Below are 142,251 nucleotides of genomic sequence, written 5' to 3' on the forward strand. Positions count from 1 at the left end.
TACACAGAACTTTAAAAGAAAGTAAAAACAACCAAAACAAACAAAAAAAAAAGAAGTAAATAGACAAGTTGCAGTCCACAAAGGAAATCAAATACCCAGTTCCCAGACCATGAAAAGTGGTAATGCCTCCATTCAGTTTCCAAACAGCCTTTTATCAGAGTGAATCTGATAGTTGACTTAAGGTGACCTCTGTCATCTGCAAGGAAAATTCCCAAGCAATGAGCTGAATCAGCTTATGAATTAGTATGAATGCTCAGATTGCTCTGGCTTGGGGGAGCTGGGAGAGGAAGGATGGGATGAAGAGAGAGAAGGAAGACAGATCTTCAGATATCATCTTTATTCTGTTATTCAAATCCATCTGTGCAGCTCCCAAAATTATGGTTGCTAGACCTGCTACCCCCTTTCATTTTGACTACTGCCATTTTTAAATAATGCTTTTTCTTTTGCAGACATCATGGTTCTTTCTGGCGCTTTGTGAAAGCCAGAAAGTGCTACGGCAACAAAAGGCAACTTCCAGATGTCAAGCTGCCACCCCCAGTGAAAAGAGACCTTGATCCCAGGCTTCCACAGCAGAGCTGCTGCTCTCCATCGCTCTGCCTGTACAGTACCATCCCATGTAGTCCACACAATGCTGCCTTTAGGCCTGGGGGACCATACCTTTTAAATAGTAGGCACACCTCACTTGCAAAAGCACAGACACATAGAAACTGCAATGCTAATTAAGGCCAGTTGTGAGTAGGTAGCAAAGGCGAAGCTGAAATAAGATGTAAACAGGGAAACATCCCAAGCAAGCTGTACAGGCCATGTTTATGGGTCTGAGCGGTTGGATGGTGATGTGGTGCATGGGGCTGAGTGATTTCAGCTGCCAGATTGCTACAAGGTAAAATAAACATACCAATGCTTCAGAATGGTGCGCTGGAATCATCTAGGGATTAAAACAAAAAAGGGCTAAACTGAGGTAGATAGCAATGGCAAAGGATTAACAGGTGCCAGGTGAATTCCTGACCCTTCTTTCCCTTGTACATATCAAGATTATCCTGAAAGTTGCTGTGTCCTTGAGCACAGAGTTTAGGACCTTCTAATTCTACCTTCAAAGTAAGTCAGGAAAGCATGAGAGAATAATTAGGGATCAAGCCTGCTGGAGTAACTTGCTTGGTGTTTTGATCAAGATTTCTATAATGGTGGGAGAAATAGGAACAGTGTATATTTAGCTTATCTCTACCTTTTAGAGAAAAATTATCTCTTGTCAAATTTGGAGTTTGTTATTAAAATTTTAAGGCTGTTTACAGAAACAAAAATCTGGAACAAGTAATTTTAAGGCATGATTGAAACAGCTCCTGCAACCTTTCCCAGCACTTCAGCTCCTGGACTGTGCTGCAGACAGCCCATGCAAGCACAGAGCATCAGCTCAGCATCTCTCTCAGAGAGGCTTCCAGAACACCAGAAAAGAATGAAATGGAGAAGGCAATAAAGAAATTTGTCCAGCATGGATGAACTGAGAGGGGGCTCCCTCTTTGCTTTAGCTCCTTCTCTCTAAAATGGGGGTCAAAATATCCCCTCCCTGTTGTGAATTATCAGTGCCTTTACTGTGCGTCACAGCTAGAAGGATCAATGGTTATCATGGATGCAGGAGGTAAGACTTGGGTCACCCACTGTTAGTGAAGCAAAAATACATTGTTAACTACTTAGTCATGGTTGCTTGTTGCTGCTGTGATCAGTTCAGTGATAGGCACCATTTTCAGGAATCCTGGAAAGTCACATGATGTGCAACAGCTGAAGGAAGTTCTGGGAAAGCGTATTTTGCAAGAAAAGTCACTAAAGCTGGCAGTCCTCCTCTGTATTATAACTTTCAATGGAGCATTGCATACAGGGATCTGGAATGTTTCTGCAGTCTTAGGATCAGCAGGTTTTTAACAGCTAATGCATTTCCTAAAGCTGTATGAAGTGTCATCTGACCTATCTGTATTCCACAAGGATCTTTTTTTCCCAGTACTGTGACTGATAGGCTACAGTCTGCTGTACCTCTTGGGAAGCATATGCCTTGATTGAGAAGTATCAGGGTCTTCTATACATTTCATAGAATCATAGAATAGTTAGGGTTGGAAAGGACCTCAAGATCATCTAGTTCCAGCCCCCCTGCCATGGGCAGGGACAGCAAACCTGTCGCTGTGGCAGAGGTGTTGCCATTATGGGGCTAATAGGCATTCACAACTGAGGCACAGGACACATTTTCTGAGGATTAATGACCATCTGGGAGAAACTGATGGTTTAGGAAACCTTGTTTGGGGCTTGTCCTTTCTCAAGGTCACTAGTATGGTTGTAGGACATGGCTGGATCAGAGCCCGAATGCCTATTCTTTGAATATTCTTTGATCCTCCATCTTCCATGGGGTTTGTGCCTGGATTTGCAGCTTGTGGTTTGCAGCCAGCTGCTGATACACTGATAGTGGTGAGAAGGTTTTAAAAGCATTCAGAGACTCATTGTCTGAATGAGGGGTAAAGGGTTCACAGACCTGGTACATTTGAATCTTTTCAGTTTGTAATATCCACTGGTTAATTTATTTTACAATAAAGGTTTTTCCCTCGAGCTCATAACCTTCCATTTCGTTGGTGTCAGTCCCCAAACATGCCAGTACCATGGTCTGTCAAGAGTTCTGCCTGCCGTGCTTGCCAGCACAAGATATTTCACAAAAAAAAAAAAAGAGATTGAAATTGCAGGATATCCCACCCAAAGCAGGAGATTTTCTTGCTTTAGTATGAAATTGGAAGATTGGTATTTTCATTTTTTTATATGCATACTTTTTCTATATACGCACATACAGAAAGAGAGAGGAAGAGGGAAATGACATGATGACAATGAAGTCCACAGAGGTCTGATCATTCTGTACTTTGCAAAATGGTTAGATTGTGTTATCATGTCTCTATGTCTTCCCAAGACAGATGATGCAGCATGGCTCTGTGTTTTCAAACAGGCTTGACAATTACGAAACATCCTTCTGATTCCTTGCCTTATCTTGAAATCTGAATTAAGGAAAACAACATTCCACCACGTCCTTTCGGAAGTTGGTATTGCCTCTTTCTCTGATGCGTGTGTTTCTAAACTTACCTGTAAATCATTGTGCCTCGTCATCTCTGGAGGTCTTCTATACATTTGGTAATAAGCGAGAGGTTTCATGGGGCTGTGTAAGCTGAGGTCTTTTACTATGTGCCTCTTGGCATAGAAACTCGTCCAAGCATGTCAGTACTCCAACCTACACTAAGAACTGTTCACCAAATGGAAATCATCTGCCACTAGCTGCTTGGTTAACATAGCTCCGGACCTTTTCCATTCTTAACTAATCTCAGTTTTATATCATCCTCAGCTCCTGACTGACTTGTGTGAGAGGACCTCTACTCTGACATACAGACACTTGATACAAAGCTGCTGACACTGGTTCTGAGCTCCTCTGCTTCATCAGGGTGCCCCAAAAACTTCTGGAGGCACTTATGGGGGCAAATCAGTTCCCACAGCTGCACTTCCTGTCCTGCTGGAGATTAAGGCCTCTTGTTCCCTTTTCTATAATAGAATTAGCTGAAATTAATATGCTCTGGCTTTTCAGCTGCCCCCATTCATGACCTGCTGCATTAACTGAGACAGTGAATTGATTCATCCAGAGATTACCTGAAATTGCTTTTTACTTGACTACTTTATGTCCCTCAGTTGGTTCCAGTCAGGCAATTTGCTAAATTATTTTGAAAATCAGATTTATTTTTTTATATATATAAACACACACATATGCATATATAAAAATACTTATATAATATATATATGATATGTATGATATATATGACATATAATACCTATATGATATGTAGAATATTCCTTTGCCCTTTATCTTAATTTTAATTTATCTTAATTAATTTTATTATTCCAAATTTTATTTTGGAAGTGTTTCACATTGCCCTGCTGTTGGGCATTGTCCTCCATACTGCACAGCAGAATCCTGAACCAGTAAGAAAGCCTGAACTGGGAGTAAGAATACCTGACCTACAAGTAAGAAACTTGACAGCTGCCAGGACGGTTGTCAGCAGCTAAACCCCATTAACTCCTGCCTGCTAGTGCTTGCCAAACATTGCATATGTAGGTTGAATAAACCCACTTTCCATACCAGTGAATAAAATATAGCTGAGCAAGGTGAATAATAAAGCTCCCCAAAAGTTTTCATTTACTTTTGCTCAAGTTATAAGCAGCTGGGTGGTGTGAAATATTTACAGCCCATTCCTTGATGAGAAGCACTAGCAGTTTAAGTTTGATAGTGGCTCACATCAAAAGCAAACACCCTAAGCCTGTTTTTTTTCCCAGCAGAAATAATCAATTGAGTTTTAGATAGCTCCAGATTTTAGCAAATCTGGAATTTGTCTATTATTTGGCTTCAACCTCTAGGTACAGGTAAGTATGGCATTAAGCCCAAGCAATGCCTTCAGCTAGCATCCTACCCCATCATTACTCACTCTGGCTCTTCCCTTGTTCACCAGTGCATTTTCCCAGACATTGAAAAATTATTTTCTGAATACTTAGCAAAAATAAATCACTTTGTGTTTAAAATCCAGGACCTTTCAGTATTCTGGCTACTGACAATATTGCTGAACACAACTGTCTTCTGCACAGTAATTCCCAGTGTCTGATAAACTGATGTGTGATCAAGCTGTGCTTGGGGGGTGGGGAGCAAAAAACTGGTAACAAGTTTTTTTATTAGATAACGAGTGTTTGGCATATGTTCATAGGGACACTTAAATATTGTCTCTTAATGTATAGTGTATGTCCTAAACCCCTACATGTTTATGCTTTATTTCTCTGTGAGGCTGCTGAACACAGATAGCATTTTTGTGTTATCATTTACAAATATGTTAAACCGAATAAACCATTATTTTCAATATTATATTCTTTAAGAAGAAGCAGGATTCCCTCTTCCAACCTGCTGGCCACGCTCCTTTGGTGGAGCCCAGGGTGCAGTTGGCTTGCTGGGCTGTGAGTGCACATTGACAGCTCATGTCCAGCTTTTCATCCAAGAGTACCCTCAAGTCCCTCTCCTTAGGACTGCTCTTAATCCCTTCATCCCTCAGCCTGTATTGGTGCATCGGGTTTTGATTGATATTGATACATTGATATTGTTTGTGTTTCCCCAGCCCAAGCGCAAGACCTTGCACTTGGCCTTATTGATCCTCATGAGACTTACATGGGCCAACTTCTCAAGCTTGTCCAGGTCCATCTGGATGGTGTTCCATCCCTCAGGTGTGTAAAACACACCACTCAGCTTGGTGTCATCTGCAAATTTGGTGAGGGTGCGCTTCACCCCAGTATGTCATTGATGAAGATATTAAACAGTCCTGGTCCTCGTATGGACCTCTGAGGAACATTAGTCTCCATCTGGACATTGAGCTGTTGACCACTATCCTCTAGATGTGACCATCCAACCAATTCCTCATCCACTGAACAGTCCAGCCGTATCTCTCCAATTTAGAGAGAGAGATGTTGTGGGAAACCGTATCAGAGGCCTAACAGAAGTTCAGATAGGTAGCTTTTCCCTTGTCCACGGATGTTGTAACTCCATCATAGAATGCCACTAGGTTGGTCAGATGAGACTCGGTGAAGTCATGCTGGCTGTCTAAAATCACCTCCCTGTCCTTCATGTGCCTTCCCAGGCATGAGGTGAGTCTGACAGCTGGTAAAGCCAAGCGCAGGAAGCATTTTTTGAAAGCCATACTTCTGAGTGTCACTTGGCAGTTTTAGTAGACTGATCTCAGCAGCATGGTTTTGGACACTTGATGACAGAGAAGTTGCTGCATGCAGCTGAATGGTTCCAAGTGCTTGAACATCTGCTACATATAACCATATGGAAGAAGAGTCATAAGAACTGAGGAAGTATTCTCCCCAAAGCTAGTATAATCTTGATGCTTTGTGTCTGTGGTTGACAACGGCACAGCATTGAGGGAAGAGGGAGAAAAAAGAACAGATGACCAGGGCTTATACTTGGTTTCCTTAAATAATTAGAAGTCTTGCTGTAATAAACCACAATACAGGAAAATCCTTGCAACAGGACCCCTGAGCTGAATTGGCAGATGGTATACAAGCGCAGTGCTTTGCAGGTTGTGGGGCAGATGATATAAACTCTGGCAAGCTCTCTGATCCTTTGTAATTTCTATGAAATCTAGCAGCTGTTGACAGCAGGCCATGACCAATAGGACCAAAAAATAAAAGTCTAACTCTAATGGGACAAAACTTAGATACATGATCAGAGCACATTCATGGTGAAATACAGACAAAGGCAGAAAATATTTAGGGGCCATAATACTTTGTTGTTTACTATGGTGCACTAAGAACCCACAAGGTTAGGAACTGTCTCGAGGAATACTTGGCAAATCACAATTTGATTCATGTGCACAAAGAAAGTAAGAGCCCAGAAAAGAAATTCCCTGTGACAGTTTCTTATCAAAAGTTTCTGTTTCTTGCTGAAGAACTCCTGAGGAAGGGAAAATTTTTCAAGAAGGGAGAGCTTTATCAGGTCTCCCCATCCAGTACACCCAAACTACATAGGACTTCCAAACAAGGCTTGGTTAATGCAGTCCATCCCACTTTCTATTTAAGGATACAGAAAGATAAGAGGCTTGTTTTTATTTTCAGTCAGTGACTCATTCTAAACTTCCATCTATTTAGAAATATGGAATGAGAAACAAACTGTTCAGATGTCATTTTGGAGTTTTTAAAACCAGAAATAAATCCTCCCATGGATAAAACAAAACTACAGGTATTTTACCAACTCTAGAATGTCAGTTTCTTGGGTGAAATTAGCACTTCCACCTCTGTTTTCACTGCGGTTTTCTTAGAATACCTCCTGTCTTGTTATGGAATCAGTGCAAACATGAGGACAAGGTAGGGTGGGGCAAACACTTACTGGTTTTCTCCACACCATGTTGGTCATTTCTCTTCTCTGCAGGGCTGCCAACGCAATATTAAAAAACCCTAGCAAACCTTTACATGAACAATCACCATCCCAAAACTGGTGATACACCCCAGCATAACACAGAGGGGCAGCGGATTGACAGTAGATGATCTTTAAGGTCCTTTCCAACTGTAACCATTCTATGATCCTGTGATACAGGATCATTCTATGATTCGGTGATACAGGATTTTTTCTTTTTTTTTTTTTTTTTTTAACAAATCCATGTGCCGAGCAGTCTTACTGTGGTCCCTATGTGGGAGATATGTCCTGAAACCTGGGAGCACCTGCAAGCAGTGCCTGTGCTGGAGAAAAGACAGAAGGGGAGAGCAAAGCTCAAGTGTCTCCTGAGAGGGCCTGACTCTGTATGTAGCGGGTGTGAGTTTTGACTGTAAAAGAGAACTGAAACTTGCTTTTGGTGCGCTTGATTTGTGAACAGACCACTGATCACCCAGGCCTGAATAAACACAGCATCTCTCCTGAGCATGTGGAATCGGGTTACTGCACACCAGGTACAAATCTGCTTTTTGGAGAACAGTTGATAAAGTAGATAAAATTCATGTGCGTTTGACAGTGACAGCTGGAGTTGTGCATCAAAATGCTGTTTGAGGGTAAAAATATGGGAACTCAGCCATCTAAAATGAATTCTTATTCTCCTCTTGGGTGTCTTGTAAAACACTGGGGAAGATTTGGAGGAGATGCGTTAACAAGGGGACAGCTTAATGCAATTGTTAATATTGTAGTAAATGGTGGCCATTATTTACATATAAGTTGGAAGATGGGTAAAAAAATGGCCTGAGAAAGGGTCAGTAAGGCATAACACTATTTTGTAATTAATGTTGTTTTGTCAACATCAAGACAAATGGGATGAAGTAGCCTATGCTGATTTGTTCTTTACTGTAAAAAATTATTGTGAAACTCAAAGAAAATGTAAAGGTCTGTTTCTAATGTAATGATGAAGGTGATGACAGGGATACAGACTCTTGCTGTTGTTCAGCGTGTAGCACTGAAAAAAGGTGTTTGAAATTGAGTGAAGGTGTACAAATGTTAGTAGCTCCACACACTGGGAATAGTCATAATGGGAAAGAGAGAGTAAGCTATCATTTTAGTCCTATACAGTAGGGAGAACCTGAGAGCAACAAAACCCTGTAAAAGGTTGTCTTTGCTAGGCTGTAGGCCCAGGAGGAGATACTTGTCACCATATCACAATTGATTGACATTGAAAATAAAATTTTTAACAACTGAGAAAAAGAAGAGAAAAAGGTGATAGAAAAAGAGAAGTTAAAAGACAGAAAACAAAAAGCTGTAATCTTGGCAGCTGCATTTGCCCAAGCCCATGTGTCAGCTTGAGGTAAAGGATTTCCTAGGGGGAGAGGAAGAAGAGGCAGTGGAATAGCAGAAGTGGAAATATGATAAGATCCCAAGGAATCAATCAATGTGCCATTTGCAAAGAGCAAGGACACTGGACAAATGAGTGTCCAAAAAATAAAGGAATTAGCAAGCCTCAGGAATTACCTCCCGAAGCTGATTTACTTATGATGGGAACTGAATATGAATGATGGGAACCTAGGGCAGAAAAAGAGGTCTTCCCACCTGAGCCCCTGGTTCCAGTAAAATTGGGGAATGAAACTCTTAAGTTTTTAGTAGATACAGGAGCAAAATATTCTGTTATAAATACTTGTAAAGGACTCTTGAATAAATTTATTAAATATGTCTGTGGTAAAGCAAGAGGTTAAACCATTCTTAAAACCATTGATATATAAAATTGGAGAAAAGACAGTGATGTATGATTTTTTGTACTTACCAGAGTGCCCAATGATTCTTTTAGGATGTTATTTATCACATAAATTAGGAGCACAAATTAACTTTGAAACCTGAAAATTCCAACTGAAAGTTAATTTCTCTAAAGCTAATGCTTGGCAACCTCAAATGCATTTATTACAGACAGAAACAGAAAACAGAGAAGTTTGAAATTGTTCCAGAAGAAATTAGGAATGCAGGTATGTCCTGGGTTCAGCAGTAGCAGTCATTTTTCTCCTTCTTAGTAGCTAGTGCAGTGCTATGTTTTCATTTTTTGGCCTGGGAACAGTGTTGATAACGCTGATGTTTTCAGTTGCTGCTCAGATGTTTGGTCTGGCCAAGGACTTTCTGAGCCTCCTGCTCTGCCAGGGAGGAGGGGAGGCCAGGAGAAAGCAGAGACAGGACACCTGACCCAAACTGACCAAAGAGGTATTCCATACCAGAGCACGTCATGCCCAGGATGTAACGGGGAGTTACCCTGGAAGGGCTGGGGGATTGCAGGGTTGGACGAGGTATCGGTCAGTGCTCGGCTGGGGAGCGTGGGGCGAGTTATTGGTGGGCTGGTGTTGAGGTGTTGTATTCTCTTCCCTTGTTATTTCCTTTATCATTATTATTATTGGTGGTAGCAGTAGTGATTTGTTTTATATCTTAGTTACTAAACTGTTCTTATCTCAACCTGTGGGAGTTGCATTCTTTTCAATTCTCCTCTCCGTCCCTCCAGGAGCACGGGGAGGGCAAGAAGTGGGGGGAGTGAGTGAACGAGGTTTGTGGTTGGGTTTAAACCACGACAGTTCTTTTTTGGCGCCCAACATGGGGCGCGAAGGGTTGAGATAACGACAGAGATGATTGGATTAATAGTCATCACAATGCTGATTTATTGGCTCTCAAAGTTGTTCCTCTTGATCTCACAGTTTCAGAATGCCGTACATTACTTAGAGCCGGCATTTGCTGTGTTAATCAAGTGTGAGGCTTGGGCTAAGGTTCTTGTTTCACTGTGTTAGCGTAGGAACAAACACATAACCACCGGAATGGTTATATGAGGTGCTTTATTGCAGCGCTGGGAAACCAGGGGTACGCACCCAAATCTGGTTCCGACCTCGTCACATCGTGTCTGCAATTTATATCCTAAAAGTTTCACAGTTAATACATATTCAACATGGATTACAACATTTAACTAATACATATGCATTAAGGATTACTACATCAATCTATTGCGACATCAGCCTCTTCTGCGCTTGCGCAGCCCCCTCTGGTGGTCGTTCCGATGAAGTAAGAGTCTTCCTCAGATGAAGTTAAGAAGTCTTCCTCACGTTGTCCTCTTCACCTTTCCCTTACTTGAGTATATTCCAATCCTTGTGTGGACGCTAGCATTTTCTTATCTTCCTTTGACTGCTTCTGGTATGCTCTTTTGGCTACCTTATGCATAGGTTCTACTTGGGTATAGTCTCCAGTACATACTTTTCTAAATCCACCCCTACTCCCTTCACCATATATGGTTATGGACACAGATTACAAAACGGCCATGATACAAAACTACAAAGTTATAACATTTTCTAATATATATATATATAAAATCTCACTAATGATTTATAAATTTCTTAAACATAATCATTTCTACTATTTTATACAATACAAAATTTTGCTCCTTTCCAACAACTGTACTTTATGGCCATGACTTGTAATACGGACAGGCTCCGGCAGCAGCGCGGGATGGACGTGGCCGTGGACTTGTACCTGGCTGCTCTTCACCGTCCTGGCCCTTGTCCTCGCCTCCGTCTTTGTGAGGCTGCGGGGAGCCGAGGGGGAGCGGCCCCGGGAGCCGGCGGCGGCCGAAGCGGCCCGGGAGAGCGGCCCCGGGGACCAGGCGGCGGCGGGAGCGGGGCCCGAGGCCGGGAGGAAGGCGGCTGCCGAGCAGCGGGAGGAGGCGGCGGAGGAGCCGAGCCCCGCGGCCGAGCCCAGCCCCGCGGCGGATGAGAGCGTCCCCCGGAAGCCGCCCGCCGAGCCCCAGGAGGATGCAGGAGCCCACGCAGCATTTCCCAGCAGGGCAGAGGAGGAAGAGCTGCACCCAGGAAGAGAGAAGCTGGTGGTGGGAGAGCCGGCAAGCACAGCAGCTGCACCAGCCCCAGGGACAAGTACAGCAGCATCATTTGAGAGTTCTGAAGGGTTTGAATGGCCTGTGGGTACCCTTGGGACCTGCCTGCTGATTGTGATGGGGATCAGCATGTTGGCACACACACACAGTGTGTTCTACCCACGACCATTTTGTCTGATCTCAGAAGTTAAGCAGAGTCAGGTTTGCATCTTGTCTGGGGTTAGACAACGATACAGGAGGACCAGGAGATTTTCCCCAAGGCTGGACAGTCATGAGTGGCAGTGTGTGGGGGACAATATGAGAGTATCTGGTTCACTGGGCCCCTCCAGGTCTTTGAAAGCATAGGAGGTGGAAGGCAGCTCTATGGAGTCCCCAGCAACAAGCTGCAGAAACTGCTGAAGAGGAATGTGAATTATTCTGAGCCTGGTGGTCCCATGACACTTCAGGCCATCAGGGCAGAGATGCAACGTGGGGTGGACTTACCATTGGACACTATTGCCCAGGTTATTCACGAGTGTGAACACTGCACACAGCCTCTCCTGCTCTGAGAGACTGTTACAAGAGATGGAGCCTGACATCATGGACCAGATGGACTCAGCAGCTTTACAGGGACTGGTCCATGCACTAAAATAAGAGTGCACTGAGATAAGAGTGATGGTATATTGAAAATGTGGGATCTGAGCATGACGTGAATGGTATGGAATAAAGGGTGGATACTGTCCTGGGTTCAGCAGTAGCAGTCATTTTTCTCCTTAGTAGCTAGTGCAGTGCCATGTTTTCATTTTTTGGCCTGGGAACAGTGTTGATAACGCTGATGTTTTCAGTTGCTGCTCAGATGTTTGGTCTGGCCAAGGACTTTCTGAGCCTCCTGCTCTGCCAGGGAGGAGGGGAGGCCAGGAGAAAGCAGAGACAGGACACCTGACCCAAACTGACCAAAGAGGTATTCCATACCAGAGCATATCATGCCCAGGATGTAACGGGGAGTTACCCTGGAAGGGCTGGGGGATTGCAGGGTTGGACGAGGTATCGGTCGGTGCTCGGCTGGGGGGAGTGGGGCGAGTTATTGGTTGGCTGGTGTTGAGGTGTTGTATTCTCTTCCCTTGTTATTTCCTTTATCATTATTATTATTGGTGGTAGCAGTAGTGATTTGTTTTATATCTTAGTTACTAAACTGTTCTTATCTCAACCTGTGGGAGTTGCATTCTTTTCAATTCTCCTCTCCGTCCCTCCAGGAGCACGGGGAGGGCAAGAAGTGGGGGGAGTGAGTGAACGAGGTTTGTGGTTGGGTTTAAACCATGACAAGGTACTACTGTTTGTATGGGCCACTGAAAAATTGGGAAAAGCGAGAAATATTGAACTGGTAAGAATTGAATTAAAATCAGGAGTTTGGCCAGTCAGAAGGAAACAACACCCTATCAGTAGGGAAGCCAGAAGAGCTTTGGAGCCAATAGTGAATAAATTCCTTAAATATGGACATCTGAGACATTGTCAGTCCAAACATAATATTCCCATCCTTCCAGTAAAAAGCTGCATAATGAAGATATAGACCGGTTCAAGACTTGAGAGCAGTAAATCAATTAGTAGAGGACATGAACCTACTGGGCCCTAATCCATATACATTGTTAACCACTATTAAAAAATCAAATGTATATTTCTCTGTTTTAGACCTAAAAGATGCTTTCTTTTGCACACCTTTGGACAAAAGCAGTCAAAAGATTTTTGCCTTTGAATGAGAGGACCCATTGACTGGGAAGTAGACTCAGCTCTACCAGATTGTATTGAACCCACAAGGATTCAAAACCAGCCTGACCATTTTTAGAGCAATCCTGACTAAGGACCTGGATCAGTGGCTGGGTAAGGAAAGTCAAATAACCCTCCTGCAGTATGCTGATGATATGTTACTGGGGGTAGATACTGCTGAAATACATAAAGAAAAGACTGTTAGTCTCCTAAATTTCTCATGAACTGTCGGGTATTGTCAGAAAAGAAAGTACAAATTGCAAAACAGACTGTAATTTATCTCAGATTTGAGATTTCCCAGGGATCACAAAAACTGGGAAATTACAGAAAAGAAGCCATTTATAGACAACCCCTATACTTCCCCTGTATTCCCTGCAATCTAAAAGAGAACTAAGGGAATTTCTGGGAATGGCTGGATACTGTCACCTTTGCATTCCAAATTTTGCTTTAATTACAAAACCATTACATGTAGCAACCAAAGGTCCTGAAGAACTGCTAGAATGGACTCTGGAATTCGGGGGAAATTTTGATGGCATTAAATAGACCTTAACGAAAGCCCCACCCCTAGGGCTCCCAAATCTATGCATACCCTTTGAGTTATTTGTCCACGAAAGAGGACATGTGGCTCTGAGAGTTTGAGTACCTGTGGGCCTCTGAAGAACACCCCACATTGGAGCAGATCTTCTGGCAGGAACTGTGACCCCACAGAGGACCTGTGCTGGAGCAGTCCACTCCTGAAGGACTGCACCCAGTGGAAAGGACCCATGTTGGGGAAGTTCATGAAGGGCTGTCTGCTATGGGTGGGACCCCATGCTGGAATATGGTGGCGAGAAATGAGCAACAGAGACAATGCATAATAAACAGATGGCAGTCCCCATTCCCCAAGTCCACTCTACTGCTTGGGAGGAGTAGGTAGAGAAGTGAACAGTGAAGCTGAGCTCAGGAGTAAGAGGGGCAGCAGGGAGGGGAAGGTGGTTTTAGTTTTGTTTTTATTTCTCATTATCCTACTCTGATTTTGATTGGCAATAGATTAGGTTAATTTCCCTAAGCCAAGTCTATTTTGCCTGTGATGGTAGTTGCTGAGTGACCTCCCTGTCCTTATCTTGACCCATGAGCCTTTTGTCATATTTTCTCCTCCTCTGCCCAGTTGAGGAAGGACAGTAATAGAGCAGCTTGGTGGGCACCTGGTAGCTAGCCAAGGTCAGCCTGCCACACCCCCTTCTTGGGAGCATGTCACTCAAATACAGAGTCCCCCAGAGCCTCAGCATGGCTTTTCATGGGTGCCAGGCATACTGGGAGGGTGACTGTTCCCCATCACTCCAGCTTTTGCAGGGGCAGGAGTCAGGAGTGGAGGAGATCCCAACCCAAGACCAACCTGGACAGAGGATGAGATCAGCACTGGAGCTGGAGCAGCTTTGCAACTTCTTGAAACACCTCCCCATGTCAGGAGATTGGAAATGCCACTTGGGTCCTCCCCTCCCGATTCTGTCCCCAGTGAAACAGCTCAAATTCCTCAATCTCTCCCTGTTTTGTGGCCTGCTCCATCCCCCATGCCACTCAGTGTCCCCGCACTGGTTTGGCCTTGGTCAGGGTTAGGGACAGACACTGTCCACAGAGATGCTGAGATGTGGGAGAGGTTGGCGGATGAATTGCTCCTTCTGATGTGCCAGGGAAATTGGCCAGTGTCCACAAAAAGGGATAGTCTTTCTGGCCGTAATGTGGGGTCTCTGAGGTGTATTGGGTGGTTTCCTCTGGTGACCTCATGAGGGGGAAGGATGGTGAGAGCCACAGGAGCCATGTGCAAGCCACAGGAGCCATGTGCAGCTGGGGAAGTTTGTAGCTGTTTAATATAGTAGTTTTCCAGAGCAAATCCCTGTTGTTGCTGATGCCTTAGGGATGGGACATAAGCATGGAGAGCTGGTGGTGAGGATATCATTGCTGGGCAGGCAGCTAGGTCTCAAATGGTGAATTCCTGGGTCTCCCATGTGACCTCGGCACCTTTCCTGCAAAGAGGGAGGCACCATGAACTCAGGACTGGGGAGATTCACCTGTGTAGAGCTGTTACTGCTGAAACCCCTGGCCTGGCCCATCTGTCCATGACTCCAAGAGCAGCTGTGGAGAGGGAGACCTCACCTGCACTTCCACCACCAAACCACCCCACCAAAGGCTATGGCCACAAGGAGCAGCACTGTGATGACGATGCTGATGGTTGGAGCTGTGCCTAGGTTTTCTAGGACAGAAAGAGAAGAGGGTGGCCCTGTGACTGTGACAGCACCAAGCTGGAGCTGCCCCTCACAGGGCCAGTGGATGCTACCTACAACCTGTGCCCCATTCCTGTGGGTGTTACCTACCCCATGGGATGAGGAGGCTGCGGGTGCCAAGACTGCGGTGACGTACACGGCAGGCGTAGCTGTGCCCGTCATGGGGAAGCACAGCCAGGATACTGCGGAGCTGGTAGGTGAGGTCAGCATTGGGCAGGATGGCACTGGTGTTGAGAGCCGGGCCCGCTGGCACCTCCTGGCCATCCCGCAGCCACGCCACGCTGATGGACCGTGGGTAGAAGCCAGTGACGCGGCAAACCAGCAGAAGCTGGGCTGGGCTGGGCGTGCGGGCGAAGACTGTGGCCAGGGGAGGCTCTGGAGGGCAAGAACAAAGGGGTTGGGGGAGCCCCGGTGGGACAACGCTTGTTCCCAGTGTGTGGGGGTCTTGTGGTGGCCATGCCAGGGTCAGGGTGGTCTCACCTTGTCTCTCCAGATCAGCCCTTCCGTAGTTGCACAGGGTGAGCATGTAGCTCGGGCAGAAGATGGAGAGGAGGTGTACAAGCAACACTGTGATAGCCTTTTTGCTGTTAAGGCTATAGCTGGTCAGCTCTGCTAGGGGGGATAGCCGCTGGGTCTCCCAGTGCTGCCTCTCCATGTTGAAAGCTATGAGGTCTCTGCCACCCTCCCCGACATCCATGAAGCCCCGTCTTGTCTTATTGGGGTGCAGCACACAGCCCGCACGGATCTGGATCACAAATGGGTCTGCAGAGGCAGAAGAGAAGTCCCCTGAGTGTGTGGTACATGGGTGCACAAAGCTGGATATGGCTGGAGTCCTGTGCAGGGGTGTGATGGCATGTGATGAGCAGCAGTGTGTGATGGGCAGCAGGGTGCAATGGGCAGCAGGGTGCAATGGGCAGCAGGGTGCAATGGGCAGCAGGGCATGGGGCCATGCTTCAGAAAGCCCCAGGACACACTGCAAAGCCCTCAGTGCCCTTGGAAGGCTGGAGTGGACACAGGCACAATTAGTGTGGGATGTTTGCTCAAACAGAATATTGTCCTCCCAAATATTTGTCCTCAAATTTCTTTTTCTCTGATCTGTGCTGTGTGGGTCCGGCAGCCCCAGTAAATTTGGTGGCCATTCCACAGTGCACAGAGGCATTCTGCAGGAGGCCTGAGGGGTGTTCTGGTATGCTGTCCTGCCCAGCCCTGCTCACCATGTGCCCTGGCAGCCACAGCATTTCCGATTACCCTTTCAGGAGTTGTTGAACCCTATGAGACTCCATAAGTGCCACCCCAGTGGAGATAAGGGCACAGCCACAACCCCGTGAAAAGGACTGGGGCTCTGGCTGAGGTTGTCCCCATACTCACAGTCCAGTTGTGCCTGCTGGGCTGTTTTGTGCACGTATTGGATGAAACTGTGCAGAAAGAATTTTAAGTGGGACTTGATCTTCTCTGCATCACCCTCGGCTGTCGCCTGGCTGGCCCAGGGCCAATGGAAATGGATGCTCCAGTTGCCAGGATCCAGTGCCAAGACGGCCACATCCTCCAGGAGAGTCACCATAGATATGTCAAGAGAGCTGATGGTGAAGACACTGGTGTGGAGCAGCTGAAGAAACAGTGGCTCTGCTGGGAAAGAGGGTGGAGATGGGAAACATGAGTGGGGGGTCTGGAGCGGAAACAGGGGATTCAAACTAGATATAAGGAAGAAATTTTTTATGGTGAGGATGGTGAAACACTGGCACAGGTTGCCCACAGAGGTGGTAGACGCTCCATCACCAGAAACATTCAAGGGTAGGTTGGATGGAGCTCTGAGCAACCTGACCATGTTGAAGATGTCCCTGCTTATTGCAGGGGATTTGACTAGATGGCCTTTAATATCCCTTCCAACCCAAACTGTTCTATGATTCTATAAAGCATATGCTATTCTGTGAAGTGTAGCTCTTCAGCCTGATCAGAGTTACTTTTCTGTCTGAACTTCCTCTGCCTCCACTATTCTTTTTCCTTCCCTCTTTTACATTCAATGAGGTGTTTCTCTCCCATACATGATTTCAGGCACTTAATCCTCTTCCATCCCCTCATCCCTCCTGCCCGGCACCTACTGTCTGGCTGTGCAGAGCAGATGGTGGGGGTACCTCAGTGCTTGTTTGGGGATATACTCCCCCCCAGAAGAAGCACCCATGCCAGGACCCTTATCTGCCAGACACCTCCACACAGCACAGAGGATGTGGAGGACAGAGAAGGGAAAAGGGCACTTTGTACAGGTCTGGGGCTCTCAGCATCGATAGCTTAAGGACACAGAACACTGACATGTGCAGGAGAGTAGCCCAGCCCAGAGATCAATCCTGCATTCTCATGTCTACTGCTGCTCACCGTCAGAAACATGAGCTCTCACAGGACTGTGGTGAAATGCTGTGTGCGACAGCAGCACCTGAAGCACCCTTATGAAGGTGCAGCTCCCCAACAAACAAGGGGCTGCTGGAAGAGGCCTACAGCACCATGTAGGGCTGAGACACCCTTGGCACCCACAGGCTCCCTGAAGGAGGAAGGCACTATTGGGAGAACCCCAACACCCAGGCCTGACTGGGGACCCCTGGCCTCACTTCTGCTTAGATATCTGAGCCTCTGTGCTGGAGCCAGTGTGGCATGAAGCCCTGAACTGGAGGCAGGAACAGAGAGGGTTGGCTGGAACAAGGCACCGGGTGCCGTGCAGTGGCGGGGGGGGGGGGGGGGGGAGGGGAGCTTTGATGCTGGGGGGTCATCCACGCTATGCAGATAACAGTGGCCTGGTGGCCTGGCTGTGTGGGATCCACTGAGAGGGGGATGAGAGTGATTCGGGTGAGCCGGGTCGCTCACTTACCCTCTGGGTCTGCCCGCATCCCAGGGAGAAGGAGCAGAAGAAAGAGGAAGAGATGACAGGACGGCATGGTGCAGGCAGCAAGGCTGAAGCAGCACAAACAGTGACTGTGGGAAGAGGAAGAACTTGCAGTGTAACACACTTGCACACAGCCCAGCATCCACAGCGGTAACTCCGCACCAATGACACTGGTGCAGATGCATCAAAAGGAGCACAGAACTCCTGAGCTGGGAGCCTCCTAGTGGTGGGGGCTGCGGTCACGTGGGCTGGAGGCAAGCTTAAGTAAGGTCTTGAGCACCAAGTATCGTGAGAGGCTGGGGACCGGGGCACCCCGGCCAGGAGGAGAGGGCAGAGAAGGGAATGCACGGGAAAAGGCACGAGGAGAAAATGGATGCTCAAGGACCCAGTCTGTGTCCCCTCTGACTCGTCCTCCACACCAGTGGTGTGTCATCCTTATCCCTGTTCCTGTAGGGTGCACGGGCTCTACTACAGCTGATGATGGTTTTGAGTATCAGCTGTGAGCAGAGAAAGACAGCTGTGGTCCTGTCAGTGGAGAAGGGATGCTTTGGGTCAGCACTGAGCAGCTTGGTACTCAGGCTGAGTGCTGAGTCCGGCAGGACTTCCTGGGGAAAAAGGAGAGGAGAAGGAGGAAGAGGAAGAGGCAGCGGTGGCAGGGCTGCATGGAGCCAGCAGTGAGGCCCTGAGCATGCAGTACTGGGAGCAGTGGCAGGAGAAAGGGCCTGTGAGAGATGTGGCTGCACACTTCTCCTCAGGATGGCTCCGCCTGGGCAGCTCTGCTGATGGCTGCGGTCCTGGCAGCCAATGGGTCTGGCAGTGAGGTTTTGGGGAGGGCCCCGAGGTTCCTGCTTGGGGTGGGCTGGCCTATGGCTTGAGTTCTGGGGGGATCTGGGTGGCAGTGAGGCCATCCCACTGACTGCAGGAAGGGGTCCCTCATGTCTGGGGCAGCACCTTGACAATCAGGGCAGCGTGGCTGACCCGATCTCTCTTTCCTACCCCCGTTGCAGGTGGAGGTGCCACCTGGCCATGGGCCGCATCCACTGTCCCTGACAGGAGTGTCCCTCGGTGCCACTCATGCCCGACATGCCTGGCCCTGCATGGCACAGATAAACCTCTCTGCTCTGCTCTGCTCCTTAACTGGGAGATTGGCCTTGACGTGGCTATTTTTCCTGCAGGGAAGGCAAACCCTGTTCCCACAGCCCGGCTGCATGCCTGTGGTCCCCATGCCCCCAGGCTGTGCGTGGGCCCATGCCTCTTTGTCACCTCCCAGATCTCCATAGCCAGGCCATGCTGATGAGCTCCTGGTAGAAGCTGGTGCTCTGTCAAGCCAACAGGAGCAGAGGTGGGCCAGGGGTGTGGACAAAGACTGTGGCCATGAAAGGCTCTGGGGGATGAGAGTGGGGAGAGCTGATGATATCCCCTGACCCCTCAGCACCACTGGCCTGCTCCTGGGGAAGGGGCTTCCCAGGGAGGTGGTGATGAGCAGCTCCAGCCCAGCCTGTGGCAGCGACATCAAGGATGGTGCAGGCAGGGCTGGAGGAGGCATCTGCTCCAGGAGTTCCTCTTGGGGTACAGGCAGTCGATGGGCTGGAGGAGCTGTAGTGTGATGGTCCCAAGGGCAGAGACGGACTGTGTGGCCTGGAAGGGACTGTTTCCAACTCAACAGTCATTGGACCATTGGAGTGGCGGCAGTTGGCCGGGCAGGATCCTCAAGCTGGGACAGGGATGGGACCATGGTCCCGCCACCTGCCAAAGCCCATTCCAGGGGCCTGCTGTGGATGAGCAGCTTCTCCATGTCCATGGAGTTCCATGCAAGCCGTGGGGCCTGGAAGCTGCCTCTCCCCTTTGCTGCACCCCACAGTGCTGGGGAGCCCAAACTCTCCCATAGATGCTTCCAAGAGAGTTCCTGGGGCTGGGCTGCAGCCAGGCACTCCCCTTTCCTTCCCACCCTCTTCAGTGGGGAACCCTGTCCCCCTCCTCAAGTGCCCCCTAAGCATGGGAGCAGGAATGGTGGGGATCATCCCCCTGCTCTGTCTCCACTGTCACCATTGTCCAGCACTGGAAGGACAACGGGGTGACTAGAGCTGGCCTCACCCACACAATGTCCCTTATTCACTGCTCCTCCTTGGCTATCTTGTGGATCTCTCCTCACCCTGCAGTTTCTCTTCCCTTTTCTTAGGAGTGCTCATGTTGGGGGGCAAAGGCAGAACTGAATCCACAGCCAAGCGGAAGTTTGAGGGGTTACACTGATAACCTTCAAACACCAGCAGGGCTGAGGTGTCCCCTCTGCAATGTGGCAGGATGCCATGAGACCCCTCCAAGCACAACTTGGTTCAAGTCTGCTCCGTGTCTCCGTCTCAGGTGTCCTAAGCTGTGGCGGGAACATGGGGAAGGCCCATATGGGGCTGCTGTGGGCTGACTTCCTGCACCCCAAGACACTGAGTCAGGCTTGGAGAGACAAGGACACCGAACCCCTTCCCTTCTGTGGAGCTGTCCCACAGAGAAGTTGGCATGCTGTGGTGGCCTGGCAGGCCCAGAAATGGCACCAACTTCCCCAGCAGCTCACCTCGGCACCCCCCAGGGGATGTCCAGCCATGCCACCATAATGGCTGCATCCCTCCTGGTAGGGCCACCAGTGCTGGGGTCAGAGGAGGCTGCTTGGCTGGTGGGATGACAAAGCACAGCTATGGGGGAAATGAGGGAAGTGGGGGGAAGGGGCAGGGGGCTTTTGTCCTTGTAGTCCTATGAGGTGACCATTTGTTCTCCCCTATAAGGGCAACTGTTGGTCACTTCTTGCTGAGCAGCTGATAGGCCACTAGCAGGTCTCTACCTTGTGCATGAGCTGTCACTGGTGGCTGAGTAGCGTGTAGGGCAGGTGCAGCACCTGACTTTGCTCAGAGGTGTTCGTCCCCCACAGATTTTCCCCCACATCTCTCCCACTTTTGCAGTGGACCAGAAGTTTTGCTTTGGCTCTTCCTTTTCTCTGTCGAATGTGCTTGCCCTCATGGGTTTTTTCCCTCCACTTCATTACCTGCTGTAGCAGAGGTCACAACTGCTGCATCCTTGATACTGTAACTTCCTTTGTTCATAGGTTCTTACAGTCTTCCCAGGTGACCGCAGGTCCACCCCCACCAAGTCCGTATAGGACTTTACAGTTCCACCTCATAACTACTCCTCCTCTCAGACCCCGCTGGTAACATCGGTCCTTGCAGTCTGCTCAGGTTGCCATTGGTTCTTTCAGTCCACTCTCAAGTGGGGGCTGTAGCCCCTCCTAATCCCAGAGCTGTGCTGGGTGAGTTGGGGCACGGTGTGCAGGGCTGCAGTGCCTCTGGGTGCTGCTCTGAGTGTGAGGGCACCAGCTACCAGGCTACCTGTCCAGGCTGAAACACCTCAATACCCTCTTGAAATGCTTGGGGCTTCTGTGTGTGTATTTGTAGGGTCTCTTGTAGGACCTCAGGCGGGAGGTGAGACCTGCGGGCAGCTTAAAGTTTCTTCTGTCTGTCCTAGTTCAGCAAGGGCTCAGAGAGACTCAGCATCACTCCTCCTCCAGTGAGGTTCTTGAGCCCCGCACATGTCATGAGTCAGCAGATGACTCTGGCTGTCAGGGAAATTCAGTCATGCCCACAGCACCGTGGTTCACAGGGTTTGGCCAGGGCAGAATAAGCCCTTCTAGAGTTGTGGTGCATGTGGCCACAGGCCAGCTGGGTTTTCTTCTGGTTCAGCTAATAGTTGGCTCACACATGGCTGCCAGAGACTTATCCCGTGAAAATTTGCCAGGAAGTTGCCCTATGAAACCAAACCCTTTGAAACAGCACGTTCCAGTGTGTGGTTGATGGGGCACACAAACTAAATTCCTTTTTATGCCTTTCTGAACTCCGTTGTCCCCATTTGGAGCCTGGCTCCCTTTTCTCCTTAACTGGGAGGCTTGGGGCACCTTACACCCATGTGCACAGTTGTTTATCTCCATGGCATATGTAAGAATGTGTTTGCGTATCCAAACACGCCTTTTTTTTTTTTCTTTGCTGTGGTATTTCCTGCAATTAGCACCAATAATTCAGTAGTGCTCCAGCTTCCATTTGCAGCTGGTAAAAACCTTTCCAAGCCCGTCCAAATCCTGAGCAAAGGCACGTGTTCTTAGTGAAAACATGAATGTTTTAATTTTCTTTTTACACACATCTGCAGCTCCCATGGATGACATCAGAGTTTCAGTGTTACCCAGCACTTTGTAAAACCATTTGCAGGAGGCGCTGTTAGTCTGTGTAGAACAGTTCAGTCTCAGCACAAATACTTCTGGAATATGGTTAATAAAGGCAGCTTTCAGGAAAAGGAAATACTAGAAAGCAATAGTAGAAGAGCACACCTTACTGCCTGCTGATAAATGTGTTATTGTATCAGAACAGGGAGAAATTGCCACTGGGCAATGGGGTGCCCTAAAGAGCCTCAGTGGGTGCATGGGCGGTGCCGCAAGGTAAGAGATGATTGTGCGTAATGAGTGAGAAGGTCTCAGATTTGTATTCTTGTCTGCTTAGCAAATTGAATTCGGTAAGAAGTCCCCCCAGGCCTTCCCCCCTGTACCTCTGAGTCAAGTTGATCTTACACTTGGAAGTGCCCCAAATGTTGTCAAAGCACTAGAAGGTAGAGTTTTTGTCCCTGGGAGTGTGGTGGAAGGAGGCAGGGGCTGTTGGCTCCCTTCTGGGCTAAGCTTCTTTGCTTAGGATGGAGTTCCTGGACTCTGATACATCCATGTGCTGGTGTTTTCTGAAACGAGATGGGGAAGACATAGGTATTTCATGGAAGAGACCCTGTGGGGTGTAGACAATGGCTAGTAGAGCTGCAGCAGGAGCTTCAGTGTTAAGTACAGCAGTCCAGTGGGGCATTTCCTCCACTCCTCTCCCAGTGCTGCTCTGTGGGGCAAAAAGGGGCCTCACCTGCATCTCCACACCCAATGTGCTATGCCAGCTGCCACCGCCAAGGCTGCCAGCAGCCCAGCCCCGAGCCCTGCAATCAGGACAATCTCTGCGTTCCCTGGGAAACACAAGCAGACACTGCCATGAGCTTTTCCCACTTTGTTCCATCCCGTGGAACAGAGTGGTTCAGGACCCCCATCCCTGTCCCCATGGGTGTTACCTACCCCATGGGATGAGGAGGCTGCGGGTGCCAAGACTGCGGTGACGTACACGGCAGGCGTAGCTGTGCCCGTCATGGGGAAGCACAGCCAGGATACTGCGGAGCTGGTAGGTGAGGTCAGCATTGGGCAGGATGGCACTGGTGTTGAGAGCCGGGCCCGCTGGCACCTCCTGGCCATCCCGCAGCCACGCCACGCTGATGGACCGTGGGTAGAAGCCGGTGACGCGGCAAACCAGCAGAAGCTGGGCTGGGCTGGGCGTGCGGGCGAAGACTGTGGCCAGGGGAGGCTCTGGAGGGCAAGAACAAAGGGGTTGGGGGAGCCCCGGTGGGACAACGCTTGTTCCCAGTGTGTGGGGGTCTTGTGGTGGCCATGCCAGGGTCAGGGTGGTCTCACCTTGTCTCTCCAGAGCTGCCTTCCCATAGTGCACTAACACTTCCATGTCGTCAACGCAGGTCTCATTAAAGAGGACTTCCACCAGCTCACTGAAGGCGGTATAGTTCTGGAGAGAAGCCTGGACGTACCGTGACAGGTTGGTGTCTTGGGAGATGACCCAGGTGGCATTGTCTGTGTCAAAGCTGAGGAAGTCCTGGCCATTGTAGGCCACATAGGCGAAGGCTCGGGAGGTCCTGTTGGGGTACATTTCACAGCCCGCCAAGCACTGGGCCACAAATGGGTCTGGAGGGGCAGACAGGAGAGAGAGGTTGCATGAGGGGCTGGGAACTGCCTTCCTGTGGATGTGGCCAGTATCTCCCGTGCAGCTAGAGCACTGCCAGATCCGTCCCATTTCCCAGGTGCTGTTCAGAGAAGGGGTGCAGAGAAGACTGGATACTCACATGGCACATTCTTCTCAATTGCACCTTCACTGATCAGGTGAACAAACTGCTGCAAATAGATCCTGATCATGTTCTGAATGGTGTCCCAGTCACTGCGGGGCAGGGCTGGGTGCACCCAGGGCTGGTAGAAGCGGATGGACCAGGTGTGCTTATCAAGGGAACCAAGCTCGATGTCTTGCAGCATTCCCAGCCCCTCTGTATCCACAAAGGATGCGTTTTGGAAAAAGGAGGTCTGGAGCAGGCGGACAGTGAAGGACCCTACACAAGAAAGGAGCCTCAGCGTGAAATGGGAGTGGGAGTAGAGGGCTGGGAAAAGTATGGGGGCTAAGGGATGGGTGGTCAGGGTTGCAGGAACCTGCAGGCCCTGCATAAATCCCCTGCATCCTTGGCAGATCCAGCTCCAGCTCCCACCCCCTGCATGTACCTGTGCTGCAGGGGAGGTGTGGAGCAGGAAGGGGTGAGGAGGAAAGTGCCCAAGGCAGGCGAGGAGCAGAAAGCCCGTTGTCCATGGGGTCGCAGAGGGGCATGAGAGCAGGTGTGGATGAGCCAGAGGTCTCACTTACCCTCCAGGTCTGCCCATATCCCAGAGAGATGGAAGACGCAGAGGAGGAAGAGGCAGCGGTGGCAGGGCTGCATGGAGCCAGCAGTGAGGCCCTGAGCATGCAGTACTGGGAGCAGTGGCAGGAGAAAGGGCCTGTGAGAGATGTGGCTGCACACTTCTCCTCAGGATGGCTCCGCCTGGGCAGCTCTGCTGATGGCTGCGGTCCTGGCAGCCAATGGGTCTGGCAGTGAGGTTTTGGGGAGGGCCCCGAGGTTCCTGCTTGGGGTGGGCTGGCCTATGGCTTGAGTTCTGGGGGGATCTGGGTGGCAGTGAGGCCATCCCACTGACTGCAGGAAGGGGTCCCTCATGTCTGGGGCAGCACCTTGACAATCAGGGCAGCGTGGCTGACCCGATCTCTCTTTCCTACCCCCGTTGCAGGTGGAGGTGCCACCTGGCCATGGGCCGCATCCACTGTCCCTGACAGGAGTGTCCCTCGGTGCCACTCATGCCCGACATGCCTGGCCCTGCATGGCACAGATAAACCTCTCTGCTCTGCTCTGCTCCTTAACTGGGAGATTGGCCTTGACGTGGCTATTTTTCCTGCAGGGAAGGCAAACCCTGTTCCCACAGCCCGGCTGCATGCCTGTGGTCCCCATGCCCCCAGGCTGTGCGTGGGCCCATGCCTCTTTGTCACCTCCCAGATCTCCATAGCCAGGCCATGCTGATGAGCTCCTGGTAGAAGCTGGTGCTCTGTCAAGCCAACAGGAGCAGAGGTGGGCCAGGGGTGTGGACAAAGACTGTGGCCATGAAAGGCTCTGGGGGATGAGAGTGGGGAGAGCTGATGATATCCCCTGACCCCTCAGCACCACTGGCCTGCTCCTGGGGAAGGGGCTTCCCAGGGAGGTGGTGATGAGCAGCTCCAGCCCAGCCTGTGGCAGCGACATCAAGGATGGTGCAGGCAGGGCTGGAGGAGGCATCTGCTCCAGGAGTTCCTCTTGGGGTACAGGCAGTCGATGGGCTGGAGGAGCTGTAGTGTGATGGTCCCAAGGGCAGAGACGGACTGTGTGGCCTGGAAGGGACTGTTTCCAACTCAACAGTCATTGGACCATTGGAGTGGCGGCAGTTGGCCGGGCAGGATCCTCAAGCTGGGACAGGGATGGGACCATGGTCCCGCCACCTGCCAAAGCCCATTCCAGGGGCCTGCTGTGGATGAGCAGCTTCTCCATGTCCATGGAGTTCCATGCAAGCCGTGGGGCCTGGAAGCTGCCTCTCCCCTTTGCTGCACCCCACAGTGCTGGGGAGCCCAAACTCTCCCATAGATGCTTCCAAGAGAGTTCCTGGGGCTGGGCTGCAGCCAGGCACTCCCCTTTCCTTCCCACCCTCTTCAGTGGGGAACCCTGTCCCCCTCCTCAAGTGCCCCCTAAGCATGGGAGCAGGAATGGTGGGGATCATCCCCCTGCTCTGTCTCCACTGTCACCATTGTCCAGCACTGGAAGGACAACGGGGTGACTAGAGCTGGCCTCACCCACACAATGTCCCTTATTCACTGCTCCTCCTTGGCTATCTTGTGGATCTCTCCTCACCCTGCAGTTTCTCTTCCCTTTTCTTAGGAGTGCTCATGTTGGGGGGCAAAGGCAGAACTGAATCCACAGCCAAGCGGAAGTTTGAGGGGTTACACTGATAACCTTCAAACACCAGCAGGGCTGAGGTGTCCCCTCTGCAATGTGGCAGGATGCCATGAGACCCCTCCAAGCACAACTTGGTTCAAGTCTGCTCCGTGTCTCCGTCTCAGGTGTCCTAAGCTGTGGCGGGAACATGGGGAAGGCCCATATAGGGCTGCTGTGGGCTGACTTCCTGCACCCCAAGACACTGAGTCAGGCTTGGAGAGACAAGGACACCGAACCCCTTCCCTTCTGTGGAGCTGTCCCACAGAGAAGTTGGCATGCTGTGGTGGCCTGGCAGGCCCAGAAATGGCACCAACTTCCCCAGCAGCTCACCTCGGCACCCCCCAGGGGATGTCCAGCCATGCCACCATAATGGCTGCATCCCTCCTGGTAGGGCCACCAGTGCTGGGGTCAGAGGAGGCTGCTTGGCTGGTGGGATGACAAAGCACAGCTATGGGGGAAATGAGGGAAGTGGGGGGAAGGGGCAGGGGGCTTTTGTCCTTGTAGTCCTATGAGGTGACCATTTGTTCTCCCCTATAAGGGCAACTGTTGGTCACTTCTTGCTGAGCAGCTGATAGGCCACTAGCAGGTCTCTACCTTGTGCATGAGCTGTCACTGGTGGCTGAGTAGCGTGTAGGGCAGGTGCAGCACCTGACTTTGCTCAGAGGTGTTCGTCCCCCACAGATTTTCCCCCACATCTCTCCCACTTTTGCAGTGGACCAGAAGTTTTGCTTTGGCTCTTCCTTTTCTCTGTCGAATGTGCTTGCCCTCATGGGTTTTTTCCCTTCACTTCATTACCTGCTGTAGCAGAGGTCACAACTGCTGCATCCTTGATACTGTAACTTCCTTTGTTCATAGGTTCTTACAGTCTTCCCAGGTGACCGCAGGTCCACCCCCACCAAGTCTGTATAGGACTTTACAGTTCCACCTCATAATTACTCCTCCTCTCAGACCCCGCTGGTAACATCGGTCCTTGCAGTCTGCTCAGGTTGCCATTGGTTCTTTCAGTCCACTCTCAAGTGGGGGCTGTAGCCCCTCCTAATCCCAGAGCTGTGCTGGGTGAGTTGGGGCACGGTGTGCAGGGCTGCAGTGCCTCTGGGTGCTGCTCTGAGTGTGAGGGCACCAGCTACCAGGCTACCTGTCCAGGCTGAAACACCTCAATACCCTCTTGAAATGCTTGGGGCTTCTGTGTGTGTATTTGTAGGGTCTCTTGTAGGACCTCAGGCGGGAGGTGAGACCTGCGGGCAGCTTAAAGTTTCTTCTGTCTGTCCTAGTTCAGCAAGGGCTCAGAGAGACTCAGCATCACTCCTCCTCCAGTGAGGTTCTTGAGCCCCGCACATGTCATGAGTCAGCAGATGACTCTGGCTGTCAGGGAAATTCAGTCATGCCCACAGCACCGTGGTTCACAGGGTTTGGCCAGGGCAGAATAAGCCCTTCTAGAGTTGTGGTGCATGTGGCCACAGGCCAGCTGGGTTTTCTTCTGGTTCAGCTAATAGTTGGCTCACACATGGCTGCCAGAGACTTATCCCGTGAAAATTTGCCAGGAAGTTGCCCTATGAAACCAAACCCTTTGAAACAGCACGTTCCAGTGTGTGGTTGATGGGGCACACAAACTAAATTCCTTTTTATGCCTTTCTGAACTCCGTTGTCCCCATTCGGAGCCTGGCTCCCTTTTCTCCTTAACTGGGAGGCTTGGGGCACCTTACACCCATGTGCACAGTTGTTTATCTCCATGGCATATGTAAGAATGTGTTTGCGTATCCAAACACGCCTTTTTTTTTTTTCTTTGCTGTGGTATTTCCTGCAATTAGCACCAATAATTCAGTAGTGCTCCAGCTTCCATTTGCAGCTGGTAAAAACCTTTCCAAGCCCGTCCAAATCCTGAGCAAAGGCACGTGTTCTTAGTGAAAACATGAATGTTTTAATTTTCTTTTTACACACATCTGCAGCGCCCATGGATGACATCAGTGTCTTGGGAGATGAGCCATGTGTCATTGTCCATGTCAAGGGTGAGGAAGTCCTGGCCATTGTAGGTCACATAGGCGAAGGCCTGGTAGGACCTTTTGGGGTAAACCTCACAGCCCACCATGTACTGTATTTAGTGAAAATTTGAATGTTTTAATTTTCATTTTACACAGCTCCCGTATATGATGGTGTTACTTAGGCCTTTGTAAAACCATTTGCAGCAGGTGCTGTTAGTCTGTGTAGAACTGTGTAGAGCTGCCCTCCCATAGTGCAGTAACTTCCACCAGCTCACTGAAGGCAGTATAGTTCTGGAGAAAAGTCTGGGTGTACCATGAGAAGTTGATGTCTTGGGAGAGGACCCAGGAGGCATTATCTATGTGGAAGCTGAGAACTACTCTGTTGTAGCAGAGGTCACACCTTCTGCCTCCTTGATATTGTCAGTCTTTGTTCAGCAAATGAACAAAGGTGGTAGTGGGCTGTTTGTTAAGTTTCCACACTTACTGAGGGTACACTGGATCCCCTCATCCAGGTCCAGATGTTAAAGATAACTTGCCCCGATACTGATCCCTTGGAACACTACTTGTAGTCAGGCTTCCTGAATGTCTTGCGTTGTATTTGGCACCCTGATGTAGATGTCTGGGAAACGTGTCTTTATTCCTCTGTACCTATCATAAATTTAGGGTGGATTATGCATAAGATTTCTACAATGTCACCATCTTTCTGTTGCCACCTTTTTAGCCACCTTTTGTAGCCAACTGGAAACAAGGTATTTCTAGGATTTGCTTCTTCTAATTTCATGTCACCCGATAAGTGAATTAACATAATCATGGAAGTGTCCATTTAAATCATCTTCCTATGTCAAAACCGTATCTGTTCAGAATTTCTTGCAAAACAGAAGAAATAGGTGTTTCCTACAGGTCATAGCAAGGTCTAGTTTTTATAATAATTGAACAATGGCATCACAAATTCTAGTTCTTTATTATTATCAGGACCAAGGCAGATTTGGATGAAACATTATAGCAACCTTGATTTCAACAGAACTATACCAGTTTGCCAGGGAAGGAAAAAGTTTGTGATTATGAACATTATACTGCTGGTTTTGTAAGCAAGTCTGACCAAAACATAAAAATTACAGAGATGCAGTAACTGATGGATGACTTTTTCACAAATGCCTAGCCATAGAGAAATTCTTGTATTTTTAATGGATGCTTAGACTAAATCAGAGAGATTATCTTTTCTCAGACTATTTTTCTTTGGTTTATATACAGGTACCTACCATACCTTTCCTCCATTTAAGGCATTGAATTTTAGGTATAACTATATTATCTGTCGTGCTACAGTATTAAAACCCACAAATGCTCACACTGAATGCTGAAGCAGATTTTCTGTAGATTTCTGAAACTTAGAGTGGGACTTTTTAGAGACATAAAAGTGAACTGTCTCCCCAGTCTTGCTTTGTACCAGATGATGATTTCAGGTTGCTCTAGAAAGGAAACAAAGCAACATGGTTCCAGAATTCCTTCCTCCTTAGAGAATTTGAATGGTCCCAGCTTTAATCTCTCTTGGAACTATTGGTAGGGCTCTGCATGGTGGGTGGTTATTCATTTAGGAATTAATTTAATGTGTGAGTGATGAATCCAATTCTCTTTCCCTGTAAATTTTAAAGCCAAGTAAAATGCTAATAACACAGTATACAGACCTTCCCATTTAGGGTTCAATATTGTTTTGCAAGTGTGGATTTTTATCATCACTGCATCCCCAGACTATCACATACTTGCATTATTGCTGGTGCTGGTTGAAACTGTTTGGTTTGTGGACTATTCTAGCGTAGATGTTTTCGTACCCCCAGTGCAAATCTGGTAACGCATTCGTTTCCATGTAAGAGGCTGGTCTTATCTGGGACAAGGCCTTCCAGGTATAGCTAAATGCCTGCCAAACACTATTTCTGCTGATGACAACCTCAGAGGATAGCCAGGAGCATTTCTAATAGCAGTATCAGAGTAGCGTAGAAGAATAGCAATATTCCTAAAAGTTCAGGCCAGTTAAAACCTACTTGACTACAAGTTCAAGCAATTTTATTTTTAAGAGTTCTGTTAATTCTTTCCACCTGTCCTGAGGACTGTGGACAATATAGAACATGTTATTATATTCCTAAACTTTTATACATGTTGTTTAATACTCCTGCTGAAAAATGGGAATTTGTATCAGATAATATGGTTTGAGGTATCCCGTACCTGGGAAAGATTTCCCACAAAAGTGCTTTGAACATTCCCACAGCATCAGCCTTCCTGGCAGGAAAAGCTTCTTCTATCAATCCTAAGACTTGACCCATGTCTACTAGCAGGTGCTTAAGTCCACTCACATGAGGCATGTCAACATAATCAATTTGCAGTCTTTGAAATAGGAACTATGCCCATGGTCATCCTCCAGACTCCAATATGGGCTTTGCATTGAAAAACTTCAAATATGTGGAACAAGAACTCACAATTCTTTTTACTACCACATACATTCCAGAGGCTGTCCACATTCTTTCAATCCAGTTGACAATTGCTGCCATTTCTCCATGTGTTTTATCACAAAACCGCCTAGCCAGAGTCATTACGTATTTTCTCAGTAAACAGGTTTTCCTCCAACAGTCCAAATTCCAGTTTCATCTTTCACAGCCTCACAATTTTCCCATCAAGTCCATTCTTCCTGTGTATATTTGTCGTACATCCTGATAAAGAGGAAGTCAGGCAAGAACACCAAGAGGCCTGTGTGGGTGAACAAGGAGCTCCTGAGCAAATTCCAGCATAAAAAGGAGGCCTACAGAGGGTGGAAACAATGATGGGTAGCATGGGAAGAATATAGAGAAATTGTCTGAGCAGCCAGGGATTAGGATAGGAAAGCTGAAGTCCTGACAGAGCTCGATCTGGCCAAGGATGTCAAGAGCAACAAGAAAAGCTTCCATAGGTGCATCAGGGATAAAAGGAAGACAAGGGAAAATGTGGGCCTTCTCTGGAATGAAATGGGAGATGTGATTACCTGGGACATGGATAAGGCCAAGGGGAGGGAAAGCAGAAGCACTGCAATTTTTTTGCAGTGTGGCCAGGGAATTTTCTGAGCTGTCTCTCTCCCCTTTGGGAACAGCCTGTGCACAAGGGATGTGTTGTCCAAGGGGTGAGGCAAAGTGTAAGCTGAGAGGGGGAACGTGTGTGTGTGTCTGCAGACAGTTGGTACCGTTTAGTTCCCGAAAAACCCATGTGCAGTTCTGTCACTCCCTGCTCTGAAGCACCTCCTCAGCCCAGGGGCAACCCAAAGACTGTTGAAGTTGCAGGATCAAAAGGGACTTCTGGAGGCTTCATGGCAAGCAAGACCCTTCTTGCTTCTGACCTTCTCCATTCTTCATCTAATCAAAGAGAGAAGAAAGACGCTTTTCCCTACTCCCCATGATCAGCCCCATCAGTCCTTAAGCTCCTGGACCCAGTGAGAGCCTCAACATTTAAACAGCCAGAACTCAGAATAGTTACACTGACCGTTACCTAGATATTTTCATCTTCCTTGGATGTATCACTAAGCACATACCCTCCTACCCACTGTCTATCCTCCCAGCCTTACAGCTCTCTGATTTGGAGAAAAACTCGATGAACAAACTCGCCAACAAAGTTTTCAAGGTGACAAGCAGGTATTCTTTATTGCGGCGCCGGAAGACACAGGGGTAGCTCCTCCTAACGTGTGTCCCAGTATTGCTACACAAGCCGTTCTTATATAGTCACTGGGTATACATACATATTCATCAGGCTATGTGTAGATTACATCATTCTTCTAGAAAGTTTCCCCACATGCATACAAAAATGTGGTGGTGGCCTCTGAGGGTCGTTTACTTCTTCCAACAATCTTCAGCACTTCTGGCAGCCTTTGAAGCATGTGCAGTAGATGTTTATACCAGCTTAATTGGCTCGTTAACACTACAGACACAACAATCATCCTGTCCTTCTACTTATCAGTTAGTTTAACTGCAGCCCATCCTGGACACCTGCTATTCTCAGATACTACTTATCCTTACGTTCCCTTTTTCTATCCTGTTTTTCTTACACTCATTTTGTACTAAGGTCATAAGAGTCTAAAACTACGTCAACTACAACAGTTTATCTTATACAAGAATTCTCAGTATGTTCTCTAGCTGTACTCTATTTTTTTTCCTTTGTGAATTGTGCACCTCAGTAGTTTTCCATTGCTACTGTTACAAAGCCATCAAACTTAACATTACTTAAATTCTAAAGGTTTATATATTTCATTTTGTGACTTTGTGCCCCCCCTTGTCTCACGTCTAAAGATTAAATGGAGTTTCTCTCATTAAAGCTTTACAAATGCCCTTTAAATCCTACTGCTTTTAATGTATGAGACAGCTGTGGATGGCCCAGTGTGCAGCCTATGTGGACAGCACCCTACAGGACAAAATATGTATGACCTGACTGGTCACTGCGTGCGGCTGAAAATGAGTGTAGTGTCACAGGAGGTTATTTGAGGATGAATTGAAAATGTTCCAGGACTTGTTTCTGGGGAAGTCTCTCATTCTAGACTGTCCTGGTGCTCTGTGGACTGGCTCCTGGCCGTGTGTTGTCTGTGCAGGTGTCCAGCAGGCTCTGTGCTTCATCATGGAGTTGCATCCTGCATTGAGGTGACTCTTAGTTCCTGTTGTAGCTCAAGCACAGGCCCTCGCTAATGGCTGCAGTTGCTGTGAGTGCTGTTTTTTGTACATATGTTTTTTTGCAGGGGATTGTCTCTTCTGTGAAACACTTGAGTGGGATTTCCACATTAAAAAAATACACAACTCTTCTGTTTTCCCCTTTGCTTGCCTGTGATGACCAGGAAGAAGAACACCTGGTAGAGATGGGTAGAGAAAGGGGAAGAAGCAAACCCAGATGGCAGTGCGGAAGGTGCCAGCGAAGAGCAGGGAAAAGAGAAGCAGCAGTCTCCAAGTCAGGCAGAAACTGCCCCTCCCAGAGCAGATTCCCAGGGTCCCAGAAGGCGAGAAATTGGAGTCTCAGGTGAGCATCATGCTGAGGGAATGGGTCTTGGATTTTGGTGTCTAATAAGCTGAATGGTGAGAAATGGTCTCTAGGTTCAGGCAGGCCTTTGTCAGATGCAGCAGTGAAAGCTATTTATTTAATGTTTGTGCAAAAATGGGCGTCCTGGCAAGTAGGCACACACAGCAAAGGCAGAACTTGGATTTATATTTCCTATCCCATCCACAAGTTCCCTCCCTTGTTTCCCCATTGGTTGGGTACTCCAAGGTTTACAGCCTATCTGACGTGTATAATCTACCTACTAACTGTCCTGCCTGTTTACACCTCCCCTTACTCGACTTTGTACGCACCTCCCTCTTATTTCTTTATGCATCTCCTTTTAAGGTTCGATTTCAGAACTCTCTGGCAGACATATGGTACCCCAACTTACTGTTTAACTACAGAATCAGTCTGCACAGCTTTAGTTTCATAGGTTGTACAAAGATAGGTTGTTCTTTTTAACCACAGAGCGTGTCTCTTGCCCAAAGATGGCATTGTCTTTAACAAGAGTGTGTCTCTTTAAGTCCATGGAATTTCAAAGCCTTTGTTTTATTCCTTTAGTAACTTAGCCCCAGCCCCAATATTGCAGAGCCTCGGTATTGCAGAGCCTCTTCCTGAATATGCAAAGCCAACAGTGTTTCTCTCACAGGCATCACCTACACACACAGAGCTCCTGCCCTTGCTTTGCCACCTAAAACTCCATCTGGGCACTGCCTCTCTGGTGCCCACTCTCCAGCATCCCGGAGATCGACTCACAGAGTGCAAATGTCCAGCCCCTCCTCCCACAGCCGAGGAGCCAGAAGAGAAAGCTGGTGCTGGGCATTACTTACACAGGGTGAACTCTGCAATGGTGCCCCCAGCACGGCGATCCAGACTCACTTTGCCACCTAAAACTCTGTCCATGCACTGCCTCTCTAGTGCCCGCTCTCTGACATCCTGGAGTGGGGATGTAGTCCTGGAGAAAGTACACTTGGTTCTGCTCTGTTGAAGAGTCCTTTGGACTCTTTGGACCCCATCTGGGCTACAGACATCAGCTCAAAAAGAAAGTACTACTCATCCTACCTCTTTTATCCCAATGGTGGTTTTCCCCACCCCTGCCCCAGGGCATTGAGGAAGGGGTTTTGGGTGTTGCCTGGGGTATATAAGGCAGTGTTTCAGGGAGGAGCTCATTCAGCTCTTGGGCTTCAGCCATTTTGGCTTTTTTAAAACACATTTTCCCGTTTTCTAACCCATTTTAAGTATTTTTTTGGCTGTTTCTAAACTATTTCTGGCCATTTCTATCCAATTTTTGCTCATGTCTTACCAGTTTTAAGCCATTTTTGGGGATTTCTAACTCATTTTTCCCATTTCTAACCCTTTTAAAGCTGGTTTTGTCTATTTTTAAGCCATTTTCCCCCCATTTCTATCTCATTTTAAGGCATTTATAGCCATTTCTTACCCATTTTTGGCAATTTCTCACCAGTTTAAAGCAATTTCTTGGCCATTTCTATCCCATTTTTCCCATCTCTAACCTGTTTTAAACTATTTTTTGTCTATTTCAGACCCATTTTTGACCATTTTCCAGCCTTTCTTGGCCACTTCTAACGCAATTTATGCCATTTTTGGCCATTTGTAACCTTTTTTTTTCCCCAATTCTAACCTATTTTAAGCCATTTTTGCCATTCCTTAGCCATTTTTGTCCATTTCTAACCAATTTTTTTTTTTTTTTTTGCAATTTGTAAGCCCTTTTAAGCCATTTTTGGCTGTTTCTAACGCATTTTTTAGCCATTTCTCACCATTTTAAAGCCATTTTTGATCATTCCTACCCCTTTTTTTGACCATTTCTAACCCGTAAGCTTTTTTTGGCTATTTTTTAACCCATTTTTCCCATTCCTAACCCAGTTGAAGCCATTTTTGGCTTTTTCTGAACAGTTTTTGGCTATTTCTAACCCATTTTTACTTACTTCTAACCTGTTTTAAGTAATTTTTGCCCATTTCTAAATATGTTTAAGCCTTTGTTTTTTTTATCTAACACATTTCTGCCTGTTTCTCACCAGTTTTAAGTCATTTTTGGCCATTTGTAACCCTTTTATGCCCAATTCTAACTTTTTTAAGCCATTTTGGCCATTTCTAACCCATTTTTGTCCATTTCTAACACAGTTTTGCCAATTTCTCACCAGTTTTAAGCTGTTTTTTGCTATTTCTAACCCATTTTTCCCATTTCTAACCCATTTTAAACCAATTGTTTCCCATTTCTAAACCATTTTTTGCAATTTCTAACCCAATTTTGGCCAGTTCTAACCTCTTTTATGGTATTTTTGGATATTTGTAACCTTTTTATGCCCAATTCTAACCCGTTTTAAACCATTTTGGCCATTTCTAAGCTGTTTCTTGCCATTTCTAACCCATTTCTTGCCATTTCTAACCCATTTTAATCCTTTTTGGCTATTTCTGGACAATTTATGGCCATTTCTAGCCCATTTTTGCCCATTTCTTGCCAGTTTGAAGCCATTTTTGGCTATTTCTAACACATTTTCCCCACTTCTAACCCATTTTCATAGAATCATAGAATAGTTAGGGTTTTTTTGCTCCATTCTAACTCTTTCTAAGATATTTTTTCTGTTTTTTTCCATTTTTTGCCATTTCTATCCCAGTTTTTTTCCCATTTCTAACCCTTTTTAAGCCATTTTTGGCTATTTCAAAACTATTTTTTTTCTATGTCATTTCAAGACAATTAGAGCCATTTCTAACCCATTTTTGCCCAACTATAAGCTGTTTTAACACATTTTGGACTTTTCAAAACTATTTTTGTCCATTTCTACTCTTTTTTTTTTTGCCCATTTGTCATAGTTTAAACCAATCCACACAGGTCGTCCACTCACCCCCTCCTCCCCGACCCTCCCCACTCCCGGAGGGATGGGGAGGAAAATCAGGAGAATGTAATTCCCACGGGTTGAGATAAGAACAGCCCAATAACTAAGGTATAACACAAATCACCACTGCTACCAATTATAATATTGATAACAGAAAATAACAAGAGAATACGATACCACTGCCGAACGAGTTCGACCCCCCGAAGAGAGAGAGCCTGCCCCTTCTGGGTAACTCCCAGTTCCCTCTCCGGGCATGACGTGCTGTGGTATGGAATACCTCTTTGGCTAGTTTGGGTCAGGTGTCCTGTCTCTGCTTCCTCCCGGCCTCCCTCGTCCCCAGCAGAGCATGAGACTCACAGAGTCCTTGGCCAGAATGAACATTACTTAGCAACAATTAAAAACAATCAGTATTATCAGCTCTCTGCCCAGGCTGGAAGTCAAAACACAGAGCTTGCACCAGTTACTAAGAAGGAGCAAAACGGCTCCTGGTAAACCCAGGACACCATTTCTAACCCATTTTAAGCCATTTTGTTTATTTTTAACCCATTTTTCGCATTCCTAACCCAGCTAAAGCCTTTTTTTGGCTATTTCTGAACAGGTTTTGGCTATTTCTAGCCTATGTTGGCAAATTTCTTACCCGTTTTAAACCATTTTGGGCCATTTGAAACCCCTTTTTGCCCATCTCTGTCCTGTTTTCAGTCATTTATAGCCATTTCTAATCCATTTTTGCCCATTTCTAATCCAGTTTCAGCCATTTTTGTCCATTTCTAAGCTATTTTTGCCATTTCTAACCCATATTTCCAGTTCTTAATGAGCTATAAGCCATTTTTGTCTGTTTCTATCCTTTTTTTTGGCCACTTCTAACTGTTTTAAGCCATTTTTTGCTCTTTCTAAGCTTTTTTGGCCACTTCTAATCAATTTTTGTCTATTTGTAACCCATTTTTTGTAATTTCTAACCCATTTTTGCCCACTTCTAACCCGTTTCAAGCCAATTTTGGCAGTTTCTAAAACGTTTTTCCCCATTTCTAACCAATTTTTTGCCACTTCATGTGGGGAGTGAAGGTGACAAGATTTGCATGAAAAAGAGTTTGGGAGTGAGCTCTGAGGCCTTGGTGCTTGACAAACCCTGGGGCAATGAGTTGGAAGGTTGAAGGACAGGGAAGGTAAACCAGCAAGCCTTAGGAGAATGGGACAGGATGTAGTTGTGGCAGGAATCTCAGTTGGAGGCCAGAGGATGTGCAGGTTGTGAGAGGGTCTGCAGCATTGTGATTCAACTGTTTACCTGGAGAGTTTCACAGTGGCCAATGAGATTGAATGTTGTATATATGTGCAGGCTGGGAAAGTACCGAAAAAGGGGATAAAAAGGGCTTGGTGATAACAAGGATTTGAGCCTCTGCTACAACTGGAGTCCGTGTTGTGAAATGCCACAACTTCAAACCCATTTTTGCCCATTTCTAACCTGTTTTAAGCCATTTTTTGGCCATTTCTAACCCATTTTAAGCCTTTTTTTTGGCTATTTCTAAACAATTTATGTCCATTTCTGTCTCATACTTGCCCTCTTCTGACCCATTTGAAGCCAATTTTGCAATTTCTAACCCATTTTTCCTGTTTCTGACCCATTTTAAACCTGTTTTTTTCCAATTTCTAACCCATTTCTAGCCATTTCTAACCCATTTTTGTCCACTTCTAGCCCTTTTTATGCCATTTTTTGGCATTTGTAACCCTTTATGCCAAATTCTAACCCCTTTAAAGCCATTTTGGCAATTTCTAAACCATTTTTGTCTATTTCTATCCTTTTTTTGCCATTTCTAACCCATTTTTGCCAATTTCTTGCTAGTTTTAAGCAATTTTTGTCCATTTCTAACCCATTTTTCTAATCAGTTTTAAGCCATTTATTGACCATTTCTACCCCTGTTTTACCCATTTCTAACCCATTTTAAGGCATTTTGGTTATTTTTAACCAATTTTCCCCCATTTCTGTCCCAGTTGAAGCCATTTGGGGCTACTTCTAAGTCATTTTTGGCAACTTCTAACCAATTTTTTGCCTATTTCTAACCCATTTTAATCCAATTTTTATTTTCTAATCCACTTTTACCCATTTCTAGCCCATTTTAAGTCACTTTGATCCATTTCTAAACCGTTTTAAGCCATTTTTGGCCGTTTGTAAGTAATTTTTAAGCCAATTTTGGCTATTTCTAAACCATTTCTGGCCATTTGTAACCCTTAATTCCATTTTTTAACCCCCCTTTTAAGCCATTTTTGTCTGTTTCCAGCTGATTTTTGACCATTTCTAACCCATTTTTGGCCACTTCTAATCCATTTTAAGCCACTTTTGGCCACTTCTAACCAATTTTTGCCTATTTCTAATAATTTTAAGCCATTTTTGCCCATTTCCAACCCACTTTTACCCACTTCTTGCCTGTTTTAAGCCGGTTTTGGCAATTTCTATTTCATTTTTCACAATTTGTAACCTGTCTAAAGCCTTTTTTTTCCTTTTCTAACCCATTTTTACCCATTTCTTACCTGCTTTAAGGTATGGGACACCTAAAAAAAGTTACTAAATGAGACTAAAAAGCAATTAGGTCTGAAGAAAAAAACATGAATAAAATGTAAATAAAATGCATAAAGGCAATAAAAAGCAAAAGAGAAGAACGCGATTATAAATTCCTACAAAGCAAATACAAAGAATAAAAGTGAACAAGCCTGAAAGAATCTCGAATAAAAGTTCCTTTAGCAACTTAGCCCCAGCCCCAATATTGCAGTCTTCAAGTCCCCAGTCAGCAGCTGATGCCCCGGGAGGACGTCAACTGGGCTGGGGGCGGCCGTTTCACAGCCCGTTGCCTCTTCGGTACTGCAGGTGTGCGCGCGGGAGAGTGGCGCCGGGCGCCGCTCGGTGCTACCGTGATGAGTCCAAATCTGGGTACTGAAGGTGGTGGAGATGGGAGGGGCCTCGGAGTAGGGCCGGGCTCCTGTCGGTGCTGCCATCATGCGTCCAAAACTTGGTAGTGCAGGTGGTGGAGATTGGGGTGGCAAAGAGGTGGCTCGGTGCAACGCTAGCTGCTGCCATCATGTGGCCAAAACTCTGTACTGCAGGTGGAGGAGCCGCAGTGTGGCACCGGAAGCAGCTTTTAGGCGCCCCGCGGCCGCCGTTGGCCGAGACGCCTGTCAATCACTCTTAGCTCGTTCCCTCTCCCCTCCCCCCGAGCCCCTCCGCTCTGAATAGGCATCTTCAGCCCGGGGCCACCACTGGCTGAGAAACCTGTCAATCACTCGTAGCCCGGCCGCCCCGCAGCTCTGATTGGGCACTGCACCCGTGGCCACCATTGGCCTATATCCCTGTCAATCACACACAATTTTCTGCTCTGATTGGTCCAGCGCCACACGTGCAGCCGCCTTTCTACACCGCGTGCAGTACTGAATATTGGCCACATGACGGCAGTACCTATCATCTACCGAAGCCATACCTCTGCGTCCCGTCCTGAAGTGCCGCGTTTTGGACACAGGGTAGCACCTGAAAACGGACTCCAGCCGCTTTCCCCCGATCACCACTGCACCTGCCCCCATCACCACCCACTTCAATGCTGAATTTTCGACAGAGAATGGGAGCAGAGGGCGGTGCTCGGGGCCGTAGCGCGCCCCCCTCCTCCCATCAGTAGCGAGATTTCGACACATGATAGCAGCAGCGAGCGGCGCCAGGAGCGACTTCGCCCCCCCATCTCCACGACCTGCAGTACCGATGTTTGGACACATCGTGGCAGCACACGCCCACTTTTTCGGTGCCGCAGAGGCAACGGGCTCCTAAGCTGCTGCTCCCCGCCCAGTTTACATTCTCCGGCGGGTGGTCCTTGGAGCAGTTTTTCTGTTTTTGCTGAGGGTTTTTTAAGTTTTTGTTTGTTTCTTTTTGCTTCGGGGGAGGGTGGAATAAAAACGGGGGTGTGGGGAATCTGGGGACGGATGGTGTCGTTTGGGACACCCCAGTGTCACCGGGGTGTCAGCTCTGGTGGCCCCAGAATGCTCCAAACCGCTTGATTCTGGGTCTGTAAGGGTTGGGGCGGGAGATGCTAGGAGGGGAAACCACCGTAAAACTCGGTGCAGCGGGGGGAGGAGGGGGGCACGGTGTGGCGCCGAGCGCCACTCGCTGCTGCTATCCTGTGCCCAGAGCTCGGTATTGCAGCCCGGGCTCCTCACATGAGCTGTGGCTCTCCTTTTGTCCCTGCTGCTGTCCCCACAAGTGGCCGGTGTCACGTGATGGCTACTGGCCGGTGAGCAGTGGCAGCCGCTGCTCCGCGTTGGCGGGCGGGCGGCTGCGCGCGCGGGGTGCTCGTGGCAGCAGCCCGGTGTTCGCGCACCGGATCCGGTCCCCCCGCGCGGCGTTTCGGTGTCGCATGCGCAGCGCCTGGGAGCAGCATTGCGGCGAGCAGGGTCCGGGTCCCGGCAGCGGCAGCAGCAGCTGAGATCCGAGCGCGCCGGGGTTATCGGGGGGGGGGGGGGGGGGAGCGAATCCCCCCGCCAGCCTTTCCGTCCGTCCCTCCCTCCGTCCCTCCCTTGGGCGGGCGCAGAGGTGCGTTTCCTGGCCTCCCGGCGCGGGAAGCTTCACAGCGCCCGGTGCGGAAGGGTTGCGGTTTGTCGGAGACGAGCCGGGTCAGGAGTCCCCAGTCAGCTTGATTCTGCCTTAATCTCCTGTGATGAATCTCAGGCGCCTCGGAGGCTCCTGTCTCGGCATCCTGCGCCCTGCCACTGTGATTGTCTCTCTGCCTTTGTCCTGGTTTCAGCTGCAGCAGAGTTAATTCTTTTCCTAGGATCTGGTGCAGCACTGAGTTTCGCCTTTCCTCTGAGAATAACGCTGATAACACACCGATGTTTCAGTGGTTGCTCAGTCCCTCGTGCTCTGCCAGTGAGGAGGGGCACAAGAAGCCAGGAGGGAGCAGAGACAGGAGTGAGTGTCCTGGGTTCAGCAGTAGCAGTCATTTTTCTCCTTCTTGGTAGCTGGTGCAGCGCTGTGTTTTAACTTTCGGCCTGGGAACAGCGCTGATAACACTGATGTTTTTAGTAACCACTCAAATGGTATACACTGACCAAGGTCTTTGTGAGTCTCATGCACTGTCATGGAGGAGGGGAAGCTGGGAGGAAGCAGAGACAGGACATCTGACCCAAACTGACCTAAGAGGTATTCCATACCACAGCATGTCATGCCCTGGATGTAGCTGAGAGTTACCCAGAAGGGCTAGGGCACTGCGGGGTTGGATGAGGTATTGGTCAGTGCTTGGTTGGGTGGGGTGGGGCGAGTTATTGGTTGGCCGGTGGTGAGGTGTTGTATTCTTTCCTCTTGTTATTTCCTTTATCATTATTATTATTATTATTGTTGGTAGCAGTAGTGATTTGTGTTACACCTTAGTTACTAAACTGTTCTTATCTCAACCTGTGGGAGCTGCATTCTTTTCAGTTCTCCTCTCCATCCCTCTGGGAGTAGGGGAAGGGCAAGAAGGGGGGGAGTGAGAGAGCGACTGCTGGATTTATGGCTGACTTTGTTTAAACCACGACAGTTCTTTTTTGGCACCCAGCGTGGGGCATGAGAGGTTGAGATAATGACAGATCTGGCCGGAGTGTGTCTAATCGTATTTGTGATAAGCATTCATTGTTTTAGATTAATAGTCACTCATCACAATGCTGATTTATTGGCTCTCAAAGTTGTTCCTCTTGATCTCACAATTTCAGAATGCCATACATTACTTAGAGCCGGTATTTGCTATGATAGTGTTTATCAAGTGTGGGGCTTGGGCTAAGGTTCTTGTTTCACTGTACTTTATGGCCATGACTTGTAATACGGACGGGCTCCGGCAGCAGTGCGGGATGGACGTGGCCGTGGACTTGTACCTGGCTGCTCTTCACCGTCCTGGCCCTTGTCCTTGCCTCCATCTTTGTGAGGCCGCGGGGAGCCGAGGGGGCACTGCCGCAGGAGCTGGCAGCGGCCAAAGTGGCCCAGAAGAGTGGCCCTGGGGACCAGGCAGTGGCGGGAGTGGGGCCGGAGGCTGGGAGGAAGGCAGCTGCCAAGCAGCGGGAGGAGGCGGCAGAGGAGCCGAACCCCGCGGCCGAGCACAGCCCCGCTGTGGCCGAGAGCATCCCCAAGGAGCCACCTTCCAAGCCCCATGAGCCCGAGCCCCAGGAAGATGCAGGAGTCCACGCAGCATTTCCCAGCAAGGTAGAGGAGGAAGATCTGCACTCAGGAAAAGAGAAGCTGGTGGTGGGAGAGCCGGCAAGCACAGCAGCTACACCATCCCCAGTGACAAGTACAGCAGCATCATTTGAGAGTTCTGAAGGGTTTGAATGGCCTGTGGGTACCCTTGGGACCTGCCTGCTGATTGTGATGGGGATCAGCATGTTGGCACACACACACAGTGTGTTCTACCCACGACCATTTTGTCTGATCTTAAAAGATAAGCAGTCAGGTTTGGGTCTTGTCTGGGGTTAAACGACGCTATAGGAGGACCAGGAGATTTTCCCCAAGGCTGGACAGTCATGAGTGGCAGTGTGTGTGGGACAGTATGAGTGAATATCTAGTCCTCTGGGCCCCTCCAGGTCTTTGGAAGCATCAGAGATGGAAGGCAGCTCTATGGAGTCCCCAGCAACAAGCTGCAGAAACTGCTGAAGAGGAATGTGAATTATTCTGAGCCTGGTGGTCCCATGACACTTCAGGCCATCAGGGCAGAGATGCAACGTGGAGATGGACTCATGATCAAGGGGTGGACTTCCCATTGGACACTATTGCCCAGGTTATTCACGAGTGTGAACACTGCACACAGCCTCTCCTGCTTTGAGAAACTGTTACAAGAGATAGAGCCTGACATGGACCAGATGGACTCAGCAGCTTTACAGGGACTGGTCCATGCACTAAAATAAGAGTGCACTGAGATAAGAGTGATGGTATATTGAAAATGTGGGATTTGAGCACGACATGAATGGTATGGAATCAGGGGGTGGATACTGTCCTGGGTTCAGCAGTAGCAGTCATTTTTCTCCTTTTTGGTAGCTGGTGCAGTGCTGTGGTTTTGACTTTCAGCCTGGGAACAGCGCTGATAACACTGATGTTTTTAGTTACCACTCAAATGTTTGGTCTGGCCAAGGACTTTGTGAGCCTGCCAGGGAAGAGGGGAAGCTGGGAGAAAGCAGAGACAGAACACCTGACCCAAGCTAGCCAAAGAGGTATTCCATACCACAGCACGTCATGCCCAGGATGTAACTGAGAGTTACCCAGAAGGGCTTGGGACTGCAGGGTTGGACGAGGTATGGGTCGGTGCTCGGTTGGGTCAGGTGGGGCAAGTTACTGGTCAGCTGGTGATGAGGTGTTTTATTCTCTTCCCTTGTTATTTCCTTCATCATCATTATTATTATTGTTGGTAGCAGTAGTGATTTGTGTTACACCTTAGTTACTAAACTGTTCTTATCTCAGCCCATGGGAGCTGCATTCTTTTTAGTTCTCCTCTCCGTCCCGCTGGGAGTAGGGGAAAGGCAAGAAGGGGGGGAGTGAGAGAGTGACTGCTGGATTTATGGCTTTGTTTAAACCACGACACTGAGCTAGCCAAAGGCGTATTCCATACATACCGCAGCACGTCGTTGTGCTGGGTACTGGGGGGAGTAAAGAAACTGGGAGGAGTTACCCGGAGGTCCTTAATTCACACTGTACCTTCATTGGTAGGGAAAGGGGCGAAGATGGAAATACCCATTTAGAAACTAGCCAAGGAATTCCCTGTTTATTTCCTCTGTTCTAAACTTGCAGTTAGTTTGGAAATGAGACTGTTCATAGCTTTAAGGTGCTGAAAAATCTGGAGACTGACATTCTCTCTCCATGAAATGAGTGAGGTTTGCAGCAGCAGGGACAGGGCTCTTTGCCCTCCTTTTGTTCTGCAAATAGACCTTGCTGTGTTGTGCCCTGAGGGGCCACACCCAGCTAATCACGGCTTTTCTGTTGAGGCTGTCAGGGAGGATTTCAGTTGCTGCTGCTGCTCTCCTGGTTTCCCCCGGTTTGGACACCTGCCTTGCTCCAGTAAAGTCATCAGGTTTCTTCATAAATGCTTAGCATTCTCGATGCAGAGACAGCGTTGTGAGGGAGTTGATCCAGATCTCGAGCTGTGTTGCAAGGTGCTTGTAGCAGGAGATGCATCGAGTTACCAGACTGGGTGGCTTTAGGGCTTCTCTGTTTATGCTAAATGATTTCAAGTCTCAACCTGTTGAGAACAGGCAGAATCTTTATTTGCTCTGCTGCTGATTTGCCCTGGCCATCGAGCTGAAGGCTTTAGATGTGGGAGCAGTTGGTCTAAGGCTTGCTCACGGAATTTTCTGCTATCTAAAAATTATGCCGTCTAAAGATTAAATGGAGTTTCTCTCATTAAAGCTTTACAAATGCCCTTTAAATCCTACTGCTTTTAATGTATGAGACAGCTGTGGATGGCCCAGTGTGCAGCCTGTGCATCCAGTGCCCTACAGGACAAAATATTTGTGACCTGACTGGTCACTGCGTGGGGCTGAAAATGAGTGTAGTGTCACAGGATGTTATTTGAGGATGAATTGAAAATGTTCCAGGACTTGTTTCTGGGGAAGTCTCTCATTTATAGACTGTCCTGGTGCTCTGTGGACAGGCTCCTGGCTGTGTGTTGTCTTTGCAGGTGTCCAGCGGGCCCCTTCCTCTTCTTTATTTATTTATGTCCTTTCAGGGTTTGATTTCAGAACTCTCTGGTAGACATGTGGTACTGTTGGAAAGAGCAGAATTTTGTATGATAAAACAATTGTATAAAATAGTAAAAATTATTATGTTTGAGAAATTTATAAATTAATAGTGAGGTTTTGTATATTAGAAAATGCTGTGACTTCGTGGTTTTGTATCACGGCGGTTCTAATGTTGCAATATATCACAGCTGTCTTGTACCCAATGCTACAAAAACATAGCATAACCAAATATGGTAAAAGGAGTATAAAAGGATTTAGAAAAGTATGTACTGGAGACTATACCCAAGTGGAACCTGTGTATAAGATAGCTGGAAGAGCATACCAGAAAGAAGATAAGAGGGTGCTAACATTTACACAAGGATTGGAATATACTCAAGTGGGGGAAAGGTGAAAAGGACAACCTGAGGAAGACTTCTTACTTCATCTGAGGAAGACTCTTACTTCATCGGAACGACCACCAAACGACCACCAGAGGGGGCCACGCAAGCGCAGAAGAGGCTGATGTCGTAATAGATGGATATGACAATCCCTAATGCATATGTATTAGTTAAATGTTGTAACCTATGATGAATATGTATTAACTGTGAAACTTTTAGGATATAAATTGTGGATGCGATGTGACGAGGTTGAAGCCAGATTTGGGCGAGTGCCCCTGGTTTCCCAGCGCTGCAATAAAGCACCTCATATAACCATTCCGGTGGTTATGTGTTTATTCTTACGCTAACAGTACCTCAACTTACTGTTTAACTACAGCAGCAGTTTGCAGCTGCTTAGTTTCATATGTTGTACAAAGATAGTGTTCTTTTTAACCACAGAGCATGTCTGTCTGTCGTGGTTTAAACCCAACCACAAACCTCGTCCATTCACTCCCCCCCTTCTTGCCCTCCTCCTGCTCCTGGAGGGACGGAGAGGAGAATCGAAAAAGAATGCAACTCCCACGGGTTGAGATAAGAACAGTTTAGTAACTAAGGTGTAACACAAATCACTGCTGCTGCCACCAATAATAATAATGATAAAGGAAATAACAAGAGGAAAGAATACAACACCTCAAAACCAGCTGACCAATAACTCGCCCCACTCCCCCCAGCCAAGCACCGACCGATACCTCGTCCAACCCTGCAGTCCCTCTACCCCTTCCGGGTCACTCCAAGTTACATCCTGGGCATGACGTGCTGTGGTATCGAATACCTCTTTGGCTAGTTTGGGTCAGGTGTCCTGTCTCTACTTCCTCCCGGCCTCCCCTCCTCCCTGGCAGAGCATGAGGCTCAGAAAGTCCTTGGCCAGACCAAACATTCGAGCAGCAACTGAAAACATCGGCGTTATCACCACTGTTCCAAGGCCAAAAGATCAAAACACAGCACTGTACTAGCTCCTAAGAAGGAGAAGAATGACTGCCGCTGCTCAACCCAGGACACTGTCTCGCAAAGGTGAGGTTGTCTTTAAGCACAGAGTGTGCCTGTTGAAGTCATGGTGTTTCAAGCCCTTCTTTTCTTGTAGCTTTGTGTCTCGAAATGCTCAGGCAGGTTTGTGACCTACACTGATGTTCAGGCTTCCTACAGATACAAACCTGATCAGTGGAATTACTTCAAGCAGTTCTGCAAGCCTGGTGTTAACAGTCCTCTCAAGGTCTGTGTGTTATCAGGAGGTGATGGAATACTTCCATGTGGTTGTGGTACTGTGGCAAGTATCCTTTAGTACTTAAGTACTCCACAGCAGTAGAGCAGTGTCTCAAACCAGTTCTTAAGGCTCCTGAGTCATATAGAGCTCCTCAGTAATTCAGCTAGGAAAAGAAGTCTGTCCTTCATGGAAGTGATTTTGGACTCAAATGTACTGTGTTATTTCTCCCATCTCTAAACCACCTTGCAATTCAGCTATGTTAGTTGTGTTAAATTCTTACTCTTCTTTAAGAGGAAAGCAAGTGGGAAGCAAGCAACGATCGCCCAGTCATTACTGCCTCACCTGCCGATCGAAAGTGAACAGGTCTTTTCTTTTTTGTCACTAGAAACGTAAAGAATAGTCTCTTCCCAAATTACATTGGGAGGTTGGATTCTCACGTCATGAATGTGTCTTGCAGCTCCACCAGTCAAGTTCAGGAAGGAGGCTACAGAGTCCAGTTTGAGGCATTTTCTCAGAGTGGGTGAGAATCAAAATTCAGTTATTCTGCTGTGTATTCAGCATTCCAGTTTTTCCCCTTTTTAGTCTGCTGCTCAAGTCCTCCGTGATGAAGATTGTCCTTTGATGATCATTCTGAGCAGGCCTTGTGAGTGGTTCTATTTCTTACACACATCTTAGCAGATTGGAAGCGTTCACATGAAAGCACAGCTCCAGTCTGAAAATTGTTTTGTGGCAAGATCACAAGGCACTGACTGTTACCTAGCAGTGGTACCCATTCAGTTTTAAACAGTTTGAAAGTATAAAGATTTAGTATTATTTTTTCTAGAGAGCCATCTGTGGACACTTGGAGTGTGATTGGGTTAAGCTGAGCTCTTTCTTGCTCTTAAATCATCACTGATAAGAAATGCTTTACAGGGCAAACTGTGCTTTCCAAAATATGTGAGCACCCAACCCAACCCAAGCCAAGCTGTTGGCATGAAGGAAATGCCACAACTGTAGGAAGGCTCATCTGGGCAGCTCTTGAAGTTCAGGTGGTACTTGGGCCCAGTTACGTCATAGCTTGCTTTTCAATGCTGCACATAGTGCTGCCTATGCAGGGAGGCAGAGGAATTAAGGGAACAAAAAGCTGGTTTTGTCACTGTGGTCATCAGGTGTTTCTGAGTAGACAAGCCCAGGTGTCAGAGCTCAAGAGTATCTGGCACTGACCTAGAAGCTCCTGCAAATAAGGAACTGCTGTTTATTTTTGCATGCTTTAAAACTGAGATTGTGTAAGCCAGGCACAGGCTGTCAAAAAGAGAAAATAATGGATGAAATGATACAAAATTAAAAATCTGTATGAAAAATGATGTACTGACCCAAAAGACAGGAAATCATTTTCAAAGAAGCTATTCTCTTCTTTTAGACTACAGCCAGAGGTGAAGATTAGAGAGGGAGGAAAAGAGACATGTTAGTTAATTATTTCCTGAGAATAACTGGGGGGGTAGATATTGCAGGCTGAATACTGAGCCCAGGCATCAGTGCTAATTGGAACCTGGTACGGAAAGTGCAGAACTGTTACATAAAGGTGAAGTACAGCTGTGCAGCGGGGCTGACATGCTTTTCCTTTTGGAAAGTAACCAAGGACTTGGTGCAGCAAAGAGCAGGGTAACATAAATGAGTATGTCAACATCTGTCGTTGTCTCCCTTGTTTATAATCTCCTCCTCCCTCTGTGTAACCAATACTTTCTCTCTCTTTTCCATTGCTTCCTCTCCAAGTCTGCCTGTCTAGTGATAGTGGCCAGTGCTGAAACTCACCTGGCATACGAGGAGCTGACACTTTCTGTTATGTATTGTTTTGGGTGCTAATACCTTTTGTGAAGAAGAAGCTGCAGTTTTTGCTGGCTGACCATATACTGACAGAGGGTAAGTTCTGCATTTATTACAAATCCTTAAACTGCTATAGATTCTACTGTTGTTACTTGGTAGCACCTAGAATCTCCAGTTGAAAGTGGTGATCCCACTATGCCTGAGCATAAAAATCCTAATTTTGAGTAGAATGGCTCTTGCAAGAGTTCTCAAAGACAACATTCCATTAGATAATCAGCTGAAAAGCAATTCATCTTGACTCTGAAATTGTTTAAATATGTCACAAAAGACAAGCGGCAAAAGTGGAGCTCACTTGACATAAGGTCTAACATTTCTGGGTTTTTTTGGTATTTTGAATAGCTCTGAAGAGGTGCTTCCTGGGCTTCTCCACGAAGAATGGTGTGCTAACCATGGCAGATCAGACTGTGTTCAAAGATGGAAGAGGGAAAACAAGAAACGTAACCAATCTCGGGGAAGCTGCAAAGTAGGCCGTACCCTTCTTTAGTGCTTGTGTGTTGGATTCTGAGACTGTGAAATAATTTAAGAATTAAAAAAAAAAAAAGGATCAGAATCTGTTGCAGCAAATGGCTGAGGGTACTCAGACAAGACTTGCTAGTAGATGGTTTCTGTGCCTGAGCACTTGCAAAGTTCCAGTAGGGAAAACCAGCACTGTGGTATGCAGAAACGAGCAAGGAGCCAAAAGCTTTAGTGTGCCTCAGAATGACTGTCAGTTTTTAAAACATTCTACTTGGTTTTCCTAGCAGAAATTAGTACTGAGGAAAGTTAAAGGAGGTTCAAATTGAAGTCCTCATGCAGCAGGACTTGGGCCAGCCAGTAATGGCCTCAGCTCTGCCTTCCTACAGCAGCCTTTCTACTACCGTGAGCTGTCCTAGTACTTTGGCATCTCACCTCCTTAGCGTGCTCCTGTTTTTAGCACATGTCTAAAGGTCCAAAGGCAATGTTCTGGGCCCTGATGCCAGACAGCACCTCCCTTGCAGATGGACAGCAAGCATCTCCAATCCTGGGTAGCAACCAGGATGAGAGAAAACCGCGGCAGTAGCCTCCCTTTTCCAGCTGTTCTCCATCCTCAGCCTGTCTGGAGCACAGGGGTACCTTTTCTTACCTCTCGGTCTGAGGCTACCACATTCTAGCACCTTACCAGCAGTGATAGCGCCCACAGCTTACAAAGTTTCCGTCTTCTGGCATCTATAACTACATTGTCTGTCCTTTGATAAGAAGATTCTTAATTTCCTCTAATGTTAGGAAGACATTAATATGGGCAAGCACTTTGCAGGATAGGAAAACAACTCCAAAAGTCCTCCTTTTGCTTCACTGAGCTGTTTTCTGGTTTTCTGCTATTAGCAGTTCAGGAGTGACAACTGTTTGACTCTTGGTGCCCTGTACATCTGAACAGTATGCACTTGTGACATAATGGTCAGTTCTATCTGGCGAGAGTGAGAACTCACACGGCTTTTTTAATAAAGCTTTTTCAGGAGCCATATGGACATTTTTACAGTTGTTTTAATTTGGGGTCATGGTGGTTGATGTTGGCTTGGTTATGGAACTGAAGCTGGAGGATAGTAATATACTTACCACTAGCAAAGATATTTCAGATTCCTTCACTGTACCTATTTGTTTAAATACATTTTGCTTTTCTAGCTAAAGCAGCCTTTGCTCTGGTTTGTCTTTTCTCAGCAGCATCAATAATGTTCTGGATGCAGGATCAATTGGTGTAAAATGTTTTGAAGACTGTGCCATTTCTTGGTACTGGATTTTAGTGTAAGATTCTAATGGGTATTTTTATGTTTTTCCAAACACACTTTGGAGTGTGTTGCAGGGAATTGAGAAATAGATCACGTACATGTTTGTTACCAAACCTAGTTTTAAACTTTGCTGTAATGTTGTTATGGTTCTGTACATGAGATAAGGATAGCAGTGTATACTTGCATACAGTATGGTCTGGAGTAGCTTTTTAGTATCCTTCCGGGCAGGAGCCCAGGAGAAACCTGCTGTCTTCTGTTGCAGGACCCATCTGCGTGGTAGTTCCAAAGCTAAAAAATCTTTTGAGACTTTCAAACCAATTGCAGTTGCTAAATGTCATTAGTATCCATATAAAACACATCCCAATTTCCAAATTGGTACTAGCAATATGCAATTAAATTCCTTGTAATACATAAATCCAATATAACTCTATAAATCCAGTGCAGCAGGTAAAGCAACTTAAAGAACAAAAACTACTGAGCAGAGTATTGCAACTATTACTCAATAATCAGCAATTAGTAAAAATGCAGCACCAAAACAAAAGAAGTAGCTATTTTGCTGAAACTAACACGTAAGTATATGTGCATAAATGGCTGCTCTCTCTAGATCCCTTACTGAAATAGGCTTATAGTGCAGATTCTTTCAAAGAAGATATTGCTCAACAGATGGGGTGGAGAGAGAATTGACCATTTTGTGAAGAGAGTTTCTCAAAACTGAAGCCAATTTCCACATTTCAAATAGGATACTTTTATAAGGAGTTGTTACTTTTAAAGGAGTTCGATGGAATTTTCTTCACACTTTTCATCAAATGACAGCATGCATCCAATGGTTTCTGGACAAACATTAAAGTGCCAGAGTTTGGGTGATGACAGTGAAGGCCATAATGGTGAAAGGAGGCGGGATTAAAAATCAAATATGCAATTGCTCTGTTCTTTATACCTTACTCCCGAAAAACTCTTGCTTTCAAGGCTCAGTTTAAGGGAGCCACTCTATTAAGGACAGTTGTTACCGTGTATTCGTTCAGCTTTGGTGTTACTAGGACTCACGTAAATCTGAAGCTAGCTGTAGATAAAGGTAACTTACTGCTTTAAAGAACAGAGTCAGGAACTCCAAAATGATAGCTTTTTTTTTTTTTTTTTTTTTTGAGGAATACTTCTGAATTTCAAGCAAGCCATTCAGAAAGGGAAAACACATCGTGCTGGGAAGCATTTAAAGGGCTAGGACCCAAGACCAGTTTACAAAGGTTCAACTAAATAAACAGATGTTCTTTTTCTTGTCCCTCTGCCTGTCTGGCTTAGTTTGCCCAAAACATCCGTTTTTGATTGTAGTCAGGCTGACCTGTTTTTTATCTTTAGTTACTGGCTAAATAAACTGGGAACGTTCAGAAGTTCCTGACCACAGGCAAGAAAAGGGTTTCATTTCTTTTGAGTCTGTTCTAATACAAAATTCTGATGTAACACCTCAGAATTCTGAGAAATGAAATGTTCTGTGAAGCGTCTGAGCTGCGTCTTCGTTGGATGGAACCATTGTTCACACTGCTTTATTTGCATTGCTTTAGAAGAAACCCCCTGAGTAAAAAGGCCTTTTGCAGTAATTTTTTCCTTTCTGACTCACTTTCTGAGAGTGAAATGAAAGCAAATGTTTCCTTGATAAAGACACTGTAGATATCCTTCCTAGTGGTCCCACCAGTGGCTCTTAACAGTTTGTTTTTATGCACCACTATGCCCTGATCAGTTTCTTCTCTGATGGGTAGAAAGAGTCACTGGTTTTCCTCCTAAAATGAATTCTTTTTTTCTAGGAAAGCTCCTCAAATGTTTCTTTCTTAATATTGTTTCTTTGCAAGCAGGGATTTTAAATGGAGGACATAAACCAGCAACCTCTGCACACACAGCTGTTTCTCCAGTTTAACTTTCTGTGCTGTAGAGTAGGCCATGGCCTGCAAAAGGCAGTGAGTTGGTCAGCCAGTGTACATGACCAAACCAGACCTGTACTGGTCCCATTCAGATTCCCTGAGAACTTGGTGTGTGCAAACATCTCTGGCTGTGTCCTGTGAGACCATCATATATAATCTAACAGCAGAGAGCCATGAGGAAATATTTCATGAGGAAGATTTTGAAATACATTTTTACAAACCATTCTCCTACATGAGATGAAGTGACCCTCGTTTGGAGTAAGAGACATGCAAGAAAGAGTCTCACACTTGTTTTCCCTGTGTTTCTGTTTTGTGTCTTTCTAGTAGGCTGTTCATTGCAGTGATTGTGAGTCTGCTCTTCCTTGTGTTACTGAGCTTCACATCTTTGGTTCTCTTCTAGATTTTCATCTTGGGTGTGATTGATTGGAATTATAGGCTATGGTAGGTGTAATCTTCCAGCCTCTGAGGCTATTTTTCCTTATTGCTTAATTTTGGGCAAGGAAAGTAAGTGATTACATCAGCTAAATGCTGTAGTTTGGAGAACTAGTGCCTAGGTTTAAACACAGTTAAGTGAGAAGGGCTTAAACAGCAGCGAAATTTAGCAAGAATCCAGCTGTGCTGATACTTAGCACCAGATGTAGTAACCTGAACTAGCTACCCACAGTGTGCTTAGTCCACATTCATTTGTACTGGTCTTGCTTTTCTATAGATGTGATGTTATAACTGGCTAGTCTTGCCATAATGCGTGTTTGGGTTTTGCTTACCTGAGGTGCTGAGGACAGAACACTTCACTTGTCAAAGATTTAGAACAACCCCAACCTTGTCTTTGCACTCTTCAGAAACAATCATTTGGTATTGAGATTGTTTTTTAACAGGCATGTGGCATTGTTACGACCATCTTAAAAGAATACCTGGATCTGACCTCACTGTTTCTGATACTGGATTCCAAAGAGACTTTAGAGTGTACCTGCAACTGAGGTAAACATTTTTAGCATTTAGTAAGTGCCCTTTAAACTTGATATCTGTTAATGAATATCCAGGAGATTCAGTCACTGTCTTCCTCCAGTTTCTGCCTTGGTAAATTTCCTTCTCTACATACGGTGCTCATAGAAGTAAGCAGAATTCTCTTTCTTTGTATAATACAAATATCTACTTTTTCTGCAAGGCTACTAGTGTGTTTGTAAGGAGCCATAATGCAGTTGCACTAGTGATGAGAGTGAGAAACACTTGTGTACTAGCATTCTACTTCCTGTGTGTTCTGTCTTCACAATGGGGAAGCAGAAGGCAATAACTAAGTCCTGATGAAGATAAGGAGGGGCATTTTTCTCTGTCTCTTTATGCCCCCTCCTTGAAGGGCCCTAAAACTGAGATTTATAACTCTATGCATCCTTTGTAGACCTGTTTACGTTCAGGTCACTGAATTTTCTTGGAGGCTGACCTGAGTCTGTGGAACGAGCCATGACAAATGTCATCAGTTCTGGTTTTCAAAAGTGCTTTGCTGCTTTCTCTTACAAGGGCAGGGTATTTAAAACAATCATAGAACCATAGAATAGTTAGGGTTGGAAAGGACCTTAAGATCAGCTAGTTCCAACCCCCCTGCCATGGGCAGGGACACCTCCCACTAAACCATGCCACCCAAGGCTCTGTCCAACCTGGCCTTGAACACCGCCAGGGATGGAGCATTCACAGCTTCCCTGGGCAACCCATTCCAGTGCCTCACCACCCTAACAGTAAAGAATTTCTTCCTTATATCCAATCTAAACTTCCCCTGTTTTAACCCATTACCCCTTGTCCTGTCACTACAGTCCCTAATGAAGAGTCCATCCCCAGCATCCTTGTAGGCCCCCTTCAGATAATGGGAGGCTGCTATGAGGTCTCCATGCAGCCTTTTCTTCTCCAGGCTGAGCAGCCCCAACTTTCTCAGCCTATCTTCATACGGGAGGTGCTCCAGTCCACTGATCATCCTCGTGGCCTTCTCTGGACTTGTTCCAACAGTTCCATGTCCTTTTTATGTTGAGGACCTCAGAACTGTACACAATACAAAGTGAGGTCTCATAGTCATACCGCAACAAGACAGCCTGCAGTGTATGCATCCCTCCCAAGGGAAGGAGGGGCACAAGAGAGAGCAAATACCTGTCAAATACTACTTGTGCTGCTGTTACTGCTCTATTAGCAGGCACACAGACACTGACTGATGATGAATGGCACATAACCTGAAACACTGCCCCTCTGAATTGGTAGCTAAATTAGTAGAGCAGTAGTTTACTGCTTAAATCTCCTCTCTCTGTTTTGTGTCTTCATGTAACTGTGTTGGATCATTGAGCTCCCAAGCATCTACTACATATTGTCGAGGCAGAGCTTTTTAGCATGCTGGCCCTAAAGAATATTAGGATTTTGTTAAGTCTTTCCTTGTAACTCCCCTGCCTGGTTCTTAGCAGCCAATGTACAGTTTATCCAGAGGTCAGTGTCACTTTCAAATGTGTAAATTGAGGTACTCAGGAATTAAATTACTTTTCCAAAGTTACCCAGCGAATCAGTTAAATGTCCTTGAAGAAAATGTAGGTCCTCTTAGTCCTAGTCTAGAGCTTATCATGGACTGACATTGCTTTCCTTTGTCACAATGCTTGGGACAAGCTACATTAACTTAACAGAGCTGAACTGGACTGAGATCAACTTCAAAGGAACTTGTCTATGCATTCCTTCATGGAGAGCCTTATCAAAAATAAGTGCTGAAATGTGTCTAGCAAAAGCTTTGTTCTGAAGAAAGTCTGTGGCTCTGAGCACCACAGGGGTCGCTTGCCACGTGCAGTTCCGATGGCTAGGGGTGCTGATAGTACTTGGGATAGCAATTGAACATCATCTCTGACTATATGGGTCTGGGTTCTGAGACTGTGTCAAAGCTGTGGGACCTGAAGCCAATTCCCCTGTCCCTGTGCAAACCTCCAGACATGCCACGGCTGAGGGATACCATCACTTTTCCCTCTGCAAAACATCTTTTTTTTCAGCTGGAGGAGACAGAGCCTGCTGTGTGTAACCATCCACCACTGCTGGGCTGGTTTAAATGCTGTCTAACCTCCTGAGGCACCTGGAATTAACGGATGTGTGTCAGGGTCAGAGGAGGTGTGCTTCAGGCATTTAAGACTCAGCCTTCTGGAGGTGGAGTCCAGAGAATTCTTTTACTTCCTATTGCAGCAGTAGGATTTGAACTGACACAAATAGAAATCAGACAGAAGCCGACTCTTTAAACAAGGTCTGGGTTATGAATCAAACACTGCTCACAATTAAGAGAGGAAATGTTCCGGGACATGGTGCTCTCAGCAATCTAACCTTAGAGCAAGTTTGTGTGATTCCAGCAGCGCAACTGGAAAGTGAAAATCATTTTTCCAAATCTATACTGTCTTAGCCTCTTTTTTTTTTTTTTTTTTTTTTTTTTTAACTCAAATGAGGGGAAAGGAGCACACACCAAGCTAATGCTCAGGCAAGCCTATTGATTTAAGTGCATCTACATGTTATAGGAGAGTGTGTCTCAGAAAACTGTACTCTTCACGAAAAAGTTGACTCTTCATCTCCTTTATTGTATCAAAATACTACAGATGAGCAGCATTGAGTATATGAGTATAAACATGCAAAATGCTTGTTATAAAAAGGAGCATTTGTTAAGGGTGAACTGTCAGGGTCCTGCCCATTCTGACAAACTCTGGGCATGTAAACTTTCCCCTCACGAAGCTATGAGATGGGATTAAAGATTGACAGCTGCAGTGAGAGAAGGAAAGAGCTGCTCTAGCAGGGAGTTCTATCGAGTTCATGAGCAATAGTGTAAAACACAAGGGGGAGGTGTGTGTGGGGGGCTGAATTACAGAGGCAGCATATTGGTTTGGTTCTTGATAAATCCACCTTTTGCTTGTTTCAAGTGATAATACTTTGTGGTGTTGAGGTCATAATTATACTGATGCTGATCTTCCTAAGATACGGGACCCAGATTGCCATTGTACTCTTGCAGGAAGGCAGTAGATACATTTGCCTGAGTTTTGGGAATATATTTTGAATTTTATTAAACGATCTCTGAAGTCTACTTCTCTTGAGCTTCATCTTGCACTACCAAGGGCAGGAAGCTGGGGTTGAAGTACAACACTGGATTTGTCCAGCCATACAGATAGTATAAAGAACGCCAGTTATTTGTCACTGAGACTGTGCTTACAAGAGCTTTCTCTTTTGCAGTAGGACATTTCTTATCTCTCAGCTCCCTGCCTTAAGAGTACATACGCTGTTAGTGGCACCATGTATCCTGGGTGCAAGGAGGTGTGTGCCAAGTGTGGGACACTGTTAATAGGAGCCTAAGACCTATAGCTGCTAGCTTTGCTCTGTCACTGGATTGTCTCCAGAGAGATCTATGCTAGTGGTAGAGGAGTGATGTTGTTTTGGCTGGGGCTTTTAATTTAGGAAAGACTGGATCCTTATGGCTCCAATCAACCTTTTGTCTGGACATGCATAAATCTGCAGAGAGAAAAGGCGAATTCCATGACCAGACATTGTAATGTGGTGTAGTCCAAGGCTCTTCTTTTCAGCTCTGAGTACAGAGGAAAGCAGAGCAGAATGTGAGAGTTGGGAGGCCTCTTCATTTTGTGTTTTCCAAAATCTGGGTAGACTTTATTCACAGTGATTCCTGGTTTATCCCGTGCCAGCTCTTAGTTCTGGTTTGAGTTTGGTTTGGGTTTGTTTTAATGGGAATATAAGAAAGGAGAAATGGACTTAACCACACCTTGGATTTCATTGCAAATAGGCTCAGGTCTCATAGGCCTCAGAAGCAGGGCTTTGTTAGAGCACATGGAGTTAGCTCTGAGTTTGTCTATGTGCACTTGCTTGTAGTTTTCTGCCCTCTCTGTTGACATTATGGTTCTCAGGAGTCAGGGTTTAGGATTTTTATAGTGGGATTAGGAAACACTGAAGTTCTGCATTCAGCCAGATACCTGTTTCCTGTCTTTTGTTACTGTGCAGTTCAAGTATAGCAATTAAGTTTGGCAGCACTGAATTATCCTCTTTAGTTCCTGTTCATGACAATCCAGGAACACTTTTAACTCTCTGCAGCACTTTTGTTCACAGCCTTGACAGGTAGAAGGATTTCAGGAAGTTCATAAACTTCCTGCTGGGAAGTGATAACATTCTGTAGTTCTTCAGTAGCATGGAGAGGTCACTTGAGGGTGATGGTTTTACTCTAATGCATAGGGCATGAAGTGCAGCACTGTGTGCAATTACTGTAAACTCTAACAACCCATGCCCTGTATTCAGGAAGCTGCAAACCAAACTGCTAACGACTGGAAATCAAATTCAATTTTTCAATACCTTTAACTACTTTTTCAAAAATATTACAATAGTCTTGAAATCCATAGGTACTAACAGTTAACAGTCTTTACTCCATCCATGGTGTCAGTGGAAACCAAGAGGCCTACCATCATGAGCTGCTGCACACTGCAAGTATGTAGTGACTGTGTGCCTCTTACTGGACTCTTACTGGGCTCTTACTGGACTCTTACTCTAGACTCAAACAGAAATTGATGTGTTGCTCTTCAGCTCCTGATTGCACACAGCAGTTCCCTTGTGCTCTCCCTAGCATTTACTAGTTTAGCAGCAGGAATTGGGTAACTTTGTCTGCTTTTACATTTTGGAAACTGCCTCCTGCCAAACACATAGCATCAAAATGCCACAAGTCAATACTGTAGGAAATACTAAGAGACAAAAAAGCTTGTGATAAGCTTACAGGGTCACTGGAAAGACAATTTAGAGTAACAGATAGAGGTAGGTGGCCAGAATGCTAAGAGAACCAACCTGTAATCTTGAGTGAACAAACCCCTGCCCTCTGAAATCACATCCCATGAGATAACCCATCTGGAGGCACTCGCCTCTGAGGTCACTGTGGCCAGTTTACCCTGGGGGGCTGTATCCACTCACTCGCTTACAGAGAGAAGTCCCTGGAGGAGTAGGAGCTGGCACGCTCCAGTTCCTGCTCAGTAGCTGCGTTCTAACAAGAGCTATTAGCAGAATGTCAGCCTCTAGAACATCAGCCTTGATGTTAAAAGGAGCTCTCTAAGCTGCCAACAGTGATAGGCCGTTCTTCTTTCTGCCTGCCAACAGCCACAGGCAGGCACCGTTCATTTAGGGCACATGCAAGGAAAGTCACATAGTCACAGGAAGGTGTTAGCATGTCCTGGCATTACAAAGATAAACTGAATGTCCCTGCCCCAAAATAGTTAGTACTTAAGGCAGGCAATGGCCTGGGAACAGAGTCCTCAAATGCAAAGTAGCAAGAGGCAATTTCAGGTGTATAGGAGCCCAGGGAAGAGCATATGAACTGAGCAGGATGGGACAAGGAAATAAAGCGTCATTACTGAAGGAAGAAGATGTGATTTAAATGGGTTTGTGGCCTGGGAAGAGCTGGATCTGTGGAGTAGTAGTGGAGAAGGAGGATGTAGAAGACAGGCTGGAACATGGCAAATTGCTAATGTTGATTGTAGTGCTGCTGATGGAAGTAGAGTGGTAGAAATGACACAAGTGAAGATGTAAAGACATCTGAAGAAGGAACCCACAGTATTCTGAGATCCCAGCTCTAGATTATGTTGCCACTATCAATGAGTAGCTCAGAGTAAGAAGGATGATGCTAGAAGAGGACTGATAAAAAGCTTGTTTCTTAAATTGCTGCAGCTTACTGACATGTTTTGTTTCTTTCACAGGGCTACTGGCTATATAATGTCAACATTGTTCTACCCAGTCATCACCTTCATACTCATTGCAGTTTGTATTTCCTGCAGGGCTGTGACAGCTGTGTATCCTTCTGTCTGTGTACCTCTCTGAAGGAACAGTGTTCTGGTCTACAAGTCCAGATAATTCTCTGCTATTTCACGTTAGCCAAACCAGTGTTAAAAGGGCTACTTGGTCACTTGACACTTGCTGCACCCGTGCACTCTTCCTCACTGGGTATTTGCATGTGATGTACCAACTGGACAGTGAATTCGATGTCATTAGAAAGAACTGGACTAAACCCATGTCGAGGCAGAGGATCATACAAGCTCTTTTATACTACATAAGGTTGGCTTCAAGGGGTGAAAAAGGAACCTCAGCAAAGAGTGAATATGCCCTTTCTTGGCTGTATGCGCTATAGACCGGATGTTAATGGTTGCTTAGTTAGCTTGGGTGGGCTCCATATGTGTTTTGTACAGAAAAATGTGGGAAAGGAGTGAGAGAACATAGAGTGCCCCGAGCCCTGTAAATTGCCTGACAGCAGCCACTGTCTGTTCCTGGAAAGGCAAGGCTTTGGCAAAGTATCAGAAAGGGGACAGTTGTTTTCTGGAAACAAATTGTTCTTTCTCATGCAAAGAGGGTCAGTTGCTGCTGTACAGGACAGTGTTGATTTATCCTTATGCTCTGTGTCTGCTGCCACCAAAATCCAAGCTCTCAAAGAACTGCATAATGTGCCTTGTCAGAGGTGGATGTGCAGGAGAGACTGAGTCAGCTTTCAAGGTTATTCCCCTTGCCCATTCTGGCCATGGCATACAGCTCTGGGATGAAGTCTGCCTTAGTTCTGTAAGTAATGAAGGTATTCAGTCTTGTCTGTGACCCTTCCTATGCATCTCTGCGTAGCAAGAGCTGTTTTTCTGTTACTGGCACAAGTGTTTTAGAGCTCGTGGTTACCCACTTCAGACTCCTGCATTGCTCAAAGCCCGCAGTTCTGTGATTCCTCCTTAAAATAGCTCATTCAGTTTTCTGGCTACATCAGGAGAACCTGTGTATAAAGTAATGGCTAATCAAACACCATGCAATTGTGCAAAGCTGACTTGTGACCCAGAGGTAGGTGTTACAAATACTTACCTGTAGTGAGAGCTATACTAATTGTATTTCTTAATCACTATTAAATGCAATGTGCCGATCTTAAGTAATGATTCCTCGTGTTAAATCTGAAAATAGTGCTTCCTGCTCAGCTAAGACTCCTTTGTTCAAAGCAATTTAGAGCTACAAAGCAGTTTTGTTGCTGCAGTGTCCTGTGAGCAGGTGAGTATCAACCAGTCTCATTTACTCATGGGTGGGAAAGGAGGACGCAGAAATACAGGTTTATTTGGAAAAGTGTTGCTGAATTCATGAGGATTTCTATTTTTGTGGTTCTCAGAAGGCAATGGAATAATTTGAAAGCTGTGCCTCAAACTTGCCCAAAGACCAGCCAGGTTTCAAAGCAGAGGCTTGGCTGCTTTTGGCACAGTGATGACCTTTATGAAGCTCCAAAAATACTTGTCTTTTGACTTGAGTGTGGGGTTGAATTGAAGTGTTTTTTGAAAACTAGGAATATTTATCAAATGTTCTGTCAGGGTTATTTTCAGGTGTTTAAATGTCAATGTACTGCTGTGCTTAGGTACATCCCAGACAATTCTCCATCATCCTGCTACCCGAAAACTAAAAAAAGAAAGGGATTAGGAATTGACTGGTTTTATTTAACACCCAAATTGAGCAAATATGTGAATTGAACAACAGAAGTAGGGAAGAGTAATTTGATGTAAGGTCTACTCCTGTTTTAATACCGTGAGATAGGTAAGGGAAGCTGTGACACTTCCACAGCTTGTATAGAATGGCATAGCTCATTTGTTTTCAGTTTGATCGTGGTGATTTACAGAAGTGCCAGGCTTGGCCTCTGGTTTTCAAATATTCCTTTTCCCTTACTATTAACTTTTTATGTGAGCAGCTTTTCTTTAATGAAACTGAAGCGTTTGTGTATCTTAAAGGTATATTTCTGATATTCAAATTCCGTATCTCTAGGTTTCAGGCATGTGGTAAACAGCCCTGTTTGCCAACTGTATAGTGGCATTAATATGAATCATTATATATGTAAACAGGTTGCATAGTACTGGAGTGCAGTGTTGAATGATCTAATGAGACATCAAGCAGAATGATGTGATCTGTATTCAGCTGCTAGATTTCAGAGCTTGTGAACACAGAATTCAGTGCTTATCACTGTGTTGTTGGTTTTTCTTCCTGTACAGACTTTTAGCACAACCAAGGTGACTAAATTGTGTCCAAGTGCTAGGCGTACTTTTGCTTTCCATGGAGGAGAAAGCCTGTACTGTAAGTATGTCGTTATCTTCCAGTTAGGCCATGCCTTTGTCTTTCTCTGACTGGTGAACTTTGCAGACAGACACAGCGCTGAAACACCAAAAGCACAGATAGCTTCATCCTGTTCCTCTCTCTTGTGGATCACAGTAATGGTCCATTAGTATGTTCAATTCCCACTAATGGGTCTTCCTCCAGTTATAATTTTATTTCTATAAATACACGTGCATGCACATACATGTATAACTGTAAATATGCACATATGTGCAGTATAACAGTTATTTATTTTGTTTTAGATACCATACAGGTTTGCTGTCATTTGGAGACTTAATTCTTGAAACTGTCCAGCTTATTAGAGTAATACTGGAGTACCTGGGTCACAAACTGAAAGGTGAGATTTATGAATCTACCCTAGCATATCAAGGCCTCCTCTGGTAAATTCCCTCCTTCCTCTCCCAAGATGTTTATTCATCAATGAAAAGAGGGCTTTATCCGTTGTAGTTGCATTTGAAGCCAGTGAATTTATGCTGATTTGCTCAAATTGAGTCTATGTCCTTGGGAACCTAATGCAAAATTTGTGGGGGGGATGTGGATCTGCTCTGATTGAAAGCTACTGTGCTAAATTTGGTCGAGAAAGAGAGTCCGTACCTAGAAGAAAAGAAGTAATGTTTCTGCTTTTGTCATAATGTAAGATTTTCTTATGAATACCTTTCCATGTTCTGAGACAAACACTTCAGGAGCTCTGTGTATGATGTACTCTCCTCTTTCCCAGGTACGCAGAACTCCTTCACTAGATTTCTCCTCTGCTGCCCCAAATGCTGTTTTTGGTGTTTGGAAGAATTCTTCAAACTTACAACCAGAAATGCCTACATCGTGGTATGTGCTGTATCTGCAGGTGGTCTGCCCTGTCTGGGGTACTAAAATACCCTTGCCAGACCTAGTCGCTCAGCAGCCAGAGGTAACAGAATCTGCTGGAAAATGTTAGTGCAGATCAACACAAAGTATATAGCATAAAATATGTGGCTACCTTTGTTTATCTGCTTCAGTTTCTGTAGCACATCTACATGTGTTTGGAAGTAGAGTCTTCTAAGGAATCCAGGATCACATGCTTACTGTCATATTGTTCTTCCTGCTTCTCTCGCCCAGTTCTGCAATATACAAATGGTCTTGTTGTCTTCAATTAATTCTAAGCTGGAATACCTACCTCCAGTACAATATGGCGTGGATACTTCATCAGGTCTAGAAGCCATTTCAGGAGACGTATTAGCCCATCATTCATAATGCTGCTATGTAATTCTAAGCTCTGGAGCAGGCTCCTTTTACTCTACAGTATGAACTGTCAATCTTCATGTGCTGATGATTCCAGTCACAGCATATGGATTGATATGTGACTGAACTGAGCACTACCTGATGTGATGGAGGCATCACAATCTTTTCCCACCAGATGGTTCGGCAGAGGAGCAGGTGAGGATGGGGTGGGTCCCCTGAAAAAAGGGGGGTAACAGCTTGATTTGAGTCCAGTTCCTCCAAACAGAGACCTTCTATGCCAGGCTGTGCTTGTGGAGCCCAAAAGTCCTCCCACTCCTGCGATTCTGGGTGTGCAGGGGCAGTGGGGGATACCCACACAAAAGTTTTGGAGAGAAATCTGTCCCGTTTGGGATCTGTGTGGTTGGTGGTTGCTAAACTGTTTGATCTCACGCCAGCAGTGTTCCCCCTCTTACCTTCTGGTTCTCTTCCCCATCCCAGTGGCAGGGGGCGCAGAGCTCCGCTCCCGTGTGCAGCACAGCTGGAATGACCAGCGCTCCATGGTGGGGACAGATTTGCTGTGCAGCATCTTGTACATGAACACACCTCTCTGCTTTCTCTGCTTGGGGAGTGTGGGCAGAACATCCCCAGCGTTGTCCCTTTGACAGCGGCAAAGGCCTGGAATGACTTTTGGTACGGAGGTGCTGGGGACAGAGAAGAATCAGGTCTGCCCCCAGTCAGCAGTTGGTGTCCCTGGAGGATGTAATGTGAACTGTTCTGCCCACACTCCCCAAGGAGGGAAAGCGGAGAGAGATGCGTTCACGTACAAGATGCTGTTCAGTGGATGAAGTCCAAGGGTTGCTGTCTCCCTTGTCTCTTTCTGGCAGAGCCCCCCCCCCTTTTCTTTTTCAACGAGCTGCTCCTTGCAGCAGTTTTTCTCAGTTTTTGTTGAGGTTTTATTTAGGTTTTGTTTGCTTCTTTTTGCTTTGGGGGTGTGGAATAAATATGGGAGTGTGAGGAATCTGGGGACGGATGGTGTTGTTTAGGGCACCCCAGTGTCACTGGGCAGGGGGTGATGATTCGGCAGAGGAGCAGGTGAGTAGAGGATTTGGTGGGTCCTTTGAAGAAAGGGGGTAACAGCTTGATTTTGGCCTGATCCCCCCAAAAGCACCTTTCCATGATGGGCTGTGCTTGTGGAGCCAGAGCCTCTGTGGTGGCCCCAGAATACTCCAAAACCCTTGATTCTGGGTCTGCAAGAGTTGTGACAGGGGGATGCTGGAAGGGTCCTGCAAAACTCGGTGCAGTGTCAGCATGTCCGACAGGGGACATGTGAATGTCAGAGAGCTGCACAGCCTGCTGTGGGCTGTGCTGGGGCTCTTGCGCCTTGGGGAACTGCATGTCCCAGACTGGAGGCAGCCTGCCCAGGGGGTCAGGGCCCGGGCCCAGCACGTGGGGCAGCAGCCCCCGGAGCCAGGCAAGCGGCAGCCCAGGACAGCCCTGCTGCAGGGCACCGACAGCGGCTCCCGAGTTGACGCCGTGGCTGCCGGTGTATGGCAGCTGAACAAGCTGGAAGCTACGGAGAGCAGCAGCTCCGAGGGAGGGGCTCTCCCGAGTCCCCTGGGCCCCACAGCCCAGGAGCTGCGGTGCTCTCCATCCCTTTGATGCAGAGGGTTAACCAATATACAAGGGGGTTAGAGGAATTCACTTGCTTAAACAAAAGTATTGTCTGTTGTAAACACCTATCATGCCTACTAAGCAGAACAAAGGCACAGACTACTGATAAGGGGAGAAGCAGAGGTCTGGTTCTACTGATAAGCAACTATTGACAAAGAAACGCGAATGCCTGAGTCTATTGATAAGGGGCAGAAGCAGGTGTTTATGGCTGGGATACCGACCAAACCCTAAAGCCATGCGCAAAGATTAAAAGGTGAAAAGTTTAAGAAGAGGAAGACTCGTTTATTTCATCTTGAAGACCCCTGCCCACAGGAGGAAGACTCATTTACTTCATCTTGAGACGCCTGCCCATGAGCAGAGGGGGGCACTGCGCAGGCGCAAAGGACCTTCTAGCTCATTATAATACGAAGTGGGGATAGATACTAAGTATGTATAGGCGTATCAGTAATCTAATGCATATGTATACCTTAAGAGAATAAATGTAAAGGAAAAACGACCCTGGGTGTGCATACTTTGGAGGAGCTATCCCCGTGCACCTCAGCGCGGAATAAAGCATACCTACTTTACAACTTTAACGAGTTGTGGAGTCTATCCACCTATCACTGTCACTCGTAACTTTCTACCTCAAAGTCCATTTGAATCCAACATCTCCAGAGCCTGGTGCCAGCTGAGCACAGCAGAGTAAAGCACGAACGTTTGAACTCTGCTCCCACAGGAAAAGAGCCAGATTTGAAAGTTGTTGCTGGGCATCTACAGCGCACAGGGAGCTTTGCAAGGGTGACACAAACATTTCTGTCTCTCCTCACCATCCTCCATCAAAGTGCTTTGGAATCCAAGATCTCTGGTGCCTCGTGCCGGCTGAGCACAACAGAGTAAAGCACGAACGTTTGAACTCTGCTCCCACAAGAAAAAAGGGCCAGGTTTTCAAGTTGTTGCTAAGCATGTTCAGCACACAGGGAGCTTTGCAAGGGTGACACAAACATTTCTGTCTCTCCTCACCTTCCTCCATCAAAGTGCTTTGGAATCCAAGATCTCTGGTGCCTCGTGCCGGCTGAGCAGAGAAGAGTAAAGCACGAACGTTTGAACACTGCTCCCACAAGAAAAAAGGGCCAGGTTTTCAAGTTGTTGCTAAGCATGTTCAGCACACAGGGAGCTTTGCAAGGGTGACACAAACATTCCTGTCTCTCCTCAATTTCCTACCTCAAAGTGCATTTGAATTCAACATCTCCGGTGCCAGGTGCCAGCTGAGCAAAGCAGTGTAAAGCACAAACGTTTGAACTCTGCTCCCACAGGAAAATAGCCAGGTTTGAAAGTTGTTGCTGGTCATCATCAGCACACAGGGAGCTTTGCAAGGGTGACACACACATTGCTGTCTCTCCTCACTTTCCTACCTCAAAGTGCGTTTGAAACCAACACCTCCGGTGCCTGGTGCCGGCAGAGCACAGCAGAGTAACGCACGAACGTTTGAACTCTGCTCCCACAGGAAAAGAGCCAGGTTAGAATGTTGCTGCTATGCATCTTCAGCGCACAATGAGCTTTGCAAGGATGACACACAAGGTGCTGTCAGTCCTCACTTTCTACCTCTAAGTGCATTTTAATATAACATCTCCTGAGACTGGTGCCGGCAGAGCACAGCAGAGTAAAGCATGAACGTTTGAACAGTGCTCCCAGAGTCACACTCATTGCTGTCTCTCCTCACTCTCTAATTCAAAGTGCATTTGAAACCAACACATCTGGTGCTTGGTGCTCTCTGAGCACAGCAGAGTAAAGCACGAACGTTTGAACTCGGCTCCCACAGGAAAAGAGCCAGGTCCGAAAGTAGTTGCTGGGCATCATCAGGATACAAGGAGCTTTCCAAGTGTGACACACACATTGCTGTCTCTCCTCACTTTCCTACTTAAAAGTGCGTTTGAATCCAACATCTCTGCTGCCTACTGCCGGCTGAGCACAGCAGAGTAAATCACGAACGTTTGAAGTGTGCTGCCAGAGCCAAAGAGGCAGGAGTGAAAGATGTTGCTGGGCATGTTCAGCACACAGTGAGCTTTGCAAGGGTGACACACACATTGCTGTCTCTCCTCACTTTCCTACTTAAAAGCGCATTTGAATCCAACATCTCTGCTGCCTACTGCCGGCTGAGCAGAGCAGAGTAAAGCACGAACGTTTGAACTCTGCTCCCACATGAAAAGAGCCAGGTATGAAAGTAGTTGCTGGGCATCATCAGCACACAGGGAGCTTTGCAAGGGTGACACAAACATTTCTGTCTCTCCTCACTTTCCAACCTCAAAGTGCATTTGAATCCAACATCTCCAGTGCCTGGTGCCTGCTGAGCACAGCAGAGTAAAGCAAGAACGTTTGAAGTGTGCTGCCAGAGCCAAAGAGGCAGGAGTGAAAGATGTTGCTGGGCATGTTCAGCACACAGTGAGCTTTGCAAGGGTGACACACACATTGCTGTCTCTCCTCAATTTCCTACTTAAATGTGCATTTGAATCCAACATCTCTGCTGCCTACTGCTGCCTGAGCACTGTAAAACCAAGTAAGGTGGGCACTGAGGCCATAAGTAAGTTGGGCACTGTAAAACCAAATAAGGTGGGCACTGCAGCCCTAAGTATGGTGGGCACTGCAGCCCTAAGTAAAGTTGGGAACTGCAGGCCTAAGTAAGTTGGGCACTGTAAAACCAAGTAAGGTGGGCACTGCAGCCCTAAGTACGGTGGGCACTGCAGCCGTAAGAAAAGCTGGGCACTGCAGCCCTAAGAAAAGTTGGGCTATGAAGCCCTAAGTTGGGCACTGCAGTTCTAAGTATGGTGAGCACTGCAGCCTTAAGTAAGTTGGGCACTGCAGCCCTAAGTAAAGTTGGGCGCTGCAGCCCAAAGTAAGTTGGGCACTGTAAATCCAAGTAAGCTGGGCACTGCAGCCCTAAGTAAAGTGGGCACTGAAGCCCTAAGTAAGTTGGGCACTGCAGCCGTAAGGCGGCTCGGCTCGGCAGACCTAAGTAAGTTGGGCACTGTAAAACCAAGTAATTTGGGCACTGCAGCCCTAATTACGGTGAGCACTGCAGCCCTAAGAAAAGTTGGGCACTGCAGACCTAAGTAAGTTTGTTCACTGCAGATCTAAGTAAGGTGAGAACTGCAGCCTTAAGTAAGTTGCGCAATGCAGCCCTAAGTAAAGTTGGGTACTGCAGCCCTAAGTAAGTTGGGTACTGAAAAAACAAGTAAGGTGGGCACTGCAGCCCTAAGTAAGATGGGCACTGCAGCCCTAAGTTGGGCACTGAAGCCCTAGGTAAGTTGGGCACTGCAGCCGTAAGGTGGCTCGGCACTGCAGCCCTAAGTAAGTTGGGCACTGTAAAAACAAGTAAGGTGGGCACTGCAGCCCTATTTATGGTGGGCACTGCAGCCCTAAGTAAGTTGGCACTGCAGACCTAAGTAAAGTTGGGCACTGCAGCCCTAAGTAAGTTGGGCACTGTGAAAACAAGTAAGGTGGGCACTGCAGCCCTAAGTAAGTTGGCACTGCAGACCTAAGTAAAGTTGGGTACTGCAGCCCTAGGAAAGTTGGGCACTGTATAACCAAGTAAGGCGGGCACTGCAGCCCTAAGTAAGTTGGGCACTGTAAAACCTAGTAAGGTGGGCACTGCAGCCCTAAGTAAAATTGGGCACTGCAGCCCTAATTAAGTTGAGCACTGCAGACCTAAGTAAGGTGAGCACTGCAGTCCTAAGTAAGTTTGTTCACTGCAGATCTAAGTAAGGTGAGAACTGCAGCCCTAAGTAAGTTGCGCACTGCAGCCCTAAGTAAAGTTGGGTGCTGCACCCCTAAGTAAGTTGGGTACTGTAAAACCAAGTAAGGTGGGCACTGCAGACCTAAGTAAAGTTTGGCACTGAAGCACTAAGTAAGCTGGGCACTGTAAAACCAAGTAAGGTGGGCACTGAAGCCATAAGTAAGTTGGGCACTGTAAAACCTAGTAAGGTGGGCACTGCAGCCCTAAGTAAAATTGGGCACTGCAGCCCTAATTAAGTTGAGCACTGCAGACCTAAGTAAGGTGAGCACTGCAGTCCTAAGTAAGTTTGTTCACTGCAGATCTAAGTAAGGTGAGAACTGCAGCCCTAAGTAAGTTGCGCACTGCAGCCCTAAGTAAAGTTGGGTGCTGCACCCCTAAGTAAGTTGGGTACTGTAAAACCAAGTAAGGTGGGCACTGCAGACCTAAGTAAAGTTTGGCACTGAAGCACTAAGTAAGCTGGGCACTGTAAAACCAAGTAAGGTGGGCACTGAAGCCATAAGTAAGTTGGGCACTGTAAAACCAAATAAGGTGGGCACTGCAGCCCTAAGTATGGTGGGCACTGCAGCCCAAAGTAAAGTTGGGAACTGCAGGCCTAAGTAAGTTGGGCACTGTAAAACCAAGTAAGGTGGGCACTGCAGCCCTAAGTACGGTGGGCACTGCAGCCGTAAGAAAAGCTGGGCACTGCAGCCCTAAGAAAAGTTGGGCTATGAAGCCCTAAGTTGGGCACTGCAGTTCTAAGTATGGTGAGCACTGCAGCCTTAAGTTGGGCACTGCAGCCCTAAGTAAAGTTGGGCGCTGCAGCCCAAAGTAAGTTGGGCACTGTAAATCCAAGTAAGCTGGGCACTGCAGCCCTAAGTAAGGTGGGCACTGAAGCCCTAAGTAAGTTGGGCACTGCAGCCGTAAGGCGGCTCGGCTTGGCAGACCTAAGTAAGTTGGGCACTGTAAAACCAATTAATTTGGGCACTGCAGCCCTAATTACGGTGAGCACTGCAGCCCTAAGAAAAGTTGGGCACTGCAGACCTCAGTAAGTTTGTTCACTGCAGATCTAAGTAAGGTGAGAACTGCAGCCTTAAGTAAGTTGCGCAATGCAGCCCTAAGTAAAGTTGGGCACTGCAGCCCTAAGTAAGATGGGCACTGCAGCCCTAAGTTGGGAACTGAAGCCCTAGGTAAGTTGGGCACTGCAGCCGTAAGGTGGCTCGGCACTGCAGCCCTAAGTAAGTTGGGCACTGTAAAAACAAGTAAGGTGGGCACTGCAGCCCTAAGTACGGTGGGCACTGCAGCCCTAAGTAAGTTGGCACTGCAGACCTAAGTAAAGTTGGGCACTGCAGCCCTAAGTAAGTTGGGCACTGTGAAAACAAGTAAGGTGGGCACTGCAGCCCTAAGTACGTTGGCACTGCAGCCCTAAGTAAGTTGGCACTGCAGACCTAAGTAAAGTTGGGTACTGCAGCCCTAGGAAAGTTGGGCACTGTATAACCAAGTAAGGCGGGCACTGCAGCCCTAAGTAAGTTGGGCACTGTAAAACCTAGTAAGGTGGGCACTGCAGCCCTAAGTAAAATTGGGCACTGCAGCCCTAATTAAGTTGAGCACTGCAGATCTAAGTAAGGTGAGAGCTGCAGCCCTAAGTAAGTCGCGCACTGCAGCCCTAAGTAAAGTTGGGTACTGCACCCCTAAGTATGATGGGCACTGTAAAACCAAGTAAGGTGGACACTGCAGCCCTAAGTAAGGTGGGCACTGCAGCCCTATGTAAGGTGGGCACTGCATCCCTAAGTAAGTTGGGAACTGTAAAACCAAGTAAGGTGGGCACTGCAGCCCTAAGTAAATTAGGCACTGCAGCCCTAAGTAAAGTTGGGAACTGCAGGCCTAAGTAAGTTGGGCACTGTAAAATCAAGCAAGTTGGGCACAGCAGCCATAAGCAAGGTGGGCACTGCAGCCCTAAGTAAAATTGGGCACTGCAGCCCTAAGTAAGTTGGGCACTGTAAAACCAAGTAAGGCGGGCACTGCAGGCCTAAGTACGTTGGCACTGAAGCCCTAAGTAAGTTGGCACTGCAGCCCTCAGTAAAGTTGGGCACTGCAGCCCTAGGTAAGTTGGGCACTGTATAACCAAGTAAGGCGGGCACTGCAGCCCTAAGTAAGTTGGGCACTGTAAAACCTAGTAAGGTGGGCACTGCAGCCCTAAGTAAGGTGGGCACTGAAGCCCTAAGTAAGTTGGGCACTGCAGCCGTAAGGCGGCTCGGCTCGGCAGACCTAAGTAAGTTGGGCACTGTAAAACCAAGTAATTTGGGCACTGCAGCCCTAATTACGGTGAGCACTGCAGCCCTAAGAAAAGTTGGGCACTGCAGACCTAAGTAAGGTGTGCACTGCAGTCCTAAGTAAGTTTGTTCACTGCAGATCTAAGTAAGGTGAGAACTGCAGCCTTAAGTAAGTTGCGCAATGCAGCCCTAAGTAAAGTTGGGTACTGCAGCCCTAAGTAAGTTGGGTACTGAAAAAACAAGTAAGGTGGGCACTGCAGCCCTAAGTAAGATGGGCACTGCAGCCCTAAGTAAGTTGGGCACTGCAGCCCTAAGTAAGTTGGGCACTGCAGCCGTAAGGCGGCTTGGCACTGCAGTCCGAAGTAAGTTTGGCACTGCAGACCTTAAGTAAGGTGAGCACTGCAGCCCTCAGTAAAGTTTGGCACTGCAGCCCTAGGTAAGATGGGCATTGTATAACCAAGTAAGGCGGGCACTGCAGCCCTAAGTAAGTTGGGCACTGTAAAACCTAGTAAGGTGGGCACTGCAGCCCTAAGTAAAGTTGGGCATTGCAGCCCTAAGTAAGTTGGGCACTGCAGCCGTAACGTGGCTCGGCACTGCAGTCCTAAGTAAGTTGGGCACTGCAGACCTAAGTAAGGGGAGCACTGTAAAACCAAGTAAGGAGGGCACTGCAGAGCTAAGCAAGGTGAGCACTGCAGCCTTAAGTAAAATTGGGCACTGCAGCCCTAAGTAAGATGGGCACTGCAGCCCTAAGTTGGGCACTGAAGCCCTAGGTAAGTTGGGCACTGCAGCCGTAAGGTGGCTTGGCACTGCAGCCCTAAGTATGGTGGGCACTGTAAAAACAAGTAAGGTGGGCACTGCAGCCCTATTTACGGTGGGCACTGCAGCCCTAAGTAAGTTGGCACTGCAGACCTAAGTAAAGTTGGGCACTGCAGCCCTAAGTAAGTTGGGCACTGTGAAAACAAGTAAGGTGGGCACTGCAGCCCTAAGTACGTTGGCACTGCAGCCCTAAGTAAGTTGGCACTGCAGACCTAAGTAAAGTTGGGTACTGCAGCCCTAGGAAAGTTGGGCACTGTATAACCAAGTAAGGCGGGCACTGCAGCCCTAAGTAAGTTGGGCACTGTAAAACCTAGTAAAGTGGGCACTGCAGCCCCAAGTAAAATTGGGCACTGCAGCCCTAATTAAGTTGAGCACTGCAGCCCTAAGAAAAATTGGGCACTGCAGACCTAAGTAAGGTGGGCACTGCAGTCCTAAGTAAGTTTGTTCACTGCAGATCTAAGTAAGGTGAGAACTGCAGCCTTAAGTAAGTTGCGCAATGCAGCCCTAAGTAAAGTTGGGTACTGCAGCCCTAAGTAAGTTGGGTACTGAAAAAACAAGTAAGGTGGGCACTGCAGCCCTAAGTAAGATGGGCACTGCAGCCCTAAGTTGGGCACTGAAGCCCTAGGTAAGTTGGGCACTGCAGCCGTAAGGTGGCTCGGCACTGCAGCCCTAAGTTGGGCACTGTAAAACCAAATAAAGTGGGCACTGCAGCCCTAAGTAAGTTGGGCACTGTAAAACCAAGTAAGGTTGGCACTGCAGACCTAAGTAAGTTGGCACTGCAGACCTAAGTAAAATTGGGCACTGCAGCCCTAAGTAAGTTGGGCACTGTAAAAACAAGTAAGGTGGGCACTGCAGCCCTAAGTTGGGCACTGCAGCCCTAAGTAAGTTGGGCACTGTAAAAACAAGTAAGGTGGGCACTTCAGCCCTAAGTACGTTGGCACTGCAGCCCTAAGTAAGTTGGCACTGCAGCCCTCAGTAAAGTTGGGCACTGCAGCCCTAGGTAAGTTGGGCACTGTATAACCAAGTAAGGCGGGCACTGCAGACCTAAGTAAGTTGGGCACTGTAAAACCTAGTAAGGTGGGCACTGCAGCCCTAAGTAAAGTTGGGCATTGCAGCCCTAAGTAAGTTGGGCACTGCAGCCGTAACGTGGCTCGGCACTACAGTCCTAAGTAAGTTGGGCACTGCAGACTTAAGTAAGGGGAGCACTGTAAAACCAAGTAAGGAGAGCACTGCAGAGCTAAGCAAGCTGAGCACTGCAGCCCTAAGTAAAATTGGGCACTGCAGCCCTAAGTAAGTTGGGCACTGTAAAACCAAGTAAGGTGGGCACTGCAGCCCTAAGTAAGTTGGACACTGCAGCACTAAGTAAGTTGGGCAGTGTAAAACCAAGTAAGGTGGGCACTGCAGCCCTAAGCAAGGTGGGCACTGCAGCCCTAAGTAAGTTGGGCACTGTAAAACCTAGTAAGGTGGGCACTGCAGCCCTAAGTAAAGTTGGGCATTGCAGCCCTAAGTAAGTTGGGCACTGCAGCCGTAACGTGGCTCGGCACTGCAGTCCTAAGTAAGTTGGGCACTGCAGACCTAAGTAAGGGGAGCACTGTAAAACCATGTAAGGAGGGCACTGCAGAGCTAAGCAAGGTGAGCACTGCAGCCTTAAGTAAAATTGGGCACTGCAGCCCTAAGTAAGTTGGGCACTGTAAAACCAAGTAAGGTGGGCACTGCAGCCCTAAGTACGGTGGGCACTGCAGCCGTAAGAAAAGCTGGGCACTGCAGCCCTAAGAAAAGTTGGGCTATGAAGCCCTAAGTTGGGCACTGCAGTTCTAAGTATGGTGAGCACTGCAGCCCAAAGTAAGTTGGGCACTGCAGCCCTAAGTAAGTTGGGCACTGCAGCCGTAAGGCGGCTCGGCACTGCAGTCCGAAGTAAGTTTGGCACTGCAGACCTTAAGTAAGGTGAGCACTGCAGCCCTAAGTAAGTTGGGCACTGTAAAACCAAGTAAGTTGGGCACTGCAGCCCTAAGTACGGTGGGTACTGCAGCCCTAAGTTGGGCACTGAAGCCCTAGGTATGTTGGGCACTGCAGCCGTAAGGTGGCTCGGCACTGCAGCCCTAAGTAAGTTGGGCACTGTAAAAACAAGTAAGGTGGGCACTGCAGCCCTATTTACGGTGGGCACTGCAGCCCTAAGTAAGTTGGCACTGCAGACCTAAGTAAAGTTGGGCACTGCAGGCCTAAGTAAGTTGGGCACTGTGAAAACAAGTAAGGTGGGCACTGCAGCCCTAAGTACGTTGGCACTGCAGCCCTAAGTAAGTTGGCACTGCAGACCTAAGTAAAGTTGGGTACTGCAGCCCTAGGTAAGTTGGGCACTGTATAACCAAGTAAGGCGGGCACTGCAGCCCTAAGTAAGTTGGGCACTGTAAAACCTAGTAAGGTGGGCACTGAAGCCCTAAGTAAGATGGGTACTGAAGCCGTAAGGCGGCTCGGCTCGGCAGACCTAAGTAAGTTGGGCACTGCAGACCTAAGTAAAATTGAGCACTGCAGCCCTAAGTAAGTTGGGCACTGTAAAACCAAGTAATTTGGGCACTGCAGCCCTAATTACGGTGAGCACTGCAGCCCTAAGTAAGTTGGGTACTGAAAAAACAAGTAAGGTGGGCACTGCAGCCCTAAGTAAGATGGGCACTGCAGCCCTAAGTTGGGCACTGAAGCCCTAGGTAAGTTGGGCACTGCAGCCGTAAGGTGGCTCGGCACTGCAGTCCTAAGCAAGTTTGTTCACTGCAGATCTAAGTAAGGTGAGAACTGCAGCCTTAAGTAAGTTGCGCACTGCAGCCCTAAGTAAAGTTGGGTACTGAAAAAACAAGTAAGGTGGGCACTGCAGCCCTAAGTTGGGCACTGAAGCCCTAGGTAAGTTGGGCACTGCAGCCGTAAGGTGGCTCGGCACTGCAGCCCTAAGTAAGTTGGGCACTGTAAAAACAAGTAAGGTGGGCACTGCAGCCCTATTTACGGTGGGCACTGCAGCCCTAAATAAAAATGGGCACTGAAGCCCTAAGTAAGTTGGGCACTGTAAAACAAAGTAAGGTGGGCACTGCAGCCCTAAGTAAGGTGGAAGAAGCAGAGCAGAAGATCCAGGTGCGAAAGGTGTTTCTGGGCGTCTTCAGCACTCAGTGAGCTTTGCAAGTGTGACTCACACATTGCTGTCTCTCCTCTCTTTCTTTGAAGAAAGGGGGCAACAGCTTGATTTTGGCCTGATCCCCCCAAAAGCACCTTTCCGTGATGGGCTGTGCTTTTGGAGCCAGAGCCTCTGTGGTGGCCCCAGAATACTCCAAAACCTTTGATTCTGGGTCTGCAAGAGTTGTGGCAGGGGGATGCTGGAAGGTCCTGCAAAACTCGGTGCAGTGTCAGCATGTCCGACAGGGGACATGTGAATGTCAGAGAGCTGCACAGCCTGCTGTGGGCTGTGCTGGGGCTCTTGCGCCTTGGGGAACTGCATGTCCCAGACTGGAGGCAGCCTGCCCAGGGGGTCAGGGCCCGGGCCCAGCACGTGGGGCAGCAGCCCCCGGAGCCAGGCAAGCGGCAGCCCAGGACAGCCCTGCTGCAGGGCACCGACAGCGGCTCTCGAGTTGACGCCGTGGCTGCCGGTGTATGGCAGCCGAACAAGCTGGAAGCTACGGAGAGCAGCAGCTCCGAAGGAGGGGCTCTCCCGAGTCCCCTGGGCCCCACAGCCCAGGAGCTGCGGTGCTCTCCATCCCTTTGATTCAGAGGGTTAACCAATATACAAGGGGGTTAGAGGAATTCACTTGCTTAAACAAAAGTATTGTCTGTTGTAAACACCTATCATGCCTACTAAGCAGAACAAAGGCACAGACTACTGATAAGGGGAGAAGCAGAGGTCTGGTTCTACTGATAAGCAACTATTGACAAAGAAACGCGAATGCCTGAGTCTATTGATAAGGGGCAGAAGCAGGTGTTTATGGCTGGGATACCGACCAAACCCTAAAGCCATGCGCAAAGATTAAAAGGTGAAAAGTTTAAGAAGAGGAAGACTCGTTTATTTCATCTTGAAGACCCCTGCCCACAGGAGGAAGACTCATTTACTTCATCTTGAGACGCCTGCCCATGAGCAGAGGGGGGCACTGCGCAGGCGCAAAGGACCTTCTAGCTCATTATAATACGAAGTGGGGATTGATACTAAGTATGTATAGGCGTATCAGTAATCTAATGCATATGTATACCTTAAGAGAATAAATGTAAAGGAAAAACGACCCTGGGTGTGCATACTTTGGAGGAGCTATCCCTGTGCACCTCAGCGTGGAATAAAGCATACCTACTTTACAAATTTAACGAGCTGTGGAGTCTATCCACCTATCACTGTCACTCGTAACTTTCTACCTCAAAGTCCATTTGAATCCAACATCTCCGGTGCCTGGTGCTGGCTGAGCACAGCAGAGTAGATCACGAACGTTTGAACTCAGCTCCCACAGGAAAAGAGACAGGTTTGAAAGTTGTTGTTGGGCATCTTCAGCACACAGGGAGCTTTGCAAGGGTGAGACACACATTGCTGTCTCTCCTCACTTTCCTACCTCAAAGTGCATTTGAATCCAACAGGTCCGGAGCCTGGTGCCGGCTGAGCACAACAGAGTAAAGCAAGAACCTTTGAACACTGCTCCCACAAGAAAAAAGGGCCAGGTTTTCAAGTAGTTGCTAAGTATGTTCAACACACAGGGAGCTTTGCGAGGGTGACACAAACATTCCTATCTCTCCTCACTTTCCGACCTAAAAGTGCGTTTGAATCCAACAGGTCCGGAGTCTGGCACTGGCTGAGCAGAGCAGCGTCGGACACGAACATTTGAACTCTGCACCCAGAGCTGAAGATCCAGGAGTGAATGACGTTGCTGGGCATCTTCAGCACACAGGGAGCTTTGCAAGGGTGACACACACATTGCTGTCTCTCCTCATTTTCCTACCACAAAGTGCATTTGAATCATCTCTGGTGCCTGGACATCTCTGAGCACAGCTGAGTAAAGCAGGAACGTTTGAACTCTGCTCCCAGAGCCAAAGAGGCAGGAGTGAAAGATGTTGCTGAGGATCTTCAGCACACAGGGAGCACTGCAAGGGTGACACACTCATTGCTGTCTCTCCTCCCTTCCTACCTAAAAGTGCGTTTGAATCCAACATCTTTGGTGCCTGGTGCTCTCTGAGCACAGCAGAGTAAAGCACGAACGTTTGAACTCTGCTCCCACAGCCAAAGAGCCAGGAGTGAATGATCTCTCTCGCCATCTTCAGCACCCAGTGAGCTTTGCAAGGGTGACACACACATTGCTGTTTTTCCTCACTTTCCTACCTTAAAGTGCATTTGAATCCAACATCTCCGGTTCCTGCCGTCGGCTGAGCTCAGCAGAGTGAAGCATAAACATGTGAACTCTGCTCCCACAGGAAAAGAGGCAGGAGTGAAAGATGTGTCTGGGCATCTTCTGCACACAGTGCGCTTTCAAGGGTGACACACACATTGCTGCCACTCCTTACTTCCCTACCTCAAAGTGCATTCGAATCCGACATCGGTGGAGTCTGGAGCTGCCTGAGCAGAGCAGCGTAGGAAACGAATGTTTGAACTCTGCTCCCAGAGCAGAAGATCCAGGTGCGAATGATGTTTCTGGGCGTCTTCAGCACTCAGTGAGCTTTGCAAGGGTGACACACACATTGCTGTCTCTCCTCATTTTCCTACCACAAAGTGCATTTGAATCATCTCTGGTGCCTGGTCATCTCTGAGCACAGCTGAGTAAAGCAGGAATGTTTGAACTCTGCTCCCAGAGCCAAAGAGGCAGGAGTGAAAGATGTTGCTGAGGATCTTCAGCACACAGGGAGCACTGCAAGGGTGACACACTCATTGCTGTCTCTCCTCCCTTCCTACCTGAAAGTGCGTTTGAATCCAACATCTCCGGTGCCTGGTGCTCTCTGAGCACAGCAGAGTAAAGCACGAACGTTTGAACTCTGCTCCCACAGCCAAACAGCCAGGAGTGAAAGATCTCTCTCGCCATCTTCAGCACCCAGTGAGCTTTGCAAGGGTGACACACACATTGCTGTTTTTCCTCACTTTCCTACCTTAAAGTGCATTTGAATCCAACATCTCCGGTTCCTGCCGTCGGCTGAGCTCAGCAGAGTGAAGCATAAACTTGTGAACTCTGCTCCCACAGGAAAAGAGGCAGGAGTGAAAGATGTGTCTGGGCATCTTCTGCACACAGTGCGCTTTCAAGGGTGACACACACATTGCTGCCACTCCTTACTTCCCTACCTCAAAGTGCATTCGAATCCGACATCGGTGGAGTCTGGAGCTGCCTGAGCAGAGCAGCGTAGGAAACGAATGTTTGAACTCTGCTCCCAGAGCAGAAGATCCAGGTGCGAATGATGTTTCTGGGCGTCTTCAGCACTCAGTGAGCTTTGCAAGGGTGACACACACATTGCTGTCTCTCCTCATTTTCCTACCACAAAGTGCATTTGAATCATCTCTGGTGCCTGGTCATCTCTGAGCACAGCTGAGTAAAGCAGGAATGTTTGAACTCTGCTCCCAGAGCCGAAGAGGCAGGAGTGAAAGATGTTGCTGAGGATCTTCAGCACACAGGGAGCACTGCAAGGGTGACACACTCATTGCTGTCTCTCCTCCCTTCCTACCTAAAAGTGCGTTTGAATCCAACATCTCCGGTGCCTGGTGCTCTCTGAGCACAGCAGAGTAAAGCACGAACGTTTGAACTCTGCTCCCACAGCCAAAGAGCCAGGAGTGAAAGATCTCTCTCGCCATCTTCAGCACCCAGTGAGCTTTGCAAGGGTGACACACACATTGCTGTTTTTCCTCACTTTCCTACCTCAAAGTGCATTTGAATCCAACATCTCCGTTTCCTGCCGTCGGCTGAGCTCAGCAGAGTGAAGCATAAACTTGTGAACTCTGCTCCCACAGGAAAAGAGGCAGGAGTGAAAGATGTGTCTGGGCATCTTCTGCACACAGTGCGCTTTCAAGGGTGACACACACATTGCTGTCACTCCTTACTTCCCTACCTCAAAGTGCATTCGAATCCGACATCGGTGGAGTCTGGAGCTGCCTGAGCAGAGCAGCGTAGGAAACGAATGTTTGAACTCTGCTCCCAGAGCAGAAGATCCAGGTGCGAATGATGTTTCTGGGCGTCTTCAGCACTCAGAGAGCTTTGCAAGGGTGACACACACATTGCTGTCTCTACTGTCTTTCTACCTGAAAGTGCATTTGAATCCAACGTCTTTGGAGCCTGGTGCTCTCTCAGCACAGCAGAGTAAAGCACGAGCGTTTAAACACTGCTCCCACAGTAAAAGGGGCAGGAATGAAAGATGTTGCTGAGGATCTTCAGCACACAGGGAGCACTGCAAGGGTGACACACTCATTGCTGTCTCTCCTCCCTTCCTACCTAAAAGTGCGTTTCAATCCAACATCTTTGGTGCCTGGTGCTCTCTGAGCACAGCAGAGTAAAGCACGAACGTTTGAACTCTGCTCCCACAGCCAAAGAGCCAGGAGTGAATGATCTCTCTCGCCATCTTCAGCACCCAGTGAGCTTTGCAAGGGTGACACACACATTGCTGTCTCTCCTCACTTTCCTACCTCAAAGTGCATTTGAATCCAACATCTTTGGTGCCTGGTGCTCTCAGAGCACAGCAGAGTAAAGCACGAACGTTTAAACTCTGCTCCTACCGGAAAAGAGGCAGGAATGAAAGATGTTGCATTGCAATTTCAGCAGACAGTGAGCTTTGAAGAGCGACACACACATTGCTGTCTCTCCTCAATCCCTACCTCAAAGTGCATTTGAATTCAATATCTCCGGTGCCTATTTCCAGCTGAGCACAGCAGAGTAAAGCACGAACGTTTGAACTCTGCTCCCAGAACCAAAGAGGCAGGAGTGAAAGATGTTGCTGAGGATCTTCAGCACACAGGGAGCACTGCAAGGGTGACACACTCATTGCTGTCTCTCCTCCCTTCCTACCTAAAAGTGCGTTTGAATCCAACATCTCCGGTGCCTGGTGCTCTCTGAGCACAGCAGAGTAAAGCACGAACGTTTGAACTCTGCTCCCACAGCCAAAGAGCCAGGAGTGAAAGATCTCTCTCGCCATCTTCAGCACCCAGTGAGCTTTGCAAGGGTGACACACACATTGCTGTCTCTACTGTCTTTCTACCTGAAAGTGCATTTGAATCCAACATCTTTGGAGCCTGGTGCTCTCTCAGCACAGCAGAGTAAAGCACGAGCGTTTAAACACTGCTCCCACAGTAAAAGGGGCAGGAATGAAAGATGTTGCTGAGGATCTTCAGCACACAGGGAGCACTGCAAGGGTGACACACTCATTGCTGTCTCTCCTCCCCTCCTACCTAAAAGTGCGTTTGAATCCAACATCTTTGGTGCCTGGTGCTCTCTGAGCACAGCAGAGTAAAGCACGAACGTTTGAACTCTGCTCCCACAGCCAAAGAGCCAGGAGTGAATGATCTCTCTCGCCATCTTCAGCACACAGTGAGCTTTGCAAGGGTGACACACACATTGCTGTCTCTCCTCATTTTCCTACCACAAAGTGCATTTGAATCATCTCTGGTGCCTGGTCATCTCTGAGCACAGCTGAGTAAAGCAGGAATGTTTGAACTCTGCTCCCAGAGCCAAAGAGGCAGGAGTGAAAGATGTTGCTGAGGATCTTCAGCACACAGGGAGCACTGCAAGGGTGACACACTCATTGCTGTCTCTCCTCCCTTCCTACCTAAAAGTGCGTTTGAATCCAACATCTCCGGTGCCTGGTGCTCTCTGAGCACAGCAGAGTAAAGCACGAACGTTTGAACTCTGCTCCCACAGCCAAAGAGCCAGGAGTGAAAGATCTCTCTCGCCATCTTCAGCACCCAGTGAGCTTTGCAAGGGTGACACACACATTGCTGTTTTTCCTCACTTTCCTACCTTAAAGTGCATTTGAATCCAACATCTCCGGTTCCTGCCGTCGGCTGAGCTCAGCAGAGTGAAGCATAAACTTGTGAACTCTGCTCCCACAGGAAAAGAGGCAGGAGTGAAAGATGTGTCTGGGCATCTTCTGCACACAGTGCGCTTTCAAGGGTGACACACACATTGCTGTCACTCCTTACTTCCCTACCTCAAAGTGCATTCGAATCCGACATCCGTGGAGTCTGGAGCTGCCTGAGCAGAGCAGCGTAGGAAACGAATGTTTGAACTCTGCTCCCAGAGTAGAAGATCCAGGTGCGAATGATGTTTCTGGGCGTCTTCAGCACTCAGTGAGCTTTGCAAGGGTGACACACACATTGCTGTCTCTACTGTCTTTCTACCTGAAAGTGCATTTGAATCCAACATCTTTGGAGCCTGGTGCTCTCTCAGCACAGCAGAGTAAAGCACGAGCGTTTAAACACTGCTCCCACAGTAAAAGGGGCAGGAATGAAAGATGTTGCTGAGGATCTTCAGCACACAGGGAGCACTGCAAGGGTGACACACTCATTGCTGTCTCTCCTCCCCTCCTACCTAAAAGTGCGTTTGAATCCAACATCTTTGGTGCCTGGTGCTCTCTGAGCACAGCAGAGTAAAGCACGAACGTTTGAACTCTGCTCCCACAGCCAAAGAGCCAGGAGTGAATGATCTCTCTCGCCATCTTCAGCACACAGTGAGCTTTGCAAGGGTGACACACACATTGCTGTCTCTCCTCATTTTCCTACCACAAAGTGCATTTGAATCATCTCTGGTGCCTGGTCATCTCTGAGCACAGCTGAGTAAAGCAGGAATGTTTGAACTCTGCTCCCAGAGCCAAAGAGGCAGGAGTGAAAGATGTTGCTGAGGATCTTCAGCACACAGGGAGCACTGTAAGGGTGACACACTCATTGCTGTCTCTCCTCCCTTCCTACCTAAAAGTGCGTTTGAATCCAACATCTCCGGTGCCTGGTGCTCTCTGAGCACAGCAGAGTAAAGCACGAACGTTTGAACTCTGCTCCCACAGCCAAAGAGCCAGGAGTGAAAGATCTCTCTCGCCATCTTCAGCACCCAGTGAGCTTTGAAAGGGTGACACACACATTGCTGTTTTTCCTCACTTTCCTACCTTAAAGTGCATTTGAATCCAACATCTCCGGTTCCTGCCGTCGGCTGAGCTCAGCAGAGTGAAGCATAAACATGTGAACTCTGCTCCCACAGGAAAAGAGGCAGGAGTGAAAGATGTGTCTGGGCATCTTCTGCACACAGTGCGCTTTCAAGGGTGACACACACATTGCTGTCACTCCTTACTTCCCTACCTCAAAGTGCATTCGAATCCGACATCGGTGGAGTCTGGAGCTGCCTGAGCAGAGCAGCGTAGGAAACGAATGTTTGAACTCTGCTCCCAGAGCAGAAGATCCAGGTGCGAATGATGTTTCTGGGCGTCTTCAGCACTCAGTGAGCTTTGCAAGGGTGACACACACATTGCTGTCTCTACTGTCTTTCTACCTGAAAGTGCATTTGAATCCAACATCTTTGGTGCCTGGTGCTCTCAGAGCACCGCAGAGTAAAGCACGAACATTTAAACTCTGCTCCTACCGGAAAAGAGGCAGGAATGAAAGATGTTGCATTGCAATTTCAGCAGACAGTGAGCTTTGAAGAGCGACACACACATTGCTGTCTCTCCTCAATCCCTACCTCAAAGTGCATTTGAATTCAATATCTCCGGTGCCTATTTCCAGCTGAGCACAGCAGAGTAAAGCACGAACGTTTCAACTCTGCTCCCAGAACCAAAGAGGCAGGAGTGAAAGATGTTGCTGGGCACCTTCAGCACACAGGGAGCACTGCAAGGGTGACACACTCATTGCTGTCTCTCCTCCCTTCCTACCTAAAAGTGCGTTTGAATCCAACATCTCCGGTGCCTGGTGCTCTCTGAGCACAGCAGAGTAAGGCACGAACGTTTGAACTCTGCTCCCACAGCCAAAGAGCCAGGAGTGAAAGATCTCTCTCGCCATCTTCAGCACCCAGTGAGCTTTGAAAGGGTGACACACACATTGCTGTTTTTCCTCACTTTCCTACCTTAAAGTGCATTTGAATCCAACATCTCCGGTTCCTGCCGTCGGCTGAGCTCAGCAGAGTGAAGCATAAACTTGTGAACTCTGCTCCCACAGGAAAAGAGGCAGGAGTGAAAGATGTGTCTGGGCATCTTCTGCACACAGTGCGCTTTCAAGGGTGACACACACATTGCTGTCACTCCTTACTTCCCTACCTCAAAGTGCATTCGAATCCGACATCCGTGGAGTCTGGAGCTGCCTGAGCAGAGCAGCGTAGGAAACGAATGTTTGAACTCTGCTCCCAGAGTAGACGATCCAGGTGCGAATGATGTTTCTGGGCGTCTTCAGCACTCAGTGAGCTTTGCAAGGGTGACACACACATTGCTGTGTCTACTGTCTTTCTACCTGAAAGTGCATTTGAATCCAACATCTTTGGAGCCTGGTGCTCTCTCAGCACAGCAGAGTAAAGCACGAGCGTTTAAACACTGCTCCCACAGTAAAAGGGGCAGGAATGAAAGATGTTGCTGAGGATCTTCAGCACACAGGGAGCACTGCAAGGGTGACACACTCATTGCTGTCTCTCCTCCCCTCCTACCTAAAAGTGCGTTTGAATCCAACATCTTTGGTGCCTGGTGCTCTCTGAGCACAGCAGAGTAAAGCACGAACGTTTGAACTCTGCTCCCACAGCCAAAGAGCCAGGAGTGAATGATCTCTCTCGCCATCTTCAGCACACAGTGAGCTTTGCAAGGGTGACACACACATTGCTGTCTCTCCTCACTTTCCTACCTCAGAGTGCATTTGAATCCAACATCTTTGGTGCCTGGTGCTCTCAGAGCACAGCAGAGTAAAGCACGAACGTTTAAACTCTGCTCCTACCGGGAAAGAGGCAGGAATGAAAGATGTTGCATTGCAATTTCAGCAGATAGTGAGCTTTGAAGAGCGACACACACATTGCTGTCTCTATTCAAACCCTACCTCAAAGTGCATTTGAATTCAATATCTCCGGTGCCTATTTCCAGCTGAGCACAGCAGAGTAAAGCACGAACGTTTGAACTCTGCTCCCAGAACCAAAGAGGCAGGAGTGAAAGATGTTGCTGGGCACCTTCAGCACACAGGGAGCACTGCAAGGGTGACACACTCATTGCTGTCTCTCCTCCCTTCCTACCTAAAAGTGCGTTTGAATCCAACATCTTTGGTGCCTGGTGCTCTCTGAGCACAGCAGAGCAAGGCACGAACGTTTGAACTCTGCTCCCACAGCAAAAACAGCCAGGAGTGAAAGATCTCTCTCGCCATCTTCAGCACCCAGTGAGCTTTGAAAGGGTGACACACACATTGCTGTTTTTCCTCACTTTCCTACCTTAAAGTGCATTTAAATCCAACATCTCCGTTTCCTGCCGTCGGCTGAGCTCAGCAGAGTGAAGCATAAACTTGTGAACTCTGCTCCCACAGGAAAAGAGGCAGGAGTGAAAGATGTGTCTGGGCATCTTCTGCACACAGTGCGCTTTCAAGGGTGACACACACATTGCTGTCACTCCTTACTTCCCTACCTCAAAGTGCATTCGAATCCGACATCCGTGGAGTCTGGAGCTGCCTGAGCAGAGCAGCGTAGGAAACGAATGTTTGAACTCTGCTCCCAGAGCAGAAGATCCAGGTGCGAATGATGTTTCTGGGCGTCTTCAGCACTCAGTGAGCTTTGCAAGGGTGACACACACATTGCTGTGTCTACTGTCTTTCTACCTGAAAGTGCATTTGAATCCAACATCTTTGGAGCCTGGTGCTCTCTCAGCACAGCAGAGTAAAGCACGAACGTTTCAACTCTGCTCCCAGAACCAAAGAGGCAGGAGTGAAAGATGTTGCTGGGCACCTTCAGCACACAGGGAGCACTGCAAGGGTGACACACTCATTGCTGTCTCTCCTCCCTTCCTACCTAAAAGTGCGTTTGAATCCAACATCTCCGGTGCCTGGTGCTCTCTGAGCACAGCAGAGTAAGGCACGAACGTTTGAACTCTGCTCCCACAGCCAAAGAGCCAGGAGTGAAAGATCTCTCTCGCCATCTTCAGCACCCAGTGAGCTTTGAAAGGGTGACACACACATTGCTGTTTTTCCTCACTTTCCTACCTTAAAGTGCATTTGAACCCAACATCTCCGGTTCCTGCCGTCGGCTGAGCTCAGCAGAGTGAAGCATAAACATGTGAACTCTGCTCCCACAGGAAAAGAGGCAGGAGTGAAAGATGTGTCTGGGCATCTTCTGCACACAGTGCGCTTTCAAGGGTGACACACACATTGCTGTCACTCCTTACTTCCCTACCTCAAAGTGCATTCGAATCCGACATCCGTGGAGTCTGGAGCTGCCTGAGCAGAGCAGCGTAGGAAACGAATGTTTGAACTCTGCTCCCAGAGTAGAAGATCCAGGTGCGAATGATGTTTCTGGGCGTCTTCAGCACTCAGTGAGCTTTGCAAGGGTGACACACACATTGCTGTCTCTACTGTCTTTCTACCTGAAAGTGCATTTGAATCCAACATCTTTGGAGCCTGGTGCTCTCTCAGCACAGCAGAGTAAAGCACGAGCGTTTAAACACTGCTCCCACAGTAAAAGGGGCAGGAATGAAAGATGTTGCTGAGGATCTTCAGCACACAGGGAGCACTGCAAGGGTGACACACTCATTGCTGTCTCTCCTCCCCTCCTACCTAAAAGTGCGTTTGAATCCAACATCTTTGGTGCCTGGTGCTCTCTGAGCACAGCAGAGTAAAGCACGAAGGTTTGAACTCTGCTCCCACAGCCAAAGAGCCAGGAGTGAATGATCTCTCTCGCCATCTTCAGCACACAGTGAGCTTTGCAAGGGTGACACACACATTGCTGTCTCTCCTCACTTTCCTACCTCAGAGTGCATTTGAATCCAACATCTTTGGTGCCTGGTGCTCTCAGAGCACAGCAGAGTAAAGCACGAACGTTTAAACTCTGCTCCTACCGGGAAAGAGGCAGGAATGAAAGATGTTGCATTGCAATTTCAGCAGACAGTGAGCTTTGAAGAGCGACACACACATTGCTGTCTCTCCTCAATCCCTACCTCAAAGTGCATTTGAATTCAATATCTCCGGTGCCTATTTCCAGCTGAGCACAGCAGAGTAAAGCACGAACGTTTGAACTCTGCTCCCAGAACCAAAGAGGCAGGAGTGAAAGATGTTGCTGGGCACCTTCAGCACACAGGGAGCACTGCAAGGGTGACACACTCATTGCTGTCTCTCCTCCCTTCCTACCTAAAAGTGCGTTTGAATCCAACATCTTTGGTGCCTGGTGCTCTCTGAGCACAGCAGAGTAAGGCACGAACGTTTGAACTCTGCTCCCACAGCCAAAGAGCCAGGAGTGAAAGATCTCTCTCGCCATCTTCAGCACCCAGTGAGCTTTGCAAGGGTGACACACACATTGCTGTTTTTCCTCACTTTCCTACCTTAAAGTGCATTTAAATCCAACATCTCCGTTTCCTGCCGTCGGCTGAGCTCAGCAGAGTGAAGCATAAACTTGTGAACTCTGCTCCCACAGGAAAAGAGGCAGGAGTGAAAGATGTGTCTGGGCATCTTCTGCACACAGTGCTCTTTCAAGGGTGACACACACATTGCTGCCACTCCTTACTTCCCTACCTCAAAGTGCATTCGAATCCGACATCGGTGGAGTCTGGAGCTGCCTGAGCAGAGCAGCGTAGGAAACGAATGTTTGAACTCTGCTCCCAGAGCAGAAGATCCAGGTGCGAATGATGTTTCTGGGCGTCTTCAGCACTCAGTGAGCTTTGCAAGGGTGACACACACATTGCTGTCTCTACTGTCTTTCTACCTGAAAGTGCATTTGAATCCAACATCTTTGGAGCCTGGTGCTCTCTCAGCACAGCAGAGTAAAGCACGAGCGTTTAAACACTGCTCCCACAGTAAAAGGGGCAGGAATGAAAGATGTTGCTGAGGATCTTCAGCACACAGGGAGCACTGCAAGGGTGACACACTCATTGCTGTCTCTCCTCCCTTCCTACCTAAAAGTGCGTTTGAATCCAACATCTTTGGTGCCTGGTGCTCTCTGAGCACAGCAGAGTAAAGCGCGAACGTTTGAACTCTGCTCCCACAGCCAAAGAGCCAGGAGTGAATGATCTCTCTCGCCATCTTCAGCACCCAGTGAGCTTTGCAAGGGTGACACACACATTGCTGTCTCTCCTCACTTTCCTACCTCAAAGTGCATTTGAATCCAACATCTTTGGTGCCTGGTGCTCTCAGAGCACAGGAGAGTAAAGCACGAACGTTTAAACTCTGCTCCTACCGGAAAAGAGGCAGGAATGAAAGATGTTGCATTGCAATTCCAGCAGACAGTGAGCTTTGAAGAGCGACACACACATTGCTGTCTCTCCTCAATCCCTACCTCAAAGTGCATTTGAATTCAATATCTCCGGTGCCTATTTCCAGCTGAGCACAGCAGAGTAAAGCACGAACGTTTGAACTCTGCTCCCAGAACCAAAGAGGCAGGAGTGAAAGATGTTGCTGGGCACCTTCAGCACAGAGGGAGCACTGCAAGGGTGACACACTCATTGCTGTCTCTCCTCCCTTCCTACCTAAAAGTGCGTTTGAATCCAACATCTCCGGTGCCTGGTGCTCTCTGAGCACAGCAGAGTAAAGCACGAACGTTTGAACTCTGCTCCCACAGCCAAAGAGCCAGGAGTGAAAGATCTCTCTCGCCATCTTCAGCACCCAGTGAGCTTTGCAAGGGTGACACACACATTGCTGTTTTTCCTCACTTTCCTACCTTAAAGTGCATTTGAATCCAACATCTCCGGTTCCTGCCGTCGGCTGAGCTCAGCAGAGTGAAGCATAAACTTGTGAACTCTGCTCCCACAGGAAAAGAGGCAGGAGTGAAAGATGTGTCTGGGCATCTTCTGCACACAGTGCGCTTTCAAGGGTGACACACACATTGCTGTCACTCCTTACTTCCCTACCTCAAAGTGCATTCGAATCCGACATCCGTGGAGTCTGGAGCTGCCTGAGCAGAGCAGAGTAGGAAACGAATGTTTGAACTCTGCTCCCAGAGTAGAAGATCCAGGTGCGAATGATGTTTCTGGGCGTCTTCAGCACTCAGTGAGCTTTGCAAGGGTGACGCACACATTGCTGTCTCTACTGTCTTTCTACCTGAAAGTGCATTTGAATCCAACATCTTTGGAGCCTGGTGCTCTCTCAGCACAGCAGAGTAAAGCACGAGCGTTTAAACACTGCTCCCACAGTAAAAGGGGCAGGAATGAAAGATGTTGCTGAGGATCTTCAGCACACAGGGAGCACTGCAAGGGTGACACACTCATTGCTGTCTCTCCTCCCCTCCTACCTAAAAGTGCGTTTGAATCCAACATCTTTGGTGCCTGGTGCTCTCTGAGCACAGCAGAGTAAAGCACGAACGTTTGAACTCTGCTCCCACAGCCAAAGAGCCAGGAGTGAATGATCTCTCTCGCCATCTTCAGCACACAGTGAGCTTTGCAAGGGTGACACACACATTGCTGTCTCTCCTCATTTTCCTACCACAAAGTGCATTTGAATCATCTCTGGTGCCTGGTCATCTCTGAGCACAGCTGAGTAAAGCAGGAACGTTTGAACTCTGCTCCCAGAGCCAAAGAGGCAGGAGTGAAAGATGTTGCTGAGGATCTTCAGCACACAGGGAGCACTGCAAGGGTGACACACTCATTGCTGTCTCTCCTCCCTTCCTACCTAAAAGTGCGTTTGAATCCAACATCTCCGGTGCCTGGTGCTCTCTGAGCACAGCAGAGTAAAGCACGAACGTTTGAACTCTGCTCCCACAGCCAAAGAGCCAGGAGTGAAAGATCTCTCTCGCCATCTTCAGCACCCAGTGAGCTTTGCAAGGGTGACACACACATTGCTGTTTTTCCTCACTTTCCTACCTTAAAGTGCATTTGAATCCAACATCTCCGGTTCCTGCCGTCGGCTGAGCTCAGCAGAGTGAAGCATAAACTTGTGAACTCTGCTCCCACAGGAAAAGAGGCAGGAGTGAAAGATGTGTCTGGGCATCTTCTGCACACAGTGCGCTTTCAAGGGTGACACACACATTGCTGTCACTCCTTACTTCCCTACCTCAAAGTGCATTCGAATCCGACATCCGTGGAGTCTGGAGCTGCCTGAGCAGAGCAGCGTAGGAAACGAATGTTTGAACTCTGCTCCCAGAGTAGAAGATCCAGGTGCGAATGATGTTTCTGGGCGTCTTCAGCACTCAGTGAGCTTTGCAAGGGTGACACACACATTGCTGTCTCTACTGTCTTTCTACCTGAAAGTGCATTTGAATCCAACATCTTTGGAGCCTGGTGCTCTCTCAGCACAGCAGAGTAAAGCACGAGCGTTTAAACACTGCTCCCACAGTAAAAGGGGCAGGAATGAAAGATGTTGCTGAGGATCTTCAGCACACAGGGAGCACTGCAAGGGTGACACACTCATTGCTGTCTCTCCTCCCCTCCTACCTAAAAGTGCGTTTGAATCCAACATCTTTGGTGCCTGGTGCTCTCTGAGCACAGCAGAGTAAAGCACGAACGTTTGAACTCTGCTCCCACAGCCAAAGAGCCAGGAGTGAATGATCTCTCTCGCCATCTTCAGCACACAGTGAGCTTTGCAAGGGTGACACACACATTGCTGTCTCTCCTCATTTTCCTACCACAAAGTGCATTTGAATCATCTCTGGTGCCTGGTCATCTCTGAGCACAGCTGAGTAAAGCAGGAACGTTTGAACTCTGCTCCCAGAGCCAAAGAGGCAGGAGTGAAAGATGTTGCTGAGGATCTTCAGCACACAGGGAGCACTGCAAGGGTGACACACTCATTGCTGTCTCTCCTCCCTTCCTACCTAAAAGTGCGTTTGAATCCAACATCTCCGGTGCCTGGTGCTCTCTGAGCACAGCAGAGTAAAGCACGAACGTTTGAACTCTGCTCCCACAGCCAAACAGCCAGGAGTGAAAGATCTCTCTCGCCATCTTCAGCACCCAGTGAGCTTTGCAAGGGTGACACACACATTGCTGTTTTTCCTCACTTTCCTACCTTAAAGTGCATTTGAATCCAACATCTCCGGTTACTGCCGTCGGCTGAGCTCAGCAGAGTGAAGCATAAACATGTGAACTCTGCTCCCACAGGAAAAGAGGCAGGAGTGAAAGATGTGTCTGGGCATCTTCTGCACACAGTGCGCTTTCAAGGGTGACACACACATTGCTGTCACTCCTTACTTCCCTACCTCAAAGTGCATTCGAATCCGACATCGGTGGAGTCTGGAGCTGCCTGAGCAGAGCAGCGTAGGAAACGAATGTTTGAACTCTGCTCCCAGAGCAGAAGATCCAGGTGCGAATGATGTTTCTGGGCGTCTTCAGCACTCAGTGAGCTTTGCAAGGGTGACACACATATTGCTGTCTCTACTGTCTTTCTACCTGAAAGTGCATTTGAATCCAACATCTTTGGAGCCTGGTGCTCTCTCAGCACAGCAGAGTAAAGCACGAGCGTTTAAACACTGCTCCCACAGTAAAAGGGGCAGGAATGAAAGATGTTGCTGAGGATCTTCAGCACACAGGGAGCACTGCAAGGGTGACACACTCATTGCTGTCTCTCCTCCCTTCCTACCTAAAAGTGCATTTGAATCCAACATCTTTGGTGCCTGGTGCTCTCTGAGCACAGCAGAGTAAAGCACGAACGTTTGAACTCTGCTCCCACAGCCAAAGAGCCAGGAGTGAATGATCTCTCTCGCCATCTTCAGCACACAGTGAGCTTTGCAAGGGTGACACACACATTGCTGTCTCTCCTCACTTTCCTACCTCAGAGTGCATTTGAACCCAACATCTTTGGTGCCTGGTGCCCTCAGAGCACAGCAGAGTAAAGCACGAACGTTTTAACTCTGCTCCTACCGGAAAAGAGGCAGGAATGAAAGATGTTGCATTGCAATTTCAGCAGAGAGTGAGCTTTGAAGAGCGACACACACATTGCTGTCTCTCCTCAATCCCTACCTCAAAGTGCATTTGAATTCAATATCTCCGGTGCCTATTTCCAGCTGAGCACAGCAGAGTAAAGCACGAACGTTTGAACTCTGCTCCCAGAACCAAAGAGGCAGGAGTGAAAGATGTTGCTGGGCACCTTCAGCACACAGGGAGCACTGCAAGGGTGACACACTCATTGCTGTCTCTCCTCCCTTCCTACCTAAAAGTGCGTTTGAATCCAACATCTTTGGTGCCTGGTGCTCTCTGAGCACAGCAGAGTAAAGCACGAACGTTTGAACTCTGCTCCCACAGCCAAAGAGCCAGGAGTGAATGATCTCTCTCGCCATCTTCAGCACCCAGTGAGCTTTGCAAGGGTGACACACACATTGCTGTCTCTCCTCACTTTCCTACCTCAGAGTGCATTTGAACCCAACATCTTTGGTGCCTGGTGCTCTCAGAGCACAGCAGAGTAAAGCACGAACGTTTTAACTCTGCTCCTACCGGAAAAGAGGCAGGAATGAAAGATGTTGCATTGCAATTTCAGCAGACAGTGAGCTTTGAAGAGCGACACACACATTGCTGTCTCTCCTCAATCCCTACCTCAAAGTGCATTTGAATTCAATATCTCCGGTGCCTATTTCCAGCTGAGCACAGCAGAGTAAAGCACGAACGTTTGAACTCTGCTCCCAGAACCAAAGAGGCAGGAGTGAAAGATGTTGCTGGGCACCTTCAGCACACAGGGAGCACTGCAAGGGTGACACACTCATTGCTGTCTCTCCTCCCTTCCTACCTAAAAGTGCGTTTGAATCCAACATCTCCGGTGCCTGGTGCTCTCTGAGCACAGCAGAGTAAGGCACGAACGTTTGAACTCTGCTCCCACAGCCAAAGAGCCAGGAGTGAAAGATCTCTCTCGCCATCTTCAGCACCCAGTGAGCTTTGCAAGGGTGACACACAAATTGCTGTTTTTCCTCACTTTCCTACCTTAAAGTGCATTTGAATCCAACATCTCCGGTTCCTGCCGTCGGCTGAGCTCAGCAGAGTGAAGCATAAACATGTGAACTCTGCTCCCACAGGAAAAGAGGCAGGAGTGAAAGATGTGTCTGGGCATCTTCTGCACACAGTGCGCTTTCAAGGGTGACACACACATTGCTGTCACTCCTTACTTCCCTACCTCAAAGTGCATTCGAATCCGACATCCGTGGAGTCTGGAGCTGCCTGAGCAGAGCAGCGTAGGAAACGAATGTTTGAACTCTGCTCCCAGAGCAGAAGATCCAGGTGCGAATGATGTTTCTGGGCGTCTTCAGCACTCAGTGAGCTTTGCAAGGGTGACACACACATTGCTGTCTCTCCTCATTTTCCTACCACAAAGTGCATTTGAATCATCTCTGGTGCCTGGTCATCTCTGAGCACAGCTGAGTAAAGCAGGAATGTTTGAAATCTGCTCCCAGAGCCAAAGAGGCAGGAGTGAAAGATGTTGCTGAGGATCTTCAGCACACAGGGAGCACTGCAAGGGTGACACACTCATTGCTGTCTCTCCTCCCTTCCTACCTAAAAGTGCGTCTGAATCCAACATCTCCGGTGCCTGGTGCTCTCTGAGCACAGCAGAGTAAAGCACGAACGTTTGAACTCTGCTCCCACAGCCAAACAGCCAGGAGTGAAAGATCTCTCTCGCCATCTTCAGCACCCAGTGAGCTTTGCAAGGGTGACACACACATTGCTGTTTTTCCTCACTTTCCTACCTTAAAGTGCATTTGAATCCAACATCTCCGGTTACTGCCGTCGGCTGAGCTCAGCAGAGTGAAGCATAAACTTGTGAACTCTGCTCCCACAGGAAAAGAGGCAGGAGTGAAAGATGTGTCTGGGCATCTTCTGCACACAGTGCGCTTTCAAGGGTGACACACACATTGCTGTCACTCCTTACTTCCCTACCTCAAAGTGCATTCGAATCCGACATCGGTGGAGTCTGGAGCTGCCTGAGCAGAGCAGCGTAGGAAACGAATGTTTGAACTCTGCTCCCAGAGCAGAAGATCCAGGTGCGAATGATGTTTCTGGGCGTCTTCAGCACTCAGTGAGCTTTGCAAGGGTGACACACATATTGCTGTCTCTACTGTCTTTCTACCTGAAAGTGCATTTGAATCCAACATCTTTGGAGCCTGGTGCTCTCTCAGCACAGCAGAGTAAAGCACGAGCGTTTAAACACTGCTCCCACAGTAAAAGGGGCAGGAATGAAAGATGTTGCTGAGGATCTTCAGCACACAGGGAGCACTGCAAGGGTGACACACTCATTGCTGTCTCTCCTCCCTTCCTACCTAAAAGTGCGTTTGAATCCAACATCTTTGGTGCCTGGTGCTCTCTGAGCACAGCAGAGTAAAGCACGAACGTTTGAACTCTGCTCCCACAGCCAAAGAGGCAGGAGTGAATGATCTCTCTCGCCATCTTCAGCACACAGTGAGCTTTGCAAGGGTGACACACACATTGCTGTCTCTCCTCACTTTCCTACCTCAAAGTGCATTTGAATCCAACATCTTTGGTGCCTGGTGCTCTCAGAGCACAGCAGAGTAAAGCACGAACGTTTTAACTCTGCTCCTACCGGAAAAGAGGCAGGAATGAAAGATGTTGCATTGCAATTTCAGCAGAGAGTGAGCTTTGAAGAGCGACACACACATTGCTGTCTCTCCTCAATCCCTACCTCAAAGTGCATTTGAATTCAATATCTCCGGTGCCTATTTCCAGCTGAGCACAGCAGAGTAAAGCACGAACGTTTGAACTCTGCTCCAAGAACCAAAGAGGCAGGAGTGAAAGATGTTGCTGGGCACCTTCAGCACACAGGGAGCACTGCAAGGGTGACACACTCATTGCTGTCTCTCCTCCCTTCCTACCTAAAAGTGCGTTTGAATCCAACATCTTTGGTGCCTGGTGCTCTCTGAGCACAGCAGAGTAAAGCACGAACGTTTGAACTCTGCTCCCACAGCCAAAGAGCCAGGAGTGAATGATCTCTCTCGCCATCTTCAGCACCCAGTGAGCTTTGCAAGGGTGACACACACATTGCTGTTTTTCCTCACTTTCCTACCTTAAAGTGCATTTGAATCCAACATCTCCGTTTCCTGCCGTCGGCTGAGCTCAGCAGAGTGAAGCATAAACATGTGAACTCTGCTCCCACAGGAAAAGAGGCAGGAGTGAAAGATGTGTCTGGGCATCTTCTGCACACAGTGCGCTTTCAAGGGTGACACACACATTGCTGTCACTCCTTACTTCCCTACCTCAAAGTGCATTCGAATCCGACATCCGTGGAGTCTGGAGCTGCCTGAGCAGAGCAGCGTAGGAAACGAATGTTTGAACTCTGCTCCCAGAGCAGAAGATCCAGGTGCGAATGATGTTTCTGGGCGTCTTCAGCACTCAGTGAGCTTTGCAAGGGTGACACACACATTGCTGTCTCTACTGTCTTTCTACCTGAAAGTGCATTTGAATCCAACATCTTTGGAGCCTGGTGCTCTCTCAGCACAGCAGAGTAAAGCACGAGCGTTTAAACACTGCTCCCACAGTAAAAGGGGCAGGAATGAAAGATGTTGCTGAGGATCTTCAGCACACAGGGAGCACTGCAAGGGTGACACACTCATTGCTGTCTCTCCTCCCTTCCTACCTAAAAGTGCGTTTGAATCCAACATCTTTGGTGCCTGGTGCTCTCTGAGCACAGCAGAGTAAAGCACGAACGTTTGAACTCTGCTCCCACAGCCAAAGAGCCAGGAGTGAATGATCTCTCTCGCCATCTTCAGCACCCAGTGAGCTTTGCAAGGGTGACACACACATTGCTGTCTCTCCTCACTTTCCTACCTCAGAGTGCATTTGAACCCAACATCTTTGGTGCCTGGTGCTCTCAGAGCACAGCAGAGTAAAGCTCGAACGTTTTAACTCTGCTCCTACCGGAAAAGAGGCAGGAATGAAAGATGTTGCAATGCAATTTCAGCAGACAGTGAGCTTTGAAGAGCGACACACACATTGCTGTCTCTCCTCAATCCCTACCTCAAAGTGCATTTGAATTCAATATCTCCGGTGCCTATTTCCAGCTGAGCACAGCAGAGTAAAGCACGAACGTTTGAACTCTGCTCCCAGAACCAAAGAGGCAGGAGTGAAAGATGTTGCTGGGCACCTTCAGCCCACAGGGAGCACTGCAAGGGTGACACACTCATTGCTGTCTCTCCTCCCTTCCGACCTAAAAGTGCGTTTGAATCCAACATCTTTGGTGCCTGGTGCTCTCTGAGCACAGCAGAGTAAGGCACGAACGTTTGAACTCTGCTCCCACAGCCAAAGAGCCAGGAGTGAAAGATCTCTCTCGCCATCTTCAGCACCCAGTGAGCTTTGCAAGGGTGACACACACATTGCTGTTTTTCCTCACTTTCCTACCTCAAAGTGCATTTGAATCCAACATCTCCGTTTCCTGCCGTCGGCTGAGCTCAGCAGAGTGAAGCATAAACTTGTGAACTCTGCTCCCACAGGAAAAGAGGCAGGAGTGAAAGATGTGTCTGGGCATCTTCTGCACACAGTGCGCTTTCAAGGGTGACACACACATTGCTGTCACTCCTTACTTCCCTACCTCAAAGTGCATTCGAATCCGACATCGGTGGAGTCTGGAGCTGCCTGAGCAGAGCAGCGTAGGAAACGAATGTTTGAACTCTGCTCCCAGAGCAGAAGATCCAGGTGCGAATGATGTTTCTGGGCGTCTTCAGCACTCAGTGAGCTTTGCAAGGGTGACACACACATTGCTGTCTCTACTGTCTTTCTACCTGAAAGTGCATTTGAATCCAACATCTTTGGAGCCTGGTGCTCTCTCAGCACAGCAGAGTAAAGCACGAGCTTTTAAACACTGCTCCCACAGTAAAAGGGGCAGGAATGAAAGATGTTGCTGAGGATCTTCAGCACACAGGGAGCACTGCAAGGGTGACACACTCATTGCTGTCTCTCCTCCCTTCCTACCTAAAAGTGCGTTTCAATCCAACATCTTTGGTGCCTGGTGCTCTCTGAGCACAGCAGAGTAAAGCACGAACGTTTGAACTCTGCTCCCACAGCCAAAGAGCCAGGAGTGAATGATCTCTCTCGCCATCTTCAGCACACAGTGAGCTTTGCAAGGGTGACACACACATTGCTGTCTCTCCTCACTTTCCTACCTCAGAGTGCATTTGAATCCAACATCTTTGGTGCCTGGTGCTCTCAGAGCACAGCAGAGTAAAGCACGAACGTTTAAACTCTGCTCCTACCGGAAAAGAGGCAGGAATGAAAGATGTTGCATTGCAATTTCAGCAGACAGTGAGCTTTGAAGAGCGACACACACATTGCTGTCTCTCCTCAATCCCTACCTCAAAGTGCATTTGAATTCAATATCTCCGGTGCCTATTTCCAGCTGAGCACAGCAGAGTAAAGCACGAACGTTTGAACTCTGCTCCCAGAACCAAAGAGGCAGGAGTGAAAGATGTTGCTGGGCACCTTCAGCACACAGGGAGCACTGCAAGGGTGACACACTCATTGCTGTCTCTCCTCCCTTCCTACCTAAAAGTGCGTTTGAATCCAACATCTCCGGTGCCTGGTGCTCTCTGAGCACAGCAGAGTAAGGCACGAACGTTTGAACTCTGCTCCCACAGCCAAAGAGCCAGGAGTGAAAGATCTCTCTCGCCATCTTCAGCACCCAGTGAGCTTTGCAAGGGTGACACACAAATTGCTGTTTTTCCTCACTTTCCTACCTTAAAGTGCATTTGAATCCAACATCTCCGGTTCCTGCCGTCGGCTGAGCTCAGCAGAGTGAAGCATAAACATGTGAACTCTGCTCCCACAGGAAAAGAGGCAGGAGTGAAAGATGTGTCTGGGCATCTTCTGCACACAGTGCGCTTTCAAGGGTGACACACACATTGCTGCCACTCCTTACTTCCCTACCTCAAAGTGCATTTGAATCCGACATCGGTGGAGTCTGGAGCTGCCTGAGCAGAGCAGCGTAGGAAACGAATGTTTGAACTCTGCTCCCAGAGCAGAAGATCCAGGTGCGAATGATGTTTCTGGGCGTCTTCAGCACTCAGTGAGCTTTGCAAGGGTGACACACACATTGCTGTCTCTACTGTCTTTCTACCTGAAAGTGCATTTGAATCCAACATCTTTGGAGCCTGGTGCTCTCTCAGCACAGCAGAGTAAAGCACGAGCGTTTAAACACTGCTCCCACAGTAAAAGGGGCAGGAATGAAAGATGTTGCTGAGGATCTTCAGCACACAGGGAGCACTGCAAGGGTGACACACTCATTGCTGTCTCTCCTCCCTTCCTACCTAAAAGTGCGTTTCAATCCAACATCTTTGGTGCCTGGTGCTCTCTGAGCACAGCAGAGTAAAGCACGAACGTTTGAACTCTGCTCCCACAGCCAAAGAGCCAGGAGTGAATGATCTCTCTCGCCATCTTCAGCACCCAGTGAGCTTTGCAAGGGTGACACACACATTGCTGTCTCTCCTCACTTTCCTACCTCAGAGTGCATTTGAACCCAACATCTTTGGTGCCTGGTGCTCTCAGAGCACAGCAGAGTAAAGCACGAACGTTTTAACTCTGCTCCTACCGGAAAAGAGGCAGGAATGAAAGATGTTGCATTGCAATTTCAGCAGAGAGTGAGCTTTGAAGAGCGACACACACATTGCTGTCTCTCCTCAATCCCTACCTCAAAGTGCATTTGAATTCAATATCTCCGGTGCCTATTTCCAGCTGAGCACAGCAGAGTAAAGCACGAACGTTTGAACTCTGCTCCCAGAACCAAAGAGGCAGGAGTGAAAGATGTTGCTGGGCACCTTCAGCACAGAGGGAGCACTGCAAGGGTGACACACTCATTGCTGTCTCTCCTCCCTTCCTACCTAAAAGAGCGTTTGAATCCAACATCTTTGGTGCCTGGTGCTCTCTGAGCACAGCAGAGTAAGGCACGAACGTTTGAACTCTGCTCCCACAGCCAAAGAGCCAGGAGTGAAAGATCTCTCTCGCCATCTTCAGCACCCAGTGAGCTTTGCAAGGGTGACACACACATTGCTGTTTTTCCTCACTTTCCTACCTTAAAGTGCATTTGAATCCAACATCTCCGGTTCCTGCCGTCGGCTGAGCTCAGCAGAGTGAAGCATAAACTTGTGAACTCTGCTCCCACAGGAAAAGAGGCAGGAGTGAAAGATGTGTCTGGGCATCTTCTGCACACAGTGCGCTTTCAAGGGTGACACACACATTGCTGTCACTCCTTACTTCCCTACCTCAAAGTGCATTCGAATCCGACATCCGTGGAGTCTGGAGCTGCCTGAGCAGAGCAGCGTAGGAAACGAATGTTTGAACTCTGCTCCCAGAGTAGAAGATCCAGGTGCGAATGATGTTTCTGGGCGTCTTCAGCACTCAGTGAGCTTTGCAAGGGTGACACACACATTGCTGTCTCTACTGTCTTTCTACCTGAAAGTGCATTTGAATCCAACATCTTTGGAGCCTGGTGCTCTCTCAGCACAGCAGAGTAAAGCACGAGCGTTTAAACACTGCTCCCACAGTAAAAGGGGCAGGAATGAAAGATGTTGCTGAGGATCTTCAGCACACAGGGAGCACTGCAAGGGTGACACACTCATTGCTGTCTCTCCTCCCTTCCTACCTAAAAGTGCGTTTGAATCCAACATCTTTGGTGCCTGGTGCTCTCTGAGCACAGCAGAGTAAAGCACGAACGTTTGAACTCTGCTCCCACAGCCAAAGAGCCAGGAGTGAATGATCTCTCTCGCCATCTTCAGCACCCAGTGAGCTTTGCAAGGGTGACACACACATTGCTGTCTCTCCTCACTTTCCTACCTCAGAGTGCATTTGAACCCAACATCTTTGGTGCCTGGTGCTCTCAGAGCACAGCAGAGTAAAGCACGAACGTTTTAACTCTGCTCCTACCGGAAAAGAGGCAGGAATGAAAGATGTTGCATTGCAATTTCAGCAGACAGTGAGCTTTGAAGAGCGACACACACATTGCTGTCTCTCCTCAATCCCTACCTCAAAGTGCATTTGAATTCAATATCTCCGGTGCCTATTTCCAGCTGAGCACAGCAGAGTAAAGCACGAACGTTTGAACTCTGCTCCCAGAACCAAAGAGGCAGGAGTGAAAGATGTTGCTGGGCACCTTCAGCACAGAGGGAGCACTGCAAGGGTGACACACTCATTGCTGTCTCTCCTCCCTTCCTACCTAAAAGTGCGTCTGAATCCAACATCTCCGGTGCCTGGTGCTCTCTGAGCACAGCAGAGTAAGGCACGAACGTTTGAACTCTGCTCCCACAGCCAAAGAGCCAGGAGTGAAAGATCTCTCTCGCCATCTTCAGCACCCAGTGAGCTTTGCAAGGGTGACACACACATTGCTGTTTTTCCTCACTTTCCTACCTTAAAGTGCATTTAAATCCAACATCTCCGTTTCCTGCCGTCGGCTGAGCTCAGCAGAGTGAAGCATAAACTTGTGAACTCTGCTCCCACAGGAAAAGAGGCAGGAGTGAAAGATGTGTCTGGGCATCTTCTGCACACAGTGCTCTTTCAAGGGTGACACACACATTGCTGCCACTCCTTACTTCCCTACCTCAAAGTGCATTCGAATCCGACATCGGTGGAGTCTGGAGCTGCCTGAGCAGAGCAGCGTAGGAAACGAATGTTTGAACTCTGCTCCCAGAGCAGAAGATCCAGGTGCGAATGATGTTTCTGGGCGTCTTCAGCACTCAGTGAGCTTTGCAAGGGTGACACACACATTGCTGTCTCTACTGTCTTTCTACCTGAAAGTGCATTTGAATCCAACATCTTTGGAGCCTGGTGCTCTCTCAGCACAGCAGAGTAAAGCACGAGCGTTTAAACACTGCTCCCACAGTAAAAGGGGCAGGAATGAAAGATGTTGCTGAGGATCTTCAGCACACAGGGAGCACTGCAAGGGTGACACACTCATTGCTGTCTCTCCTCCCTTCCTACCTAAAAGTGCGTTTCAATCCAACATCTTTGGTGCCTGGTGCTCTCTGAGCACAGCAGAGTAAAGCACGAACGTTTGAACTCTGCTCCCACAGCCAAAGAGCCAGGAGTGAATGATCTCTCTCGCCATCTTCAGCACCCAGTGAGCTTTGCAAGGGTGACACACACATTGCTGTCTCTCCTCACTTTCCTACCTCAAAGTGCATTTGAATCCAACATCTTTGGTGCCTGGTGCTCTCAGAGCACAGCAGAGTAAAGCACGAACGTTTAAACTCTGCTCCTACCGGAAAAGAGGCAGGAATGAAAGATGTTGCATTGCAATTCCAGCAGACAGTGAGCTTTGAAGAGCGACACACACATTGCTGTCTCTCCTCAATCCCTACCTCAAAGTGCATTTGAATTCAATATCTCCGGTGCCTATTTCCAGCTGAGCACAGCAGAGTAAAGCACGAACGTTTGAACTCTGCTCCCAGAACCAAAGAGGCAGGAGTGAAAGATGTTGCTGGGCACCTTCAGCACACAGGGAGCACTGCAAGGGTGACACACTCATTGCTGTCTCTCCTCCCTTCCTACCTAAAAGTGCGTTTGAATCCAACATCTCCGGTGCCTGGTGCTCTCTGAGCACAGCAGAGTAAGGCACGAACGTTTGAACTCTGCTCCCACAGCCAAAGAGCCAGGAGTGAAAGATCTCTCTCGCCATCTTCAGCACCCAGTGAGCTTTGCAAGGGTGACACACAAATTGCTGTTTTTCCTCACTTTCCTACCTTAAAGTGCATTTGAATCCAACATCTCCGGTTCCTGCCGTCGGCTGAGCTCAGCAGAGTGAAGCATAAACATGTGAACTCTGCTCCCACAGGAAAAGAGGCAGGAGTGAAAGATGTGTCTGGGCATCTTCTGCACACAGTGCGCTTTCAAGGGTGACACACACATTGCTGTCACTCCTTACTTCCCTACCTCAAAGTGCATTCGAATCCGACATCTGTGGAGTCTGGAGCTGCCTGAGCAGAGCAGCGTAGGAAACGAATGTTTGAACTCTGCTCCCAGAGCAGAAGATCCAGGTGCGAATGATGTTTCTGGGCGTCTTCAGCACTCAGTGAGCTTTGCAAGGGTGACACACACATTGCTGTCTCTCCTCATTTTCCTACCACAAAGTGCATTTGAATCATCTCTGGTGCCTGGTCATCTCTGAGCACAGGTGAGTAAAGCAGGAATGTTTGAACTCTGCTCCCAGAGCCAAAGAGGCAGGAGTGAAAGATGTTGCTGAGGATCTTCAGCACACAGGGAGCACTGCAAGGGTGACACACTCATTGCTGTCTCTCCTCCCTTCCTACCTAAAAGTGCGATTGAATCCAACATCTTTGGTGCCTGGTGCTCTCTGAGCACAGCAGAGTAAAGCACGAACGTTTGAACTCTGCTCCCACAGCCAAAGAGGCAGGAGTGAATGATCTCTCTCGCCATCTTCAGCACACAGTGAGCTTTGCAAGGGTGACACACACATTGCTGTCTCTCCTCACTTTCCTACCTCAAAGTGCATTTGAATCCAACATCTTTGGTGCCTGGTGCTCTCAGAGCACAGCAGAGTAAAGCACGAACGTTTTAACTCTGCTCCTACCGGAAAAGAGGCAGGAATGAAAGATGTTGCATTGCAATTTCAGCAGAGAGTGAGCTTTGAAGAGCGACACACACATTGCTGTCTCTCCTCAATCCCTACCTCAAAGTGCATTTGAATTCAATATCTCCGGTGCCTATTTCCAGCTGAGCACAGCAGAGTAAAGCACGAACGTTTGAACTCTGCTCCAAGAACCAAAGAGGCAGGAGTGAAAGATGTTGCTGGGCACCTTCAGCACACAGGGAGCACTGCAAGGGTGACACACTCATTGCTGTCTCTCCTCCCTTCCTACCTAAAAGTGCGTTTGAATCCAACATCTTTGTTGCCTGGTGCTCTCTGAGCACAGCAGAGTAAAGCACGAACGTTTGAACTCTGCTCCCACAGCCAAAGAGCCAGGAGTGAATGATCTCTCTCGCCATCTTCAGCACCCAGTGAGCTTTGCAAGGGTGACACACACATTGCTGTTTTTCCTCACTTTCCTACCTTAAAGTGCATTTGAATCCAACATCTCCGTTTCCTGCCGTCGGCTGAGCTCAGCAGAGTGAAGCATAAACATGTGAACTCTGCTCCCACAGGAAAAGAGGCAGGAGTGAAAGATGTGTCTGGGCATCTTCTGCACACAGTGCGCTTTCAAGGGTGACACACACATTGCTGTCACTCCTTACTTCCCTACCTCAAAGTGCATTCGAATCCGACATCCGTGGAGTCTGGAGCTGCCTGAGCAGAGCAGCGTAGGAAACGAATGTTTGAACTCTGCTCCCAGAGCAGAAGATCCAGGTGCGAATGATGTTTCTGGGCGTCTTCAGCACTCAGTGAGCTTTGCAAGGGTGACACACACATTGCTGTCTCTACTGTCTTTCTACCTGAAAGTGCATTTGAATCCAACATCTTTGGAGCCTGGTGCTCTCTCAGCACAGCAGAGTAAAGCACGAGCGTTTAAACACTGCTCCCACAGTAAAAGGGGCAGGAATGAAAGATGTTGCTGAGGATCTTCAGCACACAGGGAGCACTGCAAGGGTGACACACTCATTGCTGTCTCTCCTCCCTTCCTACCTAAAAGTGCGTTTGAATCCAACATCTTTGGTGCCTGGTGCTCTCTGAGCACAGCAGAGTAAAGCACGAACGTTTGAACTCTGCTCCCACAGCCAAAGAGCCAGGAGTGAATGATCTCTCTCGCCATCTTCAGCACCCAGTGAGCTTTGCAAGGGTGACACACACATTGCTGTCTCTCCTCACTTTCCTACCTCAGAGTGCATTTGAACCCAACATCTTTGGTGCCTGGTGCTCTCAGAGCACAGCAGAGTAAAGCACGAACGTTTTAACTCTGCTCCTACCGGAAAAGAGGCAGGAATGAAAGATGTTGCATTGCAATTTCAGCAGACAGTGAGCTTTGAAGAGCGACACACACATTGCTGTCTCTCCTCAATCCCTACCTCAAAGTGCATTTGAATTCAATATCTCCGGTGCCTATTTCCAGCTGAGCACAGCAGAGTAAAGCACGAACGTTTGAACTCTGCTCCCAGAACCAAAGAGGCAGGAGTGAAAGATGTTGCTGGGCACCTTCAGCACAGAGGGAGCACTGCAAGGGTGACACACTCATTGCTGTCTCTCCTCCCTTCCTACCTAAAAGTGCGTCTGAATCCAACATCTCCGGTGCCTGGTGCTCTCTGAGCACAGCAGAGTAAGGCACGAACGTTTGAACTCTGCTCCCACAGCCAAAGAGCCAGGAGTGAAAGATCTCTCTCGCCATCTTCAGCACCCAGTGAGCTTTGCAAGGGTGACACACACATTGCTGTTTTTCCTCACTTTCCTACCTTAAAGTGCATTTAAATCCAACATCTCCGTTTCCTGCCGTCGGCTGAGCTCAGCAGAGTGAAGCATAAACTTGTGAACTCTGCTCCCACAGGAAAAGAGGCAGGAGTGAAAGATGTGTCTGGGCATCTTCTGCACACAGTGCTCTTTCAAGGGTGACACACACATTGCTGCCACTCCTTACTTCCCTACCTCAAAGTGCATTCGAATCCGACATCGGTGGAGTCTGGAGCTGCCTGAGCAGAGCAGCGTAGGAAACGAATGTTTGAACTCTGCTCCCAGAGCAGAAGATCCAGGTGCGAATGATGTTTCTGGGCGTCTTCAGCACTCAGTGAGCTTTGCAAGGGTGACACACACATTGCTGTCTCTACTGTCTTTCTACCTGAAAGTGCATTTGAATCCAACATCTTTGGAGCCTGGTGCTCTCTCAGCACAGCAGAGTAAAGCACGAGCGTTTAAACACTGCTCCCACAGTAAAAGGGGCAGGAATGAAAGATGTTGCTGAGGATCTTCAGCACACAGGGAGCACTGCAAGGGTGACACACTCATTGCTGTCTCTCCTCCCTTCCTACCTAAAAGTGCGTTTCAATCCAACATCTTTGGTGCCTGGTGCTCTCTGAGCACAGCAGAGTAAAGCACGAACGTTTGAACTCTGCTCCCACAGCCAAAGAGCCAGGAGTGAATGATCTCTCTCGCCATCTTCAGCACCCAGTGAGCTTTGCAAGGGTGACACACACATTGCTGTCTCTCCTCACTTTCCTACCTCAAAGTGCATTTGAATCCAACATCTTTGGTGCCTGGTGCTCTCAGAGCACAGCAGAGTAAAGCACGAACGTTTAAACTCTGCTCCTACCGGAAAAGAGGCAGGAATGAAAGATGTTGCATTGCAATTCCAGCAGACAGTGAGCTTTGAAGAGCGACACACACATTGCTGTCTCTCCTCAATCCCTACCTCAAAGTGCATTTGAATTCAATATCTCCGGTGCCTATTTCCAGCTGAGCACAGCAGAGTAAAGCACGAACGTTTGAACTCTGCTCCCAGAACCAAAGAGGCAGGAGTGAAAGATGTTGCTGGGCACCTTCAGCACACAGGGAGCACTGCAAGGGTGACACACTCATTGCTGTCTCTCCTCCCTTCCTACCTAAAAGTGCGTTTGAATCCAACATCTCCGGTGCCTGGTGCTCTCTGAGCACAGCAGAGTAAGGCACGAACGTTTGAACTCTGCTCCCACAGCCAAAGAGCCAGGAGTGAAAGATCTCTCTCGCCATCTTCAGCACCCAGTGAGCTTTGCAAGGGTGACACACAAATTGCTGTTTTTCCTCACTTTCCTACCTTAAAGTGCATTTGAATCCAACATCTCCGGTTCCTGCCGTCGGCTGAGCTCAGCAGAGTGAAGCATAAACATGTGAACTCTGCTCCCACAGGAAAAGAGGCAGGAGTGAAAGATGTGTCTGGGCATCTTCTGCACACAGTGCGCTTTCAAGGGTGACACACACATTGCTGTCACTCCTTACTTCCCTACCTCAAAGTGCATTCGAATCCGACATCTGTGGAGTCTGGAGCTGCCTGAGCAGAGCAGCGTAGGAAACGAATGTTTGAACTCTGCTCCCAGAGCAGAAGATCCAGGTGCGAATGATGTTTCTGGGCGTCTTCAGCACTCAGTGAGCTTTGCAAGGGTGACACACACATTGCTGTCTCTCCTCATTTTCCTACCACAAAGTGCATTTGAATCATCTCTGGTGCCTGGTCATCTCTGAGCACAGGTGAGTAAAGCAGGAATGTTTGAACTCTGCTCCCAGAGCCAAAGAGGCAGGAGTGAAAGATGTTGCTGAGGATCTTCAGCACACAGGGAGCACTGCAAGGGTGACACACTCATTGCTGTCTCTCCTCCCTTCCTACCTAAAAGTGCGATTGAATCCAACATCTTTGGTGCCTGGTGCTCTCTGAGCACAGCAGAGTAAAGCACGAACGTTTGAACTCTGCTCCCACAGCCAAAGAGGCAGGAGTGAATGATCTCTCTCGCCATCTTCAGCACACAGTGAGCTTTGCAAGGGTGACACACACATTGCTGTCTCTCCTCACTTTCCTACCTCAAAGTGCATTTGAATCCAACATCTTTGGTGCCTGGTGCTCTCAGAGCACAGCAGAGTAAAGCACGAACGTTTTAACTCTGCTCCTACCGGAAAAGAGGCAGGAATGAAAGATGTTGCATTGCAATTTCAGCAGAGAGTGAGCTTTGAAGAGCGACACACACATTGCTGTCTCTCCTCAATCCCTACCTCAAAGTGCATTTGAATTCAATATCTCCGGTGCCTATTTCCAGCTGAGCACAGCAGAGTAAAGCACGAACGTTTGAACTCTGCTCCAAGAACCAAAGAGGCAGGAGTGAAAGATGTTGCTGGGCACCTTCAGCACACAGGGAGCACTGCAAGGGTGACACACTCATTGCTGTCTCTCCTCCCTTCCTACCTAAAAGTGCGTTTGAATCCAACATCTTTGTTGCCTGGTGCTCTCTGAGCACACCAGAGTAAAGCACGAACGTTTGAACTCTGCTCCCACAGCCAAAGAGCCAGGAGTGAATGATCTCTCTCGCCATCTTCAGCACCCAGTGAGCTTTGCAAGGGTGACACACACATTGCTGTTTTTCCTCACTTTCCTACCTTAAAGTGCATTTGAATCCAACATCTCCGTTTCCTGCCGTCGGCTGAGCTCAGCAGAGTGAAGCATAAACATGTGAACTCTGCTCCCACAGGAAAAGAGGCAGGAGTGAAAGATGTGTCTGGGCATCTTCTGCACACAGTGCGCTTTCAAGGGTGACACACACATTGCTGTCACTCCTTACTTCCCTACCTCAAAGTGCATTCGAATCCGACATCGGTGGAGTCTGGAGCTGCCTGAGCAGAGCAGCGTAGGAAACGAATGTTTGAACTCTGCTCCCAGAGCAGAAGATCCAGGTGCGAATGATGTTTCTGGGCGTCTTCAGCACTCAGTGAGCTTTGCAAGGGTGACACACACATTGCTGTCTCTACTGTCTTTCTACCTGAAAGTGCATTTGAATCCAACATCTTTGGAGCCTGGTGCTCTCTCAGCACAGCAGAGTAAAGCACGAGCGTTTAAACACTGCTCCCACAGTAAAAGGGGCAGGAATGAAAGATGTTGCTGAGGATCTTCAGCACACAGGGAGCACTGCAAGGGTGACACACTCATTGCTGTCTCTCCTCCCTTCCTACCTAAAAGTGCGTTTGAATCCAACATCTTTGGTGCCTGGTGCTCTCTGAGCACAGCAGAGTAAAGCACGAACGTTTGAACTCTGCTCCCACAGCCAAAGAGCCAGGAGTGAATGATCTCTCTCGCCATCTTCAGCACCCAGTGAGCTTTGCAAGGGTGACACACACATTGCTGTCTCTCCTCACTTTCCTACCTCAGAGTGCATTTGAACCCAACATCTTTGGTGCCTGGTGCTCTCAGAGCACAGCAGAGTAAAGCACGAACGTTTTAACTCTGCTCCTACCGGAAAAGAGGCAGGAATGAAAGATGTTGCAATGCAATTTCAGCAGACAGTGAGCTTTGAAGAGCGACACACACATTGCTGTCTCTCCTCAATCCCTACCTCAAAGTGCATTTGAATTCAATATCTCCGGTGCCTATTTCCAGCTGAGCACAGCAGAGTAAAGCACGAACGTTTGAACTCTGCTCCCAGAACCAAAGAGGCAGGAGTGAAAGATGTTGCTGGGCACCTTCAGCACAGAGGGAGCACTGCAAGGGTGACACACTCATTGCTGTCTCTCCTCCCTTCCTACCTAAAAGTGCGTTTGAATCCAACATCTTTGGTGCCTGGTGCTCTCTGAGCACAGCAGAGTAAGGCACGAACGTTTGAACTCTGCTCCCACAGCCAAAGAGCCAGGAGTGAAAGATCTCTCTCGCCATCTTCAGCACCCAGTGAGCTTTGCAAGGGTGACACACACATTGCTGTTTTTCCTCACTTTCCTACCTCAAAGTGCATTTGAATCCAACATCTCCGTTTCCTGCCGTCGGCTGAGCTCAGCAGAGTGAAGCATAAACTTGTGAACTCTGCTCCCACAGGAAAAGAGGCAGGAGTGAAAGATGTGTCTGGGCATCTTCTGCACACAGTGCGCTTTCAAGGGTGACACACACATTGCTGTCACTCCTTACTTCCCTACCTCAAAGTGCATTCGAATCCGACATCGGTGGAGTCTGGAGCTGCCTGAGCAGAGCAGCGTAGGAAACGAATGTTTGAACTCTGCTCCCAGAGCAGAAGATCCAGGTGCGAATGATGTTTCTGGGCGTCTTCAGCACTCAGTGAGCTTTGCAAGGGTGACACACACATTGCTGTCTCTACTGTCTTTCTACCTGAAAGTGCATTTGAATCCAACATCTTTGGAGCCTGGTGCTCTCTCAGCACAGCAGAGTAAAGCACGAGCGTTTAAACACTGCTCCCACAGTAAAAGGGGCAGGAATGAAAGATGTTGCTGAGGATCTTCAGCACACAGGGAGCACTGCAAGGGTGACACACTCATTGCTGTCTCTCCTCCCTTCCTACCTAAAAGTGCGTTTCAATCCAACATCTTTGGTGCCTGGTGCTCTCTGAGCACAGCAGAGTAAAGCACGAACGTTTGAACTCTGCTCCCACAGCCAAAGAGCCAGGAGTGAATGATCTCTCTCGCCATCTTCAGCACACAGTGAGCTTTGCAAGGGTGACACACACATTGCTGTCTCTCCTCACTTTCCTACCTCAGAGTGCATTTGAATCCAACATCTTTGGTGCCTGGTGCTCTCAGAGCACAGCAGAGTAAAGCACGAACGTTTAAACTCTGCTCCTACCGGAAAAGAGGCAGGAATGAAAGATGTTGCATTGCAATTTCAGCAGACAGTGAGCTTTGAAGAGCGACACACACATTGCTGTCTCTCCTCAATCCCTACCTCAAAGTGCATTTGAATTCAATATCTCCGGTGCCTATTTCCAGCTGAGCACAGCAGAGTAAAGCACGAACGTTTGAACTCTGCTCCCAGAACCAAAGAGGCAGGAGTGAAAGATGTTGCTGGGCACCTTCAGCACACAGGGAGCACTGCAAGGGTGACACACTCATTGCTGTCTCTCCTCCCTTCCTACCTAAAAGTGCGTTTGAATCCAACATCTCCGGTGCCTGGTGCTCTCTGAGCACAGCAGAGTAAGGCACGAACGTTTGAACTCTGCTCCCACAGCCAAAGAGCCAGGAGTGAAAGATCTCTCTCGCCATCTTCAGCACCCAGTGAGCTTTGCAAGGGTGACACACACATTGCTGTTTTTCCTCACTTTCCTACCTTAAAGTGCATTTGAATCCAACATCTCCGGTTCCTGCCGTCGGCTGAGCTCAGCAGAGTGAAGCATAAACATGTGAACTCTGCTCCCACAGGAAAAGAGGCAGGAGTGAAAGATGTGTCTGGGCATCTTCTGCACACAGTGCGCTTTCAAGGGTGACACACACATTGCTGTCACTCCTTACTTCCCTACCTCAAAGTGCATTCGAATCCGACATCCGTGGAGTCTGGAGCTGCCTGAGCAGAGCAGCGTAGGAAACGAATGTTTGAACTCTGCTCCCAGAGCAGAAGATCCAGGTGCGAATGATGTTTCTGGGCGTCTTCAGCACTCAGTGAGCTTTGCAAGGGTGACACACACATTGCTGTCTCTACTGTCTTTCTACCTGAAAGTGCATTTGAATCCAACATCTTTGGAGCCTGGTGCTCTCTCAGCACAGCAGAGTAAAGCACGAGCGTTTAAACACTGCTCCCACAGTAAAAGGGGCAGGAATGAAAGATGTTGCTGAGGATCTTCAGCACACAGGGAGCACTGCAAGGGTGACACACTCATTGCTGTCTCTCCTCCCTTCCTACCTAAAAGTGCGTTTGAATCCAACATCTTTGGTGCCTGGTGCTCTCTGAGCACAGCAGAGTAAAGCACGAACGTTTGAACTCTGCTCCCACAGCCAAAGAGCCAGGAGTGAATGATCTCTCTCGCCATCTTCAGCACCCAGTGAGCTTTGCAAGGGTGACACACACATTGCTGTCTCTCCTCACTTTCCTACCTCAGAGTGCATTTGAACCCAACATCTTTGGTGCCTGGTGCTCTCAGAGCACAGCAGAGTAAAGCACGAACGTTTTAACTCTGCTCCTACCGGAAAAGAGGCAGGAATGAAAGATGTTGCAATGCAATTTCAGCAGACAGTGAGCTTTGAAGAGCGACACACACATTGCTGTCTCTCCTCAATCCCTACCTCAAAGTGCATTTGAATTCAATATCTCCGGTGCCTATTTCCAGCTGAGCACAGCAGAGTAAAGCACGAACGTTTGAACTCTGCTCCCAGAACCAAAGAGGCAGGAGTGAAAGATGTTGCTGGGCACCTTCAGCACAGAGGGAGCACTGCAAGGGTGACACACTCATTGCTGTCTCTCCTCCCTTCCTACCTAAAAGTGCGTTTGAATCCAACATCTTTGGTGCCTGGTGCTCTCTGAGCACAGCAGAGTAAGGCACGAACGTTTGAACTCTGCTCCCACAGCCAAAGAGCCAGGAGTGAAAGATCTCTCTCGCCATCTTCAGCACCCAGTGAGCTTTGCAAGGGTGACACACACATTGCTGTTTTTCCTCACTTTCCTACCTCAAAGTGCATTTGAATCCAACATCTCCGTTTCCTGCCGTCGGCTGAGCTCAGCAGAGTGAAGCATAAACTTGTGAACTCTGCTCCCACAGGAAAAGAGGCAGGAGTGAAAGATGTGTCTGGGCATCTTCTGCACACAGTGCGCTTTCAAGGGTGACACACACATTGCTGTCACTCCTTACTTCCCTACCTCAAAGTGCATTCGAATCCGACATCGGTGGAGTCTGGAGCTGCCTGAGCAGAGCAGCGTAGGAAACGAATGTTTGAACTCTGCTCCCAGAGCAGAAGATCCAGGTGCGAATGATGTTTCTGGGCGTCTTCAGCACTCAGTGAGCTTTGCAAGGGTGACACACACATTGCTGTCTCTACTGTCTTTCTACCTGAAAGTGCATTTGAATCCAACATCTTTGGAGCCTGGTGCTCTCTCAGCACAGCAGAGTAAAGCACGAGCGTTTAAACACTGCTCCCACAGTAAAAGGGGCAGGAATGAAAGATGTTGCTGAGGATCTTCAGCACACAGGGAGCACTGCAAGGGTGACACACTCATTGCTGTCTCTCCTCCCTTCCTACCTAAAAGTGCGTTTCAATCCAACATCTTTGGTGCCTGGTGCTCTCTGAGCACAGCAGAGTAAAGCACGAACGTTTGAACTCTGCTCCCACAGCCAAAGAGCCAGGAGTGAATGATCTCTCTCGCCATCTTCAGCACACAGTGAGCTTTGCAAGGGTGACACACACATTGCTGTCTCTCCTCACTTTCCTACCTCAGAGTGCATTTGAATCCAACATCTTTGGTGCCTGGTGCTCTCAGAGCACAGCAGAGTAAAGCACGAACGTTTAAACTCTGCTCCTACCGGAAAAGAGGCAGGAATGAAAGATGTTGCATTGCAATTTCAGCAGACAGTGAGCTTTGAAGAGCGACACACACATTGCTGTCTCTCCTCAATCCCTACCTCAAAGTGCATTTGAATTCAATATCTCCGGTGCCTATTTCCAGCTGAGCACAGCAGAGTAAAGCACGAACGTTTGAACTCTGCTCCCAGAACCAAAGAGGCAGGAGTGAAAGATGTTGCTGGGCACCTTCAGCACACAGGGAGCACTGCAAGGGTGACACACTCATTGCTGTCTCTCCTCCCTTCCTACCTAAAAGTGCGTTTGAATCCAACATCTCCGGTGCCTGGTGCTCTCTGAGCACAGCAGAGTAAGGCACGAACGTTTGAACTCTGCTCCCACAGCCAAAGAGCCAGGAGTGAAAGATCTCTCTCGCCATCTTCAGCACCCAGTGAGCTTTGCAAGGGTGACACACACATTGCTGTTTTTCCTCACTTTCCTACCTTAAAGTGCATTTAAATCCAACATCTCCGTTTCCTGCCGTCGGCTGAGCTCAGCAGAGTGAAGCATAAACTTGTGAACTCTGCTCCCACAGGAAAAGAGGCAGGAGTGAAAGATGTGTCTGGGCATCTTCTGCACACAGTGCTCTTTCAAGGGTGACACACACATTGCTGCCACTCCTTACTTCCCTACCTCAAAGTGCATTCGAATCCGACATCAGTGGAGTCTGGAGCTGCCTGAGCAGAGCAGCGTAGGAAACGAATGTTTGAACTCTGCTCCCAGAGCAGAAGATCCAGGTGCGAATGATGTTTCTGGGCGTCTTCAGCACTCAGTGAGCTTTGCAAGGGTGACACACACATTGCTGTCTCTACTGTCTTTCTACCTGAAAGTGCATTTGAATCCAACATCTTTGGAGCCTGGTGCTCTCTCAGCACAGCAGAGTAAAGCACGAGCGTTTAAACACTGCTCCCACAGTAAAAGGGGCAGGAATGAAAGATGTTGCTGAGGATCTTCAGCACACAGGGAGCACTGCAAGGGTGACACACTCATTGCTGTCTCTCCTCCCTTCCTACCTAAAAGTGCGTTTGAATCCAACATCTTTGGTGCCTGGTGCTCTCTGAGCACAGCAGAGTAAAGCACGAACGTTTGAACTCTGCTCCCACAGCCAAAGAGGCAGGAGTGAATGATCTCTCTCGCCATCTTCAGCACCCAGTGAGCTTTGCAAGGGTGACACACACATTGCTGTCTCTCCTCACTTTCCTACCTCAAAGTGCATTTGAATCCAACATCTTTGGTGCCTGGTGCTCTCAGAGCACAGCAGAGTAAAGCACGAACGTTTAAACTCTGCTCCTACCGGAAAAGAGGCAGGAATGAAAGATGTTGCATTGCAATTCCAGCAGACAGTGAGCTTTGAAGAGCGACACACACATTGCTGTCTCTCCTCAATCCCTACCTCAAAGTGCATTTGAATTCAATATCTCCGGTGCCTATTTCCAGCTGAGCACAGCAGAGTAAAGCACGAACGTTTGAACTCTGCTCCCAGAACCAAAGAGGCAGGAGTGAAAGATGTTGCTGGGCACCTTCAGCACAGAGGGAGCACTGCAAGGGTGACACACTCATTGCTGTCTCTCCTCCCTTCCTACCTAAAAGTGCGTTTGAATCCAACATCTCCGATGCCTGGTGCTCTCTGAGCACAGCAGAGTAAAGCACGAACGTTTGAACTCTGCTCCCACAGCCAAAGAGCCAGGAGTGAAAGATCTCTCTCGCCATCTTCAGCACCCAGTGAGCTTTGCAAGGGTGACACACACATTGCTGTTTTTCCTCACTTTCCTACCTTAAAGTGCATTTGAATCCAACATCTCCGGTTCCTGCCGTCGGCTGAGCTCAGCAGAGTGAAGCATAAACTTGTGAACTCTGCTCCCACAGGAAAAGAGGCAGGAGTGAAAGATGTGTCTGGGCATCTTCTGCACACAGTGCGCTTTCAAGGGTGACACACACATTGCTGTCACTCCTTACTTCCCTACCTCAAAGTGCATTCGAATCCGACATCCGTGGAGTCTGGAGCTGCCTGAGCAGAGCAGCGTAGGAAACGAATGTTTGAACTCTGCTCCCAGAGTAGAAGATCCAGGTGCGAATGATGTTTCTGGGCGTCTTCAGCACTCAGTGAGCTTTGCAAGGGTGACACACACATTGCTGTCTCTACTGACTTTCTACCTGAAAGTGCATTTGAATCCAACATCTTTGGAGCCTGGTGCTCTCTCAGCACAGCAGAGTAAAGCACGAGCGTTTAAACACTGCTCCCACAGTAAAAGGGGCAGGAATGAAAGATGTTGCTGAGGATCTTCAGCACACAGGGAGCACTGCAAGGGTGACACACTCATTGCTGTCTCTCCTCCCCTCCTACCTAAAAGTGCGTTTGAATCCAACATCTTTGGTGCCTGGTGCTCTCTGAGCACAGCAGAGTAAAGCACGAACGTTTGAACTCTGCTCCCACAGCCAAAGAGCCAGGAGTGAATGATCTCTCTCGCCATCTTCAGCACCCAGTGAGCTTTGCAAGGGTGACACACACATTGCTGTCTCTCCTCACTTTCCTACCTCAGAGTGCATTTGAACCCAACATCTTTAGTGCCTGGTGCCCTCAGAGCACAGCAGAGTAAAGCACGAACGTTTTAACTCTGCTCCTACCGGAAAAGAGGCAGGAATGAAAGATGTTGCAATGCAATTTCAGCAGACAGTGAGCTTTGAAGAGCGACACACACATTGCTGTCTCTCCTCAATCCCTACCTCAAAGTGCATTTGAATTCAATATCTCCGGTGCCTATTTCCAGCTGAGCACAGCAGAGTAAAGCACGAACGTTTGAACTCTGCTCCCAGAACCAAAGAGGCAGGAGTGAAAGATGTTGCTGGGCACCTTCAGCACACAGGGAGCACTGCAAGGGTGACACACTCATTGCTGTCTCTCCTCCCTTCCTACCTAAAAGTGCGTTTGAATCCAACATCTCCGGTGCCTGGTGCTCTCTGAGCACAGCAGAGTAAGGCACGAACGTTTGAACTCTGCTCCCACAGCCAAAGAGCCAGGAGTGAAAGATCTCTCTCGCCATCTTCAGCACCCAGTGAGCTTTGCAAGGGTGACACACACATTGCTGTTTTTCCTCACTTTCCTACCTTAAAGTGCATTTAAATCCAACATCTCCGTTTCCTGCCGTCGGCTGAGCTCAGCAGAGTGAAGCATAAACTTGTGAACTCTGCTCCCACAGGAAAAGAGGCAGGAGTGAAAGATGTGTCTGGGCATCTTCTGCACACAGTGCTCTTTCAAGGGTGACACACACATTGCTGCCACTCCTTACTTCCCTACCTCAAAGTGCATTCGAATCCGACATCGGTGGAGTCTGGAGCTGCCTGAGCAGAGCAGCGTAGGAAACGAATGTTTGAACTCTGCTCCCAGAGCAGAAGATCCAGGTGCGAATGATGTTTCTGGGCGTCTTCAGCACTCAGTGAGCTTTGCAAGGGTGACACACACATTGCTGTCTCTACTGTCTTTCTACCTGAAAGTGCATTTGAATCCAACATCTTTGGAGCCTGGTGCTCTCTCAGCACAGCAGAGTAAAGCACGAGCGTTTAAACACTGCTCCCACAGTAAAAGGGGCAGGAATGAAAGATGTTGCTGAGGATCTTCAGCACACAGGGAGCACTGCAAGGGTGACACACTCATTGCTGTCTCTCCTCCCTTCCTACCTAAAAGTGCGTTTGAATCCAACATCTTTGGTGCCTGGTGCTCTCTGAGCACAGCAGAGTAAAGCACGAACGTTTGAACTCTGCTCCCACAGCCAAAGAGGCAGGAGTGAATGATCTCTCTCGCCATCTTCAGCACCCAGTGAGCTTTGCAAGGGTGACACACACATTGCTGTCTCTCCTCACTTTCCTACCTCAAAGTGCATTTGAATCCAACATCTTTGGTGCCTGGTGCTCTCAGAGCACAGCAGAGTAAAGCACGAACGTTTAAACTCTGCTCCTACCGGAAAAGAGGCAGGAATGAAAGATGTTGCATTGCAATTCCAGCAGACAGTGAGCTTTGAAGAGCGACACACACATTGCTGTCTCTCCTCAATCCCTACCTCAAAGTGCATTTGAATTCAATATCTCCGGTGCCTATTTCCAGCTGAGCACAGCAGAGTAAAGCACGAACGTTTGAACTCTGCTCCCAGAACCAAAGAGGCAGGAGTGAAAGATGTTGCTGGGCACCTTCAGCACAGAGGGAGCACTGCAAGGGTGACACACTCATTGCTGTCTCTCCTCCCTTCCTACCTAAAAGTGCGTTTGAATCCAACATCTCCGATGCCTGGTGCTCTCTGAGCACAGCAGAGTAAAGCACGAACGTTTGAACTCTGCTCCCACAGCCAAAGAGCCAGGAGTGAAAGATCTCTCTCGCCATCTTCAGCACCCAGTGAGCTTTGCAAGGGTGACACACACATTGCTGTTTTTCCTCACTTTCCTACCTTAAAGTGCATTTGAATCCAACATCTCCGGTTCCTGCCGTCGGCTGAGCTCAGCAGAGTGAAGCATAAACTTGTGAACTCTGCTCCCACAGGAAAAGAGGCAGGAGTGAAAGATGTGTCTGGGCATCTTCTGCACACAGTGCGCTTTCAAGGGTGACACACACATTGCTGTCACTCCTTACTTCCCTACCTCAAAGTGCATTCGAATCCGACATCCGTGGAGTCTGGAGCTGCCTGAGCAGAGCAGCGTAGGAAACGAATGTTTGAACTCTGCTCCCAGAGTAGAAGATCCAGGTGCGAATGATGTTTCTGGGCGTCTTCAGCACTCAGTGAGCTTTGCAAGGGTGACACACACATTGCTGTCTCTACTGTCTTTCTACCTGAAAGTGCATTTGAATCCAACATCTTTGGAGCCTGGTGCTCTCTCAGCACAGCAGAGTAAAGCACGAGCGTTTAAACACTGCTCCCACAGTAAAAGGGGCAGGAATGAAAGATGTTGCTGAGGATCTTCAGCACACAGGGAGCACTGCAAGGGTGACACACTCATTGCTGTCTCTCCTCCCCTCCTACCTAAAAGTGCGTTTGAATCCAACATCTCCGGTGCCTGATGCTCTCTGAGCACAGCAGAGTAAAGCACGAACGTTTGAACTCTGCTCCCACAGCCAAACAGCCAGGAGTGAAAGATCTCTCTCGCCATCTTCAGCACCCAGTGAGCTTTGCAAGGGTGACACACACATTGCTGTTTTTCCTCACTTTCCTACCTTAAAGTGCATTTGAATCCAACATCTCCGGTTACTGCCGTCGGCTGAGCTCAGCAGAGTGAAGCATAAACTTGTGAACTCTGCTCCCACAGGAAAAGAGGCAGGAGTGAAAGATGTGTCTGGGCATCTTCTGCACACAGTGCGCTTTCAAGGGTGACACACACATTGCTGTCACTCCTTACTTCCCTACCTCAAAGTGCATTCGAATCCGACATCGGTGGAGTCTGGAGCTGCCTGAGCAGAGCAGCGTAGGAAACGAATGTTTGAACTCTGCTCCCAGAGCAGAAGATCCAGGTGCGAATGATGTTTCTGGGCGTCTTCAGCACTCAGTGAGCTTTGCAAGGGTGACACACATATTGCTGTCTCTACTGTCTTTCTACCTGGAAGTGCATTTGAATCCAACATCTTTGGAGCCTGGTGCTCTCTCAGCACAGCAGAGTAAAGCACGAGCGTTTAAACACTGCTCCCACAGTAAAAGGGGCAGGAATGAAAGATGTTGCTGAGGATCTTCAGCACACAGGGAGCACTGCAAGGGTGACACACTCATTGCTGTCTCTCCTCCCTTCCTACCTAAAAGTGCGTTTGAATCCAACATCTTTGGTGCCTGGTGCTCTCTGAGCACAGCAGAGTAAAGCACGAACGTTTGAACTCTGCTCCCACAGCCAAAGAGCCAGGAGTGAATGATCTCTCTCGCCATCTTCAGCACACAGTGAGCTTTGCAAGGGTGACACACACATTGCTGTCTCTCCTCACTTTCCTACCTCAAAGTGCATTTGAATCCAACATCTTTGGTGCCTGGTGCCCTCAGAGCACAGCAGAGTAAAGCACGAACGTTTTAACTCTGCTCCTACCGGAAAAGAGGCAGGAATGAAAGATGTTGCATTGCAATTTCAGCAGAGAGTGAGCTTTGAAGAGCGACACACACATTGCTGTCTCTCCTCAATCCCTACCTCAAAGTGCATTTGAATTCAGTATCTCCGGTGCCTATTTCCAGCTGAGCACAGCAGAGTAAAGCACGAACGTTTGAACTCTGCTCCCAGAACCAAAGAGGCAGGAGTGAAAGATGTTGCTGGGCACCTTCAGCACACAGGGAGCACTGCAAGGGTGACACACTCATTGCTGTCTCTCCTCCCTTCCTACCTAAAAGTGCGTTTGAATCCAACATCTTTGGTGCCTGGTGCTCTCTGAGCACAGCAGAGTAAAGCACGAACGTTTGAACTCTGCTCCCACAGCCAAAGAGCCAGGAGTGAATGATCTCTCTCGCCATCTTCAGCACCCAGTGAGCTTTGCAAGGGTGACACACACATTGCTGTCTCTCCTCACTTTCCTACCTCAGAGTGCATTTGAACCCAACATCTTTGGTGCCTGGTGCTCTCAGAGCACAGCAGAGTAAAGCACGAACGTTTTAACTCTGCTCCTACCGGAAAAGAGGCAGGAATGAAAGATGTTGCATTGCAATTTCAGCAGACAGTGAGCTTTGAAGAGCGACACACACATTGCTGTCTCTCCTCAATCCCTACCTCAAAGTTCATTTGAATTCAATATCTCCGGTGCCTATTTCCAGCTGAGCACAGCAGAGTAAAGCACGAACGTTTGAACTCTGCTCCCAGAACCAAAGAGGCAGGAGTGAAAGATGTTGCTGGGCACCTTCAGCACAGAGGGAGCACTGCAAGGGTGACACACTCATTGCTGTCTCTCCTCCCTTCCTACCTAAAAGTGCGTTTGAATCCAACATCTCCGGTGCCTGGTGCTCTCTGAGCACAGCAGAGTAAGGCACGAACGTTTGAACTCTGCTCCCACAGCCAAAGAGCCAGGAGTGAAAGATCTCTCTCGCCATCTTCAGCACCCAGTGAGCTTTGCAAGGGTGACACACAAATTGCTGTTTTTCCTCACTTTCCTACCTTAAAGTGCATTTGAATCCAACATCTCCGGTTCCTGCCGTCGGCTGAGCTCAGCAGAGTGAAGCATAAACATGTGAACTCTGCTCCCACAGGAAAAGAGGCAGGAGTGAAAGATGTGTCTGGGCATCTTCTGCACACAGTGCGCTTTCAAGGGTGACACACACATTGCTGCCACTCCTTACTTCCCTACCTCAAAGTGCATTCGAATCCGACATCGGTGGAGTCTGGAGCTGCCTGAGCAGAGCAGCGTAGGAAACGAATGTTTGAACTCTGCTCCCAGAGCAGAAGATCCAGGTGCGAATGATGTTTCTGGGCGTCTTCAGCACTCAGTGAGCTTTGCAAGGGTGACACACACATTGCTGTCTCTACTGTCTTTCTACCTGAAAGTGCATTTGAATCCAACATCTTTGGAGCCTGGTGCTCTCTCAGCACAGCAGAGTAAAGCACGAGCGTTTAAACACTGCTCCCACAGTAAAAGGGGCAGGAATGAAAGATGTTGCTGAGGATCTTCAGCACACAGGGAGCACTGCAAGGGTGACACACTCATTGCTGTCTCTCCTCCCTTCCTACCTAAAAGTGCGTTTGAATCCAACATCTTTGGTGCCTGGTGCTCTCTGAGCACAGCAGAGTAAAGCACGAACGTTTGAACTCTGCTCCCACAGCCAAAGAGCCAGGAGTGAATGATCTCTCTCGCCATCTTCAGCACCCAGTGAGCTTTGCAAGGGTGACACACACATTGCTGTCTCTCCTCACTTTCCTACCTCAGAGTGCATTTGAACCCAACATCTTTGGTGCCTGGTGCTCTCAGAGCACAGCAGAGTAAAGCACGAACGTTTTAACTCTGCTCCTACCGGAAAAGAGGCAGGAATGAAAGATGTTGCATTGCAATTTCAGCAGACAGTGAGCTTTGAAGAGCGACACACACATTGCTGTCTCTCCTCAATCCCTACCTCAAAGTGCATTTGAATTCAATATCTCCGGTGCCTATTTCCAGCTGAGCACAGCAGAGTAAAGCACGAACGTTTGAACTCTGCTCCCAGAACCAAAGAGGCAGGAGTGAAAGATGTTGCTGGGCACCTTCAGCACACAGGGAGCACTGCAAGGGTGACACACTCATTGCTGTCTCTCCTCCCTTCCTACCTAAAAGTGCGTTTGAATCCAACATCTCCGGTGCCTGGTGCTCTCTGAGCACAGCAGAGTAAGGCACGAACGTTTGAACTCTGCTCCCACAGCCAAAGAGCCAGGAGTGAAAGATCTCTCTCGCCATCTTCAGCACCCAGTGAGCTTTGCAAGGGTGACACACACATTGCTGTTTTTCCTCACTTTCCTACCTCAAAGTGCATTTGAATCCAACATCTCCGTTTCCTGCCGTCGGCTGAGCTCAGCAGAGTGAAGCATAAACTTGTGAACTCTGCTCCCACAGGAAAAGAGGCAGGAGTGAAAGATGTGTCTGGGCATCTTCTGCACACAGTGCGCTTTCAAGGGTGACACACACATTGCTGTCACTCCTTACTTCCCTACCTCAAAGTGCATTCGAATCCGACATCCGTGGAGTCTGGAGCTGCCTGAGCAGAGCAGCGTAGGAAACGAATGTTTGAACTCTGCTCCCAGAGCAGAAGATCCAGGTGCGAATGATGTTTCTGGGCGTCTTCAGCACTCAGTGAGCTTTGCAAGGGTGACACACACATTGCTGTCTCTACTGTCTTTCTACCTGAAAGTGCATTTGAATCCAACATCTTTGGAGCCTGGTGCTCTCTCAGCACAGCAGAGTAAAGCACGAGCGTTTAAACACTGCTCCCACAGTAAAAGGGGCAGGAATGAAAGATGTTGCTGAGGATCTTCAGCACACAGGGAGCACTGCAAGGGTGACACACTCATTGCTGTCTCTCCTCCCTTCCTACCTAAAAGTGCGTTTGAATCCAACATCTTTGGTGCCTGGTGCTCTCTGAGCACAGCAGAGTAAAGCACGAACGTTTGAACTCTGCTCCCACAGCCAAAGAGCCAGGAGTGAATGATCTCTCTCGCCATCTTCAGCACCCAGTGAGCTTTGCAAGGGTGACACACACATTGCTGTCTCTCCTCACTTTCCTACCTCAGAGTGCATTTGAATCCAACATCTTTGGTGCCTGGTGCTCTCAGAGCACAGCAGAGTAAAGCACGAACGTTTAAACTCTGCTCCTACCGGAAAAGAGGCAGGAATGAAAGATGTTGCATTGCAATTTCAGCAGACAGTGAGCTTTGAAGAGCGACACACACATTGCTGTCTCTCCTCAATCCCTACCTCAAAGTGCATTTGAATTCAATATCTCCGGTGCCTATTTCCAGCTGAGCACAGCAGAGTAAAGCACGAACGTTTGAACTCTGCTCCCAGAACCAAAGAGGCAGGAGTGAAAGATGTTGCTGGGCACCTTCAGCACACAGGGAGCACTGCAAGGGTGACACACTCATTGCTGTCTCTCCTCCCTTCCTACCTAAAAGTGCGTTTGAATCCAACATCTCCGGTGCCTGGTGCTCTCTGAGCACAGCAGAGTAAGGCACGAACGTTTGAACTCTGCTCCCACAGCCAAAGAGCCAGGAGTGAAAGATCTCTCTCGCCATCTTCAGCACCCAGTGAGCTTTGCAAGGGTGACACACACATTGCTGTTTTTCCTCACTTTCCTACCTTAAAGTGCATTTGAATCCAACATCTCCGGTTCCTGCCGTCGGCTGAGCTCAGCAGAGTGAAGCATAAACATGTGAACTCTGCTCCCACAGGAAAAGAGGCAGGAGTGAAAGATGTGTCTGGGCATCTTCTGCACACAGTGCGCTTTCAAGGGTGACACACACATTGCTGCCACTCCTTACTTCCCTACCTCAAAGTGCATTCGAATCCGACATCGGTGGAGTCTGGAGCTGCCTGAGCAGAGCAGCGTAGGAAACGAATGTTTGAACTCTGCTCCCAGAGCAGAAGATCCAGGTGCGAATGATGTTTCTGGGCGTCTTCAGCACTCAGTGAGCTTTGCAAGGGTGACACACACATTGCTGTCTCTACTGTCTTTCTACCTGAAAGTGCATTTGAATCCAACATCTTTGGTGCCTGGTGCTCTCAGAGCACAGCAGAGTAAAGCACGAACGTTTAAACTCTGCTCCTACCGGAAAAGAGGCAGGAATGAAAGATGTTGCATTGCAATTTCAGCAGACAGTGAGCTTTGAAGAGCGACACACACATTGCTGTCTCTCCTCAATCCCTACCTCAAAGTGCATTTGAATTCAATATCTCCGGTGCCTATTTCCAGCTGAGCACAGCAGAGTAAAGCACGAACGTTTCAACTCTGCTCCCAGAACTAAAGAGGCAGGAGTGAAAGATGTTGCTGGGCACCTTCAGCACACAGGGAGCACTGCAAGGGTGACACACTCATTGCTGTCTCTCCTCCCTTCCTACCTAAAAGTGCGTTTGAATCCAACATCTCCGGTGCCTGGTGCTCTCTGAGCACAGCAGAGTAAGGCACGAACGTTTGAACTCTGCTCCCACAGCCAAAGAGCCAGGAGTGAAAGATCTCTCTCGCCATCTTCAGCACCCAGTGAGCTTTGCAAGGGTGACACACACATTGCTGTTTTTCCTCACTTTCCTACCTTAAAGTGCATTTAAATCCAACATCTCCGGTTCCTGCCGTCGGCTGAGCTCAGCAGAGTGAAGCATAAACTTGTGAACTCTGCTCCCACAGGAAAAGAGGCAGGAGTGAAAGATGTGTCTGGGCATCTTCTGCACACAGTGCGCTTTCAAGGGTGACACACACATTGCTGCCACTCCTTACTTCCCTACCTCAAAGTGCATTCGAATCCGACATCGGTGGAGTATGGAGCTGCCTGAGCAGAGCAGCATAGGAAACGAATGTTTGAACTCTGCTCCCAGAGCAGAAGATCCAGGTGCGAATGATGTTTCTGGGCGTCTTCAGCACTCAGTGAGCTTTGCAAGGGTGACACACACATTGCTGTCTCTACTGTCTTTCTACCTGAAAGTGCATTTGAATCCAACATCTTTGGAGCCTGGTGCTCTCTCAGCACAGCAGAGTAAAGCACGAGCGTTTAAACACTGCTCCCACAGTAAAAGGGGCAGGAATGAAAGATGTTGCTGAGGATCTTCAGCACACAGGGAGCACTGCAAGGGTGACACACTCATTGCTGTCTCTCCTCCCTTCCTACCTAAAAGTGCGTTTGAATCCAACATCTTTGGTGCCTGGTGCTCTCTGAGCACAGCAGAGTAAAGCACGAACGTTTGAACTCTGCTCCCACAGCCAAAGAGCCAGGAGTGAATGATCTCTCTCGCCATCTTCAGCACCCAGTGAGCTTTGCAAGGGTGACACACACATTGCTGTCTCTCCTCACTTTCCTACCTCAGAGTGCATTTGAATCCAACATCTTTGGTGCCTGGTGCTCTCAGAGCACAGCAGAGTAAAGCACGAACGTTTAAACTCTGCTCCTACCGGAAAAGAGGCAGGAATGAAAGATGTTGCATTGCAATTTCAGCAGAGAGTGAGCTTTGAAGAGCGACACACACATTGCTGTCTCTCCTCAATCCCTACCTCAAAGTGCATTTGAATTCAATATCTCCGGTGCCTATTTCCAGCTGAGCACAGCAGAGTAAAGCACGAACGTTTGAACTCTGCTCCCAGAACCAAAGAGGCAGGAGTGAATGATGTTGCTGGGCACCTTCAGCACACAGGGAGCACTGCAAGGGTGACACACTCATTGCTGTCTCTCCTCCCTTCCTACCTAAAAGTGCGTTTGAATCCAACATCTCCGGTGCCTGGTGCTCTCTGAGCACAGCAGAGTAAGGCACGAACGTTTGAACTCTGCTCCCACAGCCAAAGAGCCTGGAGTGAAAGATCTCTCTCGCCATCTTCAGCACCCAGTGAGCTTTGAAAGGGTGACACACACATTGCTGTTTTTCCTCACTTTCCTACCTTAAAGTGCATTTGAATCCAACATCTCCGGTTCCTGCCGTCGGCTGAGCTCAGCAGAGTGAAGCATAAACTTGTGAACTCTGCTCCCACAGGAAAAGAGGCAGGAGTGAAAGATGTGTCTGGGCATCTTCTGCACACAGTGCGCTTTCAAGGGTGACACACACATTGCTGTCACTCCTTACTTCCCTACCTCAAAGTGCATTCGAATCCGACATCGGTGGAGTCTGGAGCTGCCTGAGCAGAGCAGCGTAGGAAACGAATGTTTGAACTCTGCTCCCAGAGTAGAAGATCCAGGTGCGAATGATGTTTCTGGGCGTCTTCAGCACTCAGTGAGCTTTGCAAGGGTGACACACACATTGCTGTCTCTACTGTCTTTCTACCTGAAAGTGCATTTGAATCCAACATCTTTGGAGCCTGGTGCTCTCTCAGCACAGCAGAGTAAAGCACGAGCGTTTAAACACTGCTCCCACAGTAAAAGGGGCAGGAATGAAAGATGTTGCTGAGGATCTTCAGCACACAGGGAGCACTGCAAGGGTGACACACTCATTGCTGTCTCTCCTCCCTTCCTACCTAAAAGTGCGTTTGAATCCAACATCTTTGGTGCCTGGTGCTCTCTGAGCACAGCAGAGTAAAGCACGAACGTTTGAACTCTGCTCCCACAGCCAAAGAGCCAGGAGTGAATGATCTCTCTCGCCATCTTCAGCACCCAGTGAGCTTTGCAAGGGTGACACACACATTGCTGTCTCTCCTCACTTTCGTACCTCAGAGTGCATTTGAATCCAACATCTTTGGTGCCTGGTGCTCTCAGAGCACAGCAGAGTAAAGCACGAACGTTTAAACTCTGCTCCTACCGGAAAAGAGGCAGGAATGAAAGATGTTGCATTGCAATTTCAGCAGACAGTGAGCTTTGAAGAGCGACACACACATTGCTGTCTCTCCTCAATCCCTACCTCAAAGTGCATTTGAATTCAATATCTCCGGTGCCTATTTCCAGCTGAGCACAGCAGAGTAAAGCACGAACGTTTGAACTCTGCTCCCAGAACCAAAGAGGCAGGAGTGAAAGATGTTGCTGGGCACCTTCAGCACACAGGGAGCACTGCAAGGGTGACACACTCATTGCTGTCTCTCCTCCCTTCCTACCTAAAAGTGCGTTTGAATCCAACATCTTTGGTGCCTGGTGCTCTCTGAGCACAGCAGAGTAAGGCACGAACGTTTGAACTCTGCTCCCACAGCCAAAGAGCCAGGAGTGAAAGATCTCTCTCGCCATCTTCAGCACCCAGTGAGCTTTGCAAGGGTGACACACACATTGCTGTTTTTCCTCACTTTCCTACCTCAAAGTGCATTTGAATCCAACATCTCCGTTTCCTGCCGTCGGCTGAGCTCAGCAGAGTGAAGCATAAACATGTGAACTCTGCTCCCACAGGAAAAGAGGCAGGAGTGAAAGATGTGTCTGGGCATCTTCTGCACACAGTGCGCTTTCAAGGGTGACACACACATTGCTGTCACTCCTTACTTCCCTACCTCAAAGTGCATTCGAATCCGACATCGGTGGAGTCTGGAGCTGCCTGAGCAGAGCAGCGTAGGAAACGAATGTTTGAACTCTGCTCCCAGAGCAGAAGATCCAGGTGCGAATGATGTTTCTGGGCGTCTTCAGCACTCAGTGAGCTTTGCAAGGGTGACACACACATTGCTGTCTCTACTGTCTTTCTACCTGAAAGTGCATTTGAATCCAACATCTTTGGAGCCTGGTGCTCTCTCAGCACAGCAGAGTAAAGCACGAGCGTTTAAACACTGCTCCCACAGTAAAAGGGGCAGGAATGAAAGATGTTGCTGAGGATCTTCAGCACACAGGGAGCACTGCAAGGGTGACACACTCATTGCTGTCTCTCCTCCCTTCCTACCTAAAAGTGCGTTTGAATCCAACATCTTTGGTGCCTGGTGCTCTCTGAGCACAGCAGAGTAAAGCACGAACGTTTGAACTCTGCTCCCAAAGCCAAAGAGCCAGGAGTGAATGATCTCTCTCGCCATCTTCAGCACCCAGTGAGCTTTGCAAGGGTGACACACACATTGCTGTCTCTCCTCACTTTCCTACCTCAGAGTGCATTTGAACCCAACATCTTTGGTGCCTGGTGCTCTCAGAGCACAGCAGAGTAAAGCACGAACGTTTTAACTCTGCTCCTACCGGAAAAGAGGCAGGAATGAAAGATGTTGCATTGCAATTTCAGCAGACAGTGAGCTTTGAAGAGCGACACACACATTGCTGTCTCTCCTCAATCCCTACCTCAAAGTGCATTTGAATTCAATATCTCCGGTGCCTATTTCCAGCTGAGCACAGCAGAGTAAAGCACGAACGTTTGAACTCTGCTCCCAGAACCAAAGAGGCAGGAGTGAAAGATGTTGCTGGGCACCTTCAGCACACAGGGAGCACTGCAAGGGTGACACACTCATTGCTGTCTCTCCTCCCTTCCTACCTAAAAGTGCGTTTGAATCCAACATCTCCGGTGCCTGGTGCTCTCTGAGCACAGCAGAGTAAGGCACGAACGTTTGAACTCTGCTCCCACAGCCAAAGAGCCAGGAGTGAAAGATCTCTCTCGCCATCTTCAGCACCCAGTGAGCTTTGCAAGGGTGACACACACATTGCTGTTTTTCCTCACTTTCCTACCTTAAAGTGCATTTAAATCCAACATCTCCGTTTCCTGCCGTCGGCTGAGCTCAGCAGAGTGAAGCATAAACTTGTGAACTCTGCTCCCACAGGAAAAGAGGCAGGAGTGAAAGATGTGTCTGGGCATCTTCTGCACACAGTGCGCTTTCAAGGGTGACACACACATTGCTGCCACTCCTTACTTCCCTACCTCAAAGTGCATTCGAATCCGACATCGGTGGAGTCTGGAGCTGCCTGAGCAGAGCAGCGTAGGAAACGAATGTTTGAACTCTGCTCCCAGAGCAGAAGATCCAGGTGCGAATGATGTTTCTGGGCGTCTTCAGCACTCAGTGAGCTTTGCAAGGGTGACACACACATTGCTGTCTCTACTGTCTTTCTACCTGAAAGTGCATTTGAATCCAACATCTTTGGAGCCTGGTGCTCTCTCAGCACAGCAGAGTAAAGCACGAGCGTTTAAACACTGCTCCCACAGTAAAAGGGGCAGGAATGAAAGATGTTGCTGAGGATCTTCAGCACACAGGGAGCACTGCAAGGGTGACACACTCATTGCTGTCTCTCCTCCCTTCCTACCTAAAAGTGCGTTTGAATCCAACATCTTTGGTGCCTGGTGCTCTCTGAGCACAGCAGAGTAAAGCACGAACGTTTGAACTCTGCTCCCACAGCCAAAGAGCCAGGAGTGAATGATCTCTCTCGCCATCTTCAGCACCCAGTGAGCTTTGCAAGGGTGACACACACATTGCTGTCTCTCCTCACTTTCCTACCTCAAAGTGCATTTGAATCCAACATCTTTGGTGCCTGGTGCTCTCAGAGCACAGCAGAGTAAAGCACGAACGTTTTAACTCTGCTCCTACCGGAAAAGAGGCAGGAATGAAAGATGTTGCATTGCAATTTCAGCAGACAGTGAGCTTTGAAGAGCGACACACACATTGCTGTCTCTCCTCAATCCCTACCTCAAAGTGCATTTGAATTCAATATCTCCGGTGCCTATTTCCAGCTGAGCACAGCAGAGTAAAGCACGAACGTTTGAACTCTGCTCCCAGAACCAAAGAGGCAGGAGTGAAAGATGTTGCTGGGCACCTTCAGCACACAGGGAGCACTGCAAGGGTGACACACTCATTGCTGTCTCTCCTCCCTTCCTACCTAAAAGTGCGTTTGAATCCAACATCTCCGGTGCCTGGTGCTCTCTGAGCACAGCAGAGTAAGGCACGAACGTTTGAACTCTGCTCCCACAGCCAAAGAGCCAGGAGTGAAAGATCTCTCTCGCCATCTTCAGCACCCAGTGAGCTTTGAAAGGGTGACACACACATTGCTGTTTTTCCTCACTTTCCTACCTTAAAGTGCATTTGAATCCAACATCTCCGGTTCCTGCCGTCGGCTGAGCTCAGCAGAGTGAAGCATAAACTTGTGAACTCTGCTCCCACAGGAAAAGAGGCAGGAGTGAAAGATGTGTCTGGGCATCTTCTGCACACAGTGCGCTTTCAAGGGTGACACACACATTGCTGTCACTCCTTACTTCCCTACCTCAAAGTGCATTCGAATCCGACATCGGTGGAGTCTGGAGCTGCCTGAGCAGAGCAGCGTAGGAAACGAATGTTTGAACTCTGCTCCCAGAGTAGAAGATCCAGGTGCGAATGATGTTTCTGGGCGTCTTCAGCACTCAGTGAGCTTTGCAAGGGTGACACACACATTGCTGTCTCTACTGTCTTTCTACCTGAAAGTGCATTTGAATCCAACATCTTTGGAGCCTGGTGCTCTCTCAGCACAGCAGAGTAAAGCACGAGCGTTTAAACACTGCTCCCACAGTAAAAGGGGCAGGAATGAAAGATGTTGCTGAGGATCTTCAGCACACAGGGAGCACTGCAAGGGTGACACACTCATTGCTGTCTCTCCTCCCTTCCTACCTAAAAGTGCGTTTGAATCCAACATCTTTGGTGCCTGGTGCTCTCTGAGCACAGCAGAGTAAAGCACGAACGTTTGAACTCTGCTCCCACAGCCAAAGAGCCAGGAGTGAACGATCTCTCTCGCCATCTTCAGCACCCAGTGAGCTTTGCAAGGGTGACACACACATTGCTGTCTCTCCTCACTTTCCTACCTCAAAGTGCATTTGAACCCAACATCTTTGGTGCCTGGTGCTCTCAGAGCACAGCAGAGTAAAGCACGAACGTTTTAACTCTGCTCCTACCGGAAAAGAGGCAGGAATGAAAGATGTTGCATTGCAATTTCAGCAGACAGTGAGCTTTGAAGAGCGACACACACATTGCTGTCTCTCCTCAATCCCTACCTCAAAGTGCATTTGAATTCAATATCTCCGGTGCCTATTTCCAGCTGAGCACAGCAGAGTAAAGCACGAACGTTTGAACTCTGCTCCCAGAACCAAAGAGGCAGGAGTGAAAGATGTTGCTGGGCACCTTCAGCACAGAGGGAGCACTGCAAGGGTGACACACTCATTGCTGTCTCTCCTCCCTTCCTACCTAAAAGTGCGTTTGAATCCAACATCTTTGGTGCCTGGTGCTCTCTGAGCACAGCAGAGTAAGGCACGAACGTTTGAACTCTGCTCCCACAGCCAAAGAGCCAGGAGTGAAAGATCTCTCTCGCCATCTTCAGCACCCAGTGAGCTTTGCAAGGGTGACACACACATTGCTGTTTTTCCTCACTTTCCTACCTCAAAGTGCATTTGAATCCAACATCTCCGGTTCCTGCCGTCGGCTGAGCTCAGCAGAGTGAAGCATAAACATGTGAACTCTGCTCCCACAGGAAAAGAGGCAGGAGTGAAAGATGTGTCTGGGCATCTTCTGCACACAGTGCGCTTTCAAGGGTGACACACACATTGCTGTCACTCCTTACTTCCCTACCTCAAAGTGCATTCGAATCCGACATCGGTGGAGTCTGGAGCTGCCTGAGCAGAGCAGCGTAGGAAACGAATGTTTGAACTCTGCTCCCAGAGCAGAAGATCCAGGTGCGAATGATGTTTCTGGGCGTCTTCAGCACTCAGTGAGCTTTGCAAGGGTGACACACACATTGCTGTCTCTCCTCATTTTCCTACCACAAAGTGCATTTGAATCATCTCTGGTGCCTGGTCATCTCTGAGCACAGCTGAGTAAAGCAGGAATGTTTGAACTCTGCTCCCAGAGCCAAAGAGGCAGGAGTGAAAGATGTTGCTGAGGATCTTCAGCACACAGGGAGCACTGCAAGGGTGACACACTCATTGCTGTCTCTCCTCCCTTCCTACCTAAAAGTGCGTTTGAATCCAACATCTCCGGTGCCTGGTGCTCTCTGAGCACAGCAGAGTAAGGCACGAACGTTTGAACTCTGCTCCCACAGCCAAAGAGCCAGGAGTGAAAGATCTCTCTCGCCATCTTCAGCACCCAGTGAGCTTTGCAAGGGTGACACACACATTGCTGTTTTTCCTCACTTTCCTACCTTAAAGTGCATTTGAATCCAACATCTCCGGTTCCTGCCGTCGGCTGAGCTCAGCAGAGTGAAGCATAAACATGTGAACTCTGCTCCCACAGGAAAAGAGGCAGGAGTGAAAGATGTGTCTGGGCATCTTCTGCACACAGTGCGCTTTCAAGGGTGACACACACATTGCTGTCACTCCTTACTTCCCTACCTCAAAGTGCATTTGAATCCGACATCCGTGGAGTCTGGAGCTGCCTGAGCAGAGCAGCGTAGGAAACGAATGTTTGAACTCTGCTCCCAGAGCAGAAGATCCAGGTGCGAATGATGTTTCTGGGCGTCTTCAGCACTCAGTGAGCTTTGCAAGGGTGACACACACATTGCTGTCTCTACTGTCTTTCTACCTTAAAGTGCATTTGAATCCATCATCTTTGGTGCCTGGTGCTCTCAGAGCACAGCAGAGTAAAGCACGAACGTTTTAACTCTGCTCCTACCGGAAAAGAGGCAGGAATGAAAGATGTTGCATTGCAATTTCAGCAGACAGTGAGCTTTGAAGAGCGACACACACATTGCTGTCTCTCCTCAATCCCTACCTCAAAGTGCATTTGAATTCAATATCTCCGGTGCCTATTTCCAGCTGAGCACAGCAGAGTAAAGCACGAACGTTTCAACTCTGCTCCCAGAACCAAAGAGGCAGGAGTGAAAGATGTTGCTGGGCACCTTCAGCACACAGGGAGCACTGCAAGGGTGACACACTCATTGCTGTCTCTCCTCCCTTCCTACCTAAAAGTGCGTTTGAATCCAACATCTCCGGTGCCTGGTGCTCTCTGAGCACAGCAGAGTAAGGCACGAACGTTTGAACTCTGCTCCCACAGCCAAAGAGCCAGGAGTGAAAGATCTCTCTCGCCATCTTCAGCACCCAGTGAGCTTTGCAAGGGTGACACACACATTGCTGTTTTTCCTCACTTTCCTACCTTAAAGTGCATTTAAATCCAACATCTCCGTTTCCTGCCGTCGGCTGAGCTCAGCAGAGTGAAGCATAAACTTGTGAACTCTGCTCCCACAGGAAAAGAGGCAGGAGTGAAAGATGTGTCTGGGCATCTTCTGCACACAGTGCGCTTTCAAGGGTGACACACACATTGCTGCCACTCCTTACTTCCCTACCTCAAAGTGCATTCGAATCCGACATCGGTGGAGTCTGGAGCTGCCTGAGCAGAGCAGCGTAGGAAACGAATGTTTGAACTCTGCTCCCAGAGCAGAAGATCCAGGTGCGAATGATGTTTCTGGGCGTCTTCAGCACTCAGTGAGCTTTGCAAGGGTGACACACACATTGCTGTCTCTACTGTCTTTCTACCTGAAAGTGCATTTGAATCCAACATCTTTGGAGCCTGGTGCTCTCTCAGCACAGCAGAGTAAAGCACGAGCGTTTAAACACTGCTCCCACAGTAAAAGGGGCAGGAATGAAAGATGTTGCTGAGGATCTTCAGCACACAGGGAGCACTGCAAGGGTGACACACTCATTGCTGTCTCTCCTCCCTTCCTACCTAAAAGTGCGTTTGAATCCAACATCTTTGGTGCCTGGTGCTCTCTGAGCACAGCAGAGTAAGGCACGAACGTTTGAACTCTGCTCCCACAGCCAAAGAGCCAGGAGTGAAAGATCTCTCTCGCCATCTTCAGCACCCAGTGAGCTTTGAAAGGGTGACACACACATTGCTGTTTTTCCTCACTTTCCTACCTTAAAGTGCATTTGAATCCAACATCTCCGGTTCCTGCCGTCGGCTGAGCTCAGCAGAGTGAAGCATAAACTTGTGAACTCTGCTCCCACAGGAAAAGAGGCAGGAGTGAAAGATGTGTCTGGGCATCTTCTGCACACAGTGCGCTTTCAAGGGTGACACACACATTGCTGTCACTCCTTACTTCCCTACCTCAAAGTGCATTCGAATCCGACATCGGTGGAGTCTGGAGCTGCCTGAGCAGAGCAGCGTAGGAAACGAATGTTTGAACTCTGCTCCCAGAGTAGAAGATCCAGGTGCGAATGATGTTTCTGGGCGTCTTCAGCACTCAGTGAGCTTTGCAAGGGTGACACACACATTGCTGTCTCTACTGTCTTTCTACCTGAAAGTGCATTTGAATCCAACATCTTTGGAGCCTGGTGCTCTCTCAGCACAGCAGAGTAAAGCACGAGCGTTTAAACACTGCTCCCACAGTAAAAGGGGCAGGAATGAAAGATGTTGCTGAGGATCTTCAGCACACAGGGAGCACTGCAAGGGTGACACACTCATTGCTGTCTCTCCTCCCTTCCTACCTAAAAGTGCGTTTGAATCCAACATCTTTGGTGCCTGGTGCTCTCTGAGCACAGCAGAGTAAAGCACGAACGTTTGAACTCTGCTCCCACAGCCAAAGAGCCAGGAGTGAATGATCTCTCTCGCCATCTTCAGCACCCAGTGAGCTTTGCAAGGGTGACACACACATTGCTGTCTCTCCTCACTTTCCTACCTCAAAGTGCATTTGAACCCAACATCTTTGGTGCCTGGTGCTCTCAGAGCACAGCAGAGTAAAGCACGAACGTTTTAACTCTGCTCCTACCGGAAAAGAGGCAGGAATGAAAGATGTTGCATTGCAATTTCAGCAGACAGTGAGCTTTGAAGAGCGACACACACATTGCTGTCTCTCCTCAATCCCTACCTCAAAGTGCATTTGAATTCAATATCTCCGGTGCCTATTTCCAGCTGAGCACAGCAGAGTAAAGTACGAACGTTTGAACTCTGCTCCCAGAACCAAAGAGGCAGGAGTGAAAGATGTTGCTGGGCACCTTCAGCACACAGGGAGCACTGCAAGGGTGACACACTCATTGCTGTCTCTCCTCCCTTCCTACCTAAAAGTGCGTTTGAATCCAACATCTTTGGTGCCTGGTGCTCTCTGAGCACAGCAGAGTAAGGCACGAACGTTTGAACTCTGCTCCCACAGCCAAAGAGCCAGGAGTGAAAGATCTCTCTCGCCATCTTCAGCACCCAGTGAGCTTTGCAAGGGTGACACACACATTGCTGTTTTTCCTCACTTTCCTACCTCAAAGTGCATTTGAATCCAACATCTCCGGTTCCTGCCGTCGGCTGAGCTCAGCAGAGTGAAGCATAAACATGTGAACTCTGCTCCCACAGGAAAAGAGGCAGGAGTGAAAGATGTGTCTGGGCATCTTCTGCACACAGTGCGCTTTCAAGGGTGACACACACATTGCTGTCACTCCTTACTTCCCTACCTCAAAGTGCATTCGAATCCGACATCGGTGGAGTCTGGAGCTGCCTGAGCAGAGCAGCGTAGGAAACGAATGTTTGAACTCTGCTCCCAGAGCAGAAGATCCAGGTGCGAATGATGTTTCTGGGCGTCTTCAGCACTCAGTGAGCTTTGCAAGGGTGACACACACATTGCTGTCTCTCCTCATTTTCCTACCACAAAGTGCATTTGAATCATCTCTGGTGCCTGGTCATCTCTGAGCACAGCTGAGTAAAGCAGGAATGTTTGAACTCTGCTCCCAGAGCCAAAGAGGCAGGAGTGAAAGATGTTGCTGAGGATCTTCAGCACACAGGGAGCACTGCAAGGGTGACACACTCATTGCTGTCTCTCCTCCCTTCCTACCTAAAAGTGCGTTTGAATCCAACATCTCCGGTGCCTGGTGCTCTCTGAGCACAGCAGAGTAAGGCACGAACGTTTGAACTCTGCTCCCACAGCCAAAGAGCCAGGAGTGAAAGATCTCTCTCGCCATCTTCAGCACCCAGTGAGCTTTGCAAGGGTGACACACACATTGCTGTTTTTCCTCACTTTCCTACCTTAAAGTGCATTTGAATCCAACATCTCCGGTTCCTGCCGTCGGCTGAGCTCAGCAGAGTGAAGCATAAACATGTGAACTCTGCTCCCACAGGAAAAGAGGCAGGAGTGAAAGATGTGTCTGGGCATCTTCTGCACACAGTGCGCTTTCAAGGGTGACACACACATTGCTGTCACTCCTTACTTCCCTACCTCAAAGTGCATTTGAATCCGACATCCGTGGAGTCTGGAGCTGCCTGAGCAGAGCAGCGTAGGAAACGAATGTTTGAACTCTGCTCCCAGAGCAGAAGATCCAGGTGCGAATGATGTTTCTGGGCGTCTTCAGCACTCAGTGAGCTTTGCAAGGGTGACACACACATTGCTGTCTCTACTGTCTTTCTACCTTAAAGTGCATTTGAATCCATCATCTTTGGTGCCTGGTGCTCTCAGAGCACAGCAGAGTAAAGCACGAACGTTTTAACTCTGCTCCTACCGGAAAAGAGGCAGGAATGAAAGATGTTGCATTGCAATTTCAGCAGACAGTGAGCTTTGAAGAGCGACACACACATTGCTGTCTCTCCTCAATCCCTACCTCAAAGTGCATTTGAATTCAATATCTCCGGTGCCTATTTCCAGCTGAGCACAGCAGAGTAAAGCACGAACGTTTCAACTCTGCTCCCAGAACCAAAGAGGCAGGAGTGAAAGATGTTGCTGGGCACCTTCAGCACACAGGGAGCACTGCAAGGGTGACACACTCATTGCTGTCTCTCCTCCCTTCCTACCTAAAAGTGCGTTTGAATCCAACATCTCCGGTGCCTGGTGCTCTCTGAGCACAGCAGAGTAAGGCACGAACGTTTGAACTCTGCTCCCACAGCCAAAGAGCCAGGAGTGAAAGATCTCTCTCGCCATCTTCAGCACCCAGTGAGCTTTGCAAGGGTGACACACACATTGCTGTTTTTCCTCACTTTCCTACCTCAAAGTGCATTTGAATCCAACATCTCCGTTTCCTGCCGTCGGCTGAGCTCAGCAGAGTGAAGCATAAACTTGTGAACTCTGCTCCCACAGGAAAAGAGGCAGGAGTGAAAGATGTGTCTGGGCATCTTCTGCACACAGTGCGCTTTCAAGGGTGACACACACATTGCTGCCACTCCTTACTTCCCTACCTCAAAGTGCATTCGAATCCGACATCGGTGGAGTCTGGAGCTGCCTGAGCAGAGCAGCGTAGGAAACGAATGTTTGAACTCTGCTCCCAGAGCAGAAGATCCAGGTGCGAATGATGTTTCTGGGCGTCTTCAGCACTCAGTGAGCTTTGCAAGGGTGACACACACATTGCTGTCTCTACTGTCTTTCTACCTGAAAGTGCATTTGAATCCAACATCTTTGGAGCCTGGTGCTCTCTCAGCACAGCAGAGTAAAGCACGAGCGTTTAAACACTGCTCCCACAGTAAAAGGGGCAGGAATGAAAGATGTTGCTGAGGATCTTCAGCACACAGGGAGCACTGCAAGGGTGACACACTCATTGCTGTCTCTCCTCCCTTCCTACCTAAAAGTGCGTTTGAATCCAACATCTTTGGTGCCTGGTGCTCTCTGAGCACAGCAGAGTAAAGCACGAACGTTTGAACTCTGCTCCCACAGCCAAAGAGCCAGGAGTGAATGATCTCTCTCGCCATCTTCAGCACCCAGTGAGCTTTGCAAGGGTGACACACACATTGCTGTCTCTCCTCACTTTCCTACCTCAGAGTGCATTTGAACCCAACATCTTTGGTGCCTGGTGCTCTCAGAGCACAGCAGAGTAAAGCACGAACGTTTTAACTCTGCTCCTACCGGAAAAGAGGCAGGAATGAAAGATGTTGCATTGCAATTTCAGCAGACAGTGAGCTTTGAAGAGCGACACACACATTGCTGTCTCTCCTCAATCCCTACCTCAAAGTGCATTTGAATTCAATATCTCCGGTGCCTATTTCCAGCTGAGCACAGCAGAGTAAAGCACGAACGTTTGAACTCTGCTCCCAGAACCAAAGAGGCAGGAGTGAAAGATGTTGCTGGGCACCTTCAGCACACAGGGAGCACTGCAAGGGTGACACACTCATTGCTGTCTCTCCTCCCTTCCTACCTAAAAGTGCGTTTGAATCCAACATCTTTGGTGCCTGGTGCTCCCTGAGCACAGCAGAGTAAGGCACGAACGTTTGAACTCTGCTCCCACAGCCAAAGAGCCAGGAGTGAAAGATCTCTCTCGCCATCTTCAGCACCCAGTGAGCTTTGCAAGGGTGACACACACATTGCTGTTTTTCCTCACTTTCCTACCTCAAAGTGCATTTGAATCCAACATCTCCGGTTCCTGCCGTCGGCTGAGCTCAGCAGAGTGAAGCATAAACATGTGAACTCTGCTCCCACAGGAAAAGAGGCAGGAGTGAAAGATGTGTCTGGGCATCTTCTGCACACAGTGCGCTTTCAAGGGTGACACACACATTGCTGTCACTCCTTACTTCCCTACCTCAAAGTGCATTCGAATCCGACATCCGTGGAGTCTGGAGCTGCCTGAGCAGAGCAGCGTAGGAAACGAATGTTTGAACTCTGCTCCCAGAGCAGAAGATCCAGGTGCGAATGATGTTTCTGGGCGTCTTCAGCACTCAGTGAGCTTTGCAAGGGTGACACACACATTGCTGTCTCTACTGTCTTTCTACCTGAAAGTGCATTTGAATCCAACATCTTTGGAGCCTGGTGCTCTCTCAGCACAGCAGAGTAAAGCACGAGCGTTTAAACACTGCTCCCACAGTAAAAGGGGCAGGAATGAAAGATGTTGCTGAGGATCTTCAGCACACAGGGAGCACTGCAAGGGTGACACACTCATTGCTGTCTCTCCTCCCTTCCTACCTAAAAGTGCGTTTGAATCCAACATCTTTGGTGCCTGGTGCTCTCTGAGCACAGCAGAGTAAAGCACGAACGTTTGAACTCTGCTCCCACAGCCAAAGAGCCAGGAGTGAATGATCTCTCTCGCCATCTTCAGCACCCAGTGAGCTTTGCAAGGGTGACACACACATTGCTGTCTCTCCTCACTTTCCTACCTCAGAGTGCATTTGAACCCAACATCTTTGGTGCCTGGTGCTCTCAGAGCACAGCAGAGTAAAGCACGAACGTTTTAACTCTGCTCCTACCGGAAAAGAGGCAGGAATGAAAGATGTTGCATTGCAATTTCAGCAGACAGTGAGCTTTGAAGAGCGACACACACATTGCTGTCTCTCCTCAATCCCTACCTCAAAGTGCATTTGAATTCAATATCTCCGGTGCCTATTTCCAGCTGAGCACAGCAGAGTAAAGCACGAACGTTTGAACTCTGCTCCCAGAACCAAAGAGGCAGGAGTGAAAGATGTTGCTGGGCACCTTCAGCACACAGGGAGCACTGCAAGGGTGACACACTCATTGCTGTCTCTCCTCCCTTCCTACCTAAAAGTGCGTTTGAATCCAACATCTTTGGTGCCTGGTGCTCCCTGAGCACAGCAGAGTAAGGCACGAACGTTTGAACTCTGCTCCCACAGCCAAAGAGCCAGGAGTGAAAGATCTCTCTCGCCATCTTCAGCACCCAGTGAGCTTTGCAAGGGTGACACACACATTGCTGTTTTTCCTCACTTTCCTACCTCAAAGTGCATTTGAATCCAACATCTCCGGTTCCTGCCGTCGGCTGAGCTCAGCAGAGTGAAGCATAAACATGTGAACTCTGCTCCCACAGGAAAAGAGGCAGGAGTGAAAGATGTGTCTGGGCATCTTCTGCACACTGTACGCTTTCAAGGGTGACACACACATTGCTGTCACTCCTTACTTCCCTACCTCAAAGTGCATTCGAATCCGACATCGGTGGAGTCTGGAGCTGCCTGAGCAGAGCAGCGTAGGAAACAAATGTTTGAACTCTGCTCCCAGAGCAGAAGATCCAGGTGCGAATGATGTTTCTGGGCGTCTTCAGCACTCAGTGAGCTTTGCAAGGGTGACACACACATTGCTGTCTCTACTGTCTTTCTACCTGAAAGTGCATTTGAATCCAACATCTTTGGAGCCTGGTGCTCTCTCAGCACAGCAGAGTAAAGCACGAGCGTTTAAACACTGCTCCCACAGTAAAAGGGGCAGGAATGAAAGATGTTGCTGAGGATCTTCAGCACACAGGGAGCACTGCAAGGGTGACACACTCATTGCTGTCTCTCCTCAATCCCTACCTCAAAGTGCGTTTGAATCCAACATCTTTGGTGCCTGGTGCTCTCTGAGCACAGCAGAGTAAAGCACGAACGTTTGAACTCTGCTCCCAGAACCAAAGAGGCAGGAGTGAAAGATGTTGCTGGGCACCTTCAGCACACAGGGAGCACTGCAAGGGTGACACACTCATTGCTGTCTCTCCTCCCTTCCTACCTAAAAGTGCGTTTGAATCCAACATCTTTGGTGCCTGGTGCTCTCTGAGCACAGCAGAGTAAGGCACGAACGTTTGAACTCTGCTCCCACAGCCAAAGAGCCAGGAGTGAAAGATCTCTCTCGCCATCTTCAGCACCCAGTGAGCTTTGCAAGGGTGACACACACATTGCTGTTTTTCCTCACTTTCCTACCTCAAAGTGCATTTGAATCCAACATCTCCGTTTCCTGCCGTCGGCTGAGCTCAGCAGAGTGAAGCATAAACATGTGAACTCTGCTCCCACAGGAAAAGAGGCAGGAGTGAAAGATGTGTCTGGGCATCTTCTGCACACAGTGCGCTTTCAAGGGTGACACACACATTGCTGTCACTCCTTACTTCCCTACCTCAAAGTGCATTCGAATCCGACATCCGTGGAGTCTGGAGCTGCCTGAGCAGAGCAACGTAGGAAACGAATGTTTGAACTCTGCTCCCAGAGCAGAAGATCCAGGTGCGAATGATGTTTCTGGGCGTCTTCAGCACTCAGTGAGCTTTGCAAGGGTGACACACACATTGCTGTCTCTACTGTCTTTCTACCTGAAAGTGCATTTGAATCCAACATCTTTGGAGCCTGGTGCTCTCTCAGCACAGCAGAGTAAAGCACGAGCGTTTAAACACTGCTCCCACAGTAAAAGGGGCAGGAATGAAAGATGTTGCTGAGGATCTTCAGCACACAGGGAGCACTGCAAGGGTGACACACTCATTGCTGTCTCTCCTCCCTTCCTACCTAAAAGTGCGTTTGAATCCAACATCTTTGGTGCCTGGTGCTCTCTGAGCACAGCAGAGTAAAGCACGAACGTTTGAACTCTGCTCCCACAGCCAAAGAGCCAGGAGTGAATGATCTCTCTCGCCATCTTCAGCACCCAGTGAGCTTTGCAAGGGTGACACACACATTGCTGTCTCTCCTCACTTTCCTACCTCAGAGTGCATTTGAACCCAACATCTTTGGTGCCTGGTGCTCTCAGAGCACAGCAGAGTAAAGCACGAACGTTTAAACTCTGCTCCTACCGGAAAAGAGGCAGGAATGAAAGGTGTTGCATTGCAATTTCAGCAGAGAGTGAGCTTTGAAGAGCGACACACACATTGCTGTCTCTCCTCAATCCCTACCTCAAAGTGCATTTGAATTCAATATCTCCGGTGCCTATTTCCAGCTGAGCACAGCAGAGTAAAGCACGAACGTTTGAACTCTGCTCCCAGAACCAAAGAGGCAGGAGTGAAAGATGTTGCTGGGCACCTTCAGCACACAGGGAGCACTGCAAGGGTGACACACTCATTGCTGTCTCTCCTCCCTTCCTACCTAAAAGTGCGTTTGAATCCAACATCTTTGGTGCCTGGTGCTCTCTGAGCACAGCAGAGTAAGGCACGAACGTTTGAACTCTGCTCCCACAGCCAAAGAGCCAGGAGTGAAAGATCTCTCTCGCCATCTTCAGCACCCAGTGAGCTTTGCAAGGGTGACACACACATTGCTGTTTTTCCTCACTTTCCTACCTTAAAGTGCATTTAAATCCAACATCTCCGTTTCCTGCCGTCGGCTGAGCTCAGCAGAGTGAAGCATAAACTTGTGAACTCTGCTCCCACAGGAAAAGAGGCAGGAGTGAAAGATGTGTCTGGGCATCTTCTGCACACAGTGCGCTTTCAAGGGTGACACACACATTGCTGTCACTCCTTACTTCCCTACCTCAAAGTGCATTCGAATCCGACATCCGTGGAGTCTGGAGCTGCCTGAGCAGAGCAACGTAGGAAACGAATGTTTGAACTCTGCTCCCAGAGCAGAAGATCCAGGTGCGAATGATGTTTCTGGGCGTCTTCAGCACTCAGTGAGCTTTGCAAGGGTGACACACACATTGCTGTCTCTACTGTCTTTCTACCTGAAAGTGCATTTGAATCCAACATCTTTGGAGCCTGGTGCTCTCTCAGCACAGCAGAGTAAAGCACGAGCGTTTAAACACTGCTCCCACAGTAAAAGGGGCAGGAATGAAAGATGTTGCTGAGGATCTTCAGCACACAGGGAGCACTGCAAGGGTGACACACTCATTGCTGTCTCTCCTCCCTTCCTACCTAAAAGTGCGTTTGAATCCAACATCTTTGGTGCCTGGTGCTCTCTGAGCACAGCAGAGTAAAGCACGAACGTTTGAACTCTGCTCCCACAGCCAAAGAGCCAGGAGTGAATGATCTCTCTCGCCATCTTCAGCACCCAGTGAGCTTTGCAAGGGTGACACACACATTGCTGTCTCTCCTCACTTTCCTACCTCAGAGTGCATTTGAACCCAACATCTTTGGTGCCTGGTGCTCTCAGAGCACAGCAGAGTAAAGCACGAACGTTTAAACTCTGCTCCTACCGGAAAAGAGGCAGGAATGAAAGGTGTTGCATTGCAATTTCAGCAGAGAGTGAGCTTTGAAGAGCGACACACACATTGCTGTCTCTCCTCAATCCCTACCTCAAAGTGCATTTGAATTCAATATCTCCGGTGCCTATTTCCAGCTGAGCACAGCAGAGTAAAGCACGAACGTTTGAACTCTGCTCCCAGAACCAAAGAGGCAGGAGTGAAAGATGTTGCTGGGCACCTTCAGCACACAGGGAGCACTGCAAGGGTGACACACTCATTGCTGTCTCTCCTCCCTTCCTACCTAAAAGTGCGTTTGAATCCAACATCTTTGGTGCCTGGTGCTCTCTGAGCACAGCAGAGTAAGGCACGAACGTTTGAACTCTGCTCCCACAGCCAAAGAGCCAGGAGTGAAAGATCTCTCTCGCCATCTTCAGCACCCAGTGAGCTTTGCAAGGGTGACACACACATTGCTGTTTTTCCTCACTTTCCTACCTTAAAGTGCATTTAAATCCAACATCTCCGTTTCCTGCCGTCGGCTGAGCTCAGCAGAGTGAAGCATAAACTTGTGAACTCTGCTCCCACAGGAAAAGAGGCAGGAGTGAAAGATGTGTCTGGGCATCTTCTGCACACAGTGCGCTTTCAAGGGTGACACACACATTGCTGTCACTCCTTACTTCCCTACCTCAAAGTGCATTCGAATCCGACATCGGTGGAGTCTGGAGCTGCCTGAGCAGAGCAGCGTAGGAAACGAATGTTTGAACTCTGCTCCCAGAGCAGAAGATCCAGGTGCGAATGATGTTTCTGGGCGTCTTCAGCACTCAGTGAGCTTTGCAAGGGTGACACACACATTGCTGTCTCTACTGTCTTTCTACCTGAAAGTGCATTTGAATCCAACATCTTTGGAGCCTGGTGCTCTCTCAGCACAGCAGAGTAAAGCACGAGCGTTTAAACACTGCTCCCACAGTAAAAGGGGCAGGAATGAAAGATGTTGCTGAGGATCTTCAGCACACAGGGAGCACTGCAAGGGTGACACACTCATTGCTGTCTCTCCTCCCTTCCTACCTAAAAGTGCGTTTGAATCCAACATCTTTGGTGCCTGGTGCTCTCTGAGCACAGCAGAGTAAAGCACGAACGTTTGAACTCTGCTCCCACAGCCAAAGAGCCAGGAGTGAATGATCTCTCTCGCCATCTTCAGCACCCAGTGAGCTTTGCAAGGGTGACACACACATTGCTGTCTCTCCTCACTTTCCTACCTCAGAGTGCATTTGAACCCAACATCTTTGGTGCCTGGTGCTCTCAGAGCACAGCAGAGTAAAGCACGAACGTTTAAACTCTGCTCCTACCGGAAAAGAGGCAGGAATGAAAGGTGTTGCATTGCAATTTCAGCAGAGAGTGAGCTTTGAAGAGCGACACACACATTGCTGTCTCTCCTCAATCCCTACCTCAAAGTGCATTTGAATTCAATATCTCCGGTGCCTATTTCCAGCTGAGCACAGCAGAGTAAAGCACGAACGTTTGAACTCTGCTCCCAGAACCAAAGAGGCAGGAGTGAAAGATGTTGCTGGGCACCTTCAGCACACAGGGAGCACTGCAAGGGTGACACACTCATTGCTGTCTCTCCTCCCTTCCTACCTAAAAGTGCGTTTGAATCCAACATCTTTGGTGCCTGGTGCTCTCTGAGCACAGCAGAGTAAGGCACGAACGTTTGAACTCTGCTCCCACAGCCAAAGAGCCAGGAGTGAAAGATCTCTCTCGCCATCTTCAGCACCCAGTGAGCTTTGCAAGGGTGACACACACATTGCTGTTTTTCCTCACTTTCCTACCTTAAAGTGCATTTAAATCCAACATCTCCGTTTCCTGCCGTCGGCTGAGCTCAGCAGAGTGAAGCATAAACTTGTGAACTCTGCTCCCACAGGAAAAGAGGCAGGAGTGAAAGATGTGTCTGGGCATCTTCTGCACACAGTGCGCTTTCAAGGGTGACACACACATTGCTGTCACTCCTTACTTCCCTACCTCAAAGTGCATTCGAATCCGACATCGGTGGAGTCTGGAGCTGCCTGAGCAGAGCAGCGTAGGAAACGAATGTTTGAACTCTGCTCCCAGAGCAGAAGATCCAGGTGCGAATGATGTTTCTGGGCGTCTTCAGCACTCAGTGAGCTTTGCAAGGGTGACACACACATTGCTGTCTCTACTGTCTTTCTACCTGAAAGTGCATTTGAATCCAACATCTTTGGAGCCTGGTGCTCTCTCAGCACAGCAGAGTAAAGCACGAGCGTTTAAACACTGCTCCCACAGTAAAAGGGGCAGGAATGAAAGATGTTGCTGAGGATCTTCAGCACACAGGGAGCACTGCAAGGGTGACACACTCATTGCTGTCTCTCCTCCCCTCCTACCTAAAAGTGCGTTTGAATCCAACATCTTTGGTGCCTGGTGCTCTCTGAGCACAGCAGAGTAAAGCACGAACGTTTGAACTCTGCTCCCACAGCCAAAGAGCCAGGAGTGAATGATCTCTCTCGCCAACTTCAGCACCCAGTGAGCTTTGCAAGGGTGACACACACATTGCTGTCTCTCCTCACTTTCCTACCTCAGAGTGCATTTGAATCCAACATCTTTGGTGCCTGGTGCTCTCAGAGCACAGCAGAGTAAAGCACGAACGTTTAAACTCTGCTCCTACCGGGAAAGAGGCAGGAATGAAAGATGTTGCATTGCAATTTCAGCAGACAGTGAGCTTTGAAGAGCGACACACACATTGCTGTCTCTCCTCAATCCCTACCTCAAAGTGCATTTGAATTCAATATCTCCGGTGCCTATTTCCAGCTGAGCACAGCAGAGTAAAGCACGAACGTTTGAACTCTGCTCCCAGAACCAAAGAGGCAGGAGTGAAAGATGTTGCTGGGCACCTTCAGCACACAGGGAGCACTGCAAGGGTGACACACTCATTGCTGTCTCTCCTCCCTTCCTACCTAAAAGTGCGTTTGAATCCAACATCTTTGGTGCCTGGTGCTCTCTGAGCACAGCAGAGTAAGGCACGAACGTTTGAACTCTGCTCCCACAGCCAAAGAGCCAGGAGTGAAAGATCTCTCTCGCCATCTTCAGCACCCAGTGAGCTTTGCAAGGGTGACACACACATTGCTGTTTTTCCTCACTTTCCTACCTCAAAGTGCATTTGAATCCAACATCTCCGTTTCCTGCCGTCGGCTGAGCTCAGCAGAGTGAAGCATAAACTTGTGAACTCTGCTCCCACAGGAAAAGAGGCAGGAGTGAAAGATGTGTCTGGGCATCTTCTGCACACAGTGCGCTTTCAAGGGTGACACACACATTGCTGTCACTCCTTACTTCCCTACCTCAAAGTGCATTTGAATCCGACATCCGTGGAGTCTGGAGCTGCCTGAGCAGAGCAGCGTAGGAAACGAATGTTTGAACTCTGCTCCCAGAGCAGAAGATCCAGGTGCGAATGATGTTTCTGGGCGTCTTCAGCACTCAGTGAGCTTTGCAAGGGTGACACACACATTGCTGTCTCTACTGTCTTTCTACCTTAAAGTGCATTTGAATCCATCATCTTTGGTGCCTGGTGCTCTCAGAGCACAGCAGAGTAAAGCACGAACGTTTTAACTCTGCTCCTACCGGAAAAGAGGCAGGAATGAAAGATGTTGCATTGCAATTTCAGCAGACAGTGAGCTTTGAAGAGCGACACACACATTGCTGTCTCTCCTCAATCCCTACCTCAAAGTGCATTTGAATTCAATATCTCCGGTGCCTATTTCCAGCTGAGCACAGCAGAGTAAAGCACGAACGTTTGAACTCTGCTCCCAGAACCAAAGAGGCAGGAGTGAAAGATGTTGCTGGGCACCTTCAGCACACAGGGAGCACTGCAAGGGTGACACACTCATTGCTGTCTCTCCTCCCTTCCTACCTAAAAGTGCGTTTGAATCCAACATCTTTGGTGCCTGGTGCTCTCTGAGCACAGCAGAGTAAAGCACGAACGTTTGAACTCTGCTCCCACAGCCAAAGAGCCAGGAGTGAATGATCTCTCTCGCCATCTTCAGCACCCAGTGAGCTTTGCAAGGGTGACACACACATTGCTGTCTCTCCTCACTTTCCTACCTCAGAGTGCATTTGAACCCAACATCTTTGGTGCCTGGTGCTCTCAGAGCACAGCAGAGTAAAGCACGAACGTTTTAACTCTGCTCCTACCGGAAAAGAGGCAGGAATGAAAGATGTTGCATTGCAATTTCAG

At 48.5% G+C, this 142,251-nt stretch overlaps 2 protein-coding genes and 1 pseudogene across 4 annotated transcripts; 1 reads left to right on the forward strand and 2 right to left on the reverse strand.

Moving 5' to 3' along the window:
* Nucleotides 1–14,437: 14,437 nt before the first annotated feature.
* LOC136018304 (T-cell surface glycoprotein CD1b-3-like) lies at nt 14,438–17,945 on the reverse strand. Of its 3 annotated transcripts, none has more exons than XM_065687407.1 (6): nt 17,727–17,944; nt 16,238–16,495; nt 15,350–15,631; nt 14,960–15,244; nt 14,742–14,838; nt 14,438–14,611 (listed from the first exon to the last, which is right to left on the reverse strand). In XM_065687407.1, the coding sequence occupies exons 1-6, from the start codon at nt 17,881–17,883 to the stop codon at nt 14,566–14,568; spliced, it is 1,125 nt and encodes a 374-aa protein (XP_065543479.1). In that variant the 5' UTR covers nt 17,884–17,944; the 3' UTR covers nt 14,438–14,565. The 3 variants fall into 3 exon arrangements, with proteins under 3 accessions (XP_065543479.1, XP_065543480.1, XP_065543481.1); XM_065687408.1 differs by having other exon boundaries at nt 16,238–16,492; nt 17,727–17,943; XM_065687409.1 differs by lacking the exon at nt 14,742–14,838 and having other exon boundaries at nt 17,727–17,945.
* A 3,970-nt stretch (nt 17,946–21,915) lies between these two features.
* On the reverse strand, nt 21,916–24,474 carry LOC136018154 (antigen-presenting glycoprotein CD1d-like). Its single transcript, XM_065687128.1, has 6 exons — nt 24,266–24,474; nt 23,703–23,960; nt 23,263–23,544; nt 22,873–23,157; nt 22,670–22,766; nt 21,916–22,499 (listed from the first exon to the last, which is right to left on the reverse strand). The coding sequence occupies exons 1-6, from the start codon at nt 24,336–24,338 to the stop codon at nt 22,439–22,441; spliced, it is 1,056 nt and encodes a 351-aa protein (XP_065543200.1). The 5' UTR covers nt 24,339–24,474; the 3' UTR covers nt 21,916–22,438.
* Nucleotides 24,475–41,622: 17,148 nt separating this feature from the next.
* On the forward strand, nt 41,623–64,096 carry LOC136018554 (choline transporter-like protein 5; annotated as a pseudogene).
* Nucleotides 64,097–142,251: the final 78,155 nt, after the last annotated feature.

This window comes from Lathamus discolor, chromosome 7, assembly GCF_037157495.1.
Source record: "Lathamus discolor isolate bLatDis1 chromosome 7, bLatDis1.hap1, whole genome shotgun sequence".
Classification (NCBI taxonomy): Eukaryota; Metazoa; Chordata; class Aves; order Psittaciformes; family Psittacidae; genus Lathamus; species Lathamus discolor.

Excerpts from the sequence above, each read along its gene's own strand:
- LOC136018304 (XM_065687407.1), bottom strand. The coding sequence starts at position 17,883 with ATGCTGGGCTGTGTGCAAGTGTGTTACACTGCAAGTTCTTCCTCTTCC. Across the intron at positions 15,245-15,349 it reads GGCTGATCTGGAGAGACAAG|AGCCTCCCCTGGCCACAGTC; the intron begins GTGAGACCACCC and ends CTTGCCCTCCAG. Across the intron at positions 14,612-14,741 it reads GTTTGGTGGTGGAAGTGCAG|GAAAGGTGCCGAGGTCACAT; the intron begins GTGAGGTCTCCC and ends CCCTCTTTGCAG.
- LOC136018154 (XM_065687128.1), bottom strand. The coding sequence starts at position 24,338 with ATGCAGCCCTGCCACCGCTGCCTCTTCCTCCTCTGCGTCTTCCATCTC. Across the intron at positions 23,961-24,265 it reads GATATGGGCAGACCTGGAGG|GGTCCTTCACTGTCCGCCTG; the intron begins GTAAGTGAGACC and ends TTTCTTGTGTAG. Across the intron at positions 23,545-23,702 it reads AATTGAGAAGAATGTGCCAT|ACCCATTTGTGGCCCAGTGC; the intron begins GTGAGTATCCAG and ends CTGCCCCTCCAG.